General features: G+C 34.0%; 16 protein-coding genes and 6 non-coding genes across 25 annotated transcripts; 8 read left to right on the top strand and 14 right to left on the bottom strand.

The window, feature by feature from the left end:
- The first annotated feature begins 7,806 nt into the window (after positions 1 to 7,806).
- LOC118060958 (uncharacterized) lies at positions 7,807 to 11,616 on the top strand. Of its 3 annotated transcripts, none has more exons than XM_035074281.2 (4): positions 7,807 to 7,957; positions 8,302 to 9,734; positions 9,827 to 10,823; positions 11,156 to 11,616. In XM_035074281.2, exons 2-4 carry the CDS (start codon positions 8,559 to 8,561, stop codon positions 11,410 to 11,412), a joined length of 2,430 nt encoding a protein of 809 aa, XP_034930172.1. In that variant the 5' UTR covers positions 7,807 to 7,957; positions 8,302 to 8,558; the 3' UTR covers positions 11,413 to 11,616. The 3 variants fall into 3 exon arrangements, with proteins under 3 accessions (XP_034930172.1, XP_034930173.1, XP_034930174.1); XM_035074282.2 differs by having other exon boundaries at positions 7,811 to 7,957; positions 8,347 to 9,734; XM_035074283.2 differs by having other exon boundaries at positions 7,812 to 7,957; positions 8,462 to 9,734.
- Positions 11,617 to 14,316: 2,700 nt separating this feature from the next.
- Positions 14,317 to 18,687, bottom strand: LOC118060957 (protein DEHYDRATION-INDUCED 19 homolog 3). Its single transcript, XM_035074279.2, has 5 exons — positions 18,346 to 18,687; positions 17,202 to 17,344; positions 16,372 to 16,449; positions 15,864 to 16,120; positions 14,317 to 14,650 (listed from the first exon to the last, which is right to left on the bottom strand). Exons 1-5 carry the CDS (start codon positions 18,419 to 18,421, stop codon positions 14,542 to 14,544), a joined length of 663 nt encoding a protein of 220 aa, XP_034930170.1. The 5' UTR covers positions 18,422 to 18,687; the 3' UTR covers positions 14,317 to 14,541.
- A 1,478-nt stretch (positions 18,688 to 20,165) lies between these two features.
- Positions 20,166 to 24,134, top strand: LOC118060956 (tlg2p-like protein a). Its single transcript, XM_035074278.2, has 8 exons — positions 20,166 to 20,634; positions 21,446 to 21,722; positions 22,189 to 22,278; positions 22,379 to 22,456; positions 23,046 to 23,123; positions 23,222 to 23,287; positions 23,371 to 23,451; positions 23,560 to 24,134. The coding sequence occupies exons 1-8, from the start codon at positions 20,423 to 20,425 to the stop codon at positions 23,665 to 23,667; spliced, it is 990 nt and encodes a 329-aa protein (XP_034930169.1). The 5' UTR covers positions 20,166 to 20,422; the 3' UTR covers positions 23,668 to 24,134.
- Positions 24,135 to 24,656: 522 nt separating this feature from the next.
- On the top strand, positions 24,657 to 24,730 carry TRNAT-AGU (transfer RNA threonine (anticodon AGU)). The gene has a single exon. It is a non-coding gene; the product is annotated as a tRNA-Thr (tRNA).
- Positions 24,731 to 25,846: 1,116 nt separating this feature from the next.
- Positions 25,847 to 28,143, bottom strand: LOC118060955 (small ribosomal subunit protein eS4y). The gene is made up of 5 exons (XM_035074277.2): positions 28,001 to 28,143; positions 27,467 to 27,544; positions 27,173 to 27,353; positions 26,573 to 26,670; positions 25,847 to 26,422 (listed from the first exon to the last, which is right to left on the bottom strand). Exons 1-5 carry the CDS (start codon positions 28,001 to 28,003, stop codon positions 25,991 to 25,993), a joined length of 792 nt encoding a protein of 263 aa, XP_034930168.1. The 5' UTR covers positions 28,004 to 28,143; the 3' UTR covers positions 25,847 to 25,990.
- A 973-nt stretch (positions 28,144 to 29,116) lies between these two features.
- LOC118060954 (importin subunit alpha-1) lies at positions 29,117 to 34,292 on the bottom strand. 2 transcript variants are annotated; one of them, XM_035074275.2, is made up of 11 exons: positions 33,753 to 34,292; positions 32,851 to 32,950; positions 32,673 to 32,764; positions 32,454 to 32,585; positions 32,079 to 32,264; positions 31,679 to 31,842; positions 31,521 to 31,599; positions 30,611 to 30,739; positions 30,379 to 30,506; positions 29,907 to 30,281; positions 29,117 to 29,749 (listed from the first exon to the last, which is right to left on the bottom strand). In XM_035074275.2, the coding sequence occupies exons 1-10, from the start codon at positions 33,960 to 33,962 to the stop codon at positions 29,909 to 29,911; spliced, it is 1,593 nt and encodes a 530-aa protein (XP_034930166.1). In that variant the 5' UTR covers positions 33,963 to 34,292; the 3' UTR covers positions 29,117 to 29,749; positions 29,907 to 29,908. The 2 variants fall into 2 exon arrangements, with proteins under 2 accessions (XP_034930166.1, XP_034930167.1); XM_035074276.2 differs by having other exon boundaries at positions 32,851 to 32,947; positions 33,753 to 34,286.
- A 3,792-nt stretch (positions 34,293 to 38,084) lies between these two features.
- On the bottom strand, positions 38,085 to 40,219 carry LOC118060953 (uncharacterized). Its single transcript, XM_035074274.2, has 5 exons — positions 39,928 to 40,219; positions 39,741 to 39,834; positions 39,583 to 39,653; positions 38,625 to 38,681; positions 38,085 to 38,489 (listed from the first exon to the last, which is right to left on the bottom strand). Exons 1-5 carry the CDS (start codon positions 40,036 to 40,038, stop codon positions 38,334 to 38,336), a joined length of 489 nt encoding a protein of 162 aa, XP_034930165.1. The 5' UTR covers positions 40,039 to 40,219; the 3' UTR covers positions 38,085 to 38,333.
- A 3,442-nt stretch (positions 40,220 to 43,661) lies between these two features.
- LOC118060952 (calmodulin-binding protein 60 B-like) lies at positions 43,662 to 47,359 on the bottom strand. Its single transcript, XM_073404114.1, is given in 9 exon segments — positions 43,662 to 44,043; positions 44,045 to 44,511; positions 44,605 to 44,776; positions 44,980 to 45,186; positions 45,291 to 45,451; positions 45,548 to 46,035; positions 46,311 to 46,363; positions 46,760 to 46,835; positions 46,930 to 47,359. Coding segments are annotated over 9 exon segments (1,734 nt in total). The 5' UTR covers positions 47,022 to 47,359; the 3' UTR covers positions 43,662 to 44,025.
- A 10,751-nt stretch (positions 47,360 to 58,110) lies between these two features.
- Positions 58,111 to 63,828, top strand: LOC118060951 (uncharacterized). The gene is made up of 6 exons (XM_035074271.2): positions 58,111 to 58,721; positions 59,262 to 59,372; positions 59,482 to 59,540; positions 59,643 to 61,403; positions 62,292 to 62,427; positions 62,856 to 63,828. The coding sequence occupies exons 1-6, from the start codon at positions 58,715 to 58,717 to the stop codon at positions 63,491 to 63,493; spliced, it is 2,712 nt and encodes a 903-aa protein (XP_034930162.1). The 5' UTR covers positions 58,111 to 58,714; the 3' UTR covers positions 63,494 to 63,828.
- A 6,001-nt stretch (positions 63,829 to 69,829) lies between these two features.
- On the top strand, positions 69,830 to 71,393 carry LOC118060950 (uncharacterized). The gene has a single exon (XM_035074270.2). The coding sequence runs from the start codon at positions 69,920 to 69,922 to the stop codon at positions 71,183 to 71,185; it is 1,266 nt and encodes a 421-aa protein (XP_034930161.1). The 5' UTR covers positions 69,830 to 69,919; the 3' UTR covers positions 71,186 to 71,393.
- A 4,276-nt stretch (positions 71,394 to 75,669) lies between these two features.
- Positions 75,670 to 75,741, bottom strand: TRNAP-CGG (transfer RNA proline (anticodon CGG)). The gene has a single exon. It is a non-coding gene; the product is annotated as a tRNA-Pro (tRNA).
- A 57-nt stretch (positions 75,742 to 75,798) lies between these two features.
- On the top strand, positions 75,799 to 79,472 carry LOC118060949 (uncharacterized). Its single transcript, XM_035074269.2, has 10 exons — positions 75,799 to 75,954; positions 76,033 to 76,116; positions 76,214 to 76,229; positions 76,330 to 76,412; positions 77,174 to 77,206; positions 77,889 to 77,967; positions 78,064 to 78,116; positions 78,671 to 78,731; positions 78,848 to 78,930; positions 79,140 to 79,472. The coding sequence occupies exons 1-10, from the start codon at positions 75,940 to 75,942 to the stop codon at positions 79,230 to 79,232; spliced, it is 600 nt and encodes a 199-aa protein (XP_034930160.1). The 5' UTR covers positions 75,799 to 75,939; the 3' UTR covers positions 79,233 to 79,472.
- A 2,057-nt stretch (positions 79,473 to 81,529) lies between these two features.
- TRNAA-AGC (transfer RNA alanine (anticodon AGC)) lies at positions 81,530 to 81,602 on the bottom strand. Its single transcript has one exon. It is a non-coding gene; the product is annotated as a tRNA-Ala (tRNA).
- A 931-nt stretch (positions 81,603 to 82,533) lies between these two features.
- LOC118060946 (small COPII coat GTPase SAR1A) lies at positions 82,534 to 85,365 on the bottom strand. Its single transcript, XM_035074267.2, has 3 exons — positions 85,117 to 85,365; positions 84,251 to 84,382; positions 82,534 to 83,087 (listed from the first exon to the last, which is right to left on the bottom strand). The coding sequence occupies exons 1-3, from the start codon at positions 85,243 to 85,245 to the stop codon at positions 82,767 to 82,769; spliced, it is 582 nt and encodes a 193-aa protein (XP_034930158.1). The 5' UTR covers positions 85,246 to 85,365; the 3' UTR covers positions 82,534 to 82,766.
- Positions 83,442 to 83,562, bottom strand: LOC118061002 (small nucleolar RNA snoR83). Its single transcript, XR_004689520.1, has one exon. It is a non-coding gene; the product is annotated as a small nucleolar RNA snoR83 (small nucleolar RNA).
- Positions 83,798 to 83,919, bottom strand: LOC118061004 (small nucleolar RNA snoR83). The gene has a single exon (XR_004689522.1). It is a non-coding gene; the product is annotated as a small nucleolar RNA snoR83 (small nucleolar RNA).
- A 713-nt stretch (positions 85,366 to 86,078) lies between the features above and the next one.
- LOC118060947 (small COPII coat GTPase SAR1B) lies at positions 86,079 to 88,121 on the bottom strand. The gene is made up of 3 exons (XM_035074268.2): positions 87,877 to 88,121; positions 87,376 to 87,507; positions 86,079 to 86,557 (listed from the first exon to the last, which is right to left on the bottom strand). The coding sequence occupies exons 1-3, from the start codon at positions 88,003 to 88,005 to the stop codon at positions 86,240 to 86,242; spliced, it is 579 nt and encodes a 192-aa protein (XP_034930159.1). The 5' UTR covers positions 88,006 to 88,121; the 3' UTR covers positions 86,079 to 86,239.
- LOC118061003 (small nucleolar RNA snoR83) lies at positions 86,799 to 86,918 on the bottom strand. Its single transcript, XR_004689521.1, has one exon. It is a non-coding gene; the product is annotated as a small nucleolar RNA snoR83 (small nucleolar RNA).
- Positions 88,122 to 92,280: 4,159 nt separating the features above from the next.
- On the top strand, positions 92,281 to 93,656 carry LOC118060945 (universal stress protein PHOS32). The gene is made up of 4 exons (XM_035074266.2): positions 92,281 to 92,683; positions 92,781 to 92,890; positions 93,030 to 93,148; positions 93,421 to 93,656. The coding sequence occupies exons 1-4, from the start codon at positions 92,494 to 92,496 to the stop codon at positions 93,515 to 93,517; spliced, it is 516 nt and encodes a 171-aa protein (XP_034930157.1). The 5' UTR covers positions 92,281 to 92,493; the 3' UTR covers positions 93,518 to 93,656.
- Positions 93,657 to 94,600: 944 nt separating this feature from the next.
- LOC118060944 (histidine kinase CKI1) lies at positions 94,601 to 99,278 on the top strand. Its single transcript, XM_035074265.2, has 7 exons — positions 94,601 to 95,214; positions 95,324 to 95,545; positions 95,675 to 96,331; positions 96,578 to 96,953; positions 97,046 to 97,620; positions 97,700 to 98,842; positions 98,964 to 99,278. Exons 1-7 carry the CDS (start codon positions 95,143 to 95,145, stop codon positions 99,174 to 99,176), a joined length of 3,258 nt encoding a protein of 1,085 aa, XP_034930156.1. The 5' UTR covers positions 94,601 to 95,142; the 3' UTR covers positions 99,177 to 99,278.
- Positions 99,279 to 100,058: 780 nt separating this feature from the next.
- LOC118060943 (calreticulin) lies at positions 100,059 to 103,718 on the bottom strand. Its single transcript, XM_035074264.2, has 14 exons — positions 103,559 to 103,718; positions 102,734 to 102,841; positions 102,435 to 102,627; positions 102,094 to 102,352; positions 101,915 to 101,971; positions 101,769 to 101,816; positions 101,588 to 101,674; positions 101,442 to 101,499; positions 101,287 to 101,354; positions 101,117 to 101,212; positions 100,997 to 101,044; positions 100,609 to 100,638; positions 100,435 to 100,527; positions 100,059 to 100,342 (listed from the first exon to the last, which is right to left on the bottom strand). The coding sequence occupies exons 1-14, from the start codon at positions 103,644 to 103,646 to the stop codon at positions 100,331 to 100,333; spliced, it is 1,245 nt and encodes a 414-aa protein (XP_034930155.1). The 5' UTR covers positions 103,647 to 103,718; the 3' UTR covers positions 100,059 to 100,330.
- Positions 103,719 to 104,739: 1,021 nt separating this feature from the next.
- LOC118060942 (pyrophosphate-energized vacuolar membrane proton pump 1) lies at positions 104,740 to 109,319 on the bottom strand. The gene is made up of 8 exons (XM_035074263.2): positions 108,695 to 109,319; positions 107,431 to 108,005; positions 106,941 to 107,320; positions 106,768 to 106,854; positions 106,155 to 106,485; positions 105,576 to 105,986; positions 105,404 to 105,463; positions 104,740 to 105,248 (listed from the first exon to the last, which is right to left on the bottom strand). Exons 1-8 carry the CDS (start codon positions 108,915 to 108,917, stop codon positions 105,042 to 105,044), a joined length of 2,274 nt encoding a protein of 757 aa, XP_034930154.1. The 5' UTR covers positions 108,918 to 109,319; the 3' UTR covers positions 104,740 to 105,041.
- Positions 109,320 to 109,640: the final 321 nt, after the last annotated feature.

Genomic DNA, 109,640 nt, shown 5'->3' with positions numbered 1-109,640 from the left:
AAATAATTTTTTAGAAATTACTTTTAAAAAAAAAATGCATCCTAAAATTTTTTTTATTTGGTTAAAGAAACAGTAATGAAGATAGGTAATATAAAAATGTATTTAGTTAAATAAACTGAAATATAAATATAAAAAAGATTCATGAAAAATAAATCTATATATAAAACAATTTAAAAATAAATTTATGTAATCTCAATGATTAAAAAAAAACATCATTCCCGTTTAGGGAGTTTTATAATCCATGGTAACTCGATCCAGAACGTAAATATTTTCAATCATTGATGCTTTAATTTGTTATTTATATGAAATGGAATTTCCTCTTTTGCCCCACATGAAAAGAGAATGAGCTTGTATGGTAATTTGACTATGGAGGAAGCGGCTGCTAGATTACGACCATGGCCGACATTTTCTTTTAGACCAACCACAGCAAGGGAAGCCATGGCTACCAGGCCAACTTGAATACCCAATCCATTCTTGCTTTTTGTCTTTTACGATATATATATATATATATATATATATATATATATATATATATATGTGTGTTGTGTGTTGAGAATGTGGTTTCAACCATGTTCTTAAATATTTGAATTTTTTTATTTAAAATTAATTTTTTATATTTTTATATTATTTTAATGTATTGATATTAAAAATAATTTTTTAAAAAATAAAAATAAGATATTATTTTGATGTATTTTCTAATAAAAAATACATTAAGTCATAATTATTACTATATTTTTAAATATTTTTTATAATTAAAAAATAATATTTTTTTTTGGTTTGGGTGTAGTTTGCGGTGTACCAACACAATACTGAGTGTTTATTTTATGGGCTCGCTTTGAAAAAGATAAATATATGATAAAAACTCCTACTTTTAAAAAATTAAATAAAAAATAATTATTATTCTTTGAATACAGTAAAATCTCTCGGATAAAAAATTCTCATGCAGCACGTGCTACATGCTATTCATATTAATGTCTACGTGTTTAAGATAATGGTACAAATGATTTTCAAAACACTTAAAAGTCATAGTAAAAAACAACCAATCAAAACCGGTTGCTAGTACAATCTACTTGCGGTGCATATACATCCACTGTTTCTTTAGATTGAAAGAAACAAGAGAAACCCAAAGTTATCCACGCCGTACACGTGTCTCTCAGCTCGTCGTCAGTAACCATGTAGGTCCATGATGTTCCATTTTGACGGTGCTGATTTCTTTAAGTATTTGTCCCGCTGTACATTAATTGATTGGATAACGAGCGAGCTGACATGATATATGGTATTATTATTAATAGCGATTATTTTATACAATATTTTTTATTTATAAATATATTAAAATAATAATTTTTTATTTTTAAAATTTTATTTTTAACATTTATAAAACAATACAATCAAAATATATATTAAAAAATTATTTTAAATAAAAAATAAATAAATTTTTACCAAAGAGTGTGGGCCGCGTTTCCAAAGACTAATGGTCGCCAACCTAAGTTATCATTGCTTTCTGGTCAACTTTGTGGCTTAACTGTTGAATTGACGAAAGTGAAGGGTAACCAGGTAATATTATGATGTTCATATTCGGACGAAAGGTCAAACGAAAGTCTGTGGGTGACCGAATTCCACGTGGTTTTCTTTTTTTTTTTGGAAAGAATAAAAGGAAAGAATAATTTTTTTGAGATTGGTTTTTTTTATGAAGAATAATAAGCTAATATTAACGGAAAATCATTTTTTTGCTTAACATTATTCTTTTAAAATTCAGCGTTTAAATGAGTTTGTTCTCACATTGTTGTAAAGGATTCAAATTTAATGAAAAAATGTTAAAAAATTAAATAAAATAAATGCAGATGACTTGACTAAATATAACATGCTTGTTATGGTATATGAAAATTGATTTAAAACTACTTCATTGTAGTTAATTTAAAAAAATTTGGTGTTGCAAATATGTATTTTTAGAATATTGAAGATTTTTCAGTATTATAGTAGCCAATAAAACTAAAAAGTTTGAGAAAAAATACAGAAATAACATCCTGTATTATTTTGTTATTGTCTCGTGATATAAAGATAGAAACAATTAAGATATAAAAAACACGTATTTTTTGTATTTTTTCTTTTAAAATTATAAAAATTACTTTAAATTTATCTTAAAAAAATATATTTTTATCTTTATTTTTTCAATCAATTAATTCATGTCATTAATACTAAAATACTAGTCAAACACAAGTAAAAAACAATTTATATATCATAGCCTGTGTTGAGAGTGTGATTGTTTTTTTAAAGTGCTTTTTTATGCTGAAATAAATTAAAATGATATTTTTTAAATTTTTAAAAAATTATTTTAAAATCAGTATATTAAAACAATCCAAAATACACATAAAAAATTAATTTTTAATAAAAAAAATAATTTGAAACGCGTGTTCTCCAACTATGCAATTTATAAGATTTATTAGTATTTTATTAAGTATACTTAAAAAATACCAAATCAATCAACAAAATATTAAGAAATTCAAAAAAAAAAAAAAAAAAAACGAATCACGAGAGCTCATTGTAAAATTCATTTACGAAAAACACTGTGCTTGTTGTAATTTTCCAAAACAAAATACTTTTCCTAACTATCGGGCTCAATCAACTCGATCTCAAAATCTTTGAATTCTCTTCATGTCTAGCTAGCTGCTGATTTTTTTTTTTATAACCTAGGGGTTTTAGCCGAGAGGATACAGCAGGATCAGGAGCCCCGCCGCAAGCGTGTTCGTACGGGGGTGGTGGAAGACAAGGACTGGCTAGAAGAAAAACAAAGCATATCTCCACTCCTAGATTCTCATAATCATCATTTTTGGTTTGTCCATGATTAAAGATGGAACCAGGGCATGATTTGAAATAAAAATAAGAATCTTGAAAATTTAGGCCGTGTTTGATTGCAGGAAAGTGAATTCCTGGAATTCACTTTCCTGCTTTTCCTATGTTTGGCGACGATAAAGAAAAATAATGAAAGGAAACTGAATTCCATCCACCTAGAATTAATAACGTGCTCGAAGGAAAGTGTTTTCCTTCTGTTAGAAAAGGAAAACACTTTCTTTTCGACGTGCGTAGCGCACGCCTTCACTTGCTACAGTGACAAGCGATATAATTCACTTGCCACAGTAGGCAATGATATAATTCACTTGCTACTGTAGCAAGTGAATTATAATTCGCTTGCACTGTATCAAGTGATATAATTCACTTGCCACTGTATCAAGTGAATTATAATTCGCTTGCACTGTAGCAAGTGAATTATAATTTGATTGCACTGTAGCAGTTAATTAAAATGCAAAGCGGTGGGTTTTTGATTAAATCAAAGTTTAATTAATTCTTTAAACTCATTAATTCTTCAATTAAACTCTTGATTTCATTAATTAAAATAATCTAAATTTTAATTAAATCAATTCTCCAATTAAACCCTTGATTTAATTAATTAAACTAGTCAAGAGTTTAATTAAATCTTTAAATTTCCAATCATGTTGCCCTTAACCCAAATTTTAATTAATCCTTCATTTATTTTATTTTTATTTTTCATCATCTTTTTTTTTTAAATAATAAAATAAAAAGGTCAAAAATTGGTTATGACAATTGTAAGTGATTAAATATTTTATATTAAATATTTTATATATATTAGATAAACTTGAAAAAAAATTTAATTCATTAATAAATTATTTTCCAGTTCATTTTCCATAACACAACCAAACACTGGAAAGTATTTTCCAGTTCATTTTCCATAACACTACCAAACATCGGAAAATACTTTTCCGGAATTCACTTTCCAGGAATTTACTTTCCCCAAAATTCACTTTCCAAAGGAAACTACTTTCCTGCAAACAAACGGAGCCTTAGTGTCTTCACCATTTTGATAGCTTTTATGAGAGTGATTTGACAAAAAAAAAAAAGATTTAAGAAAAGTTCCATTCCAAGTTTCTACCATAATTTTGGTTGATACATAAATTAGTACGAGGACACCTAATCATTCAATCTTTAAGGTTTGTAGACTAAAAAAATTAATGCAAGTCAAATGTGATTTATATAATATGAAAATTGCACCATCGGATTGTATAATTATGAAATGGTGTTTTTCTTGTAAGCAATTTTCATGAACGATTAAGTATAAAATACAATGCTCATGATTTTCATATTCAAGTAATTATTTTTTAAAAAAATATATCTTGATCCATAATAAATTATTTTAGATATTGAAATCTAACAAAAAAAAAATTGTATTTCTCTTGCAACTCTCGGTTAACTTGTGCATGTTTCTACTTAAATAAAATGCATAGAGACCCAATTCTCCAAATAAACTTCTTACAATCGTGTATCCATCAAATATGTTGTTAATAAATAGAAAACAATATTTTCAAATTAATTAATATTTATTAAACTACTTAAAAACCTAATTACGACACACATGTGATTATCTTATATTTTTATGATATTAATTAAGAACTAAATCATTTCATTATGAACTCATTTCATAATATTTAGAAGTATGTAATGATTATTTTTTAAAATTATTTTTTTTTGAAAATATATTAAAAAAATAATTTTTTTAAAAAATATTTATTTAATATTAGAACATTTAAAACATATAAAAAAAATTAAATAAAAATGGAAATGGAAATTTTATCCTATCCTCATTTGAGACGCAATTCTTCACCAGCCTTGTACTCAAGCAAATTAATTTAATCAGACAAAAGGTAAAAATCTGGATATTCTCACCATGGAATATAATAAAATAAAACCTGTCTTTTTTCACAAAATACGTGTCCTATTAGTAGCTGTGGAGAGGAGCCAAGGATGCTTTCGTGAGATCCTCTGATAGAATATTCTATTTAGAAATAATTATTTTATGAAATATTTTTTATTTATAAAATATATTAAAATAATATTTTTTTATTTTTTAAAAATTATTTTTAATATCAGTGCATTAAAATATTCTAAAAATATAAAAAATATATTATTTTAAAGTAATATATATATATATATATAATTTTTTTAAAAAATATTTTTAAAACATCCAAACAAACAAAATTTAAGAACCAACTAGTGAGATCGAACCATCATGTAATTCATAAATAATAACGTCCTAACATCTGTTATTTTAAGCCTCGTCAATAAATAAATAAAACTAATAGTGCTCATAAAACAAAAATATATAAACACAATCAATCAATAAATGTTTTTTAGGAGTTAGGCTTTGCTTTTCCATTGTCATCTTGATTTAATACAAAATAAAGGTATGCCAAAAAGTTTTCCTTTTTTTGTCATTTTATAGTAAAAGATATTTTAAAATCAATTTACAAGATAAAAAATTATTTATAACTAATTCTATTAATACATATCTCATATCAATATATTAATTTAAATGTAAATACTGTGTTTAAAATTAGTTCACTACCTAAAAAAGCTAGCTAAATGACGTGTATGCTTTACTGTAGCTTAATAAAACATGTATTGGGTTACAATAAAATTATAAATGTGCCATTTAATCCAAAAAAAAAATAAGCTTTTTGAATGGAAGCCTTGAAGTCGTTTTCTCACATAGTAAAAATACTCTTTTGCATAATTTTAAAACCCAATTCCACGTTACGAGTTAACCAAAACCCGATTGAGTTTAAAAAAAAATAAAAAAAAGAAAAAATTCGAGAGTGATCCGGTGACCTGGTAAAACTTGGTAAAAAACTCGGTTGCAACCTGTTAATATATATATATATATATATATATATATATTTTTTATTAAAATGATATCATTTTAATTAAAAAAATTGACTCGAGCGATCCAATAACCCAGTCAAAACTTGAAACCCTGACCCTGAACTGAGCCATATTTAAAAACTATGCTCTTTTGACTCCAAGATTAACAAAGTATATAATTGTTGAACAAGGGCTTTTATTGACTTTATATAAGTTTCTTAACCGTAAAAATATATATTTTGCAAATCATAAAAACACCAGAATCCAACTATTATTACATTCTCGAACTAGTTCAACTAAAACTAAAGAGATAACATCATGGATATAAAGGAAGGTTGTAGGAATTATTTTTCGTGTGTGTGTATAAGGTGCCTTTAAGATTTAAATATATAACTTATCCTGGAATTATCACCCTGTATGTATAAATTTAGACCAATTAGTGTAAGATTAGTTTACTGTGTGAGGCTAAGCTATGGTTCAAATTATTTTATGTAACTCAAAAAAATATTCAAGTTGCAAAGAATTATTTGATGTTGTTGTTAAATTTTATCTAACAGGTCAATTTAATTTTTTTTTTATTTGATTCATTGTCTAACCCAAGTTTTAATATTAAACTGTGTGAAAATTACCCTAATATAATTAATTAACTTGTCAAGTCCAATGACAACTCGAAACGACTATTAAAAATCATGATTTAGTTTTTTTTTATAAGAAAATAGGATGTTTTTTTTTTTTAAATATTGAGATAATAATATATTAAATTGATCCGGACTTATGATTTAACCAACCAAATATGCGATTCGAGCCATAAACTTTATTGGATTTAAAAAATTTGTTTTTATTTAATTATATAATAACAAAGATAAATACTTGTACAATTCAACACAAAACAAATATTAGAATGTTTTGAGACTGTAATAATTTTATATAAAATAAATTAAAACAAGTTAGGAAGATAAATATAAAATTAAAATAAAGTAAATATTAAAGAATGAAATAAAAAATAATTAAAAAAGTAAAAAAAAAAAGATGTAATGCAAAAATAGAAAAAAAAAAGAAGAAGCCATCTCTTTCCTGTTCTACGTGGACACCCCGACATTCTTTCTGAGATGAATTAGGTAATTAATAGACAAACATGCTGGTTAGCTTAGAGCTGTATTGTGAGTCAAGTCAATATTTCTTTTAATGTAAACAAATTCAAGTATTGTAAATATATTTTTTTAATTATAAATTTAAAATATAATGTATATTGGATGATATTTTTTTAAAAAATTAATATAATTATATATATATATATATTTTTTTAATATTGATAAGTGATATATTAGATCAATCCGAGTTAACTTATTAAATTTATGAATCAAGGTATAAGATTATAATAAAATTATAAAAAATAAATTAAAATAAATTATGAAGCTCCATTTCTAATCAAATTTAATATTGAAGGATGAAATTAAAAAAAAAATACCCGAGTTAACCTGCCAAACTTGTAACTTTAGTTCATGAGATTAAAATAACTTTATAAAAAATAAATAAAAAATTTATAAAACTTTATTTTCAACAAATTCAATATATAAAAATGAAATGGAAAAAAAAAATAAGATCAAGATAACTCCCCTAAAAGAATATTAAAAAAATATAAAATATATTTTTTTAAACAATTTGAAAAAAAAAATAGTTGTTGAAAGGTAAACTCAAAAAGAAAATAAAAAAAAAAGCTAGGTAAAAAAAATTACTATTTAAATAAATAGTATTTTATAAGTATAGCTACAGTAGTTTTTAGTGTTTTGTAATTCGATTAAAAAAAAATACATGGACAAACGATGAGTTACATGATTCTATTTATGTAAAGTCAACAATTGTAGTCTTTTAAGGAAAATCCAACTAATCATGTCAAAGATAAAGTAAAAACAATTATGGAAAATAAAGAAATAGAAACTTTTGCCATAAATGTTAACTTTCACAATATCCAGTAGTAATTCATCCAGTAAAAATAAATCAAATTTATATATAAAAAAAAACCAAAAAAGGAAAAACAAATTAAAAAAAAAACCCTCTCTCTCTCTCTCTCTCTCTCTCTCTCTCTCTCTCTCTCTCTCTCTCTATGTATACAAACAAAAACGACATCATAACACAAAACAAAACGCAACAACCTAACTGGTAATAAAATGGCATTTCTTACAATAATTTCCACGAATGATAACATTTCTCTCCTCTGTGTCATCTTCTTCCATCTCTTTCTCAGGTACCAAACAACCTTCTTTCTCTGTTTGTATATACGTTATTTTTCTTATATTAAAGAAACAATCTTTACTGTAAATTAAAACCTGTATTTGATTTAAAGTCTCTTTTGTGGTTTTAGTAATAATTTTAGTTTTAATTTCAATTATTAACCTGCTCTTATGGGTTCTTTCTAGAGGGGATTTAATTTATTCATTAGCTCTTAAAAGGGTAGCTAAAGGTTTTTTCTTTTCTTTTTTCTTTGGGATTTGGTGCTTTTTCGGGTTGGTTTTAAGGCGTATATGAAAGGAATGGTTTTGGAATCTGATCTGTTTTTTATTTTATTTATCGTGGTTTATGTTAATACAGATCGGTTATGAGAAATGACTGGTAATTAATGAAGTTTCCTGGCAGGATTCGCATTAATCTTGTTAGCCCATTTGAACCAGGAGATAAGCTAGAAAGAAAGAGAAAATCCTAATTCAAGAATCTTGGGATTTATTTTGATATAATCTGATTTGATGTGTAGATGCGTGGATTAAAAAGTTTATTTCTTGGATGAACGGTTGAAACTTGTGGTTTAATATTTGGGTTTTTTGGTGTTTCTGTGGGTTGTGCAAAGATAGATGGGAAGGGGAGAGCAAATCAATTATAAGAGGAATCTCAAGAAAAGGGTTAGGTATAAAGATAAGGGTTCCGATGATTCCGATGAGGATTACGTGGTTGAGAATGAGGAGAATTTATCAGATGACGATTCAGAGGATTGTCAAGTTTCTTTAGATGGGTATGCATCGGAGGAGAGTTTTGATAGTTTTGTTGAGGAAGAGGAGGGGGGAGAGGGCGAGGAGGAGGAAGAGTTTAGGAAGCCTGTTAGATCAAAGAAGAAAAGGAGTTCTTTAGGGAAGGGGAAAATTGAGGGTAAAGCTTCTCGGAAGAGAAAAAGGGTATCTCATGAGGAGGAGGAGGAGGAGGACGACGACGACGAGGAATATGTTAATGGTGACGGGGATGAAGACGATGAAGAATTCACACTAGATGAAGAAGATGATGATTGTTTGGATGAGGATGATGAATTGACAGCGGGGAGGAAGAACAGAAATGTGAAAGTGGTCAAGAGGAGAGTGTCAAAAAGGGGTTCTGGAAGAGCTACAAAAAGGAGGAGAAAATCTAGGGTTATGAAGAAGCCTTTGGAAAAGAAGGGGACAAATAAACGTAGGTTGAAAAAGAAAGAGAGGTGTGAATATGAAGATGAAGATGATGGCGATTTTTTTGCCGATAGCCCAGTTGCGAGAGAAAAGAGTAAGAAAACTTCAGGTGTGAGAAAGAGGAAATTTTCTGTGAATTCAGATTCGGATTTTGTGTCTAATGGATCATCTGATTATGAATATACCCTTTCTGAGGAAGAGAGAGAGCAGGTGAGGGAGGCCAGTCATTTGTATGGAGAATTGAAGACTAGCTTGAGAAGTTCGTCTGTTGGAAAGAGAATTCAGGATAATGGGGATTTATGCCAGCAGACAAAACCAGTAGGAAGAAAAGGTAAGGAGAAGGTAAAGGAAGTAAAGTCTGAGTTAGGAAAGCAGGTATGTGGAATTTGTCTTTCTGAAGAGGACAAAAGAAGATTGAGGGGAACACTGGACTGCTGCAGTCACTATTTCTGTTTCACTTGCATCATGGAGTGGTCCAAAGTAGAATCTCGTTGCCCTTTGTGCAAGCAAAGATTTAGCACAATAGCTAAAAATGGAAGATCAGCAATGGGGGTTGATCTGAGAAATATGGTGATACAAGTCCCCATGCGTGACCAGGTCTGTCCTTGCTAGTGCTCTGTGCCTATTACTTGCTTTGTTCTTTTATTTTTTCTTATTTCGTGTTTGGATTGGTTTATTTCTTCATATAGGTTTATCAACCAACTGAGGAAGAAATCAGGAGCTACATTGATCCATATGAGAATGTGATATGTAAAGAATGCCATGAAGGCGGGGATGATGGCCTCATGCTACTATGTGATCTCTGTGATTCATCGGCGCATACCTACTGTGTCGGTTTGGGGAGGCAAGTACCTGAAGGCAATTGGTACTGTGATGATTGCAGGCCTGTTGCTCTTGGATCCACAAGTTCCCAAGCTCAAGATCCTTTGCCTGATCAATGGAATTCAAGCAACAACATATTTAACAGACCATCTCCCATTTTGAATTTAGATGAAGGTTTAGATCCCAATCTAGAGTCTGCACCTCGTTTAACCATCCCACAAGTATCTGGGAGTCTATCGTCTCCCAGATTTCTGACTGGAGATATTCATGGAGCTTCACCAGTGTCTGTAGCAGGGGCATCTACCCTCTCTGGGAGACGTCATCTACACCGTCATATACGGATTCTCCTTTCAAATAGGAATCCCTCAGCAAATATGAATCCTGTGGCTAATAGAATCGATGCCATCTCAGCTGCCAGCTTGCATAGTGATTTCTTAAACTCACAAATTGATCCAGTTAGGGAAACAGCTCTTCAAAATTTAAGGACACAAGAAATTGGGACATCAGAACAGACACCCAACAAGGAGAGATTGCAGGCTAATGATCATCCCTCTTCTTCATTTCAAAATAGGGATCCTTATTATCTGACACCAAATCAATCGAGAAGGCAAACAGTTCAGGATCCAACTATTACAACTGCTGACAGACCTGTCAATTTGACTTTATGGCCTGATCTCATGGGGATCAACTCAATACCTGGTTTTGATCAATCCCATCAGTTCAGAAGCAGATCAAGCACTGAGCCTGATGGTACTTCGTCCTCATACCAAGTGAGAGAACAAAGCCAGTTCTATGACGTGAAGGAACAATTGCAATCAATGGTAAAAAACCACTTGGGAAGCTTGTCACAAGATATTGAATTAGGTATGTGAAGCTCTCTGTTTTGTGGTCGCCCAAGTAGTTTTTACTTATTCAGCATTTCTGTTGTTGAGGGCCTGGGGAGACTGGAAGTTGATGGAGAAACAAGCTTTCCTGTTCTGGGATGTTAAAATCCCTGTAATGCAATCAGGGCTTTCTAATATTCATCATCAGACATGACATTTTATTTAGATTTCTTTATTTCAGGCAGGCTTGAAATGCTTGAGAATTCTTATATTTCTTATTTGTTGGTTAGATGCATGACAGTTATGTTGTGTTAATCGCTTTTTAACCATGCAATGGAAATGCTTAAAAATGGCTTATTTCTACAAATGCAGACCATGATACTTTCAAGGATATAGCAAGGAGTTCTACACATACCATATTAGCTGCTTGCGGGCTAGAGCACAAGAGGAGTGAAGTAGTTCATACAGTTCCCCTACCATCAACTTGTACACACATTGATAGAGTGGACGCTGGGCAGACAAGTGTGATGAGAGGTTGTTGCTCATCTTGTTTTGATTCTTTTGTAAGGAACGTAGTGAAGAGGATCATGGACACAAGACCGCGACAGTGGTTGACTTTAGGTCTTTAGGGTTTGATGCAGGGAGAAACTATTTACACTCCCTTTTTTTGTTAGAGTTGGACAAACATTTATGGTTAACTTGTTCATAAACATAAATGACTTGACATTGAGCACACAAAAGCTCCATTCTTATTTGATCATGATACTCATTGTTTAGACTGACTAAACCGTACTGTTGTAGTTTATTGTCAATCCTATTTTCTTTCCAGGCTATTAGTTTATTTTGGTGCCTCTTTCCTATCACTTTCTGCTCATGCTCATGATAACATACATCGAAGCCAAGTTGATGCCATGACAGGTACTTAACTATTACTAAGAATAGTGTAAAAGATATTTAGGCCTGTAAATTGCCATTTATAAAAATATGGGACATAGAAAAATATATATCAGGTAAATGAAAAGATATTTGTCCGAAAATGTCAAAAGGTTGCTTGATGCCCAAAACAATTTCACCAGAGAACAAAAAAATCTTCGAAGACCAAACCCATAACTTTTTCATCAAGGTCAAGGCTTTTTCCTTTGTCTTAAGCTCTCTCTGCTTTTCCACAAACACCACCACAACCCCAAATGACAAAGCCAGGAGACCTAAACGTCTCTATTAGTCCAGTGATAGAGAAATGGCTTCAAGAAGGCCAAAGTATTAAGCAATATGACCTCCAACAATCCATCAAGCAGCTGCATAAACACAAGTACATAACCGCTTTAGCCAGGCTCTTGAAGGTATTTTTCTCTCGTCTCTATTATTTATTGGCTCTTCAAGATTCAATTTTTTTTGGAGTTATCATTGAAAAGTTTTTGTGTCACGAAGTTGATTAAACGATCCTGGTCAGTGAAACGTGACTACATAACTTGAACCTTTGTTTCCCATTTTTGTGTTAGATATCAGAATGGATGAGGCAAAGAGGTTATGGCCAAGCAGTGGGAGACATGGTGGTTCAACTGGACTTAATATCTGAAGTCCGCTTAGAAGCAGCAGATAAATATTGTTAAAGCCTTCCTGACCATAGGATTGTGGTACTCTTTGAATCTGGTATGTGGAGAATAAACATTTGGAGAAGGCAGAGGCCACGATGCAGACAATGAAGGAACTGGGCCTAGCACAACCAAGTATGTAGAGATTCTGATGTAGGAGATGGAAGACGGGGGCATTTGGGGCAACAATACTCGTTCAAGATCCTATTAAAAGCTTAAGCAATTTCTTCTAATATTGAGAGAATGGAGAAAGTTCCGATGAATATGGAAAGAGATCGTAGGATCAACTGGAAAGTTTGCAGGGTCACTTGAAAGCCGACTTTACTGAGAAAGCTTTAACAATATTGAAGCACTCAGAACAATTATCAAGGGTACTGAGAGAAGATATGCCAAAGAGAATCTTTTCTATAATTCAGAACTACATCGTTTTTGGCGTTTCTTTAAGAATTCTGCAGGTTTCTATAATTCAGGCTATCTACATATTACAAGCTCATTGATGTAATCGGATGACTTTGCTGGCGCCGAGGAGGTTTGGGAGGAGTGGTTATCATTGAAGACATTGTTTGTCATTCAAGTTCCAAATGCAATGTTCACTTGTTATTCCAAAAAAGGTCTTTGGGAAAAAGCCCGAGGTATTTGTGAAAAAGATTGTAGAGAGTGGGAGCTTGGTGCATACTCATTTGATCTTTTAGCAACTGGATATAGTGTCGGCGGTCTGATGGTGAAAGCAGCAGAAAGAATAAAGAAAGCAATTTCATGTTTGTTAACGTGGCCAACCACGCGGTTGGATGAGTTAACAAACACACACTAAGTAAACCAGGGTGGAAGCATGTCTTGAAGGTCTGAAAGGCCAGAGGGATGTGGAATTATCAGAAGAGCTTTCCAAGCCAGCTATGGAAAATTGTCATTTCGAACCAGCTATTTATGATAGATTAAAGACTCGTATTGAATATGGAAATCTCTGAGCAGTGAGTATCACGGCATTTGAGCAAAGGAAGATGATGATCAGAGTCTTAATGGAGAAACACCAGATAATCATCATTGTTGATGGAACCGCCATTATGCATGTTGCACAATGCACACTACCTGAATACTTTATCAAATCTTTGTTTCCCATTTGTGGCCTGAATTCATGTTCTTTATTTGTACTTTTTACCCTCAGTGTCAAAAGACTGGGGCATGTCAGAATAAAAGTGACATAACAGTGGAGGCAAATCTGCTCCTTCATACAGGCTAGCTAGTCGTGATCTGGAATTGGTTGAACTCCCAAACTTGTTTTCAACAATTGGTCAACCTGTAGTACCTAAAAGAATTTAGTTGGTGCAGGCAGATGTACTTGCAGGAGATATCTAAGGTCTTAAAGTCTCTGTTATCACTCGCAGAAGACAAAATATTCGTTGTTTCAGTTATTTTCAGAGACCCAGTATTTTGGGTATTGCTATATCCCTTGACCCAACTGCCTGACACCTGCTGGTCTGATAGCCAAATTTGAGTCTTCCTTTTGTTTCTATTATACTTGAGCTTCAGGTCAACATCATCAGCAGAAAACACGCAACCCAATGGCTTGAACTTGATAATGGAACACATAAAAAACAAAATCTTTAAAAAAATTTAACTAAATGTCTTCGAGAAAATGCTTTTCTTTGAGAGACTAGTTTGCTGATCAAGAACTCACTACAGCTTAACAATGGAGCCAGCCCCACAAATCCACAACACTACCCTAATGTGGCCATCAAAACAAAGATCGCCAACAAACACCCCCACAGTCTGCAACAGGTGGGTGGGGTAAATATGTTTCTTGCAGAATAATTTCTTGCAGCTAACTAGGCTGACAGGGGATGCCTTCAACGAGCAGATGTGTGCTTTATTTATCAAGATATTTTGTAATTTCAAATAACTTACAAGAAAGTAACACAGATATCCATTAGAAAAGGATAGCACTTTTAGGAAGTAACTTTTTTTCTTCTTTTCCATTTAATCATGACCTGAAAGTAAGTCTGTCCAACAACTAACGTTCACATGCAACATAACTTACACTCATTCCTACATTTATTTAACACTCCGTGCTTAATACATTCCCATCTTCACCGCAAACAAACCAAGATTGCAGGGCACTTAGTTGCAAATATGGCATTCGATACTGTAGCAGCCAGCATGAATCCACTTCTATAAAATGTCATCAAGAATTGTAGACAACAACAGCCCTTGTACAAACTCACTCCTTTTGGCCTTCTCTTCCTTATCCTCAATTGACATTGGAGGTGACTTCCTATTTCTGCAACCAAAAACAAAAATATGGCACCTGAATGAGGATAGTCAAATGATTTTGCATACATGTACACAAATGATCCAACATTTAATGCAGGACTATATTTCAACAACAGCAGCCAGGGATGGATTCCAGTTTGAGTTTAGGTAAGGGGTTAAGAGTGACCTTGTTATTATTCAAGCACCTACTTCAAGTACATGTAGGAGCACATGATTGAGTAGCATGATCCCCAAAAGTCAAGATTCAGGTACTCAGGAAAAAAAATTCAATGACTGAAACCATAACGAAGGGTGAAACTATAACAAAGACGATTGAGCAGCATCTTCCCATGGTACACATGATCTAGAGCTCTTATGATCAACTTAGAGCTTTGGAAAAAATGGCTAATTAATTAACTTTTCTGAAGTTCTTTATAGTTTCACTCTGTATGCTGAAACGCTTTTGGTGACTATTGGTAAATATGATGTAGAAATAACAGAATTGGATAGGCAAAAACTGCAGTTCTTGATGCATAAATCAGTGGTAATTCCATAAACCATCCAAACCACGTATCCCTTTCCTTTGATCCTATCTTCTCTGAAAAAATCATTTAAACATCAAGGTGGTTGACCAAAATGATTGCAATGCAAACTTTAATGTGCTCTATATCAGTAAATGAGCAAAAAATCATACTTTATCATGCAACATATATAATAATTAATTTAGTGGGAAAAAAAAGAGAAGAAAATCTGCAACTTTTTAGCGTGGGTGACAGAAAAGAATCACATGTGTGTGTGTCCTAGGATACACAGCTTAATGTGTTTGGGCTAGGTGAAAGCAGGAAAAACTTAGTATGAGCAACTTCTGAGATTCTGATCTTTAAAGTCAACAGCATGGTCAGGTGTTTGTGGTATTTCTAGTCCAGCACAGAATAATGTAGCAAAATATTTGCACTATTCACATAATTTTATCATCAACTAGATAAAAGTCTGCAAATTGAATATGACAATTATGATACCATAAAAAGACCCATGGTCAATATCTATTAAAAGGTAAGTGCATCTAAGATCAATCCCCTTCCAACAATATTAGTAAATTACAAAAGAGAAATAATTTCTCTGTGACAGTGTACTGAAGATAGTGATTAGGATATACATCTACAGCGCATACAAAGAATCTACTGCATGAGTTAAGTAGGACAGAACAGAGAGAGACAGACTAGAACAACATAATAACATACCGTTCTGAAACATTCCCATCTGTGCTTTTCTTAGCCGAACTAGTTTCAGACAAAAAGGAAGGCTGGGAACTCGTGAAATCATCAACCATGGGTAAAATGAATGAAGATAATAATGGATCAGGTGCTGCATTGGATGACGGAACTATACAGGACGAACCACCAAGAAGGGATTGTAGATTTCCTTCTCGCAGTTCTTTCCTCAACAAAGAAAGGGTTGAATGGGGTCCGCCTCTACGTGATTTCCTCTTGCGCTGCATGTAATTACTTGTCAAGGAACTCAACACAGGCAAGATCATCTTGGTTCACATGATTTTTGATACTGAAGCTCAAGTCAACAACAATGAAAAATTAAGTCTAGCTATAGACCAAAAGCATAAGAAAGTAATCTAAACATTCCCACAATAAAAGCAAACAAAAAGTTGAAATTGGTTTTGGAAGCAAACAAACACATGATCACCTAAGGATAACAAATCATTTAAGCTGGTGATAACTCAATAGAAAAGGATATCTTGAATATATTTCCATGTTGTAGGGTTATATGTGCAACCATGTCAACACCCACCCTCATTGCACAAACTGGGCAAACCTGTAAATAAACAGCATCTATCGTGAGCAAAATTAACCTTCAATAAGATCTCAACATCGGAGCCCATAACAAATAATCTTGATTCAAAAAATGCACACTTAATATGATAGGGAATGACCTCTTTGTTTTATAAATCACGGCCAGTGTAGTACGCTAATTACTATTTTACAACAATGTACACCACATCATGGGCAGGGGAATCATAATCATACAAAACAAGTGGCTTTATTAATGAAAAAAGAGCTCACTGGAATGGATGAATTCTTAAGTTAGTAAGGTCAAGTTTTCCTGTCTCATAATTATCATCAATGTCTATGCCCATCAAGGGATTGGCATTACTGAATAGCACATAAAGACAATACTTCCTCAAAAATCACTTTGAAGAACTCCACGCATCAGTAACACTGAAGGAGGAAGATATTTGAGGCCAACTCAACTCTACAAAAACTTCAATATGCACATTTATGGTACTTTTAGCACTCAGGCAAACCCAGTAGATAAAATTAACTTAGCTTGTTCAAGATGGACTAATCTGGTACCCAACTGGTTGTCAGTGATACAGGCACGACATTAGAACCATTTATTCTAGACAGTAGGATCTCAATTCTCATGTTTTGAGGTAATAAACATGAAAGTAGCATGCTACATGAGTGACTAGAGAAGAATTCTTATGGGCAAAATAAATGAAATTTTGAACTCTATGAACATATGCAATTCAGCTATTAACATAGATAAAGAATGAGAGTCCATACCCCATTCTTTGATTCAACAGGATGCTCATCATCAATGTGACAACACAGCCCAACAATATCAAAATATTCAGAACAGAATGGGCATGGAAACTCCTCCCTTATATCATCATCTCCATCGATTTCTTCAAACCCCATAAACATATCTGCATTTGCAAACATTATAACTATTATTTGAAGTTTAAGAGAAAATTTCCTTAGTTTATTACATTTAGAAACACTAAGCCTCCATTTGATAATAGTCAAATTCAACTCAATCTGTTAAGATTCATGATTCTCAAGCAGTCACCACTGATATCGGCCAAGAGGGGCAATTCCCTTATTAACTCCCAAAAAAGATTACTAGTTACCTCAGAACGAGAATTTATTTTGCAACTCACGAAACCTCGACAACAACACTTGATCCTTTATACCCATTCACTCCATAAACAAACACAAGATTTTCACAAAGAGAAACAATTTTCTTTTCTTTTTCTTTATCAAAAAGAAGGAACCTTTGAGTTTCAACTTTCAAGTAACAACCATGTCAAGCTCAGTGAAGTAAGTGTAGTTTCCCTTTCCGGGGTTATAACAAAGCCATAATGAAAAACCTTAACAACTCAAAACCCAAATTTCTCATCTTTCCTCATTTTCCCATAAAACAACCAAAACAAAACACTCTTCTTCAATAAAGAAAAGAAAATTGGATTCCAAAACCTTGCAGTTTCATTCATATTTTCTCCAAACTTTAAACACTAACACTTTAAATGACCATAATATTTCACTTTCCAATCATTTCTCAAAAACCAAACAGACCATTATAAACAAGCAAAAGACAAAGAAACGACTTCGGGGTTTGGTGCAACCAAGCTCAATTTACTTAAAAATCCATACTTCAAACACCAACACTTTAAATTCCCATGATTTTTCGATCTCCTAATCATTTCTTAGCTACCAAAAAGACCAATAAACAGGCCAAAGACAAAGAAATGACAGCTGGGTTTGATACAACTAAGCTCAAATTGCTTAAAAATCCAAAATTTATAACTTTGATACAATTAAACTCCCATAATACTTAACTTTTCCATTCATTTTCTAAGCAGCCAAAAAACCTCATACATAACAAGAAATGATAATTTCGAAAACTAAAAAAAAAACAAAATCTCACCAGATCGTGATTGAAGAGCTGATTGGTATCTCTTAGAAGCTGAAGAAAGACGAGCACTCCATGAATCAGCATCCATAGCTCCTCCCTTTAAAATTAATTTTCTTTAAAACTCCGAAATTCTCAACCGATCCTCAGTTGTTGAAAAGAAAAAGTGGGTTTCCTAATCGAATTTTGAGGCTTTGATCTTGAATTTACGCAAATGAATACCCTTGAAATTAGGGGTTGAATCAGTGGAAATGATGATACTTGATAAGGAGGGTTTTTTTATTTGTTTTTTCTATAAAAGGAGTGAGAGATAATACCCTGCTGTGTTTTGTTCGTCGAAAAAAAGGGAGTCTGGTGTTTGTTGTGCTGTTGTCTTTATAATAAATTTTTTTTTTTTGTATTTTTGATAACTTTTATTAATTTTTTTGCTTTTAATTTTGAAAAAACAAAGATTTAATAAACAACCAATTTTTGGAAATAAAAAGCAAGAGTGTTACGGTTGTCTTACTAGCTGTTTTTTTTTTTTTAAAAAAAAATTTAACTTTTAAAAAACTCGTATCATTCATGTTGGTGTACAAAAAAAAAAGTTTTTTTTTAAACTAATAATTTTCTAAATCTATTAATTTTTATATAAAAACTTAATGTATATGTTTTAACGGTAGTAAGTTAATAATTTTTTTTTTAAATAAACATTTTAGGTTTTAATAACATTGAGATCAGACTCAATAATTTTTTATATAAAAAACAATAAAAATAATTTTTTTATATTGTTACAGTGTCGTTCATAATACAAAACTCTATATATATATATATATATAGGTAGTATAATGATATATGCACAATATTTTTAAAGTATAATATAATATTAATAACATTTTTATTCTTTACAATTTTTCTTGAATTTAACTCTAAAATAATAATATATTGAACAAATACTCTCTTTTTTTTTTGCAAGAATTTTTACCATGCATTTTTCTTTTTGCCTATAAAAATCTATAGTTATATTCTTCTTCTTATTATTATTATTAAAATAAATAAATAAATTGAGTATTATTATTATTATTATGGGAGTGAGAGTCAATCTTCTTTTTTTTCTGCTACCTCCAATCTAACATGACGAGTTGATTTAAAGATTCAATAAACTAAATTAAGATTTGAGTAGGATTTTATTTTGAATTGTCTTGGGTCATTGATTTGATTTGATTAGGTTAGTTACTTATAAATTTATAATGAGTGTTTTTCAGTAAAAAATATTAAATCCAATCAAATTATTTTTTTTTATAAATTTTTCTAAAAAATTTTGAAAATTGTTTAACACAACTAATTTCAAGCCTATTTTTACAAATATTTTAAATAATTTGAAGAATTTGCTAATTTAACCGAGTTGTTTATTGTTTTAAAAATGATCAAAAGTTTTAAAAATATATAAAAATCATGATTATTTCAATAAAAAATAAATTAATTTAATAACTTAATCAATCCAAATTTAATTGGATTAAAACCTAACTATAATTCATTATCAAACTATTAATTCATTGATTCCTTAAAAGTATTTTATTAAAATTATATTATTTTTTTAATTTTATTTATCGAGTCAATTTATTTTGAATTTTAAAATTATGAATTTGTTTGTTTTTATATTTTAAATATATTTTTAATTTTAAATTAAATATTTTTTATTAATTTTATATTTTTTACATTATAATATTAAAAATAAATTTTAAAAAATAAATAACATACCTTTAACATATTTTTAAATAAATAAAAAAAAAAAAACAACTACTGCTACCTGGCTGCTTTTATAAGCCGACACCCCTAAACTCATGTACCCCGTTAACAATCATTCAAAGAACCCCACTCAACAGTTACGTAAACTAAAAAGAAAAAGGCAATCCCTCTACTTCATTTTTTTATTAATTAACCCCAACACCTCCACTGTCTCCCAAAACATTTCCAATTTCTCCGGTCACGTGACCTCCCGCCATCTTCTCCGATCTCGATCACGTGACCTCCACAGCACCTCCAGATCCATAAATCATCGATTCCTGAGAGAAAGAGAGTGACCCTTTTTTGATTTCTTGCTGATTTTGTTATGGCAACGAGGAATCGGACGTTGATATTTAGGAAGTACAGAGATGCATTAAAGAGCGTTAGGGTTCCGACGAGCTCATCTCCGTCGACGAGCTCTGTCGGAGGAGTTGGTGGTGGTGGGGGTGGTCCGGTGATCGAATTGGCCAGCACTTCGCTTCTCAATCCTAATCGGAAATATGCTCCTCTTAGCACTGAAGATCCCGGTAATTCAAGGTACATATTCACATTCGTATCCGTATGCATATACATACAAGTATAAATATCTGCTTGGTGTTTTTGTTGTTAATTAATCATTTAGTTTGATTGATTTTAGCAATGTGATATGTAGAATTGAGAGTGTTAGCTAAAATGAGATACGAAATAAGAGGTTTTTGCAGTGTGATTTTGTGGAGATTTTTAGTGTGTTTTATTGTTAGTTGATGTCGAAAATGTGTGGCAAATAGATAATTGTTGATGGGTTTTTTAGTTTTGAAGTGAAAGTTAGTGGATTTGTATGGGGGTAATGTGGAATATAGCTGCATTGACGGAAAGTTTCGAAGGAGTTATTTTTGGCTGTATGTGTGTTTTGGGAATTGTGATCTGTTGGTAGCTGTTGGTGATTCATGATTATCTTCTTGCTAGATTGAAATGGGTGTTGCAAATGTTTGTCGATGATGGGAGAATCGGATTATTTTTTCTAAATGATAGTGCAAGAGCATGTTAGAGGTTGAATCGAACTGGGTTATATGGATTTGAGATCTCTTATTGCCTGCAATTCTCAAATATCGGATTGGTTTCTGTAGGTATTTTTAGTCAAAGGCTTTTATGGAATTGCTTGTGAGGAGTGAAATGGTTGTGTTGGAAGGTGGTTTGAAGATTAGGGATAGTTCTACTTTAAGCTAAACGATTTTGAAAGAATTTTTGATAGATGTGAATATTAACTTAAATACTCTCCAGGTACTGTTGCTTTCTCAATGGTTGAGCATTTGCTGTAAATTTTAATGGTATCCTGGTAGGAACATTACGAGTTGTTGTCTTGATGCAGTAAAGGTGCATTTACAGTAGGTTTACCTCCAGCTTGGGTGGATGTATCTGAAGAAATAGCAGCAAATGTGCAACGTGCACGTATGAAAATGGTTGAGTTAGCGAAGGCACATGCCAAAGCTTTGATGCCTTCATTTGGTGATGGTAAAGAAGATCAACGGACAATTGAGGGTCTAACCCAAGAGATAACTGGTCTTTTAAGGAAATCAGAGAAGCAACTAAAAAGACTTGCTGCAGCTGGGCCTTCTGAGGATTCAAATGTTAGAAAAAATGTGCAGGTAAGCCTTTATTTTCTTGCAAGAACCAACTAAACACGTGAAACTGCTAAGGATTTATTTCCACTTATTTCCACTTACATATGATTTTTTTGGTAGATAATGCTGCCTAAGCCCTACAAAAAGCAAATTTTAAATTACAATTATGGGGAAAGCAGTCCCAATAATGTCCTGATAATTTAAAGGAGAAATTCTAACTGATTAGATGGTTAATAGGCCTCTGGTGTTCCTATTCTTCCCCTCTGGCTTATCCAATTGAAAAATTAGAATATCTTCTTGTGAGTTTCTTCTGGACCATGCACCTATAATTGTTGGATGAAATGATTGCTCTCTTCAATTAGTGGCTTGGTTATTCCATTGTTTTGCTCTATGGAATTTTATGTGCAGTTAAACATGAGAACTTACACATTCCTTACATGGTTAATTGGTCTTGTGAATTGTGCTTATATTGGCATATTTTTATTTGCAGCGTTCCCTTGCTACTGACCTTCAGAACCTTTCAATGGAACTTCGCAAGAAACAGTCGACATACTTGAAGCGCCTCAGGCAACAAAATGAGGTCCGGGAAGGATTGCTTTTCCTATTGAATTACTGAATAAGCAAGGAATATATTAACATTTTCTTAAAATCATTCTGTTTTGGTTTCTTTTGATATGCAGGGTCAGGACGGGGATGATTTAGAAATGAACCTAAATGGTGGTAGATCTATAATAGATGATGACAATTTGGACGACATGGTATGCTTGCCATAACCTTCTCCACCTTAGGTTTATTGTTAGATATGACGAGTCATGAAATTGTTTGGTCCTGCATAGCAAGTTGATAGACAAAACTTGTGTAAGAAATTTTGTGAGATCTATGTTTTGTCGGAGCCCTCCACTAATCTGTTTGGTGGTTCAAGGTCAAAGCCTACTTGATATGGGCCGATACCAATATCAATCAGGGCTATGGTTTTATATCTTTCCTGTTGGATTTGGGGTCTCTCCCTTCCAGTTACATATAGGTGATATTTGGGTGTTCAAAGATTCAACAGATTATGAAAGAGTTTGTGCTTTGTATTTACTTATGTAATATAGTAAAATCTCTTTTTTTTCTTCACCTGTGAACATAAGCGAAGGTTGAACCACATCTTCTGTTTTCTTCATTCTTTTTGTTTGTTTCGTGCCCTGAAGGTATAGTCTAATTTTTTTTTCCCCGTCATTGTATCTATCAGTTATCTCCAGAAACATTATCTAAATAGTTTTGTAAGTTAAATTTCGTTTTTGTGGCCAAAATTCTTGCACTGTTTTTAATTACTGAGAATATTATATATCAATGATATGTTAGGTATTTAATGAGCATCAGATGGCCAAGCTGAAAAAGAGTGAGGCATTCACTGTAGAAAGGGAAAGAGAGATCCAACAGGCAAGCAAATGCTTTTGGCCTTTTGTTTTTTAATCAACAGAAATTTGGTAGTCTCCTTTATTTGTCAAGACTTTATGTTTTCCTTTTGATCTTTGTAGGTAGTTGAATCAGTAAATGAGCTTGCTCAGATTATGAAGGACCTGTCAGTACTTGTGATAGACCAGGTTAAGAGCTGATCTTCTTTTTTAAATCTGCGAAGTTCTTGTTCAAGTGACTGATCACTAACTGTTTATTTCCCTCCAAATAGGGCACTATTGTTGATAGAATAGACTACAACATTCAGAATGTAGCAACTACAGTCGAGGAGGGGCTTAAACAACTGCAGAAGGTGCCCTTCTTACCCTCAACAATCATTGCATTCTACTTTCAAAAGCCTCTCTCTTTCTCTCGCATTTTGCATGGCATTGTTTTGTATTGAATGGATTTCGCACCGCAGGCAGAGAGAACACAGAAACGAGGGGGAATGGTGATGTGTGCCACTGTGCTTGTTATAATGTGCGCTGTCATGCTGATCCTTCTTATCCTCAAGACGATTCTCTTTTGATTGCGAGCATAGATGTTCCTGAAGATTCTCTTTTTATTTGCGAGGCACAAGTATTCCTGAAGTTCACTCATTCATAATGCTGCGACGCTCCCTGCCAAATGTTACACTCTTGTAGATGGCTATAACTTTGCCCAATTAAAGAACGCAAACGCTTTGAATTTCCCGAATACACGTACCATATTAATCGATTACCTTCTTACATTACTACTTTTTTTTTTCAAAATTTTGTGGGGAAAGAGGGGAGAGATAAATGTCCTCAAAGATGTATAGAATTGGCACTGTACGTTGTTCCTTTGTCACGGATCTGCTAGGTTGATTCTTTTGATTTTTTGGGAGGTTGGAGCATGGTGCTTTCAAAATCCAAGGCTCCCTGTTATGAGGAGCCTGAGGCCTTTTTAATTGTTTGTATCCATTTTTGTTCATGTTATATAAAAAAATATGAATCCATCTCTCTCGATTGCCATTAATTTCATGTTATCCCAGTTTTAACTACCTAGTAGATGTATGATAATTCTACCATGCACGGATGAAACTTCTAAGTGATGAGTTTTGTGTTTCACCATGCCTGCAAAGCTATGCTTGTTTCATATTCTTATCAGACTTAATCATCTGAATTATTATGTTTTTATTTTTTTGTGTCTCTGGGAACAAGAGCTAAATGCATGTATTTGGTTCGTGGCTCCTATCTAGGCAGAAGTTATAAGATATGCCTTGTAATAGACCGCACAATTTTTTGAACCAACGGAGTATGTATTTATGTAGAGAACAGTAGTTACAAACGCTACATCATAAATGTCCTGGTGAACAAAATCCCTTCTGCATTTGACCAAACAGAGAGGGACAAAGTTTGGAATTTTCAACACGGAGAGTGATCCCAGCAATCTGATCAAGGGATAACGTGAAATGGCATCTGTGGTCACCTTTGGCCTAAAATATAAACCTTAAGGTAAACACTATTTATATTCTATTTCCAATTAACCAGTCAACAAGCTCTCGTAGCTCAGTTGGTTAGAGCACCCGTTTAGTAAGCGGGAGGTCTTGAGTTCGACTCTCAACGAGAGCACAACCTTATTTTTCCGGTTTTGTTTGTTTTTAATTGCAGGCGGAGCGGATTCAAAGACACCTTCAATTCACCTCGTTAGTTTCCGAGAGGTATAAAATGGAGCTGTAAGAAGCTAGCCAATACCAAGCAGTCAGCAGCACACAAACTTCGTGTGTTTTCGTGATACAGTCATGTTTTTTTAATATTTTATTTTATTTTTTTACATTATACCAAAAATAAATTTTAAAAAATAAAAACAGATATTATTTTGATGTATTTAAAAAAAAAAAAAAACATTTTAAAAACCAACCATTACTATAATATCAAACACTATCTTAAAAATAAAGCCATTGACTTGCTCGTGGTCTGTAATTAGGTGACTTGCTCATGATCCATGATGAGGTAATCTAGCCGTTGTCCATGATGAGGATTCATGAAAGGTCCATGTTCATGTCACTTATACCTGATTCGTGATCATGTGATTTATCCACGGCCATTCGGATGCATGTAAAATATCTAGAATTCCCTTTTTTTTTCATTATTCCAAATATTAAAAAAATTAAAATTCAAAAGTATTTTTAAAGCATAAATAAATAAACTCTCGAGCTATAACATGTTAAAACACTAGGAAAACAATCAAGTTGAAATAAAATGAAGTTTGAACGTCGTTTTTATTAAATTTAGAAGAATTAATTAAATCCAAGAATTTAATAGGTTTAGTTGACTTAAGAAAGAACTTAATTAAAGTAAAATTAAGCTTCAAAAAAAAATTATAATCATTTAAAAGAGGTTTTTTGAATAAAAAAAGAATAAAAACTTAATTTAAATAAAAATAAAATAATAATTTAGAAAAATCTATGGTGATTTGAGACCTCAACCTGCCTGACCCATTTCATGAGCCCGCGCGACTAGACCAGTCTGTATTGGCCAATTTTTGAAAGCATTTACTCAATGTCTATAATGAATTTCAAACACCACAGGGCGCAAAACTTGCTGAAAATCCAGACCTTCAGATTAAATTCTATGATATAGCTTGAGTAGTATAACAAAATTAACATAATTTTCTTGACACAACCTGGCAAATAAATAGTTCATAGAATGAATGATCTGAAAGGCTACAGAAAATCTCATACCTCCTTCGTCAATACTCGATGCATTTTGCAAAAGTTATAATTGAAATGTGAAAATATCGTTCAAAATCGTGCACTCCTAAACAAAAACAGTAACTATAGCACTAACAAAACATAACTGAGGCCAGGATTATTGGAAAAATCATTAACTTCAGGCAGCAGCTTGGGATGCTGCAAGCCTTTTTCTAGCCTCCTCGATGATAGACAACTTAATACCCTTGCCCTTGGGAAGAGAAATCCATGGCTTGGTGCCCTTTCCGATAGTGAATACATTGCCCAAGCGAGTGGCAAACTCATGGCCAGAGGCATCTTGAACATGGATTGTCTCAAAAGTTCCCTTGTGCTTCTCCCGGTTCTTGATCACTCCAACTCGGCCTCTGTTTCTTCCCCCAGTGACCATGACAACATTTCCCACATCAAACTTGATGAAATCAACTATTTTGTTGTTCTCTAGGTCCAGCTTGATGGTGTCATTGGCCTTAATGAGAGGATCTGGGTAGCGGATGGTGCGCCCATCATAAGTGTTCAGGTAAGGGATTCCTTTCTGTCCAAACTGAACAGACCGAACTTTGCAAAGCTTGAACTGTGTAAGCATTAAAAAAACAAATGAAATCATTAACTGAACTTACAAAAAAAACAATTCATTGATCTATCAAATTAGTGCAAGGTCCAAAAAAACAAACATCACAAATCAAAACAGCAAAACCACATAATAGCCAAAACCATCACAAACCTTGGCCTCGTCATCTCTGAGGGAGTGGAGCCTGAAGCGGCCTTTGGTGTCATAGAGGAGACGAAAGCTCTCATTTGTCTTTGGGATTGACACAACATCTGTAGCGGAAATCAAAACAAAATGAGAAGCCCAAATGAAGACTAGAATATGTAGGGAAAAAATGACAAAGAAATGATCATATAAGCAAAAAAGGGGAGAAACTCTAATGATTTATCTTGCATAATAACCCCTTCCAATCTAGGATGACAAAAAGCTGGCAGACAAAAGCACCCATAACCTTTCACATAATGATCACTTCAAACAAGCATTAATTCTGGCAGATATGAGCACTTATAACCTCTCACGCATGATCACTTTCCACCAGCTATTTTACTGAATTGCATCCCTGGATTTCTTAATCATGTCATGACCACCAAGAGATGTGAAAAATCAAAATAACAGCAAGTTCATACATTACTTTCAGCTAGAGATAATAATGATAAAAACTTCTCCTTACTCATCTAGAAACAATCCCAAAGCATTGAAAACTACAAAATCCTACACCTATCTAGAATATCCACATAAGAGAAAAAATCATTGTAAAGACAGAATTGCACATACCCATGAAACCAGATGGGTAAGTTTTATCGGTCCTGACCTTGCCATCAACAAGGACATGTCTCTGCATCAAAATAGCAAGCACTTCACGGCCTGTGAGAGCATACTTCAGTCTGTTACGCAGAATAAGAATCAGAGGCAAGCATTCCCTAGACTTGTGGGGTCCAGATGATGGCTTGGGTGCCTACACAACACAAAATAAAACATTTTACACTCAAAATAGAAACACCAGGCTACAAGGAACCACAAGGAATTAATTGATATTGCAGCAAAGGGGGTCAGAGATTGTTAACATACAAATGCACCACCAAGTTTGTCGAGCATCCAATGTTTAGGGGCATTAAGCCTCTTCAAATGCTTCTTCAACCCTCTAGCCTGTAATGCATCATAAAAGCAGAGAGATCAATTAAACCAGAGCAAGTAAAAAACATCTTAATGACATTACTAAATCATACAGAGGTTAAAACAACAACCAGACACGCGAAAGGAAAACGAATCAACAAGAGGCATAAAGGTGTGACAAATCAAGGAAAAGCCTATCACTTCAAAATCCAACCTTGTAAGAATCATTCACAAGATCTTGCAGAAAACTTGTTTCTTTCCAATTTTTACTTTATTCAACAAGACAAAATAATGGATACTTCCCACAAATTCAGCACTATCAAAACCAACAAGTCCCATGTTTTCTTTAAAGAAATCAACTGCAAAACCACTAGCAAGCATCACTGAGACAAGCTGAAAGCCAGTGAGCTACGGAATCCAAAAACAATACCAAAAGGCACATAAATCAAACTTTAAGAGCATCAACAAGAGAGAAAAAGATAAGCTAACCATTTTGGAAACGTAAACGTCAGGAGGTAAGTAACTCTGCGGAGCTGCTCCTCTCTTGAGTCTCCTCCCCTGTTGCGGCTTCTAAAGTCCTGACAGGTTTAGAGAGATGCAAGCTATATATCACGGCTGTTATTAGTGGAACCCTAATTTAACCGAGTCTGGGTCAATACATTGGGCCACAGATTTTTTGGACTTTTGTTGGGGCCCAATTATCTGTCCATTTAGCCATGTTTGTAATTTTATTTTATTTTTAACACCAACAACGGCTATCTTGCACATTTATAACAAGCTATCGGAGGGTCGACGGATCGACTAGCCCAAGAAATTCGTCGAGGTTATTTAAATTATAATTATTTAAAAAATAAAGTGATGTAAAAAAAAAAAAAAAAAAGGCTTGAAATGATATTATTTGAGTAAAAAAATTTATTCAAAATAAAACCAATCTAAACCATCCTATAAATTAATACCCACCCATAACTATTTTATTTAAAAGCCATGAAAAACCAATCTAAACCATCCTATAAAGTAATACCCACCCATAACTATTTTATTTAAAAGCCATGAAAAACCGAACACTCTCACGCATCATCTTCTTTGCCAAAAAGACATCACCTTCAAATATATTTTTTTGTACTTGAATTTGCTCTCAGGCCATTATTTATTCGAATGTCATAAATCACTATTAAAAGTTTATATAATTATTAATTTTAGAATTCATGGAATTAATCAACACACACAAACTGATCTAAACACCCGTGTTAATCTAAAAAAACAGAACAATTTTTGGTGCCTTGTTACAAGCAAAAGATCCCTCATTTTGATGGGGTTTGGAGCCAAAGTTCTGAGATTTTTGTTGGGGTTTGAGAGACTAGAAGAGGAAAGTGCAATAAGGAAAGCAATGGGGTTCGGATTTGGAGTGGTGGGTTAGCGAGAATTGAGAAAGAGAAGGTAAGTTAATGAAAGGCAAGTTAAATCTAAAATTGCAAGTTGCAAGGAGGTGACCAATCACGATGCTAACAAAACTCTTCGGAGTTACTGGGATTAAAGTGCCAAGAACTATATGCAAGAAGGTGTCTTCATACGAAGAAATTGATAGGAAAGCTGGAACAAAGATGGTGAACGGTGAAATCAAAATAATAAATCAATACTGATAGCAGTTCAACATTTCCCTTCAATATAAGAGTTTTGGACACTCGAAATAGCAAGCCAGTACATTGTATATATCCTAGAAAACAGCTAGGAGACTCGTATCTTTGCAACCGACTCTTACAATGTAAAGGAAACATCATTCCAATATTCCTTGAAACTACAAGCGTGGCAATATAAAGATTTTCTGAGTGCCAAAAATTAACACTATGAAAAGGGAAGCAGAGATGCTACCATGACGACTAGGACCGTAGAAATATTTTAATAATAAAAAAAAAAACAGTGAGAGAGACTCCATGTCCTTTTTATAAGACCCCAATCTCCTGGGATAACTACTCCCTTTAAAATGAACTCAGGTTTCCCAAAATATTCTAGACATGGAAACCCAAGTTCAATCATGCCACCAATCACATTCATTTCTCTTCCTGCAACGTATTACTCTGGCCATAATGAAACCCGAGCCAGTCCAACACCCTATCAACCACTACCCGAAACCAGAGGTAGACCAAACATGACACCAAGACACCAAGACACCTGACCTGAACCTGACGACCATCTCACCACACTCCTCAAGGACTTCAATGGAGCCTGCAGCTAAAACTCCTGCAATCAATAATACATCATTGAGTGCTGGAAAAATATTTTTCAGTTTTTGGGACCTTGGGTAGCAAAACTTAGATGCCCATTGGCCCTCCATGCTGATCACCAAAAATTAGCCTGGATTTACCAGAATATGAACCATCACACAATTAATATATACCTTTAGCCGAAGTTGAATCCGCCAGAGGGAACAGCAGGAGCCTCACCCCCAAATTGGAACCCAGATTGGGAAGCATCTCCTGGTGGCATTGTTTCATCCTCCTCTTCCAACCAATATGTCTCAAGAATCTTCACTGCCTTCTCATATATCTCAGTGTTGTCATGTGACTGTAGATTCTCAATTTTCTCCAATCCTTCAGCGTCATCAATCATCTGAGCATAGAGATTTACACCTCCAGTTTCACTGACATTCTTGTCAGCTTCTCCAACCTTTAAGATGTTTTCAAGGCCTTCTAAACAGACTGTTACAATCCTTGGATCTGGGCAAATGAGAAGGTCACACAAGGGCTTGATACAACCCTGGCTGACAAGGTACCTGGAAACCATGTGTACACCCAGATGAGCAGGCTGGTTGATTCACTACTCAATTTGCAAAACATATTTTCCAAAATAACAAGATTACTGCTTCTTACTTGATTTGTTCATGGGCACCACCAGATGTAGCATTTGAAATTGCCCATGCTGCCTCTTTCTTGATGTCAAACTCAGCATTTTGAAGTAGATGAACAAGTGGACTGATAATATTAGCTTCAATTACAGCCTGCAAAATTTCATGAACAAGATATACAGAAAATCGATCCATCGTTCAGACTGAATTGATGCAATTTAATAAATAAATGGAACCGACAAGTATTTCTGACTTACCTGGATCTGCTCCTTGTTACCAGCTGTTATATTAGATATGGTCCAACAAGCTTCCTTCTTGATACTCTTTTTATAATTGTTGGCCAACAAGTTCAAAAGGCAAGGCAGCGCTTGATGATTGATGATACACTACATGGTAGCAGAACACGTCAACACGTGAGATAAGCAAATCTCTTCTTACAATGAAAATGTCCACATGTGCATCCTTAATGATTTTCCCAATAACAGAAAATGATTGAAAAAAAGCATTTCTTTTCATGACCATGAAATAAAAAGACAAACTCCTACTGCCTTCTCTGGCAGTTATATTATGCAAATAAGCATATGCCCTATTTCCTGGTCATGAATGCCCCTGTTAGCTTTCTCCTTAAAATGCCTTTTCATATCTGCTCCTATTCCCTTCGATATATAACAAGCCTACTAATGTACAATTTGTGTACAAGGTACTTTGAACTCAAAACTCCTCCCATTATTAAGATGAATGGTACTGATGCCAACATGGATAACACAGTAAAAAAATTTAAACAGCCTATTGTCCACCACTTTGAAATTATTTAGAAAACTTAACTGCATTGATTATAGCGAATATGAAAAATAGTTAATAATTCACAGTACTGTAGAACGTATAGCTGTTTAAGCAGTTGCTAAAAGTAGAGGGCATTTGGCCAGGCCACTGATTCATTATAACATTAGGTTCCACTTCCATCCAATACAGGGATGAAGTGGGCTAAATGCTACACCTATTATACTGAACACTTACTATCCCTGTATGGGATATCATCGAGGTACTAACAGGAATGCTAAAACAGAGACAGTATCTCCAATAAAAGAATTTTCTAGATTGTGGGATAACAAAATAGTGTAGATTTTTTTCACACAAGAGAAACATATGGCTATAAGCGACAAATACCTGTGTCTGCATATCATCCCCAGTGACGATATTTCCCACAGTGCGAAGAGCAGGAATCAGAACTGAAGGAGATGGGTGCCTGAACCATGATACAAAAGTTCAGGATCTGGGTGCCTAAAACAAAATAGAAAGTACAAGTCCCACAATTTAATACTCACAGCAGAAGCTCAACTAGCCGTGGACATACTCCTGCTTCGATAACAGCTTGAATTTTGTCGTTTGTACCATCAGAGAGATATGAGAGTGCCCAACATGCATCAGTTAAGACTTCTTCATCGTCAGAATGAATAAGGCGTGCAAGAGCTGGAAGTGCAGGCTTAACCTGTTAAATGAGATTGTAACAAAAAGTCAAGACCTGTGGCCTAAGAACCATCACATAAAATGTTACAAACAACAAAGATTCAAGTCAGCAATGATCCCTGAAATCCCTCATAACTAAATATTAAAAAAGGATAAATGGCATGACCATTATCAAGTGAAAACAAATAAAGTGTGGAGCATTGATCTTTTCACATTCAGTCAAAACGCAAATAAAAATGAACTAATGAATAACCAAACCTGATCAAAAGGAGGTTGTGGCTTGCCTCGACAAAAGTTTGAGAGTGTCCATGTAGCATTTCTGAGCATAGAAAGTTTGGCATTCTCATTTAATTGTGCCAGTAAAGGAAGCAAAGCTCCGTGGCCAAGGACAAGATCACGGCATCTAGGAGAATCTCCAGCAACATTTCCCAAAGCCCACACAGCCTGCACATTCAAACATATAAGGGAGGAGTTTGGTCACGATTATCTAGCAGGATAGCTACTGACTGCAACTAATTAATAAAAACCAAATTCATTCACACTGAACAAAAACATTAAGACCTAACCCGAGACAATTTAAATAAACAAAAGAAAATCAAACTAGTTAACACTGGTCATGATCGATTTTCATACCTGCTCACGAACATCATCACTTGGAGAACCAAGAAGTTGTACGAATATAGGAACAGCCCCATGATCAATCACCACCTTGGTGTTCTCAGATGTTCCAGAAGCAATGTTTGTGAGAGCCCAAGCTGCTTCAAACTACAGTAATTTTCACCTGATTAGATTCTCCAGCATATACAACAATAAAAAAAAAAAGAAACAAATAGTCAAAGGCATCTACAATACCTGTAATTGTGGGAAGTCCTCCCTCATAAGAAACTGAACAAATCGAGGAACAACACCAGCTTGTATAACTTCCTCAATAGGAGGGCTGCGCTCTGGAAACAGAAATTGACAACAGAGACATGTTATGCAAATAGCATTAATGCTATTATAAAAGACATTCCAAGAAGCAGTTTCTCACCAATTGAAAGTAATTTCCTGAACTGAGTGGTTGCCTCCAATTGCAGATTACCATCTTCAGTCCAAACACCCGCAACCATTGATGGCAGATGTTCCAACTGCTGTCAACCAAGTCCAACATAGAGAATAAATCAAAACTCGAACATCTTTTAAGATCACCAAAAGTGAAACAAACAAGTATCCAAATTTCACCTAAATTACAAGTATCCGCCATCTAAACCTCCAAAAAGCTAATGAACTAACACACCTGGAAATAGCCAAACTAGAATCCCCCAATTATTGGTTCAAACAATTCAACAGAATACAAATTATGACATGCATGACACACTCAATCACGCAATCAAAAACCAATATCCAATGGTTTAATCAATTCCAACAAGAGATCCTGGCAAAGTGGCACCCAATACCAATGCGATGGGATTGGTTGCACTCTACACGATTGAGACAAATATTCCCATTGCATAGCTAAACCTAGCAAACAAACCTTACAGTGAAACCAATAAAAGCACCATAACCCTTGAATGAATAAAACTTAAGCCCTTCAGATAATCTAATACACCCAGTTCCGATAAAAATTCATCAAAGCTCCAAACCAACTGAAACCTAAATCTTTTAAACCTAATTCTAACCAAGCCCAACAAAACTAACACACTATAACGCTCGAAAACAATCAGACCACCAATCACACCAGAATATTATTAACCAAATTCACTCAACCTTAACCATCTCAACAGCAGCAGATCATTAAATAATTTAAATTTAACCACAAAGCCACCATTCAAAACCAAATTCAACAAAAGCCCTAATTTCAACTGAAACCCCACACACACAAACACTCAAAACAAATTACAATAAAAAATAGTCGAAAATGAAGACGAAAATCCATAAAATCACGAAACTAACCTTCTTCTCGGCAGCAGAAGAATGGAGACTAGCAGGCATGGCTTGAGCCTGAAGTCCTTCACGTCTCTTCTTTTGAAGACTCTCTTCTCTCCGATTCTTACGGATCTCCACCATGTTATCCTCCCTCCTCCGCCTTCCCTCCTCCGCGTCCACCGCCACCTTGTACCTGTTCCGGCGGACCTCGGTCCTTGCACTCGGCCTCAACGACATCGTTTCGGATTAAAGGATTAGCTAATACGATGATTATTTTGGATTAGCGACTTGGTTGAAGGATTAAGCAATTAATCGAACAATTAATTGAGGATTTTGTTTGATTTTTTGAAAGTTGAGGAGAGAGAGGGGGGCGTAGCGGAGAGGTTTGCATTATATATGTAGGGTTTGATAAGAAAATGGGTTTTGATCGTTATTTTATTACGAGATGTGCCATTGATGGGGTTAATTTGAATTTTGAACGTGAAGAAAACAGGTGACCTTTTTGAGGGAACTGGTCGAACGACGCCGTTTGTTGATGGAGGGAAGCTAGCCTGGTCGCTGTATGGTACTTTGCAATAGCAAAAAAAATCACAGAATGCCAGAGAATATGTTAACTTGAAAGATTCATCCAACTAACCATGATTGATCAAATTATGGTTTTAATGATTTCGCTGGCTAACCAAACCAGATCAAAATTAGGTGGAGTCAACAGCAAGAAGAAAAAAGAACAAAACGCTGTCGTTTTTAATAAAAATAATTTATTTGAATTAACTGTTGATTGAATAATCCAGCCTGTTTTCGATTCAAGTCTAACAACTGTGCATGCTAAGATGAAAATGATTATACAAAAAAGAGAGAGGGACACAATTGAAATCTTTGATGAAAGAAGACTATATCCAGGGGAATTGTGAAAACACAAAAAACTTCGTGAGGAGGAAAGTTTTCAGTGGTCTAATGATCAAGTTTTAAGTTTTAACCGGGTCATCAAGTTGTTCAGGTTAAATTTTTTTATAAAAAAATTAAAATAACATCGTTTTAAAAAAAAAAAATTAATTGGTTGGAACTGAATCTTGCCGAGTTTCACATTAAATTTTTTTTTTTTTTATTTCAAAACTTCGGTGAAAAGGATATTCTGTACTCCCTTACTCGAATAGCCCTGGCCAGGGGACAGGGAAACCATCACTTTTACCGTGTGTTCGTGGAATGTCGTTCACTTTGATGGAGGTTGCAGGGCAAATAATTGAAATTGATTTGTGATTTTAGTATGGTCCAAATTATTTTAGATGAGGTCACCTTCAAGAAATAAAATACATTTACCGATCTTCGATATAAAACTATGGGATAGTGTGATGTTAGAGACAAAGCTCTTCACGTGAGCTTATCATGTGCCCATGGAAAAGAAATATCAATTGCAATGATAGATGCCCAGAGAGACCTTAAAAGAAAAGCTGAGAGAATAGTGAGTTTCAGTGTAGCTTTACAGAGTTTACTGTGTTTGTGTACCTCCATCATAAAATTACTCATTTACCTTTCATGGAAGACAAAAAAACCTTTAAGCCTTCAAGTGGAGTTTTGTTACTCTTTTCCACCGACCCATTACCTTTAAAAAATTACGTGGGTGTGTATTTGTTTTTCTTATACCGAAAAAATACTCTTTTACTCCAGAGTCAGCGAGATTTATAATTATTGATCAGGGGCTTTCTTGATTTTTCACGGGTTTCTTAACAGTAAGTATATTTCCTTGCCCCCGAGATTAAAGATGTGCTCAGCTATTGGGTATAGGTGTTTACGGTTTTTGGATAATACAATGAAAGTACATTTTTAACCTTAGAAATGATAGAACTCAAGCTTGGTTTTGAGAGCATTTTGGTATTTTCACATGGGTTTTTATTAATTAACAAGTTCGTGGGTGCATTTTGGTATTTTTCATATTTTTTTTTAATTTTTTTTATTCACAATTTTAGAGGCACATGTTCTAAACATGCCAAGTGAATGGATGATGTTTGCACAATTTAGGCTGGCACATGTGACTTCACTCGGTATTAAAATCTCATAGTCCATCATCTCACTGGATGCGTAACCATCTCTTCTCACACATGGTGTTATGTGTGTTGTAGTTGGACTATCGTAAATCGTTGTTGTTTTTTTCTCTCTCCCAACAATTAAAGATAAAATACATTATTGTTTTTTTTTTTTTATATTTTAATTTTAATCTTATTTTTTTAATTTTCAACCAGGTCAAATTAAAGATCATGCCGCATTAAGCCAAGCCTAGAATTAACAATTATGATTCATACTTACTTTTTTCTCGGTGTCATGAAAGTGTGTTCGGTAATATGGTGACTCGGCGAGTAGTGTTTTTTCAATTGGTAAAGCATTTAAATGATTTTTTTTAATTTTTAATATCAACACATTAAAATCAAAAAAAAAACACATAAAATTCATTAATGTAATGCACTAAAAAAAGAGTTTAAAAACCATTAAAAACAAATAATCTAAGTGGAGATAGGCAATCAATGGACAGGGACCCAAACTTTTATTGTCTAAAAGAGGGATGAACGTAACAGGGCCCAATCCACCTACAGGACAATCGAGTACGAGCTCTGGGCTACCTATCTCGGCAAGAAGTCAGCCTCAGTTTCTCTATTCCTCTTCCTGTGCATCCCTGAAACGTGAGATTTGTGTGATTTTTACCTCGAGAAATTAGGGTTTATTTGCTACAACATGGCTCCGTATGGTTTCATAGGAAATGAAAAAACAATTGAATGATTCGTGCATGGAGGTTCTAAGATCAATACAGGCCAGTGCAGTAAGATTTCCTATTTTGTTTTTATTTTTGGAAATAAGTTTTTTTATGATTTTATTTGACATTTCTACGTGAATGTGGCACGTGAATTTGAATTTATGTTAATGCGATGGGATTTAGATTGTTTTTTCTTCAAACTGATAATTTTTTTCAAAAAATTTTATTTATTTATATGACATGAAATTATATTTTTATAAAAAATGTTATTACATATCGTCTGACTATCTTAATAAGAATACTTGAATATAATTATCTGGTATTTAGTGGTATTAAAAAAAATAAGTGTTAATCTTTTTTTTAAAAAAAAAACTTGAATTAATTAAATAAAAAAGATCATATCTTTTTTTTTTTTTTTTTTTTTATTTAAAAATATATCAAAATAATATTTTTTATTTTTTAAAAATTATTTTTGATATTACAAAAATACCAAAAAAATATCAACTTAAAATTAAAAAATTTAATTTTTTAAAAAATTTCTTTTGAAAAAAAAAAAAAAAATTGATAATTAGCATGCTTCTGGTTCCTGGATGCCGGCTGACTGGTCAGTTGCCATTGAAAACTGTGCACGGCGAAAGTAAAAACAATAGATCTATCGAAAAAATTGGCAAATTAAATGTCGAATGGTTCGAGACGCAGCTTTTCAGGGCCTGACAAAACCGAAGCTGATCTGATCGTCTGGGTCAGTTCACCCTTTAAACGCGCTATCGTTCCATTTAAAAAACAAATTGAATTCTTTAACAACAATCTTCTCTACCATGATTCTCCATGCACAACAGACACCAAGACAAGACAAGCACTATAAAGAAAGGGTGCCGAAAGCTAGAAAATGAAAAGCAAGACAGAGACAAACATGCCATGTAATGTAAGTTTGCAAGTTGCACTACAGACACACCAGTAAAGCACTAACAGCTACAGACCTCCAGTCCTGCCATAAAATAAAAAAATAGAAGTGTGATAATAATTATTTTTTAAATAATTTTTACTATTAAAATATATATTAATAATATTTTTTTATTTTTTAAAAATTATTTTTAAAATCCGCATTACTAATGGAGGCGGCATGGACCTTATGAAAGCTTTTGCATCGCACCATGAAATGATCACAATGGACCTCGGCAATTTCAATGCCCGTTTAGCTTTTTAGTGTAGCAGATCTAGAATGAGCTTTATCCTTGGGCATAATTTTTTTTAAAAAAAGAGATAGCCCACCTTACCTATATCCAGTGCATAACCGAGATGATAGGAGAACTGGCTGGTATCAGAAGCAATGAATCAAAAAAGATTATTTCTTTGGATTGCAGTCATGCACCAAGAATTTATAAAAGAAATTAGAAGATGCACCTATCACACGAAAAGTAACTGGCCAGATAGAACTATACATGGCCCGAATCACACTAGTGCATGAAACATGTTTAAGATAATGTTTTAGAAAACTATATAGTATAAGTGATATGCATAACAATTGTCAAATTTGTTCTCCCATGCTGGCCCGTGCCTCATCTCCTAGTTGAAGGACCTTAAGAAATGGCTTTGGATGCCCATGTTGTCTCATGTTTGCCAAAGACAAATGTTACCATTCATAGCTCTTCTTCACTCAATGTTCAATGAACAAAGGAAAAACATAGTGTATGATATAAGTTGATGACAAACAAGTAAGGGGAAATTTTATTCTATCTAAGTATAATCACAATCCTTCCAAGTTAAGAACAAACTAAATTGTTACCTAAACTAATCCCCCCATAAACACCAAATTTCCACCATAATTCATGCACTTGGTTGGATGATCCACTGTAATTCATGCATCAACAGCGAGAGCTGCCGCGCTTCGCTGCATTACCTTTTGATGCATTGACACGTGCCCTCTTCGTACTTGTCTGGTCATCATTGAGGTCAAAGTCCATGCCATTCCCACCAACCATTTCCATGAACATCTTCTGCAGATCTTCAAAACTATCTCCCTGGAATACTCAACACACCATTTGGAGGTCAAATTTACCATTCTGCCCTTTTCATATGGCTTAGGTGAACTAATAATGGTTACACAAAAGGGGGGCAACAGGGGAAGGTGAAGGAGTGGGAGCTCAATTTCATACCTCATCTTTCACATTGTTCATCATGGAGATCATCTCTTGCATAAAATCACAAAATTCCTGTTTTCAAAAATTTACAAATTGAAGACATACGGGCAATCTATTGAAAGAAAACAAACTAAAAAGACAGAAGAGACATCAACAATGGGTAGTCCACGATACTCATTTGTGCATGTAATACATTCATTGTTGTGCGTGTTAGACTTAGATTGATCCAGGAAAGAGCCTAGATCACTGAATTATTAGATTAACTCATGGATCACGAGATCAACCCAGACAAATTTCTTGATGTTGACCAAACAAGTACAAACCAGACCGATTCAAATTGAAACTCAATCCAAATCAGGTCAAAGGTTTCCAAAATCAACTTTTCAATGTTTGTCTGTGTAATGCAGCATTTCAAACGATGAAAAATTATGCCTTTTCATTCCAACTACGGTCTAAAATGGTATTTTTTTTTTTTTTTGGTAACTTGGAATGTCTGAGCCAACTTACGCGCACCACGACTAATCCCCGAACTCACTAAACATCCTGCAAGCCCAATAAACAGGTAAAGCACCGCGGGATAACAAGCGTGCACAAGCAAGACTTGAACCTGGAAGGACACAAGACCCTTCCACCGTTGTGCTACAAGCTCAAGTGCGTGTTCATTCATCTAATAAAAGTCTATTCCAAACGTGTTTTCTAAAAATTTGATTTTTATTTTTATTTAAAATTATTTTTAATGTTTTGACATGCCAATATTAAAAATAATAAAAATTATTATTTTAATACATTTTTTTTTTAAAAAAATAACCCCAGTAACTGCTACTACGCTCCAAAATACCACTAAAATGAATGTGCCTAGCCAATCATTAACGACCACACCCACGAACACCAAAACCTAAAAACGACACCATTTTGTTTTGCCTTGCAAGAACTAAAACAAAATAGAAAACAAAGAGGGTATTTTTGAACGTACCTCGTCTTCTTCCTCCAGTGGATCGTAAAGCCCAGCATCGTACATTGACCTCTTAAATTGATCAGATAAAACTGCAAAAACCCATTAAACATAGTTATCTTCGGTTCAAAAACAGAACCTTAACACCAGATTACCACCATCAAAACCGCCACTCTCACCGGAATAAGCCTCTTGAACTCGCTGGAACCGCCGTTTGGCTTCTCCGCCGACCCCGGGACTTTGATTTTGAGCCCACTTATCAGGATGCCATTTCTGAAATCATTAAAAGAAAAAGTTACAAGCTTTAGATAAACCAGTAAGAAGAGTCAAAACGTGGTGGGTTGTTTTTTTAATTCTTGAATTTACCATGGCAAGTTTTCTGTAAGCAGAACGGATATCAGAGAAGGAGGCATCCCTACGAATACCAAGAATCGTGTAGTAGCAAGATCCGCCTTTGGATCCTCCTTCTCTATCCATATCTCTTTACTACAATTTAATTTACACAAATCAGCTAACCTAAAAACTCACAGTCGTCAGAGAATGAGCATAGCAGAGGAACAAGAATGCACAATCGTGTAGTTCTGTTGATTCTGTTCTTGTCTTTTAAGGATTTGAGGAGAATTGAAGCTATAAAGGGATGTTTGTGTATGTAGAGAGAACATATCTTTGAGAAAAAGGGAGGGAGGAAAGTTCGAGAGACCTGAGAGGGACGACAGTTTTTGTGTTTCAGTTAACCTGTTAAAGGTGAAGTTTCATTTCAGTCACTTGATTTTTTAAAATGTAAAGTCCATCCCCTATTCTTCACGTTGTTAGTCACCTTGTTCTTTGTCCATGTTGAATTCTCCCTTAAAAGTCAAACACGCTAGGCATAATGACACAATATGCATCTCGGGTGTTGTGGTTAAAATGTTATTCGTTAAAAATTATAATTTTAAAAATAAAATTTGAATTTTTATATTAATATCAAAATAAATTTTAATTTTTTTTAAATTTTTTTATCACGGGTGATGTGTCCTTTTAAAAAATGAATTCATGTACATGGTATGGTGCACTTGATGGTAGGATTTTTCGCCATCTTTCACAAGCAAATTAAAAAAATAACCACATGATCATTGAAATAGGAAAAAAAGGATGGAATGATGATAAAAAGAGTAAAAGGACCTAAATGAGATAAAAGTTAAAACAAGAGGACATAATAAATGCCACCAACCCTTTACGGTTTCGAGAGCCTAGATATTTTTATGCGATCTTGTGATTTTCACATTTGATTTTTGAATAATTACGGGACTTGCCATTGCAAATTGGCGTACTTTTGGGCCTTTGGCACGTTTCGCGCTCTTTTTTTTTTTTTTCTTAATCGCGGCGCGTTGCGTGTCGAAAAGATTCCAATTCGATTCTTGAAAGATTGAATATCTTTGTTACGGATGGCAGTGGGCCTTCCTGTATTTATATCAGATTAATTATTTAACTGGTAAAAAATTAAATATATATATTTTTATTCATCAAGCGCCCTCCTTGGATTTAGATATTTTTTAACGAAACGGAATAAATCTCTGAAAAAAGAGAGTGGAAGCTGAGATGGCATCTAAGCACACCCTCCGATCAGATGAAAGAGCAGTTTCTAGTCTCCACAGATAACCCCTTCGATCTTGCCCAGTCTCGGCGTTGACCTTTGATTACGATGTAAACAGGTAAGAAATATTGATGTGAAATCTATTATTTTACCATTTGATGATGGTGATGCTGAGAGAAACACTGTTTTATTCTTAGTTTCTGTGAAGGAATCATGTGTGCTGTAGAGAGATTGAGGCAACATTCTTCCTATCCTCTCCCTCCCTCCTGGATTTACTGTAAACATACGCGCCGCTGATTAATTTACCTGTAAGAAAATATTGTTCATGTTTGTCTGGTTAATTTGACTGGACATAAAAGGAAAAAGATGGAAAAGCTTGCGACGGCAAAGAGGTCACCCAGAAAGTTTGAAAATGTTTTTGGTACTTCGTTTTAAATGTAATTTTAAAAAAAGTTGAATTTTTTTTAAAAAAATTAATATATATTTTTAAATTATTTTGATGTATTGATTTTGAAAAATAATTTTTAAAAAATATTATTAATATATTATTTTAAATAAAAAATATTTTAAAAAAAACAACTACTTTTTTAAACATAAACTGAAATTCAAGCAGTGGCTATTAAACTTGCAGAGTTCTGAGATGTTAATTCATTAGATTTAGAATTTAACTTTCACTATATTTAAAATTAATTAAACAGCACTATGGCTGACTTGATAAAACAATTCAATTTATATATATTTTTAAATGATTTTATTTTATTTTATTTAAATTTATATTGAGTCATCTTGAATTAATTTATCACGAATTGAGTTTATTAATTTTATTTTTATAAATTAATTTTTAATGATTTTTCAATTTAATAGATATATTAACCCAACTGTTTTTATATCCCAACCTCTACTTTAATACTTGGAGTAAGCATTAAGGTTTAGAAAGTGCCCACTTCTAGGAACCAGCCACCATGCTCTGTTGATCACCTACTTTCCAAGTACTTTAAGTTTCGTTTTCAATCTTTATACAAATAAAATGCTATTTCTAGAAGCTAATAGAAATTTTGCTTATCTTAGAGATATTGATTTAGGGGATAGATATATTATTTTCCTACTAGTCTTATTAAACCCGAGTCAATATTATAGGTGAATCTAGTGATCCGTTAAATCTTTAATATGATTGGGGCTAGATTTTATATTATATTGAATACGACTTGATTAATTGACTCCTTATGTCAATCAACCATTTAGTAAAACTCGGGTAAGATTTAGTTTTATTTTTAAATTTTTTTAAAATAATATAATTTTAATTAAAAAAATAATAATATTATTATTTGAGATTTTCAAAGTCACAGGTAAGATCTAACTTTATTTTTTAAAAATTTTAAAATAATAGTAATTGTGGTAAAATATTTTTTTTATTTATATATTAAATTATTTTTTAAAAATTAGTATGATAAAACGATTTAAAAAATATATATAAATAATTTTAAATAATAAAAATAATTTTAAAAAAAATATAATTTCAATCATATTTCTAAATATATTCTCAATTACACTCGTAAAGTTAATCAAATATGGCAATCAATCAATCAACCTAAAGCTAAAGAATTGCCGAGATGACTAGACATGATTTATTTATTTCCAATTTTTCTAACAACTTGACGATGATGATAGCAAGTGGATGTGTTTAATGATGTCTAATATTTAAATTAATTTATATATATTTTAATTAATTTTATAAATCATGAAATTAACATTATCTAAATAAATCATGTCTAGCCATCTTATTAGTTTAATGATGTTTTTTACACACACACACAAAAACAACATAACGTACTACCAAGCAATAGATTACCTTCAGAAAAATGCTTAAAATCACAGGCAACAATAAACTGAACTGGATATTTCATATAAATAAACTATATTTGTATGATGAATTTATGAAAATAAAAACCATTTTTTTTCCTGGTAAAAATAAAAAAACTTCCAAGATAAAGTAAATAAAAATGTCAAAATAAAAATAGGGTTAAATATTTATATATGTATTTGTTTTTTCCTTTATGAGAAAATTAGTTTTTCATTGTGATCCTTTATTATTTTATTTTATTTTTCAATGACAACTTCAAAACTTAATCTTATGAAATTAGATAGTAAAATAATTAAATTGAAAAAAAATAATTTAAAGATAAAAAAAATGAAGAAGACGTTACAAGTTGTTTACTTGTCTAGTTTCCAACTACCAAAAAAAATAGTTGCATAATAAGTTCTAAGACAACATTTCTGGAGAGGGAAGACAGAAATATATCCTGGTAGTTTTTGTTTTGAAATGATAGAAATTAACTCTAAAATTATCATAAAAATAATATTTTTTTTTTTTGTCCTCGTATCTCCAACCAAAGCAAATATGTTTTTATATCTATTCCCTTGTAACTGAAATATAGAAATTTTAAACTCTCTGTATCATCTGGGATAGCTCACACAGCATTAGGAAGAAGAAGAAAAGATAGCAAAAAGCAGAGTAGATAACACCCGATTTTGAGAGAAAAAGATTCACCATATTTGATCATTCTGAACATTCTGTACAAGAACCCATTTGTGGTAAATTGTTACAAGAAGGTGAAGAAATGACTACAGGAATCATCGTGAGCTAACAAAAGCTAAACAGAGCAGCTAACACACAGAAGGCCATTTGTAACATTTTTTACAAGAAGGGCAACTTGGAAGCTATCGCCCTAAGCTAACAGGCTAAAGGAGTGAGGACCTTTTGTTACATTTGTTACATGGAGGGAAGGAAAAGATTGCAAGAGAACATGACATCTAATTAACCATTTCTCATATGCATCCAGGAGAGCTTATCTGATCCTAAACGTTGAGAAGCTTACCACAAGCCTAGTAATTTACATACAGAGGCCTTGTTAACATTCTTCTAGCTGCGATATCTCGCATAAATGACCCCATTTTGAGGGCAGCGCGGAGCTTGCACCACCTTGCTTTCGGTGGTCGAATCCGGGACACGTGTATACCGAAACTGGGAAGAGAAGAAAAAAAGCCCGCATCCCCTTCATCACCTGCAGTGAAGATAAAGGCACTGCCTGGCCCCCATGTTGAATTACCAGGAGACCAGGTTGGTGTTTGGACACCAGAAATGTCCTCAGGGCTTAATTCCTCGGTTGTCACAACTGGCCAGCCTTTTGGTGACCAACTGTTTTCCTCGGTGTAGGGAAGGGGGAAAAAATCTGTAAATTTGAAGCTGTTCCGAAGCATTTGAGGGAATGCTTCTTGATAACTAGTCTGAGCTCCAGAAACTTCCAACGGACTGCTACTTTCTGTGTCGTATCCATAAGATGTTGAACTGGATGAATTATTGAAATCCATTTGCATTTCTGGTTGATCGCACAAAACATCTCAGAAAAATGAGAATCGAGTGCTTGGAAATGGTAATTACAGAGAATTTTGGAAATTGCAAGTTCATATACCTTGGCGTGTGACTGGGAATTCAAGTTGCTGCAGAGCTAGATTTGGACCATTAAATGGCTCAGCCGGCAGGGGTGTCAAGGACCTCGAGGGGCCAAAAATAGCACTAGCATCAACAGGGATGAAGTTGTTCACGTTCTTATAAGCTTGCCGCTTAATGTTTTCAACCAAAGCCTGACAGATCGAACAGAGAAGTTGATCAATCACATCGGAAATATTTGTGCTCGATTGATAATCATAAGAAAACCTTTCGACCCAAGAAACGCTGGACACTTCAAGAAGGGTCTCTTTGTTCCAATCTAATGAATCAACAGAAACTAAAGCTGTGTCTAAATTGAAGGATTGCAATGAACTCCATGATCTTATGCATTACTTACTTTTTGAGGAGGGGAGAGATTATGCAGAGACTCAAAGTTCTGGCCATCAAACGCAACTCCTACAACTTTGTAGATGGAATCGAAGAGCAGACCGATGCTTTGTGCAGCATCGAAGTAACTATAGAACTTGCTATCATCTAGAACACAGGTGGCAGCATGCTCTATAATTGTATCCCATATCTTGTTTGAGATGCCACATCCAAGAACCTGCAGCCCCATGGTTAGGACAGATTCAGTAAGTCGGTGCTCATGAAACTGAGAATAACTAAATAAAAGAAACAAGGGCATGAATCAAAAGGAGATTCTCTTACAGTGCGCAGCATCGTTGGATCGGTCATATACAATTGCAAAAATTTCTGCACAGACTCAAGTCCTTGAGATGCCAACCGCTTATGGAATGCACCGTCTTTTGCAATCCTTTCCAGTCGCCATATTTCATCGTGCAAGTGTGGAGGGTGATGTTTCTTATACACTGAATTAAAAAAATTAACTGTCAGTCTTATTGATTTACTGTAGATTTCGCTAAGAACAGAGAGCATGTAGAGTTGGAGTTGAGCTTTGAACTTACACTCTCCGCGGTGATCCTTAACCACAAAGGCTTCGCTTCTTCCTTCCCTAATCCTCATTTCATCAGAAACCTTTTGTACAGGTCTAGCACCCAACCTGAACTTTCTACTTCTCTGCCAACTACTATTATCAGTGAAAACTATATCACCTAGCTGGCCAACACCATCTTGTAATGTAACAGTGAGCTCTCCCGTCACCAATGGCCTTCGACCTTCCCTTTCACGAATCACGTTGGCTGCAAATTCACCCCTACTCCAATCTTTTTGATCATCGAAACCGAAATCAGCATCAAGGGGAACTATCTCGATTTTCAGGGAAGCTTGAGGACCAGACGAGACAACGGTCCTTGTATTGGCATCCATCAACACAACTCTGATTGGGTAGCCGTCCTCAGCTTCTAACTTGCCACCAGTGAAGATGGTGGAGGGCAATTTGTTAACAAAGTGCAACATCAGGCCTCCTGATGTCTTGTTCTGATTCAATGAGGGTCTGCAAAAAGGTTAGCAGAAAATGAGTTTTATCTGATTAGAACCATGAGGGTACCAAAGCTTGTAGAAATAATGAATAGGTTTTGCAAGATCTATAGAAGCTGGATTAGAACTGCAGAGACAGAAACCTTATAACAGAGTAAAGAAACTGATCCAGTCACGATAGTTGTTCAATTGGATCAAGCTTGGTTTGATCTCAAACTCAAATTCTTACAGAACCAGAACCCTTATCAACAGATTTTTCAAAGATAAGAAGCAACGGAGGCAAGAATTTACCTTGAGGATGATTGAAGAACTCTTAGAACCGTCCTTTCCACCTCATCTCGGACCTAAACAAACAAGAAGCAGAGCAAAATTTTAAAGACTGCCAAGCAATTAGTACTTCTCAGTATTTAGAATTTGAGCTATTTCGAACAGATAAAAGGCTGCCATACTCAAAAGACAGGCAAATCCTTGGTATGAAATCACTTGTGTTACTCATGGAAACCAAAATAGCCAACAAACACACAAGAAGTAGAAAGGCAAGGCAACGACAAAAACAGCTCAAAGTAGCAGAACCTGTTACAAACCCTAATTACAGATTGAACTTGAAAATTGTCAAGTTGCTGTTCTAAACTATAACAAGTTGCCATTTGGACATAAAACTAACTGGAATGGATTTTGGCTAAGAAGAATACTATTAAAAATGGAAAAAATAACTAATAAATAAAAGAGAGAAATCCTACCACAGCTCGAAGTAATGGTTCCATTTTAGACATAAAATCATTCACAGAAAGCCTTCCCATCACATCTCTAACAGCGCTGCAAGAAAAAACCACCAAACCCAAATTATTTAAAACCTGTAAAACTATCAGCTAAAAACACTTAGAAATTCACCAAAAAGAAATCAACCCACTTCCTAAATCTCTTTGATTCTTGAGCTCCCGGGCCTCCCATCCCAAACCCATCTTCCCCGCCATCAAACTGAAAGGGCCTCTTTAGCACCATCACTTCAGTACTTTCTAAACAACAAACAACAATAAGGCCCTTTTCAAGAAATGTAAAAGAAACACTTGAAACTAAAGATTATGGTAAGCAGAGAGGGAGTAACAACTCGAACTACGAGGGTTTAAATAGGAAGTTGGGTTGACTCAAACCTCGTGGTTTGATTTCTTTGATCACCTAGGGGAAGCTACATGGGAACTTTCATCTGAAACTAGAAAAAAACAAAATTAAATGTACAACCACACGCTAGAACTCAAAAGTCAAGGATGGATTTTCGAAAGTTCAACAAAAAACAACAATAAGTTCTGATATTGGACACTCCAACGTATCAGAACAGACTCGGAGACATAGGAGTTACCTATTAACTGAAGTATAAACGAATAAAAAAAGACCAAGAACTTGGCGCGCGAATAGTACCTGCCGTTAGATACTATCAGACGCAAGTCGGAATTTTATGCGAGTTAACGAACGAACCGCGTGGATAATGATTGAAAAGTAGACCGCCACTAATCCCTTTGTATAGTTACGTGCCCACAATAAAACATAATCATTAAAAATAGTAAAAGAAAGTGATTCTGATGTGTGTGTTTTTGTTGTCCTCTCGAATATGCTTGTGTGCCTCGTGGTGTTTTTCTTCTTCTTTTTTATGCCATGTCTGTTACACTATCTTTATCACTGCAGCCAAAATAATATTTGTTAAAAATTTAATTTTAAAAAATTATTTTTTAATATTTTTAGATTATTTTAATATACTGATATAAAAAATAAATTTTTTAAAATAAAAAATATATTATTTTAACATATTTCTAAAAAAAAAACACTATAAAAAACAACATTATCACAATAATAAAAAGTTTATTATTAATTTTACGGCGGTTTTTTATTGAATGGATCTTTAGTATATAATAATGAGCCTTTTATTTTCCAATCAAATAATTCAAATAATTGATTGGTCCTATTAATTTCAGGTCAGTTTTTTTCATGTATTTCGATGAACGGTTAATTTCTCATCAATTTTACATATATTCCGATGATTTTTTTTATTAACTTGGGTGTTCAGGTCAGCTTGTGCGCATCTTAATTAATCTCATAGGTCCTAAAGTTAACGATCATGTAAATTTCCGGTAACTCTAAGATTTGTGGGGCTCGAATTGATAACCTCTAAGGAACAAACTCAGAGCCTCAACAGTTAAGTTACACACTTTGAGGGTTATATTCGGGTAAATTTGCTCGCCCCTACTGTTGGTTTTTTTTTAATAAACTATACATGTTGGTTCTTGTAGGATTTAGAAATATTTCAATTCAATCCGTTGAGCCCCACCTGACCCAGGCTGAAAACGGTTTTCATAAGTGATCGATGTTCTTATTATATTTGGAAATGTATAATTAAAAGTAGAAAAACACGGTAGCTTGACGGGTCACTGATGTTGGAAACTTGGAATGGAAGGCTGCTGGAAGTTACAACCAAAATTTCCAGGCTACGCGTTCTAGATTTGCAAAGGGACGACCTTGAAACAGAGCACGATGCAATGCAAAGACACAAACAGCAGAAGGAATAAAGAATTCATCAACTTTGAATTAAAATCTAGATTTCTATTGAATTGGTCTAGGAGAATTTGAATCTTGAATTCAATTCAATTTGTATTCAAGTAAATCCGTGTTATAAAGGTACACATCTACCTACATCTTGACAAATTCTTTTGTTTTACTTTATAATATTCATTGTTATTTTTTTATATATAGATTAATGTGAGTATTTGGGCCAGTTTGCACGCACCCAATTAATTTCACGGATACTGAAATTAATAACCATGTAAGTTTCCAGTGGCCTTGAAATTTGTGAGATTCAAACTAGTGAGTGAACTCTAAAAAACAAACTCATGATCTAACTAGTTAAACCATACCCTCAAAGTTATTTATTGTCATTTCTCTATGACACTAATCCCTTTTTTCTTTCTTTTCTTCTCTTTTTTTTTAAAAAAAAAAAATAAATAAAAATTATATTTGTCAAATTCAACCAGAATCTCATTTAAAAGGGGCTCGAATCATTGGATTTAAACTAAATGTATTATTTGTGTCTAGAGCGAAATCGCTTTAGTTTTTCTTTTTTAATTTTTTAGTTTTGTCTTGAATTTTATTTTTCCCCATCATCTCTTCAATCAATCAAGAGATATTTGACATGGTTTGTAATTGTTTTTCTTAAATAAAAAACCTCAAAACATACAATTGATTGTCAAAAATGTGTAAAGTTAAATAAAGTGGTTTTTATAAAAAATAAATTATATATATTTCAATATTTAACGGTACCCTAAAAAATAAATTGAAGACACTTACAAGCAAACAAACAAAGGATAAGAATATAATTTCAAATAAATTATTTAGATTTACCGTAATTAGATAATTTTGAGGTGTTGATGGATCCCATGTCACCCTCAACCATCAGATTCATGCACACACCTCCCCTACTTAATAGGGTACAAAAAGGGTATATTTGTTTTGTGTTTGGAAAATATTTTTTTAAAAAATAAAAAAAATTATTTTTTATATATTTTAAATTAATATTTTTTAATGTTTTGGATCATTTTAATATATTAATATTAAAAATATTTTTTTAAAAAAAATTTTTTAATATATTTTTAAATAAAAAACAATTAAGTATCTAAGTGGGTTTTTATTCGTTTAAATATGCTTCAATGATTGGTATCTTTGGATGAAGACTCCACATGCCAATACTAAATTTTCTTTAAATTTATTTCAAGAAGGTCAAAATAAATCTAATTAACTTAAAAAAAAACCAAGTCAAAATCCAATTCTTAATTAGCAATATTATTTTAATTTATTTTAAAAATATTATTAAACAATCTTAGCAAAATTTGCTCCACTCAATTGATGCAAAGGGCAAGAGAACCATTCAATTCAATGCAATTAATAGAATCAACATAACCCACACACTGCATTGTTAGAATAGAAAGATCAGACAACAACCCCATCTGCATTAATTTGCTCTTAATCCCACAATTTTCACGGCTTCAAGTCCATTTATTTACATTAACATGACACCTCAAAAATATTTGAATGGTAGGGCATTGATTCCACCAGTACATGACACCTCAAAAAATGTTTGGATGGGAGGCATTGATTCCACCTCCACCCGAAGTTAATGTTTGAAAACGTGATTAAAATTATATTTTTTAAAAGTTTTATTTTTTTTATTAAAAATTATTTATTTATATTTTCAAATTATTTTAACATAGGTTAATATACTAATATTAAAATTAATTTTTAAAATTAAAAAAATATTTTAAATAACCATCATTACCGCGCATTAAAACAGGGAGTTAATTGACATTATCTCGTCTGTCTGTCCACCAATCAAAAGAAGAAGAGCACAGAGGTCCTTGATCTGCTTTGAAAGAAGAAAGGGGAAGGAGAAAGAAGAATCAGCATTAAGTAGTGGTATAATATTCGAGAATCCCTTTTACTTATTTGGTTGGTATGTAGGGGCTATGGTGACCACACATATGGTCAATACTCAACAGTCATGGTTCGTCGGTCAACTGGTCGGAGATGGAGCAACAAAGTTTCTGTGCAATTTCCGGCTGTTCAAGCTTTCAGATCAATGTATTTCTTGGAAAATCCCATCTTCTGGGAAAGTTCTGGGAACTTGTGTCTGTTCCTTCCTTTAATTTATTATAAGACCAAAAAAAAAAAAAAAAGGTAAATCAACGGAAAGGAAGAAAATTCGAGGCAATGAGGTTTATGTTTGACCCTGCAAGGCTCCTTTGCAACAACGGCATTCCATGAAGGGCTAGCTACCACTTGACTCACTTTACTCCATGGATACGTTTAAGATGTAATTAAAACAACTTGATTTAATCCATTAAAATTTTTAATCAATTCTTAAAATTAAAATAATTTTATAAAAAATAAATTAAAATAAATTATAAAATTTAATTTTTAATAAACACAAAAGATGATTGAGAGGGCAGTTGAAAAAATAAATTATAAAGAAAAAATAAAAAAATTAGCTAATTCATAAAACTCGTGATTTAAATTATAAGATTGAGATAATATTATCAAAAATAGATTGAAAAAATTATAAAATTTAATTATTAATAAATATAATATTAAATAAAAATAATAATAACAAAGTACTGTTCCAACATACAATTCTTTAGGAGTAGGGAAACATTGATTTCCTCTCATTAATAATTGGAATATTAAAGGAATTTTTCTGGAGATATAATGATATGCTGTATTTCTGCATTGTTCGTTTTGCTGCTGCTGCTATATCCATGGTGAAGTGACCGTTTGTTTACGTGTTAAAAGTAAAAGTTGCGTTTAAAATAAAATACAGGAGGTAAGTGTTTGGTAAAGAAAATCACTTATTTCTATTTATGGCCCCATTAATTTTTGTGTTTGAAAACGTGGGGTTAAAAAAAGCAGTTGAAGGCTGCTTTTTTTACACTGTTCACATAAGTGTACTGTTCAATAAACAGTGCAATTAACATGAACAGTGTGTATTAGTACATTGTTTATGAGAACAATGCAATTCTCTTGCACTGTTTACTTGCACAATGTTTTTTTTTTTTTAGTGTGGTAAGTTTTTTAATATATATTTTTTAAATTAGTTTAGAGTGAATTTTATACCTGATAATATTTTATCTAATTTTATTATACACTAAAAAAATTATGGAAACTATAGTTCTTGTCGGATGTATTTTGTACGTAATGGAATTGTATATGATTTTATGGAATAATAAAAAATATTTTATATTAAATATGATTTATTTCATGATGTAATAGTAATAGTTAAATTCACAATATTTAAATTAAAAATTATCAATATCAATGTATATTTTTTAAAATTATTTTATAACCTCAATTTCAAAAGCATTCTTAACTAATCACATTAAACTACTTTTTATTCAATCTTAATTTCAACAACAATTTTAACCAAACGTCTATTTTTTCAAACCAATCTCAACTAAAAATACTTTTTATAAAATAATTTTTTTCAAACTATAACCACAGCAGCTATCGCAATACCAAATATACTCGAAATAAATCCGTTTGCTGCTGCTGCTGCTGCTATATCCATGGTGAAATAAATCCATTTCAGTTTACGATTCGCTATCTAAACGGAAATCTAGAAGAGAATAACATAAGAATAAAATTTAAATAAATTAATTAAACCCAATATCATAAACTAAAATTTAATGTCCTCACCAAATAAAAACGGTTTGGACTATTCTTTATTATCTATGATGATTGTATGCGTGCGTGCGGGAGTGTTTGTCATCTCCACGTGGATGTATATAAGATATGAGATTATCAAGATGCAGATATTTACATTAATTTGGATTAGAAATCAAGTAAATAGGGTGTGTTTGGTATTGCGGTTATTGTTGTGATTTGAAAAAAATTATTTTATAAAAAGTATTTTTAGTTGATGTTGGTTTGAAAAAATATATGTTTTGTTAAAACTGTGGTTAAAATTAAAGTTAAACAAAAAGTAATTTAATGTGTTTGGTTAAAAAAATGATTTTCAAATTGAGGTTATAAAATAATTAAAAAATATTTTTAATTTAAATATTGTAGATTTAACTATTATTATTACATCATGAAATAAATAATATTGATATCAAATATTTTTTGTTATTCCATTAAACTATATACAATGCTATCACATACGAAATCTATCTAACAATGACTATGTTTTTTATGGTTTCTTAAGCATGCAACAACAAAAACTGAATTTTTTGTTACGTCATCAAGCGGTATCCTTCTAATTTTTTGAATAGAACACAATAAAAATAAAAATAAAAACTGAATTTTTTTAAGTGGGTCGGACCCGGCAAGAACATAATTGGAATTGCAATCAAATTTCACAAATGCTACATCATCATGCGATATTTTTCTAATTTATATAGTGCTATAAATAATATTAAATACTAGTTTTTCGAGTAAAACTCAATTATTTTTATAAAAATTTACAATTTCATTATGCACAAAATTTATTCGACAAGAACTATAGTTTTCATGATTTTTTGAGCGTGCAATAAAATTAGGTAAAATATTATCAGGAAAAAAATTGAAATTACAGTACGAGTAAATTTAATTCACCTTAAACTATTTTTTTTATAAAAAAAAAATATTGTTCATGTTCACGTGAATAGTGCGAGTGAAATTAATTAATTGCACTGATTTTTCAAAAAAAAAAAAACCTAAACTTTTCATATGAACTGTGCGAGTGAATTTAATTCACTGGCGTACTGGATTTTTCAAAAAATTTTTAAAAAAATATCTATTTATTTTAGCAAACAGTGCTACAGTGAAGCATGACTATAGATGGCTCCACTGTTGATGTTAATTTTTAGGTGAGAAGGAGTAAAATTGTTGTTGATGTTAAATTGCTGCTTCTCAGAAATCCATGGCACATTACAGTTATAAGCAGGTCCCACGAAAAAAAAAAACTATTTTTCTTACCTTACCAAACATTAATAGTCATGAATATGGGTGAATCTCATTCGCAGCGACGGTAATAAACACCTACTAAGCAATGTTAATTATTCTGCATCTAGAGCACGGATGCTGCTGTACTTGTCCACGTATTCTGGCATGTTCATGATCACTCTCAACCTGCTGGTCTCTCGTATGGGACATGGCACGTTCGAGTGGAAGTCTCACGTACTAGGTATCAATAACGAGACATTTATCTGTGAATACGTGCATGGATATGTTTATATTATTCCGTGTTATTTTTCTTGAAATTAATATCCATACGAAATGAATTTCTCAAATAATATAAGCTAAGGTATGGTTGATATTATTCGATGAATCTGATTCGATTAGTAATTTTTTTTTTTCGACGGTCCATTTCATATAATGAGATGAAAAATGGGAAATAATAAAACATTCTGTCGTAACAGAATCTAACAAGCGGACAACCTTACGCGCCATTAGAATTAGAAGTACAAAGCTATATTAACATGATCTTACCTTTCTCTCCCAACAAATCATACCCCTTCCTTTCCCCTTGATAAAAGGCCTAAGAGAGCATCCCTCTCTCTTTGTCTCTCTCATTTGACCCCTCCTGTTGCGAGAGAGAGAGAGAGAGAGAGAGAGAGAGAGAGAGAGAGAGAGAGAGAGGGAGAGGGAGAGGGAGAGGGAGATCAATCATGATGGACGAGATCAATGTCGTTCATGACAGAACTGTAACATCAAAATATCGCCCAGAGTATGATTTTTCCGGGAAGCATCATCGCCGGTATCGTGATCAACATGTTGCGAAGAGATCTTCAAAGTCTGCCAAGTCATGGTGGAATTCACCAGAGACAAAGAGGAAAAAACGCGTTGCAAGATATAAGCTATATGCTGTTGAGGGAAAAGTCAAGTCTTCTATAAAGAAAGGGCTTTGTTGGGTCAAGAGAACCTGCTATAGAATTATCCATCTGTAGCTAAATCCTAAAAGAGAGGATCAAACAAATTATACATATAATAGTCAAGAAAGGAGATGAAGGTTTGAAAGGTGCATGTTTTAACTTGATGAACACCCTTCTTAATTGCATGCATTTGCAAATTAAGGTTGGCTTTGTGACCGTTGAATGCTTCCTGTTGTTTAATATATATTTATATAATTAAGATCTGTTTCATATTGGTTTCCATGAACAAGAAACTGTAAAAGAAATCTTCTTTTTGTTCTTGATCTTCCTGTATCTGGTGATGAATTTTGAAAAACAAAGATCTACATACATATATCTTCTGGGAAAATCTCGCTTGTTGGATCTTGGATTGATTAGGGGTCTTAATTACAATTTCCATCTTATCTTTCTTATGTTTTCTAGCAGGAATGGCAAAAGCATGCATTAACGTATTTCAAGCTCAAGCTCCTTCATGGCCGCTGGATTCATGCATTATAGCGTAAATTATGATGAAAAAAAAAGAGATGATAGAGCTTCATTCATTAGTAGCCTAAATTTGAATAATTATAAGACTAGGTTTGGCCATACAAATCAACTCCATGATCCTCCGATTCAAAACCTAAGCACTAATATCCCGATTTTTTTTTTTTAAAAAAAACTTAACTATTAATTTAGATCAATTTACCTAAAGATAAATATGGATTAATATATTTTTATCGATTCAAGCAAAGACCATTTCATGATGCATGAACAATGAATCGATCTATGGTTGATGGGCAGCATATTCACTATCTTCTGATATTGTAGATGTAAGAACTTGTGCAAGTATTAGTAATTTAGAAAAAAAAGTTTCACTAAAAATTAATACCATATGATCAATATTGAGATATATCTTTAAAATAAAAGGAAAGATTAATCATTATCGACATGCCTTTAACCATCAAACCAAAAACAAAGATCTAATCTATGATCACTCAAGGCGTTATAAGTAACATAAAATAAATTTGACGAATCTTACATTCTAGGAAGGAAATTAAGACAAAAAAATGAGATTTTAGACCTACAAACTTCATAATAAATTATACAATATATTATCTGACTCAATCTAAACTCCTAAATTAACATCATCATTTTGTAGAGATTTGAAATACAAGAATTTATTTTTTTTTAAAGAAAAAATGGATAAAAAAATAGGAGATCATGATTTGGGAATGCTTAGATTTTTTTCTTTATTTCTCATCTTGATTTATATTTTCAAATTATGCATCTATATATTTATTATTTTTTATGAGTTTTTATTTTACAGAGATTTTCATAAGGTTTAAAAATAAAAAAAGGATTGTTTTAAAATTTGAGAGTTTGAGAATTTAATTAAATTTAAAAAATATATTAAATAATATTATTCATGAACTGATATGGAACCATTTGTAATGGTTAACAACCATTACAAAAAAAAAAACAGACCATTAAATAGCACCAAGAGTCGTGCCAAAAAAAACTCTTTAGCTCCAATAGACCCTCCTATGGCCCTAAATTATTTTTTTCTTTTAAAGAATAAACTAATTAAATTTTTTATTGAGTCAAGGCGTTATAAGTAACATAAAATAAATTTGATGAATCTTGCATTCTAGGAAGGAAATTATGAAAAAAAATGAGATTTTAAACCTACAAACTTCATAATAAATTATAAAATATATTGTCTGACTCTCAATCTAAACTTCTAAATTAACATCATCATTTGTAGAGATTTGAAATACAAGAATTTAATTTTTTTGTAAAAGAAAAAAATGGATAAAAAAATAGGAGATCATGATTTGGGAATGCTTAGATTTTTTCTTTATTTCTCATCTTGATTTATATTTTCAAATTATGCATCTATATATTTATTATTTTTTCTGAGTTTTTATTTTATAGAGATTTTCATAAGGTTTAAAAATAAAAAAAAAATTGTTTTAAAATTTGAGAGTTTGAGAATTTAATTAAATTTTAAAAATATATTTAATAATATTATTCGTGAACTGGAACCATTTGTGATTGTCAACAACCATCACAAAAAAACAGACCATTAAATAGCACCAAGAGTCGTGCCAAAAAAAACTCTTTAGCTCCAATAGACCCTTCTATGGCCCTAAATTATTTTTTTTCTTTTAAAGAATAAACTAATTAAATTTTTTATTGAGTCAAGGCGTTATAAGTAACATAAAATAAATTTGATGAATCTTACATTCTAGGAAGGAAATTAAGAAAAAAATGAGATTTTAAACCTACAAACTTCATAATAAATTATACAATATATTGTCTGACTCTCAATCTAAACTTCTAAATTAACATCATCATTTGTAGAGATTTGAAATACAAGAATTTAATTTAAAAAAACAGAAAAATGGATAAAAAAAAAAAAGGAGATCATGATCTGGGAATGGAGAAATAATGTGTAAGCTTGGCATTGAATTGCAGACTTGGCACAAAAAAAAATGCTAAGACTATTTGATTTCTCTTTAGTAAATCCATCCTTAAAAAAGATATTTTCTTTATTTCTCATCTTGATTTATATTTTCAAATTATGCTTTTATATATTTCTTATTTTTTCTGAGTTTTTATTTTACAGAGATTTTCATAAGGGTTTAAAAATTAAAAAAAAAAAAGGATTGTTTTAAGATTTGGGAGGTTGAAAATTTAATTAAAACTTAAAAATATATTAAATAATATTATTAGTGAAATGATACAACATCATTTGTGATGTTCAAAAACCATCACAAATAAACAGGTTAAAAATATCAATTATCTAAGTAGGTGGTTCAATGATAAAAATTTAAGATCAAGGATTTACTCCGCTTGTGATTTCAGGTTCGAATCATATGATTATTAATATGATGGTCACTTAAAGCTTACATGATCATTAATTTCAGGACTTGAAAAATTAGTTAAGATATACATAAGCTAGACTAAATACTCCACATTAATTAAAAAAAAAAAAAACCAAAAATAGCTCAAAGAGTCATGCCAAAAAAAACTCTTTAGCTCCAATAGTCTTGATGCCACATTCCCTACTATGGCCCTAAATTATTTTTTTCTTTTAAAGAATAAATTAATTAAATTTTTTATTGAATCAAATTAAATTAATGTTTTTAATTTTTTTTAAATCGTTCTAGATTTGCCGGATCGAAATGATCTATGGGCCAATCCTGTTTTATAACTAGGAACCACACAAAGCAATGAAAAGTCTTCTCCATGGAATATGCTTGACACGAGCATATGCAACAACCATGTAATTATTTTGATTAGTTAATTTGGAGAAATAGATTTGTAGACGATGATATGTCAACAACCTTCAATATGAAGGTCAGGTGTCAACACCATATGAAGTTGCCTGAGATGCAAAACATTTGCTTGAATCCAAATCTTTCCGAATCACCCCCGCCACTTTCCAGCTATAAGATTGGAGTGGCTTGTAGTCCGGAGAGAAATCATATTTTTAATGTTGCTAAGTGGAACCTAATCCCAGTACGTACATTCTCACCTAAAACCAGAAAAGAAATTTGCAAGTTAAGTCACAAGAATTTAAATTTTTTGTCTGGACTAGATTGTTTGTCTTTGAACATACTTCAGGAAAATGATTCTTTAATCTTTGATGCAAGTGAAAAGCTAGTTAAAAAAAGATCCTGACTTTGGAAAAACAAAATAAATAAATAAATATAATCCAATTGGTTGGTTCGATTATTTATGATAATAAATAAATCTTTGAACACTCACGGTTTCACAGGGGAGGAGACTTGTTAATTCTTGCAGTCTTGCCATAAAATCAAAGCGGTGTCTCATCTTCTTCAAAATTTAATGCTAACAACGACACAACACGGACAGGCTACTCTCTCCCTCTCTTTCTCTCCGGACTGACACCCTTTTACACTTTTTAAAGGCACTGACATCTTTTAGCTCCATTTTTTAGGACCATTCCTTATTTGCCCAAAAAATCTGTGTTTCACACTTTAATGTCACCATTTTTTTTCTTGACTTTTTAAGCTTTTAGACATCTGGTTTTCTCAGTTTTGCTCGAAAAGCATCCTCTTTTAGGCAAAGTTGCGAGCATTTGAGTTTGAAAAAATGTTGGTTTTTTGGATAATGAGCTGGCAAAGTTTGTGACTTTTGAAGAAAACCCATTTGATTTAAGTTGCTTTTTTATGCTTTCATTGTGTTTTCTGGTTCTGCAACAAATGGGATTTGGATGATTTTGTTTTTTATGCGAGTAAAGGCTGGAACTTTGACTCTTGGAGGATGTCAGGTAAGATTTTTATTTATGTGACTCATGTTTGTTTCCTTCTGTCTTCTTTGGTTGTTTGGAGATTATTCTTTCTAGTGAAGGTTACATGGCTCTACAATGCTTGTGATTTCGGCAATGCTGGTTATTTAAAGAAATAATTATCTGATTTACTTGGCAGTTAGTGTAATTGTTTCTGGGCTCTCTATCTATTTATGTGTAAACATCTAGCATTTTTTAGATTTTTGCTTCCTGAGTGAGCAATGTAGCTAATGTTAGGCGTGCTTGTGATTTAAAGGTCTAATCTTTTGGGTCCTAGCTGTGTTTCAATTCATCTTTGGAGCTTCTTCAGGTTTAAAATTGGAACTTGATGGCAATCTAATTTGGCTGATGGATTCTGTTTGATTATTTTGTGAAATGCCATGGTAAATTTTGGTTTTTGATGAGAGAAACTTGCTTGTTTGAATGTTTCTCATGGTTAAGAAAGAATGTGATAGAATTTATTCTGACTTGGTTTTTCTGGGTGGTACTTATTGTTGAAACTGTATCGATTATGATTTGTAGATAATAGAATGGAGGTTGAGAGAAAACGTACAAAAGGAGGCTTTTTCCACTTGTTTGATTGGAATGGGAAGTCTCGCAAGAAGCTGTTCGTGAATAATTATGAATTTCCTGGTACAGTTGTTTTGTGGTAGATTATGTTTGTGCATGTGTTAATTTCTGATGGTCTGATACATTATCCTGTTTTTAACTTGATTAATGTCTGTCGGCATTGTGATTGTAGAAGGATTAAAGCAAGGAAAGGAAAATGTTGAAAAAATGGCAAAGCCGCGGCTTCATATGGTGAGCATTCATCTCTCTTCTGTTGTAATTTTCTTTTCTACTGACCTTCAGTTAAAAAGATCTTAAACATGATTAAATGGTCTGTTTCTGCTGTACATCCAGACAGAGCTGGATGATAGAAGAGCAAATTCGAGTAACAGAGGAAGTAGAGAGTTTAGTTGTGCTTCGTCAGTGACTAGTGATGAAGGATGTGGAACAAGGGCCCCTGGGGCAGTTGCTAGACTTATGGGTCTGGATTCTTTGCCTGCATCAAATGTTGCTGAGCCCTCTTCTACCCTAGGTTTTGATCCACACTCTCTTAGGGCATTTCCATGTTATAGGAGCACCCCTAATTTATGGAGTGAATATAACCCTATGGACTACCGCGACATTCCAAATAAGCAAGAAAAGTATGCTTGGAATTCCGTGGAATCAAGACTGCAGAAGGTGGAAAACCGGCCAATTGCGAGGTTCCAAACTGAAGCATTGGCTCCAAAATTGGCTAAATCAATTCCAGTTACCCATTATAAGTTGTTGTCTCCAATTAAGAATCCTGGATTCACTCCAACAAAGAATGTGGCTTACATAATGGAGGCAGCTGCAAAGATAATTGAGGCAAGTCCCAAGGTGAGTAGCATTGGTAAAATGCCATCAATCAGGACTTCTTCAGTTCCCTTGAGAATTCGGGATTTGAAACAGAGAGTGGAAGCTGCACATTTAACATCCAGGCCCCAAAGATCAAATGAACCCTCCGTTGCCAGGAATACAAAAGAACAGCAAAGTGACAAGAGACGGAGTGGATCAGAAGGCCTGTCATCAGCCAAGGCTTCTACGGGTTCAGAAAAAGGCACTCCCAACAGTTTGAGGAATAAAGGAAAGTCTGTTCCAATTGCAGCACAAGCAAAGTCCAATGCTCAAAGAAGAGACGGGTCACCACTGAGAAGTAAGAGCATTGAGAAGCAGAAGGAACAAAATGAGGTCAAAGCAAACCAGTTGCTTAAGAACCAGCATTGTACACAAAAGGCTATACAGAAGAGAACCTTTCAAAGCAGGACCAATAATGTACTTCAGCAAAATAACCTCAAGCAAAATTCTGTACCCAATAAAGGTAGTTCAACTTTGAAGAATTCAGTTTCTAACCAGCAAGGTAATAAAACACAATCCACAAGTGGTTCTGTTGGACAATATAGGACTGTAAATAAGATTGTTGTAAAGCCTGAAAGCATGCCCAGGAAGATCGGCTCGGTTATGATGGATTCTGAAAAGGAGAAAAAGAAGAATGTATCTAAGAAGAAACAGTCTGTAAGTGGTGATCTTCAAATTGACAGAAGTGTTTCTCCTAATGTATCATTCAATAAGGATGGAAGGTCTACAAAAAGTAATGCTGTAATAGATGGGAACATGAATATGGCTATGGATAACAGGAAAAATGGCATGGATGTTGTTTCATTTATGTTCTCGTCTCCCATAAAGATAGCCATGCCTAGTTATCAGTCATCTGGACAAATGTCGGATAAATGCAACAACTCTGCTATTGATTCTTTTGGTAGCAATGATCATCCTTCCTTCAGAAGCTCAACATCTTATCTCCCTGGGTTGAATGTAGTGGGAGGTGATGTTATGGGTGTTTTTTTGGAGCAAAAGCTGAGAGAATTAACAAATAAAGTAGAGTCTACTCATTGTAATGTGATCAGAGAGGAGACTTCTGCTACTTCATCCAGTTTAGAAAACTCATTGTCTACTCCCAATGTAGCAAGCACCTCCTCTGCAAGACTGGACCAGATGCTTCAAATTGCTCATGATAAAGATAAGTCAGACAGCCTTGGTTACTTTGATTGTGTTTTGGTGGAAAAATCACAGCTTGCAATGAACCAAAAGTGGCAGGTCAGTCTTAATTTTCACAATCCGCAGCTTCATCCTTCTGTGTTTTTTTTTTTTTTTTTTGAATCTCTGATCTACATTATCCTTTTTTCTCTTGGAATTTTAATATGCTTGAGTGACAATAAAAAATATTTGTTCGTCTTCCTAGCATATGCAGTTTCAAGACAAGCTTTTCTAGGTACAAGTAATATTACCATTCACTGAAAAGAGTTGGAAGTTTATAGTTCTGTCATTTGATGTTTTTTTTTTTTTTTTTTTGTAGATGCCTTCGTATTTGACCTATCTGGTTGGCAATAGGTTTAATTTATTCCATGCCTCTACTGTATTGTACATGTACATCATTATAGATATAGTAGATAAAGTAGGAAGAATTCTTCTTCTTTTTCTGTCAACTCCAATAGTGTTCAGAAAACCTTCTACCTTAATTGAAATGGGCGCTTGCTTCTCCCGGTTTTGCAGCAAACTTGGTATATTCTTTAGCATTATGCATAAATTGTCAGTGTCTAAGAGCTGGGTAGAATTGCTTTGGAAGCTGTCCCTTGGATTTTCTGATTTTCATTTTTGCAAGTGCTAAAGAGTCTGGATTTTGGTCTGTAATTGTCTGGCGCAGATGCAAGTCCTTATAATTGGTTTTAGCTGTAGAACTCGGAGCATGTGTGCAAATTATTGCCAACATCTGTTTTTTAGCTTCCCAATTTTGACACGCTTCTTAACTAATGGGTTTGTCAGCAGACAGAATTCTCTAATATGTTTTAAAATGCTAAGCAGATACTAACATGGTTGGAAGTTCTGACAAAAAATAATTCAATTCACATTTCTCATCTTTAGAAATGAATATAAGTTGACATCTTATTTGGCACACTGACAATCTCACTCGGACAACCTTTTCAGCAATCAGAAGAGATGGAAGTGCAAAGCAGTAGCAGCAATTACAGTGAAACTGGAAAAGAACTTGAGTGTCAACGTACCAGCCCAGTTTCAATTCTCGAACCTTCTTTTGCAAGTGGAAGTTGCTCATATCTCAATGGTAAAGTTGTACACTGTTTTCCCTGACTTTATTTTCTACAATGTAAGCACACAAAGAAATTTGGATTTGGAAAGATCTTGTTACTCCATGCATTATAATTTGGACATAAACCAATATCAGTTAAATGCCAATTAGGAGCCTAGCAGTGGTAATTTGGGACTGATATTTATAATATGAGAGATATACAAGTGCGTTGTCGGAAGAAGTGCATCTACTTCTCCCATAATTATTCACATCAGGTCTGGGGCTGTGGGCACCATTTGAGATCCTCGTAACGTGATGTGGGATGTATAACACAAGCTTTAAAGAACCACTTTTGGCCGAAATTACCTTTCTAGATTGGTTACGATCCTTTCTCTCTCTTTTTTTTGGATAAAATTACGTGTTTTAGTGAAAATAATGACCAAAGTTTATACTCATATTTTCAGGAAGTAGCCATTGCTCAACAAATGAATCTGTAGAAATGGAGGGTGAAACAGAGTTATCAGACTCAGCTTCCTCGATATCTATAGTGGATGTGGTAAGAAAATACACAACTAGAACGTGCAGCACAACAGAATTGAAGGAATTAAGCGACTGGGAGCTGGATTTCATAAGGGATATACTTAACAGTGCAGAGGTAAATTTGAAAGGTTTTGCATTGGATCAAACCTCCAAAGTCATAAACCCCGGTCTTTTTGATCTGTTGGAGAATCAAGACACGGGTATGGAAAGTAATGAAGTAGAGGACTCCAAGCTTGTGCGAAAGCTTTTGTTTGATTGTGTTAGTGAATTCCTAGACTTTAAATGCAGACAAACTTTTGTAGGAAGCTGCAAAGCATGGGCTAAATTGTTAACATTGTTTCAAAGGAAGGGGTGGCTGGCGGAGGAACTGTACAAGGAAATTTTGGGTTGGCAAAGCATGGGTGACTTGATGGTGGATGAACTTGTAGAGCAGGACATGACCACTACGAATGGGAAATGGCTGGACTTTAGCATTGAAGCATTTGAAGATGGTGTAGAAATTGAGGATGGGATTCTAACTTCTTTGGTTGATGAATTGGTTTCTGATTTATTACCCTTGTAAAGCGCTTTAAGAAGGCTTTTCTCGCATTTAACTTCCACTGTATTTAAGGTAACCTGCTGCCTCTGCATTCCATTAAGAAGAATATGATCACTACTCACATCTCCATATTCTTTCCACCTGTAATAACCATTCCTCCAACTGCGCTTTTCCCTTCCAATGATATCAGTTCCCTCCAGATTCTCGTCAATAATTAACCACTGATATAACAATCTAACTGCTAGAATTCTGTCCAGGTATTGGATAGTAGGGTTAAGCTTCTGTTCTTTAATGTAGTTGTGGCAGTTTTTCTGTTTGCTGTAGTTTGATGAATAACACTAATGATGGTTTATGATTGATATTAGGAGCTTCTTCCTTCTATTATTAGGGTTTTATTTCATAATTCTCAGCCTCTTGTCTATGGTTTTCTACCTCTGTGCTTAATGAAATTACCTTTCGAGCTTCCTCTCACTACGACTTAAACGTTTCTTGGGCCATGTATTCAATTCCTTCCACGCTTACCATCATCGCTTTCTTTTCCTAGAGGCCTGTAGAGCTTAAAGCGACACAGAATTTGATTCACGGTGTTCCTTCCGCCGTCTGCTTCTCACCCCATTCTTGTTAGGCTTTGAACTTGTGGACTGTACTCTTGAGACACTCCATCATCACCTTAATCTATTTGCCATACAAATAATGTTATATTCAGGTCTAAACTGAAACTTTTCTGTGATTCATTTGGGGTGATTGAAGCATCACTTCAAGCATTCCCAGTTTGATAACGTAGCTTGGATTGCTCATTTGTTTTGATGAAGTGATTGGTCTTGTGCAGGTCGAGAGGCCCTAGTTGTTCCTCGTACTATAACATCTAATAACATGGCTTTATTGGAAGCCATAGCTTCTCACCATTTTCTTGCATGCATAGTTAGATGTTATGTACACAGTCCATATACATGAACATGGAGAAAATACCAGTATCCAATAGAATGTTATCACCACCTGAATGTCTTGGCGGGTCAATCCCGGTTCACTCAGGGTCAAGACCGGTCCGGTTTTCACAGATAAACAGAGAAGACCAGTCATTAATCACTGAACCATTGAAAATACGAAACCAATTAAAGATTCAGTTGAGAAAGAATCCAGTAACTCGTTGGAAGGTTGACAGTTGAACTAGCTAGGCATAGCTCATTTATTCCTGGTGCCTACAGGCTAGTAACCTATTGCCACCATAGGCTTCCCATTTTATTACGAACATGGTGTCCAGGGTTTTTCACTTTAGTAACACGCCAGTGCTATAAAGTTTACACGGTTAACTCAGTAATTTATAAATTTAAACTTGCTCGGGAAAGGTTTAATGTCAACAAATTGACTTGGAAGACCCCATAAATTAAAATGACAATCCTATCAAGATTTGATTTAATTTTTTTAAAAAAATTAAAATAATATTGTTTGGGATTGACTAATCTAATCCGTGATCTAGTATTTACACAGATTAACTCGTTAATTTATCAATTTAAACTTGTTTGAGTAAGGTTTAATGACGAACCAAGTTATAAATTAATCTGAAAAACTTGACAAATTAACTAACAATTATGTCAAGACTTGATTTAACTTTTTTTTAAAAAAAAATTTAAAATCAGTATTATTTACAATTGACTTGTCTAATCCATGGTCCGAGTATTGAGTCAGGCCATGAACTAGTTTGAGATTTATGATTACAGTAAAAAGTGTGTGTTTTTTTTTTAATTTTATCATAGTAAATATCTTTAAAACTATTTATAGATTAATTGACATTAAATTTAAAGAATATATCTTAAACAAGTGACCATTTTTTTACCTTAAGATTTGTAATGGTCATGTGCGAGGGCACCATGGAGTGTAGCTTGTTCCTTTTCTTTGGAGAATTCATGGAACTCCATGAACTAGCGTGTGCCATGATAGGCTACTCAACTTGCTTGGGCACATGTCAAGCTTGGATTGGGTTGAGCCTTTTTTTATTTTTATTTTATTTTTTAAGGACACCAGGATTCTTCTTTCTTGCACAGAAGAGGAACTGCTGGAAAGAGGGCACTGTGTTCTGCAACATGTCAGCAGATTAGCATGTTCTCTTTATTCTGATTAACGAATTGTTTAAGACAGGATTAGATAATGATTAATAATTAATTAGAACAGAGTTTAAAGACACTGAACCTCGGCCTCGTGGTAGCTGCCCAAGAGTGAGAGGATCCTATGGATTTTGCTGTAACTTAATGTTTCAAGTGTGTACCTCTGCCTTAGAAGATGAGTCTTACATTGAATCATTACACCCATGGTTTTTTGTTATTATCGTCTGGTGATGCTTCTCTCGAAATATTAATTAGTGAATCATGATTTATATCATGATTTCTTCGTATGTATTATGGTAGTTATTATTGTTCTCGATGGACATAATATAATGATAAAGAATTTAAAATCTACATAACAGGTCTCAAGTTTAAGTAATTATATATATTTTTTATAAAAACCTGAAACAATTGATGTTTTACTCGCTTACCTAAATCCACAAAGTATATTTTCTAGATGTAAGTTTTTCCTCAAATCCAAAAAAAAAATCTTGGTAGTTATTATCTTTAATAAAATTAACTCTAGGTTTTTTACCGCATTAGATGAAATTGTTTTTTTTTTTATTTTTAACTTGATCTAAACTATGTTTATAATATTAAATACAAAATTTATATGATTTAATAAATGATTAATTGCTAGGTATCAATATAAATCCATTCATCTTGAATATAAGAAGAGAACTTATTCGGTTTTTTTTTTTCTTTAATAAATTAACTTTAAGCTCTTAATCGTATTTTATAAAGGTTTGTCCACTGGCAAGGTTAATTTTTTTAAAAAATGATTTGAACAATTAATCAAGCACGCCTAAAACGTCAACCGTCCCATCCATCAATCAGGAGTTGCATGCCCAATTAAGGAACCGCCAGCAAGGTTTTGCTTCCTGAGATTAGTGACCCCCATCACTGCATGATTCATGTACAGTGCATGAATCTCGAGGACATCAGACGGCTGAGGCTCGAAGATGAAACCTTTTGGTGTGAATGAATGTGTGTGTGTTATGCACACTAACACACACCGCCATGAAGAACGGAGCAGGAAGCCAGGAACATGTCACATGTGACGCCTCCACGGGGAAGAAATGGTGTGGTGACATCACAGAGAAACCACACAAATGGCTATGGCTATGGCAGCAGCTCGAACGTGCTAGTTCATGTTCACCTTCCCACCTCGATCCCTACTCCTCTCTCAACGTTACCCTTTTTTAAATAAAAAAACAATATATATATATATATATATATATATATATATATATATATATATATATATATGTCATGAGCTGCTGCTTGTTTCCTCTTTTCATTGCCTTTAATTTAATGTTGCCAACAACTAAATGCTCTCCGCCGAATGGTTATGAATTACCATTGATTGTTCGTACAAATAATGGATTAAAAACTCCATGCCAAGAGGATAGTTGAAGGGATTATTGCATTTGGACTTGGACATCGTGTCAATCATGTAGAGCTCAAAAGTCTTTGTTTTTTTTGTTTTTGGGTTCTTAGGAATTAGGTAAATTCAGGATATTTTTTGGTTGCCTAATCTTATCTCGATTGATTCTTATACGAGATTTAAAAAAAGGGTACCATGTATATGTATTCATGGAGTATTTAATTCTATATCAAGATATTATGTCTATCATAAAAATTGGAGATGGTGTATTAGCATTTATTGTTTTTGTGTAGGATATGCTCTTAAAAAAATATAAAGAGAGAGTAATAATTCATTATTTTTATGATGCATAGGGTGTTGAGCGCATACATGCGTCGATTTAACAAGTTACCAAATTTATTGTTTTTAAAACCAGTCAAATGATAAGCTTAAATATACTTGAGTTTCGCGAGTTGTTAGACCTATTATTTTTAGGCTCAACTAAGCACTGAGTCCGTATTTTTTTAAGTCTAGAGAGACGGAGAATATTGAGCTCCATGTTTGGATTATAAGTCAAAGATATTTTATTATAATGAGTTAGGGAATATTTTGTTGATCCTTTAATTTTTTTTTTAATAAATAGTGCTCAGTGGCTATAAAAGAGAGGGAGATATCCTTCAAAAACATGTTTAACAGTTTAAGTTTTCTCCACTATAAATGCAATATTTGTTTTCATATGTTTTTTTTCCTCTAAATTATGACTATTTTTTCTTTTCAATGATACTCATTTAATCATTGAAGAGTCCTTAAATATACAAAAATAGATTTTTTACAGGTATTAAGCATGGTCCATTGATCATCTCATAAAAAAAAATATAAAAATCAAGAAATTAACTGAATATCCCAAATATCAAGCCTATAGGATGATGGAATAAATTCAAACCTCATCAGGAGATATTATTATAGAATTTAATTGAAAAAATTAACGATACTACTATTTGTAATTTGGTTTTTTTTAAAAAATTCAAATCTAGTCAAATCAAGATCCGATTGAGATTTTAGAATTTAATTAAAATTTCAAGGTTTTTTAATTACTTCATAAACATGTTGATTTAATTATTGTGTTCAAAATTTTAGCCAAATTCAATAACCTTGAAATAAAAATTTTAAAAATTATTAGTATACAAAGTAATATAATTTAAGCTTCAATAACTTGTAGGAAATTTTAATTAATATATTTGGAGTTGAAATATGAATTCTTAATTGTTGATACAGTAAAATACATCATGAACACGCCTTTATGCCTAAGCCTAAAGATTTTATTTAAATTAAAGAAGGATTTTTTATTTGTCAAGGTAGTGTTTGATTACTATTTTATGATAAAAAAAACAAAAATAATAGAGGTAGAGATCTATTTGGTTAAAAAATAAAAATATAGACATAAAAAATAAAAATAAAATTATATAAGAGATAATTTTAGAATGAATTTATATACTTAAAAAATAAAAAGTATAGAGATGACATGTCTCCATGAACAACATTTATTATTTTATATTTCTAAAACATCATTGTAAAAAACTCTTAATTCTATAATTATCTGACTAAGACATTTAAGAATAAAAACGATTATTGTTATAGTTGTAAAATCCAACTCGGGGTTGACCTTATGCAAAGCCCGAGTTATTGGTTAAGTTAACTTAAGTCAGCGTGATAATAAAAACAATAATTATTGTAGTTTTAAAACTTGATGTAAAGGTCGATTGGAGGCAAGGCTCGGGTCACGAACAAGGTTAACCATTACCTTGAAACAACACAAAGAAAAAAATAGTTATTATTATAATTTTAAAACCTAACTCGAGAATCAACCCGGAATAAGGTACAAGTAACGTGCTAGGAGGATCAACTTGTATTGACTCAAGTCAAAATAAAATAAAAGTTGTTATCATCATAGTTTAAAATCCTGATTCAGGGGTCAACCCGAGGCAAGGCCTTAGTCTCAGATTAGGAAGGTCATCCTGAGTTGACTTAAATCAATACAAGAATAAAAACTGTTATTATCATAATTTTTAAACCCGAATAAAAAACCAATTAGGGCAAGGTTCAGGTTACAAGACGGGAGAGTCAACACGAGTTGACTTGAGGCAAGGCCTCGGTCACATACCAGGAAGGTCAACCTGAGTTGGCTTTGATCAATACAAAGATAAAAATTGTTATTATCATAGTTTTAAAACTCGAATAAAGAACCAATCGGGGCAAGGTTCAGGTTACAAGATGGGAGAGTTAACACGGGTAGATCCAAGTCAATGTATAGATAAAAATGGTTAGTATCATAATTTTAAAATCCAACTCAAAGATCAATCAAGACAGAGTCCAGGTCACAAGTTAGGAGGGTTAACATGGTTTGGCTCGAGTCAATGTATAGATAAAAATGATTACCAATATAGTTTTAAAACCTGATTCAAGAGTCAACATGAGGAAATGTTCAGGTCATGGACCGAGAGGGTCAACTCGTTGGCCCAAAATTTTTATTTTTACTTTTTTAAAATCAATGTGTTTTTTATTCTTATTTTATCTTGAGTTGACTTAAATATTTTATTTTTATCCGAGCCCATTTGAGTAAGTTATTTATCTATTTTTATTAAACGATGAAAAGTTCAAATTAGATGAATATAATAATATATTATTGAATTTTAGAGTTTATAAAATTAATTGAGTAAGCTGAATATTTATATTAATAATAATAATAATAATAAAAAACCCATTTAATGCCTTTAAAAGACATCCTAATTGCCCTAATTTAATTGTCATTAATTAAGGAGAATGAAAGACAATGGCAATAGCTGTTATAACTTTTCTTCTTCAAGGGCAATCTTAGAAACCCAACCAAATCTCGAAATCTTATTTACCTGCACAACGCAACACTAGCACAACACGACTCCATCACTTTTCTCCGTCTCTCCTTCCTACACAGGCAGAAAAGAGAAAATGGAGCTGCAAGAAGCTAACAGCAGCACTAAAAATGGCCAAACCTCAACACCTGACACAAAAACAGACCTTGAGAACCCTTATAACGGCAAAGCCCTAGAATCCCAGTACTTCAGTGAAGACTTTGACAGTACTTGTTCTACACCTTATGTTAGTGCACCTTCTAGTCCGGGTCGACCAGGATCCGGGCCCGTTAATGGTGGGTTCTTTTATAGCTGTCCGGCAAGTCCAATGCATTTTGCAATAACATCATCAGCTTCAGAAAGGGGATCCTTTGCTTCTTCACCGGATAATAGTGTGCCTATTGGTTATGAGTTTGAATTCTCTGCAAGATTTGGTTCGACCGGGTCGGGTCAGACCGGATCCATGAGTTCAGCTGACGAGCTTTTCCTGAATGGTCAGATCCGACCCATGAAGTTATCGTCTCATTTGGAGAGACCCCAAGTGTTGGCTCCGTTGTTGGATCTTGAAAACGAAGAAGAGGACGGAGATAGCAGTAATGATGATGAATCCAAGAAAGGTTTAAGAAAGGGTGGTAATAACGGTGAAAGGATGTCAAGAGGGAGAGATCTGAGGTTAAAGAACAAATCTTTACGTAGAAGAACAAGATCCATGTCACCATTAAGAAGTACATCTTTTGAAGATTATGATGAAGACAACAAGAACGTAATTGATGGGTCTAGTACTTCTCTGGAAGTTAATGATGAAAGTCTTAAACTTGACGAGGCAACAACTAGTGGTGGTACAAGCACTCCTTCAGTTTCTGCTTCATCTTCAAGGTCATCATCAGCTGGAAGGAACTCAAAAAGATGGGTTTTTTTGAAAGATTTTCTTTATAGAAGCAAGAGTGAAGGGAGGAGTAATAACAAGTTCTGGTCTAACATTTCCTTCTCACCGGCCAAGGAGAAGAGTAAGCAACAAAGTGGTAGCGTTCAACTTGGTATGTCGAAAGAGAAGTCTAGCAGCAGCAACAATAATGGGACTATTGTTGGTGGTGAGAGTCAGAAAGTGAAGGGAAGTAGTGGGCAAGGCTCTTCTTCTTCTTCTTCAGGGAAGAAGCCAGTAAATGGTGTAGGCAAGAGGAGAATACCAGTATCACCACATGAGTTACATTACAAGGCAAGTAGAGCACAGGCCGAAGAGATGAGAAAGAAGACATTTCTGCCTTACAGGCAAGGTTTGCTTGGGTGTTTAGGTTTTAGTTCGAAGGGATATGGAGCTATGAATGGAATTGCAAGAGCTTTGAATCCAGTTAAATCCAGGTAATCAAGTAATTAATTAAATGTGTTAAAAAGGAAATTGTATAGAGGTTTTATGATTAATTTTTTAATCTACTTTTTCCCTGTCTAAATCTTGTATTTTATGATCTATCTATGTATTTATTGATAGATCCTCTCCTCTTTTAGTTCAAAAGAGAAGTTTGTCCCTGATCTATGTACTCTCCATTAATGGAAGCACTTTCTTTAGTAAATAACTCGCACCGCCCTCCAGTTTGGATGAGAGATGATAATCTCTAGGTGTATAATCAACAAGGGAAATTATTGTGAAACAGTGGATTAATTGTATTATTGAATCAATAACATAATACACATGGTTGGAAGACACATCGCTCTGAGATGGTAGGTAGCTGAGGCCCGGTATCACCTGCAATTGCACGATGATGCCTCAAAAAAATGACCCACAATTAGAAAGGGTTTTCCATGATATTTTGGCTGCATCTTGCTGGCCCAATCTTGAAAGAACACCCCACCTGTGATCTCTTGCATGGGAATAGTGTTATTGAGATGTGGGGAGAGATGGCTGAGTGACCCGTTTGTCTCTCTCTCTCTCTCTCTCTCTCGAACTCAGCTTGCTTAACAGACACTGTGAAATCTGGGGCCATTAAGAATCTGGTTGTCTATTCATTATCTTTAAATTATTATGCCATGATCAATTTGCACCACTAAACTAGCTAGATCTAGATAGTTTGGGGGGGGGCTTTGTTATCTTGTTCAATTGGGGGGGGCTTAGTGTCTCGTAGACGTTGACATAAAGAAGATTATGGGACAGTGACATAAAGGAGTTGGAGATAATGAGACATGCTTGATCTTGATATGCTTGTAGCCATTCTTAACCCCCTTGAGCAAGTTCTGCGCCTCCTTTTGGATTCTTCTATCAAGGCCTTTCATTTAACTGAGGATAAAAGATAAAAAAAAAAACTAAATTAGTTGACGATGTCCACTGAATATATCTGAAAGGAGGCAGCCAATAAATATCCGTTACAGAGATTAGGTACCAGGTCCATCAGGCTGGGACAATTTTAATTTTTAGCCTGAGAAAAAAAGCAGCGAAATCACATCATGGCCCCTCAACTCCATTATTGTACATGGGCTCATATCCAGATTTCCATGTTATCTTAAGAAACATTAAGATGACACAGGTGATGGATCGGACCTGAAAAGTCTCTTCGAGGTTCTGCGTGTTGTTCAATCACTATCTGCCAAGACTTGCTACTGTTTCTCTGTTTCCCTTCTCTGAAGGAAAAGAAAGAAATCCCCTTGTCAAACGAATTTATGATCGAAGAAAGTTTGGCCATCTATTGACTTGGAGCATTTTTTTTTTTCTGGGTTCTGAAATGACCTGAAAGAAAATATATAGTTTTTAGCTTCCAGCAACTTGCAAGCACGATGGTCAATTTCTTGACAAGAAGCCACGACAAGACTGATAGCAGTTTACTCTCGCAACTGGCCAAAGGTTAATAACATGGTTTTAAGCTTCTACTTTTGGAGAAACCTAGTTTATTGAAAAGAAAACTCAGTTTCCTGTCAAACAAACAGGTGCAATCACAGGCTTTAGTCTTGGTAGAAGTTTTGGATGCAGAGGTTAGAGCAGCCATTTGTCTGTTTCTGAATCTTTTTTCAGAGGAAGAAAATTCCACATTTTAGGCCTACGGAGTGGGGGGTCCAATGCCATATAAATTTTTCTGATTGGCATGTTGGGTTATGCACTCTCCATGTGAGCTTTTCAGAGAGTTCCTTTTACCTCGCTGCACTATATTTCTTATGTTGACCGAAATTCATGCATATATATAAGTATTTTAGTTTTTTAAAAATATTAAATTAATATTTTTTAATATTTTAGAATGATTTGAATGTTATGATATCAAGAACAAAAAATATTCTAAACAAATATTTATTTAAAAAATATATTTTAAAACACATTCTACATCACAATCTAAAACATGATCAAACCTTTATGCAAGTAGCCAGGCCGAATGTTGACTGCTTGTTGATCTAGCGGCACTCAAGAATGAGGGAAGGGAGTACCTAAATCAACAAGACCGGGTCTAGGTATTGACCCGACTTACAATTTAAATTGTGAGTTAGATGTTGAGACGACTTAAAATTTAATTTAGATTATGAGTTAGATAAGTTAATCCAAGTTAATTTAGTTTTTATTTTTTATTTTGTGATTTTTCTTTAAAAAACAGTTTAAAATGACTTAGTGTGAAGAGAAAGAAAACAGACTTTTTCATCAACCTACCCGAGCAAACTCTAGATGGACGAATCACTAGATTAATTAGTGAGGCCTGTTCTTATGATTAGAACCTCCAAAGTTCCTATCTCATTCCTTAAAACAAGATTAGTACCCCCAACCTTGTGAATTAATCGAGCTTTTCTAGACCATTTCTGAGCCTCTAATTAATGTTTCAACAGTAGAAAGCAACATGGCAAAGAACAGTTTTGCATCCTACGAGCTGATCGGTCCATTTTAAAACATTATTTTTGGCATCAAATTATCAATAGTACTGATGATCTTCATCAGGCCTGTCTTTTGGATAGTTGCGAGGTTTCTGGATTAAAAAAAACACAGCAGCATGATGCTTTGATTCTTGACAGCAAAGGTTCCAAAGGGATTTCAGACATATGACATGTCTGAGAAACTTCATGGAAGTTTGAGTGATCAAACAATGCAATATAATTCTTTAAGAGAGATGAAAGTACTTGCTGAATATTCATGCAGAGGGATGGTAACAATCTAAGAGCATATCATATCTTATTAACAATTGTTTTAAAACCCGGCCAATGACTCTACTTGGAACCTCCACCAGTCTGATTTAAAGAAAAACTAAAAAAATATAAAATCCAGCCAACCTAGTTAAAAAATTCAGGTTGACTCAATGACCCAATCAACTCGAGCCTGCCCTGTCAAAACCCAACCATCAACATATTGATTTTCATTCATTTCTTGTTTTCCAAAACAATGTAATTTTGAATTTTTTTTAATCAGTCTGGGTTGAATCGTTCGATTCTCCCAACCCATGATCCTAATCTTATCTTATATCGGCTTCAGAATCGGGTTTTATAACCATTTTACCAACTTGGAAAAAACATTGATTTATGTTTTTATTTTTCTTCAAAGAAATTGAATTCTGATGTTTAAATTTAAAAAGATTACTTAATTGTCATTAAAAGTTTTAATTTAGAAATATTAGTAGTTTGAAAACCACCTTCTGGGAAGGTAAGACTGTAAGAGCACTAATATTTTTGTCTTGCAACGTTTTATAGATGAATAAAAGTCCACATTGCTGGGCACTAATATTCTGATGTCCAATCCTCCGACCCATTATCCTTGTTTTATTTAGAAATACATAAAAATATATATATTTTTATTTTTAATATTGGTGAATTAAAATTATTAAAAAAACATTAAAAAAAATCAATTTAATTTTTTTTTATAAATAAATATACTTTTAAAAGAAACCAACACTAAATAGCCACCTAATGTTGTTGTTGTTGTATGCTAAACTTGTGGAAAGGTGCCTTTTTTAAGAGGAGGTTGGGATTTGTTAATGTGGAAGAGGATTGATTTCCTAACTTAATTTTTATATGTTGATTAGGCTCTGATATATTAATAATCTCTCAATCAGATCCTTCTAATAATTTCAATTAACACTACTGTTTAGTGGTTGTGTATGATGATGGAGTGAGTTTTAATAAATTCATAGATTTCTATCCAACAAATAAATGGAAGGATATGATTGAAAATCTATGATATATTGGAAATCTAACAAAGATATAAATAGCTCAAAAACCTAATAGAGATTGTCCTAACTAGAGGTGATCATTTTTTAGTTTGGTTTTTATCTAAAAAATAATCAAATTAATTTTTTTAGAAATCAACAACGGTTTAAACTGACTAATTTCGGTTTGATTATTTTAGAACAAAAATCAAAACCCAATCGATTGGTTTCTGTTCGGTTCGATTTTGGTTTGGTTATTTATATTAAAGACCAAAAACTATATTATTTTTTATTTAGTTCGGTTTTTTGGTTTCAGACTTATGAAATTATTCAGTTTTTTTTAATATTCTAATCAAATTTTTTTTTTATAGTTCAATATTTTTTGATTTTCTTGGTTTAATCGATTTTTTCAGTTTTTTTGCTCACCCCTAATCTCAGGAGGCTAAAGAATTATATATTTTTTTTCCAATTATTTTCATAGGATTGGAGTAAATACCTTGTTTTTTTAAAGTATTTTTAGCTATATAATTATCATAGTTTTTTTTATCTTGAAAACTATCTTCAGAAAATGTAAAAAAAATAAAAAAAATTGAGATTAAAACACAAAGATAAATAGGAGTGCTAAATAAAACCAAATTGAAAAAGAAAAGTGTGTTTGCCGTTAGTTTTCTTTAATTTCTTAATAGTCAAGGGCCATATTGGAACTTTATGAGAATTATAAGGACTAAAATTATGGTAATTAATACCAGGGGTGTTGCGAGAATCGAACTCGCGACCTCTCGCACCCGAAGCGAGAATCATACCACTAGACCAAACACCCTCTTTGATTTCGATAGTTCGTAAAATATTAATATATCTAATACTTTAAAAGTTTCTTTTCCTTCATGATTTTAGAACTCAAAACGAAAAATCAGTTTTAGGGTTTATAGTTACGCCTTTTTATCAAATTCTTTAATCCAAATCAACCCCTCTCTCTCCCTTCTCAATTCCAAGCTCAAAATTTTTATTTGTTGTTTCAATGGAAAATAACAATGTAAGTCAATTCACTAATTAATTTCTCAAATTCTCTTAATTTTAAATTTTAATTTTAGTTTTTTTGTTAAATAAATAGGCTGGTGGTAGTGTTGATAATACATTCAGACGAAAATTCGATCCAGAAGAGTACTTAGAACGCGCTCGGGAGCGTGAAAAACAGGTGGGTTTTTTGTTTCTTATTAAACTTTCCTTGATTTTTTGAGTTGAAGCAAGTTCTTTTAGCTTGATTTTGATAAATTTTGTTGATTGTTTTTTAGGAGGGGAAATCTAAATGTAAGTGAACGAACAAAAGCTTTCTATTTGGTTATGTTTGATTCATTGTTTTTTGTGTTTTTAGATGATGGGTTGCTGTTGCTGTTGTTGTTGTGTGCAGCGAAAGGGCCACCGGTGCAAAGGAAGCCCTTGAAGCATAGGGACTATGAAGTTGATCTCGACTCTCGGTTGGGGAAAACTCAGGTGTAGTTACGTGTTTTAGCTTTAAATACTGGCTTTTGTTGTTTAACTAACTTTTTATTTACTTGAATCAATATAGTATAGTTTCTGGTCAAGTGGGTGTGTTTTGATTTCTTACAAATTGTACTACTTGTTTGTGCTAAGGTAATAATGTTAGGAATGAGGATGGTGATAGCTGATAAATTGTATTAAGTTAGTTAAAACGAGTGGTAGGAGCTTGAAAGTTGAGAGCAAGCTGTTGTTTTAGATTGGATTTGTGGGGAGCTGAACAATGTTGTGATTCTTGTTGGAGGTGCTATTATTGTGGCTGACTCCCATTGTAAAGCCTGTAAATGAAGGGGAGATGAATCAAAGTATGGTTTGCAAGAATGACCAAATTTTGACTTTCGAGGTTGAGGGCTATATCTGCAGGGAGATACTGGAAAGCTGTGGTCACTTGTTTTACTTAATATGTAGGAGATAGTGTCAATAGGAGGTCTCGCTCCCTTTGAAGGTGACCTGTCAGTGTATGGCTCTCATAGTAGATGTCAGGACTCTGGATTATCTAAGTTTTTCATCTTTTCATGAATGGGAAAGGTGTTTTGCTGTTTTCAATAGTATTGCTGTTATTCTATTTGGGTTGGTTTCATGGATCAAGGGTATGTTAAGATTCTTCTGAAACATCTTTGGCATGGAGTATCATGGAATTTGAATCTTTGTTACTTTTCTCTCGTCTGTTTGTTATTTGTTAATTCATGTTTATGCCCCTTTTTTTTCTCTCGCAGGTTGTTACACCAATTGCACCTCTAAGTCAGCAGGTATCTACTCCTAAATTTTCCTTCTCATTGCTTGGTTAGGTGGTTCTTAAATTTTTTGTCTGTGTTTTCTGAGAATAGAGTGCCAGGTCTTCTCTGGAGTTAGTTTCAGAATGATTTTCCTCCCATTTTTGTTTCCCTTTTATTTTATTCTGAGAAATCATGCTCTTCCTTTCTTCATCTAGAATTCATTTTGCTTTCTTTAATTAAAGCAAAAAAGTAAATAGAGTGGTTATTTACGAATACAAGCAGAAAGGAAAGCTATTCATATCTTGGTCCAAGAACTGAAAATGGGAGGGGGGAAAAGCACAAGTAGTGTAGATCAGTGGATGTGTATGGCTCTATATTTTCTTAAGTTATTCCCTTATTTCCATTGGTGGCTGAAGTATGGGCTCCCATGAGATCAAAACTAAATTGGCAACACTCCCATCTCACTTCTCCTCTTTAGAACAGATATAGTACAGTCAAGAGTCTCAACTCAGCTATCCATTGGTTTTTAGAGTTGTCCGCTTAGATGCTAAGAATCTTGTTATTGGTTTGGCTAGTTAGTAGTCTTCTGATCAGTGATTTATGTAGCTATACCTCTGCCATCACAGACACGTCACTTTCAATACATACAGAGGAAATGTTATGGTTATTGTATTTAACACTTTTATTTAATCCTCTCTTATTCCCTTTTTTGCAGGCTGGATACTACTGTTCAGTTTGTGAGTGTGTGGTAAAGGATTCTGCAAACTACTTGGATCACATCAATGGAAAGAAACGTATGTTATTATCCAGACTTCTTTTAATATCGAGTTTATTTTACGTGTTTGGATTTCCCATCCCTCTAATGTCTCTGCAATTTCTTTTCCCTTTAGACCAAAGAGCTTTGGGCATGTCTATGCGGGTGGAGCGTGCATCTCTTCAACAGGTACTGGCAAACTTTTTGAAAAAAAGCCTTCATTTACGAATGGGGGATCTCAATTGACCAAATGAATTGCTACAAAGCTGTGATATGTTTTTATTGATTCAGATTGCTTTAGCATTGGGTATCTATCAGAAGGAAGAACAACAATACTTTGAATGAATGTAGAGAGCCATAAGCCATCTAAAGAAACCAGAGGAAAGTACCTGGAGTCTTAAAGAGACTAAAATAGCAGATATGAATGATCAAAAAAAGGAAAAATAAAAAACCATAAAGCAAAGATGGTCATCTTTTATTTTGAGTTCTTAAAGAACAACTGTCTGTTGTTCAAAAAAGGAAAGAAAAGAAACAACTGTTTGCGTGAGTGTAGGCAAAATGGGAACTTAAATGTAACGTAGTGAGAAAATAAAATTCCTACCCCTTGGAGCATTGGAAGATGAAAATTATATGGATTTATTGTCTAAGCTAAGGTTTTTGTATCATCGCAGCAATCAATGGATTGATTATCCATAGTGGAATGGTATGTGATAAGCTGTATATCTTTTCTTCAATATTTGTAGGTCCAAGAGCGATTTGAAAAGCTCAAGAAACGTAGAGAACCTGGAAGCTTCACAGAGCAAGGTAAGACTTGAAAACTAGATAGTAGAAATGCAATATCAGTGTGGAGGTTTTTTGATGTACCATGTTATTTCATGGATAGTATCAAATTTAGCAAACTCCTGTTTCCTTTTCCTCAGATCTTGATGAACGGATCTTAAAACAGCAAGAAGAAGAGGAGGAACGCAAGCGCCAACGCCGAGAAAGGAAGAAAGAGAAAAAGGTAAGTGTCACTAGAATTTTGTGTTAAGAATATTTCTGAGGCCATAAAGGTATATATGACCTTTCGGCTTTGAGTTTTCAATTTTTTTTCTGTATTGAACAAACAATTCTTCTTTCTCTCGCTTTCTTTTTATCTGTGAAGATTACACTATTCTATGTTTACCATATACTTTCATTGATGGTTAATTGCTGAGCCATTTCTGGGCACAGAAAGAGAAGGCAGCAGAGGAAGAAGAAGCTGATATTGATCCCGATATTGCAGCCATGATGGGGTTTGGCGGTTTCGGTTCATCAAAAAAATAATCATAATGTTTGTTCATACTTCTCTACCAGGAATTAGCTTTGCCATGATGTAACATCAGGAGCCTTCTTCATATGACAATTCTGAGCTTTACCGTGTAACATTTTGTAGTTTCCCTCTCTCAGGCTGCTGTCTTTCACGCTCTCCTAGCAATCAAGTCTGTTAAGGAAAAACAGCCATTCATTTGCTAGACATGTACTGTAGCTTCAACGGTTATAATACATTTTCACTGTTTTCATCTACCCTATTTTCTGCGACACTTCACTGGAATTTCTCTTCTCTTGATGTTAATCTCTTCATTTGAGTAAATATTGGAAGTTATAGGTTGAGCTTTCTCGAGTCTGTACTCATGACTGGAATTAACACTTTAATCTTTTTTGGAATGCTGGAGGATTTTTCTCAGGTTTCCCCCTTATTGCCAATTCTAACCTGGTATTGATATTGCTATGCCAAAATTCTGACTGGAGATTTCGAGACCTGCAAAGTGCTCTAATGTTCCTTGGATTAAGATTAAGGCAGTGTTTACTTGCGCAACTGTGTTTTTCAATATTTTTGAATTATTTTTAGTTTTAATGTTTTTTTTGAATTGTTTTGATTTGATGAGTTGATATAAAAAAAATTATTTTGATAAATTTTCAAGTAAAAAATATTTTAAAAATTAACTTTTATTATACTTTTAAACATGTTTTTAAATAAATTTGAAAATTGATGGTTCTGAATCAAAATAAAAATAAAAACAAAAAAAATTAGCTTGATTTGTTTTTTTGGAGTAATTTTTATTTCTTAAAATTTGTTTTCAAAATTTTAGCCAACGATTCTTTATTATTATTTTTTATATATATAAACTATTTTCTAAATTTTAAAGACAATCAAGGAGGCTTTTTGAAAATTAAATTTTATAATTTAAAAAAATACTTTTAAAATTTTACTCTTGTAATGATTCATCTTCATTTCCCTAACCTCTTAACAGCATTTTAAAAAAACTCTTCAAATTTGTTGAAGAGAGGGGAAAGAAAGAACGAGCAGAACTTGGTGGGAGATTGAGCGCAACAGACTACGCCTTCTCCATGGTCGCGAAACCCGGACGCAGCTCCGTGTACATTTCCTTCGCTTTGGCCATAGCCAACTCAACCAAATCGGAGGAGATCGTTTGCTTCAATGGTGAAACGCCATCAAATGAAGCCAAAAGTTGAACACTATGGATGCATGGTTGATCTGCTTGGGCGTGCTGGATGTGTGAGGGAGGCTTATGATCTGATTAGAAGCATGCCTGAGGGAACTCCAAATGATGCTGCTCCATGGGGTTCCTTGCTTAGTGCATGCCATACTCATGGTGACGTATAGCATACACATCTTGCAGTGAAAAAGCTTAATTGATCTTGAACCATGGAATTCAGTCAAATCTAGCAGGTAGTTGCATCCTAAAAAGTACAGCATACACAGGTACTTTAAAAAGTTTCTCATTGTCTCTGTGTGCAGAAAGAGGATATAATAAAACAACGAATCATTTATTTTGACGAGGGAAAGATTTCTAACAAAAAGCAATATAAATATAAAGAAATTATTGACTCTAACTCAAACATCCCTTGTTTAATTACTGCTCCCAACTTCAGCCTTCACAGGCTCCTCCTCTTTCTTGGCACTAGAAGCATCCTTCTCCTCAGTCTTCACCTCCTCGGGAGCAACAACAGTAGTTGCATCCTCTTGAACCACCGTTTCAGGCTGAGTAGATACTTCCTCCTCCTTCTTTGGCACCTCCACACTGCAAGCACCAACAACAGTAGTTGTATCCTCTTGAACCACCGTTTCAGGCTGAGTAGATACTTCCTCCTCCTTCTTTGGCACCTCCACACTGCAAGCACAGGTTCCCTGGCAAGCCATCTTCAACTCTGTTTGCTCAACTTTCGCTTACAATATAAAAAGAACGGCTGCTTTGCTGGAGATAGATAAGTGAATGAAATGTTGAGCAATTTATAGCCTGTATATGAGTGTAACGTATTAAGCACTAAAATGGTTTCAGTTTCTTGTTAAACAAGGATCTGCTGAGCCCTTTCTTGCTAGAAAATAAGAATGTTACTGATAACCGAGGCTAGCTGTTATGGGGCAATTAAGAATAAGAACGTTTCAAATTTCTCAGTTACTAATTTAATTAACACATTCAAAAACATGGTTTTTTATAAGATTAGCTGGTTAACACAAGCCGATGTTGAGACCATGTCTAAATTAGGCTTGGTTGTTGATATTTTTAGATCCTGAATAAATCTGTGAAATTAAAAAAAAAAAAAAAAAAGGGATAAAATGGAGATGCGGGGTATCGATCCCCGTACCTCTCGCATGCTAAGCGAGCGCTCTACCATCTGAGCTACATCCCCATTGACGATAGCTTCCCTTTATATTTTATATTAACCTAATAATATTAAATCTTTAGTTCTTTTGATCACAACAACATCCCTTCTTAGTTAACGTCGGAATGATACAAAGACTACTGGGCTTGGGTGCATCGGCTCATTCTAGGCTCAGTAATTTTTATGATTTTGATTGGGGATAATTTAGTATTTTTATCTTTTAAATACACAATATAATAATTATATTATTCTAAAATATTTTTTTTAAAATATTAACGGAAAAAATTCAATCTTTTTATGTTTTGAAAGTGATTTTATCATCCTCAAAAGTAAAAATTGTTAAAATTACATCTATGAGCATTTTTGTATTTTTTTTAATCTTTTTAATTTTTTTGTCAATTTACTTATTATCATTATATTTTTTATTTGTATTATTTAAATTAACCAAGCTTATTATTATGTTCTTTTAGAAATATTTGTGTGGCCTAATTATCTTTTTTCTACATTGAAAAAAACTAAGGACATACTGCATCATAACGCATGCCCCTGTCTAGTCACTGTCTATTCTTATCTCCAATTTTTATAATTGCCGTTATAAGCACATTGAACAGATTCTGAATCAAGCAAGTACTCGTGAAGATTCAAGGTACAAACAACAGATTGCTTTTGAGGTTAATGGAAATGCTCTTCGAATGCTTGATCCATGAAAGAAACCAAACCATCTTGCAAAACAAAACACCCTCTTGTCGGTGGAGAATCATATGCTCTTCCACATGATTTGACAAGGGTTCACCTTTAATGGTGAACCTTCGCTTTCCCTTTAAAGAATCAACAGCAGATACAAATTGCAGCAATCAAGCACTTTTAACAACTCTCTTGTCCCATTGAATTGTTGGGAGACAGTGGACGTGCCATGTAATAACAAACTCAAGTGTCAAGTAAGCGAGCAGGCAGCGGAGAACAAGAAGTAACGTCCATTTTCATTGCTCATAACAAACAACAAATCATCAATCACTTCTAGGTTTTTTCACTATGCACATGAGGTAGCATGTATGCCATTTTACCCAAAGCGAAGGCCAAACAACGTGAAAATACCTTCAAACGTGATTATACAACGATGATGTCCATTGGATACAGTATGAGACATCAGAGAGCTTAAGAACTAGACGGATCTTAGTTTCCTGTAGATTGCTACTTGATATACTGAGAAAGCCACCTGAAACCCTCTCCATAGCCCATTTTGCGGACAATGCTACACATGAACACCTCGAGGGGACGGACATTTGAGTCTACCAAGTTCACCTTGCCCTTGCCGGTGGTGAAGTTGGTAAGACCCAGGTAGAAACGCAACTCATCTTCTGAGGCAGCATCTGGGATATCAATCTTGTTGCCCAAAACAAGAAAGGGGACATTGGCTAATGCTTCATCAGAGAGGAGAGCATCCAATTCTTTCTTGGACTCCGCAAATCTCTCTTTGTCATAAGCATCTACCAGGTAAACAACAGCATCCACCTTCACATACAAAGAACTTTATGTCAAAACTCAGCAGTACAACACAAAAAGAACAAACAAATCCGACAAGGACATCCCAACATGGTCATCTATTCATGATGTTACAAAGACCAAAAAACTTAGAAATCATGAGAAAACAAAGAAAGCAGGCAAACAGGAATCCCGTGAGAACACAGTAATCACCCACAGTAAACCATTTTACCACTATAGTTATTCATACGCAACCAATTACAAAAGTGCAGGACAACAAATTACAACTCGGGCATTCTGTGTCTCAAAGTAGAAAATCAGAATGCAGTTCATCCAAGTCAATATAAGTCTGCGATAACTAATGCAGGGGGGGGGGGGGGAGGCACATGTATGGTGAAGTACTAGTGAAACACTTGCAAAGACTAAAAAATGCCATCAGCGAACTCCCATTTCAGTTTTTGCCTCCCATGAATCAAATAATCACAAAACAAACATTATGTGGGATTATGACGGCATGAGAGAATATTATTCAACTCAGTTAACATGTTCAATATATGTGTTGATGAGAAAGTCACTTTGGCTTCCTTAACCTTTTCACTTGTAGGCAACTAAATGTGAAAAGACCACAAATTAAAACTACCGCATCCTATATTTCAGAATTGAAAATCATAATGCAGTTCATCTCTATTAGCAGCCAACATAGATAAATAAAAATTGGCCCAACTGGAGGGTGGGGGGACACATGCATGGTGAGTACTAATTAAGCACCTTGCAAGGACCCAAAAGTGCTATCAGCAAACTCCCGTGTTGTTACTAGCCTCCCATGAATCGGATAATCACAAGATCCAACATTATCTGGGATTATGAAGGCCATAAAATCTCCCTTATGAATATTATCAACACTTGAGCAGTTAACATATCCAATGCAAGGGTTCATCACACAGTAACCTTCACTTCCTTAATTTTTTAAGCAGCTTCCTAAGATTCCTAAACCATTTCACAAATAATCCATGCCTTAACATCACCAAAAGTGGAAACAACTATCAAATTCCTAAATCTCTACACATTCCACTAAATAGCAAATATTAATCACAAGTATTGAAATTATGACTGCAACCACAAACAATTACCTGTTCCACGCATTGCAAAAATACAAAACAATATACAAGTTTGGGAGAGAGCAGATAACGGACCTTGGCATAGTAATCTTTCCAAACTCGACGGGCAATCTGATGGCCACCCAAATCAAAAGCCTTGAACTTGATTTTGCCTATACTCAATTCCTCTGATGTTGGATACTGCGTTGGCTGATGCTGCACCAATCTCTGCACTTGCGCACACAAACAATAACAAAAGCCATTACAAAATAAATTCATTTCTTCAAATTCTCACTTATAGAATCAAAACTTTTACACTTTAAACAAAACGCATTTCGTTTACAATCTTTAGTGACCTGAAGTACAATCCAGCCAAAAAAAGAAATTAAATATCAATTTTATAATCACACGGTAGCTGTTAATTTATTTTTTCGAGTTGAAGAAACTTAAATAAATAAACCATAACTATAAATAATGATTGATCAACAGCTACGATTTGCTTTTGAGAAAGATCTAATGGCAGTGATTAAAGAATAAAGGGTTAAACTTCAAGCCTTAATTTTCCATTTTTTTACTTCCAACTATAAAGACAAAATTTAAGAAAAAAAATCCTAATTCATATTTAACTTCTTAGCAACCAAAAACTTCACAAAAGTAATAAATTTACAATCTTTATTCAATTTTCCAGAAATTTCTCAGCAACCAAACAGAACGCAGATAAAAAAAATCATAAGAAAAAACAAGCCAATAATTCAATTAAAATAAAACAAAAGTACCTCTTTTTTTTTGTCAATTGCAACAAAACCCAGTTGATATTTCAACTCTAATTGACCAAAACTTTAACAAAATATAATTAAGTTTCAATCTTTATTCGATTTTCCTAGCTTTTTCAGCGACCAAACAAAACCGAGGAAAGAAAATCATAAACTAAATCAATAAATAATTGAACTAAAAAAACGTACCTCGTCTTTTAACATGTGAAGCAATGTGGTTTTGCCAGCATTATCAAGGCCTAAAAACAAGATCTTAGCTTCTTTTTGCCATAAACCAAGTGATGCTAGCACCCCATAAAACCAATCAAGCAAAAACATTTTTTAAATATAAAATTTTTAGCTTCAATCAATCAAGATTTTGTTGAATTTTTTTTTATAAAAAAGCGTGGCAGTCTAGAGAAAGAGAGACAGGAGAGAGATTGATGCCAGTTTTTGAGAGAGAGAATATATGTACAGAGATTTTATTTTATTTGATGTGGGTGTGAGTATGAGTGTGAGGTGGCGGTAATTGATTGGTGTTGTTGTTATTGGTGGGTCGGGTTACCAGGTTAGATTGTTTGGACCAATGAAAAGCGAGAATTGTGCTTGGAGGCGTCATTGGGTGACTTCTGACCGTTGATTAAGGAATGGACGGTTTTGATTGATTAGGACGTGGGTTTTCTTTTTCGGGGGGGTAAGTTTTGTCTGTGGTGGGAGATGGCAATTAGGGCAAAACGGGGGGTGTGTGTGGCTTTGGAATGTGTGACATGTGGAGGATGGAACTTGGGCCCACAGGCCAAAACTAGAGGCTTTTGCAGTTCTCAGAAGATTTTGATTGCCACGTGAGCAAAATGCCATCATGGCAGCCGACCGTCAAGTTGGCTGGCAAGGTGATCGGTAGAGATGGCGATGGGGCGCTGATAGGTCTTTCGACCATGTAATAGAAGATAGCCTTTACCCGAATCCCTGTCATAAATGGAGTCACTTTAACTTTCCAGTTTCAAATTTAGAAGATTGAAGGAGATGATCTCCGAAGTACATTGCTCCCTGTCATAAATGGTGTCAGAGTAGTATCGCTCCCTTTCATTGCTAACAGACCACAAATCATTGATCGCTTTTAGGTTTCATCACGGAAATGATGGAGCATGTATTTCATTTTAAAATAGAGAGCATGGCATAAACAGTGAGAAAGACCTTCAACTATGATTCTAAAAAGTCAACATCCAAACTCGTTCTATATAAAACATAGCACTTGAGAACTGAACAGGTCTTTGATTTCAATAGCTCCCTTGGGAACTAAACGGATCGGATCTTAGATTTATATAGCTCAATTCTAGATGTACTGAGAAAGCCACCTGAAACCTTCTCCGTAACCCATCTTGCGGACAATGCTACACATGAAGACCTCGAGTGGACGAACATTTGAGTCTCCCAAGCTCACCTTTCCCTTGCCGGTGGTGAAGTTGACAAGGCCAAGGTGGTACCGCAACTCTTCTTCTGAGGCAGCATATGGAATATCGATCTTGTTGCCCAAAACAAGAAAGGGGACATTGGCTAATGCTTCATCAGAGAGGAGAGCATCTAGTTCTTTCTTTGATTCAGCGAATCTCTCCTTGTCGAAAGCATCTACCAGGTAAACAACTGCATCCACCTTCACAAGAAAAGGATTTTGATGTCAAAACTCAGAAGTACAATATAGCCCAGGAAAAACCCAACAAGGAACAGTCAGACACGGCTATACTAAAAGTTACCGTGTCAATAGTAAAAAATGACAAATGATGTGCAAAAATGGAGAGGAAGACAACAAGTACTCAGGTGGTTCATGTGGAATTTTCCATTATTCAAGGGCTAGAACAAATAAAAACTCAGCAGTTCCATATTGCAATGGAAAAAAATGTCTGGTTAGGTATTAGTAAAACACTTTGCTAAGACCAAAATTGTTATCAGCGAACTCCCATTTGGTATGTGCCTCCCACGAATCAGATCATCACAAAAGCAACATTGTCTGGGATTATGAAATAAAAAATCAGTCTCCAATTCAAACGTTGTTGACACTTGGTCGGTTAACATATCCAAGTTCAAGGGCATTTTCCCCTTCCTCCAACATAATTTGATGTCCGGAAGGGGAAAAAAAAACCTCATATTGCCATCCAATAAGACTAAATGCAGTAACTTTCGTTTACTTGAATCATTTCACCGAGTTTCGCAAAATTCCTAAACTGTAAGGACACAGCTCCAAATCCTAGCATTAACAAAAGTGGATACCACCTTCAACTTCCTGAATCTGCATGCATTTCTCTAAAAGGTAAACATCAACGACAAGCATCAAGAAATGATTGCAACTTACAACCACAATGAACAACCAATCCACACGTTCCAAACAACTAATGTGCTGAACCTCATTGCTTGCAAAACCAATATGCTAAAATATACTATACAAAACATTATGAGAGAGAATAAATAAAAAACCTTGGCATAGTAATCTTTCCAAACTCGACGAGCAATCTGATGGCCGCCCAAATCAAAAGCCTTAAACTTGATCTTCCCTATGCTCAACTCCTCTGATGTTGGATACTGTGTAGGTTGGTGTTGCACTAATCTCTGCCACACCGAAAAACGAAAAACAAAACCCATAACAAAAGTTAATTCATTTCTTCAATTTCACTTCATACAGTCAAAACCCAGTTCATTCTCATTTCTCGGTAACCAAAGACTTAGCAAAAACAATTAAAATCTGAATCTTTAAGCCTTAAGCTTTCATTGCTTTTCCATCTAATTCACTCATAAACACAAAATTTGGACCACCTAACAAAAACCCAGTTTATTTTTCACTTCCGAGTCACCAAAAACTTGACAAACTAAAACAATTAAAGAGCCTAAAGATTCAATTTTCTTTGCAGTTTCTCAGAAACCAAACAAAAACCAGAAATAAAAATTAAAAACAAATATGAAAAAATAACTCAAAAGCACCTCATCTTTTAACATGTGAAGCAAGGTGGTTTTGCCTGCATTATCAAGGCCCAAGAACAGGATCTTGGCTTCTTTTTGCCACAAACCAAGTGATGCCAGCACCCCATAAAACCAATCAACCAAAAACATTATTTTTCGAAAAAGAAGAGAACTTCTAAAGTTTCAAGTATTTGATTTGCTAATTAAAACAGAGAGAGAGAGAGAGAGAATAAGCTGAGTTACATCTTTCTCTTTCTTTTTCAAAATTTAATACATGTTGTAATATTTCACAGCTCTAAAATGACGGAAAAAAATATTAAAAAAATGAGTTTCCCATTATACTCTCGTATCTAATAAATAATAAACTAAAACAATATGAACCAAAATGTAATATTCAGAAAAACACAGGAGTCAAAATAAAATCTATGTGGTGGGTCGGGTTCCCGGGTTAGAAAGCTTGGACCAATGGGGAAGCTAGGGTCTTGGCCGTTGTCGTCATTGGGTGAAAGTGGGCCGTTGACTTTAAGAACGGACGGTCTAAGATTGGATTAAAATTGGATTGTGGGTTTTTTTTATGGGTATTCGTTAGGTGGCAGATAGAAATTAATTAGCTGGCTTTGTTCGGCGGGTGTGGTTGCAAAAACCAGAGGCTCTAATTGTTTTTTTTTTTAAAAAAAAAAAAAATAAAAAATACTGGATTTTGTGGGTTGAAATTTAGGATAATTTTTATTTAAAAAAAAAAAAAAAAAAGTTGGATTTAGAATGGTGCGCTTAGTAAAAATTTTTATTCATTTTGAATTTCCATGAAAACACTAATTTATAGAAATAAATAAAGATAACTTTTAATAAAATTACATGATGGAATTTATGGGATCTACCAACAAGATTCACTCATTCAAGTATGGGATTCTTTATAAAATAATTTTGGGAAATTTTTAAGTGTAGATTTATAAATCTATTTGTTTTTGTGTTTTAAAAATGTTTTTGAAAAGATTTAAATTTATTTTTATTTTTTTATTTTAAATTAATATATTTTTTATGTTTTCAAATCATTTAATGTGTTGATATTAAAAATAATTTTTTTAAAAAAAATATTATTTTAATATATTTATAAATTAAAAATATTTTAAAAAGTTACAGGAAATTTATTTAATGGGGGTGATATTGGTAAATGTCTCCAATTTTGGATTACATAAATTTACTCCAATTACATATTCTGAAATTACGAGGCAAGTAGTACAGCACTTGACTTTTTATCAAAGTACCCATAAGAACTTTGAAAATTCATGTCGTTTGATTTGTTTTATGTGATGGTCTTTCTAATTCTTGAAATTCAAATCCTAAAATTCAGATAAATACAATTGGGTTTACAAAATAATAACTTAAAAAATATTTATATTTTTTTTCTTTTCTAGTCTAGAGCATTAATTAAAGTTGATGATTGGAGTGAAATATAAGTTAATATTTTGTTTTTTATTTTAAAAACATAAAAATTCATTGAAAAAAATATTTCATAGAAAAAATTATTTTATATTTTTAATCAAAAATATTTTTGTCTTTTTTATTATCCATCCCTTATGATATGGAAAACTAGCCTAAAAGAGAGCAAAAAACCCGTGAAAAAAATCAAACTGTGAAAAATAATTAATTAAACTTATTAGAATTTTAAAAAAAACTGACCGGTTCGATTTTGATTTTATAAGCCTGAAACCGAAAAAATATAACTAAATTCAAATTGAAAAAAAAACTAGAAAAAACCGAATCAAACTATAAAAATCGAAGCAAATCAATTTAAACTGATTTTTATTCTAAAAAAACAAATCAAAATTGATTGATTTGAATCCGTTTTGGTTCGGTTTTAGTTTTTTTTTAAACAAAAAAATTCAGTTTGGTTATTTAAAAAAAAAAATCAAATCAAACCGAAAATAATTACCACTAAACTAACTAATCACAATAACATTTTTTTTAAAAAAAACATGAAAATATTTAAAATCATTATTTAATGTATATAAAGATGTGAGATTGTTTTGATTAATTTTCCTTGTTTATTAGAAAAAAATTTTTCAAATAAACAAATGGATACTAGACAGATCTTGTCTTTTTCCTTGTTTAACCATGATGGAGAATCTTAGTATAAAAAAATTCAAAGTAACCGGACATCATTTCTGACTTTACCGCTTTAGCACTATGAACTAATCATAAAGAAGAAAAAACGAAATTGACCTTAGATATGTAATTAATACCATTTAAAGAAAAGCTAAAAGCGGTGAAAATTTTACTGTAGCTCTGTACGTGGATTGAAAAAATTAATTATTTATTTATTTATTATTGAGTGAGAAGAACTTAAGCCTTTGAAGGTTCTTGATATCCAGAAATAATATTAATGTTATTAATGGTAATATAACAATAACAATAATAGTTAAATAATTAAGACAATGACAATACCAATAACAATATATAATAATTATAGTTATAACAATAATGATAACAAAGATAATAATAATATACTTACAATAATAATAATAATACTACTAATAATAATAATAACAACATTATTATTATTATTATCAATACTATTTATTAATAATAGTATTAATAACGATAGCTATAATGATAATGCCAATAGTGATGACAATAATAACAACAATAAAAATAATAATAACTATAATAATAATAGTGATAATTTATTATTTAATGTTAGATTTGCTTAAAATTAAGTTTTACTATGTTTTTATATACAGTATTTCTTGAATTGTTGATTTAAAAAGTTTACATGATTTGATTTGATTTCTTTAACACTAGTCTTTTAATATAAAAATGATCATTCAAATGTCTCTTATATATTTTATTAAAAACTCTTGCTAGACTGATTCAGTTGTAATGAGTCCAAATATTCATTGCATCTTATAAGATGTCTTGGGCTAATTTATCAACTCTAAATCGTAGTTCTAATTAAACTAAATCTATAAAAATTTATAATATCAACTTAACGTATGAAAATTTATAATATAAAAAATTAGCCCAACCGTAGTCAACTAAGTTACCTCTAAACTAACCAATAACAATAACATTTTTTTTTTTAAAAAAAAAAATACGAAAAGATTTAAATTCATTATTTAATGTACATAACGATGTGAGATTGTTTTGATTAGTTTTCCTTGTTTATTATAAAAAATATTTTATAATAAACAAATGGGCACTGGACATATCTTGTCTTTTTCCTTGTTTAACTATGATAGAGAATCTTATATATAAAAAATTCAAAGTAAGTAACCGGACAACATTTCTGACTTTACCACTTTAGCACTATGAACTAATCATAAAGAGGAAAAGACGAAATTGACCTTAGATATGTAGTCATTACCATTAAAAGAAAAGCTAAAAGGGTTGAAAATTTTACTGTAGCTCTGTACGTGGATTGCAAAAATTAAATTATTTATTTATTATTGAGTGAGAAAAACTTAAGCCTTTGAATGTTTCTTGATATCCAGAAATAATATTAATGTTATTAATGGTCATATAATAATAATAATAATAACAATAACAACAACTATAATAATAAAATAATTATGACAATAACAATAACAATAATAATAATAATCATGGTCATAACAATAACAATAATAATAATAATAATAATAATAATAATAATAATAATAATAATCATGGTTATAACAATAATAATAATAATAATAATTATGATAAAAATAAAAATAATAGTAATATTAGTTTATGATAGTGGTGATAATAATTATAACAGCAGTAATAATAACAAATATAATGATAGTGTTTACAATAATAATAATAATAATAATAATAATTATTATTATTATTATTGAATGGCTTAATGAGCTAGCTTATAACTGGTTAAGCAAGTTTAACCTGAATAAGTAAAAATTAATCAGTCAATTCAAAGATTTTTTTTTAAAATTATTTTTATTCAAAATAACCCTATTTATTTAAAAAAAATTACTGAAAACGAAGTATTTTATAACATATTCTATAATTAACATGTCGATTCCAATATCAAGGATAGATCAGACCACGTGCCAGGTATGAGTATGATAAGTATGTCTCATGTTAGAGACACGTCACAGGACAGATGCATCTATCCAATAACACTGTCTGCCAACATGGTAGAAATTATATTTTAAATTTTTTTTATTTGAAAATATAATAAAATAATATATAATTTTTATTTTTTTTAATTTTTTTTAATATTAATATATTAAAACAATCCTAAAATAAAAAAAAAGATTTGAAGAAAAATAAGAAGATGACAGTTCAGCTAGAATGCTCTTAAGAAACAACTTCGTCTCCACACGCGTACAGACTGATCCAAATTTGGAAACTATGAAAAAAAGATTAATATATATATATATATATATATATATATTCTTCCATATCCAAAACCCACAAAACAATCGACTGTCCTCGAAAACCCGGAGACAGCCAACGGTTTTGAACCACACCCTACTCCAAGTTGACGACATCTTCCTCTATAATAAAAACACTTTCCTTCTCTTTCTCCCAGCACAAACAAGCAACAAAGCTTAGCCTTCACAAACTTTCTCTATATCTTTGCCTCTCCTTGGTTCTTAACCCTCCATCAAACTACTTGCCCCCCCCTGTCAATCAATGGCTGATGAAATGGGAGCAGCAAAAGAACGCAAGATCCTGGTAGCTGTTGACGAGAGTGAAGAGAGCATGCATGCTCTTTCATGGTCTCTCAAGAATGTCCTGGTTTCTAACAATCCTTCCAAAGATACACTAATTCTTCTTTATGTAAAACCTCCTAGAGTTGTCTACTCTGCTCTTGATGGCACAGGTAGGACTACAAACTCAAGAGACATCTCACAACCCTTCAATATTAATTTCCCTGTGATTCATTTAAAACTCTTTTTTTATGTGTGTTTGATTCTCAGGGTATTTGCTTTCTTCTGATATCATGGCAACTATGCAGAAGTATAGCAATGATATAGCTGATTGTGTTATAGAGAAGGCCAAAAGGATGTGTAGAGAACAGGTTCAAGATGTGAGTTTCAACATATTTCCAGTTAGTGGAGTTTAATACATCAAGGGCTGTATATTTACTCTTTTCTAAGGTCTAGGTGCTGCAGTTGGTTGCTTTGTTTTGTTTGATTTATTGTCTTGATGGATTTGATGATGTCTAGGTCAAGGTGGAGACAATAATTGATCATGGTGATCCAAGGGATGTCATTTGCCAGGCAGCAGAGAAATTGCATGTTGACATGCTGGTCATGGGCAGCCATGGCTATGGTCTTATCAAGAGGTTGGTTGGTCCCTCTCAATTTCCTTTAATCATGTCAGTGCCTGTGTTTTTAACAATGATCACTCTCTTGGATTCTTATCTTGGATATTTTTTAATTTCTGAGAACAGATTCTTTACTTGGATTTTATTAAATCCATGAAAGCAAATATATTAATTATTTATTTACAACAAGAAACTTCACATTTAAGCTTCCTGGTTTAATTTGAATTTAGGTTCCCTTACAGTGTTCTGCATCTATAATCTACTTACTGGTAATTGTTTTTTGACTTTAGGGCATTTCTTGGAAGCGTGAGCAACCACTGTGCACAGAATGTGAAGTGTCCTGTTCTGATCGTGAAGAGGCCCAAATCAAATTCTGGAAGCAAATGAGTAAAAAATATATATAAATAGAGAGAGTTTCTTGTTAATGTGTGCTTTTGAACATCTCTGTGTGTCCTTTCCTATGTATCCTGTTAAGGATGTGTAACCTTTGTATTTGTACATAATTCCAAGGACTCCATTCATCGTCTCTTCTCCTTTAGTTGGCTGAGCAAGCCTTTGTTTCTGAGTGAGACTGGTTGAAAAATGTAAGGGATTTTGCATCACTTGGACACACCTCTTCTTGCAATGATTCTGATAGCTCAACATCTTGTTGGTATATGCTTTACTTTGCGTGGTTCAGATCTTGTGTTTGAGACTTGAAAGAGTTGCCATTTTGAGTAGTGGAAGGTTATGATGGAGTTCTGGAAGAAGATAGAATAGAAAATGCCCTTTGTTCTAGCATGAACCCAATGGCCTGAGAGAATCCCGCTGATGATCTTCCATGGAAAGATTTAGCATGCTTCCTCGGTGTATTCAAAGTGCTCTTAAAAGGAGACTGATGGAGAGTCCTAATGGCCAAAGTAACACTAAAAAATAGCATTCCTCTTGTAGAAAATTTATTCCAGAAGTTTATGGAGAAACCGTTTTACGAAGATCAAGACTAAAAATTCAAATGGAGATCAAAACTATTATTTAAATTTATTAAAAATACAAGAGATTTTTTTTTTAGATTTCTCTAAAAATACAACTTTAAGGCCTGAGAAGACTAATTTTATCTTCGTTGAATGCCACGTCGTCCCCTGTGAAAGGAGTCCAGAATCTGAATTCTGATGTGGCTTTATCTTCAGTCACGTTGATTGTAGCCAAATACATAAGAGGTTCCTACAGAATGGAAATGGGAGAAGCTAGCAATTCCCTTGCGCCACTGTTGAAGGAACAGAGCCAGGACATTCTTTCCCTTCTTTCATGAATTCTGATCCTTTTTCTCCTGCATGTCTCCAGACGTGGGAACTTTTTAGCTCTTGATTGAGCAACTTTTTATTCAATATTTCAAAATCAAATAAAAATGATTTTTGAGAAGACATGTATTTTTATACTTACAAGAATTCATTGCAAAACTACTATATTATATATATATATTGTTTTTTTTTTTTTTTGATTTGAGAAAAAAACAGCTAATAAATCTATGTAAATTAAAAACTATCATTTATCTTAAATAACAAACTCCCTTACGTTTACTAAGATAGTTTTGATTCTCCTAGTCTTTCTCTTTGACTGTAACAGCAACAAAAATCATATGCATGAACACTCTTTCTCTTGTGTCAAGATGAAATACTCTGCCATAGTTGACCTTTCTTGATTGATCAACACTACAAGTCAGGTGATCATTCAATTTTCAATACCTTCAAATGACACTTGTTCATCTGTGACTTGGTGCTTTTTCAGTCCTTTCTATAGTTAAGAGAACTACGTCTCATCTTCTGATCTCTTGTTAAGAAATCAAGCTTGAAAGGCGAGCTTTACTTCTCAGTTTCAAACCTTGTAGATGTCACTAAGGACAGAGCTTAGCCATGGCATCATTCTGATGATACAGTGAATTAATACTATAATGTTTTATTTGTTTTATTCCCCGTGCAATTTTCCTATGTTGCTTTGAAATGTAGGTATCAGAGCACAGATATTTAGCTGCAAAAATGAAGTTCAACTCGGAGAGGTTTCGATCGCTGAAGGCAATTGTTAGGCCTTCTTATTTTCTCATCATTCTAGTAATTCCCTCCTCAAGCTCACACCGTTTTGTTTTGTTGTTCTTCCTTTTCAATGGTTTGCCACTTTTAAAGTTTGTAGCAGAACTTACACTCCTGTTTAACATATCAGGTTCTTTCAAGTTTCATGTTCTCAGAATTGTGTGTGATGATTAAGCAATCCAAAAACCGCGTAATGTCTGAGTCTGAAGGAGTTCGTAACAAATCGTTTTCAGAGATTCACATGACCGCAGGACTGCTGCACTGCCTGAACTCATCAGCTTCAAATTTAGCAAGAGCTTTAAGCTCATCTTTGAATGGAACTCAGCTTTCATTTGTTGCCATTCAAGCTAAGGTTAATGTGACCAAAACCATCGGAATGTGATTTCTATGAGTAGCTAAGCAGAATAGGAATGGCAAGGGGTGTTTTCTTGATCCGGCACCCAACCCCTCGGTGACTGATGGGTAGTGTTTTTGTTTTCAGGTTGCACCAACTTTGTTCCTAGCACTCTCGACGATTCCAGAATTATCACAAGTTTCATACATTGGACTTGATGGTCTATTATTCTCCTTCTACAATGCCGAGGACCAAACATTTTCAGTCTATTCCAACACTTCATTTTCCTCGAAGTGGTTTACTCAACCCGTAAATCGTGACACCGGGAAGTTATATGGAGATGCAGTTGCCTCTGACCCTAAGGTTACTGTAAATTCAAGCTGGTTTCAGAAGGCCTTGAATAGCACAAGTGGGCATTCTTCAATGGATACTGGGTGGAACAATGCTCAAGATAGCTTATTCCTTAACGCGGCAGCCGTTGATGGAAGGGGTGTTGTATCCCTTGGGTTTCCAGTAGAAGTGGTCATTAATCATTTTGCGGCGCTGGATTTTCATGGAGGGTTTTTTCACTTGGGAACTGCAAATGGACAGGTTGTTGTGCAAACAAAGCTTCCAAACAGTCAAATAGAGATACACAACGACACGGTTATGGTGCAAACAATGAAGCGAAATGGTGACCCTTTAGGTCACTATAATATCTCATGTGATCCCGAGGATGGCAGATTAAGACCTCTTCATAAGAAGATAGTGGGAATCAAGTACATGTTTTACTGCTCCACTCTTGATATAGCTGGACTTAAATCGGTATGTCAAGTCCCTTAAGAACAGAATCTGTAGTATGTTGTGCTAGATATATAAATTTCCTTAGGATGCTAGTATGCATTTTGAAGCTGACCTGAAAGTCGATCACCATGTTTCAGATCAGAAATTTTTCTTCAGAATTTCCCGTACTGGCGCTTCTCTTCATGCATACATCTGCACAGAGCTGAAAACAATGAACTGTCAGACTCCATATCCAGTCCAATTCTTACTCAAAAATTTTCTTTTCAGGTTTATGTATTGGCTTATCCCAGAAATGGTCTAGTGCACCTCATCCACAGAAACAGCATGCTATCACTCCTGCTTCTAGCCCTCGTGTTTATTTTCATTGTTATCTCCCTCTGCGCCTACCTATTCTTGACTGCAAGAGCCACAAATCGCGAGATGTTTCTATGCGCTTCCCTCATAAAACAGACAGAAGCAACTCAACAAGCGGAGCGCAAGAGCATGAACAAAACCAAGGCCTTTGCGGGTGCAAATCATGATGTCCGCAACTCTCTGGCAGCTGTAAGAGCTTCAATACATTTTTGCCAGGAAGAGGCTAATCCAGAATCCAAGTTAGCGGCACAATTAGTACAGTTAGAAAATCATACAAAGGACCTTCTTGGTTAGTTAGCAATATCTTCTTTCAATCTTTACCTTTGGAGTCCAACTTCATCATAAATTTCTGAACTTTTTGTTTGAAAAATGTTGTCTCAGGCATATTGAACTCAATTCTGGACATGAGTAAGATTGAAGCAGGGAAAACATCACTTGAAATAGAAGATTTCAACTTGGCCGAACTCCTTGAGGAGGTAGTTGATATGTTCTATCCTTTGGGAATGAACAAAGGCATAGACATTGTGCTAGATCCCTGTGATGGCTCTACACTCAAATCTGCTAAAGTGAGAGGCGATCGATTAAAACTTAAACAGATATTGTGCAACTTGGTGAATAATGCAATAAAGTTTACGTCAGAAGGTAATGTCTCGATTCGTGCTGTGGTTAAGAAGAAAAACTTTAGAAAAGAGATCATTGCTTCTAATCGTACAACTGTGATGAAGTTTCTATCTCGGTTTTGCTACAAGAACCAAGATAGCTTCAATGATCTTGATGCTCTCAATACCGTTGAAGAAAATCCCAACGAAGTGGAGTTTGAATTTGAGGTGGATGATACAGGCAAAGGAATACCTAAAGATAAGCAAAAATCCCTCTTTGAAGACTATGTTCAAGTTAAGGAAACAGCTACAGGACAGGAAGGAACTGGTTTGGGACTTGGCATTGTCCAATCTTTGGTAAGAAAAAGATAATTATTACTTCAGAACTTGTTTTAGCTTCCTTCATTCTTCTGATTATATTAAACATGTGCTCCAGGTACGTGTGATGAAAGGAGAGTTAAGAATTGTTGAGAAAGAGCTTGGAGAAAGAGGCACCTGCTTCAAGTTCAATGTTTTTCTTTCCTCTGTTGAGCCCAAATCAGCCGAACCAGAAGAAGATCGCCGCTCGAGTGCATTTCATCAACACTTTACATTCATGTCACCAAAACCAGAAGGGTCCCATGTCATAATCTTCATTCCTGGTGAAGAACGAAGAAAGGTCTTGAAGAAGTACATTGAGCGCTTGAACATTAAGGTGACAATAATTAAGCAGGTGATGAATTTACAGCTAGAGCTTGAGAAGGTTAAGCGCAAGCTAGACCTTTCTTATTTCATCTCAGGAAAACCAGAAAACACTTTTGATGACTACTTGAGCAAGTCTGCATCCACCAACTCCGATCGTGGATCACTCGATGGATCTCTAAACATCAAGGATGAAGGTGATCACATTACACCGCACTACAAAAAGACCAACTCCAAAAGTTCATCAAGCATCATACTGCTCGTGATCGATGTCAACGAAGCTACTAGTTACCCTAACTTCCAAAACATCCTGGCTAACCTTCGGAAAGACATTGGAAAGTCTTTGTGCAAGGTTGTTTGGTTGGATGATCCAATCATGGGACATTCAAGCGACGAGGTGAAGGATAGGGTAACCGCAGAAGGCGATTATGTGTTCCATAAACCACTTCATGGTTCATGTTTAAATCAAGTCCTATCATTGCTTCCGGAACGCAAGGGTGCATCTCATTGCAACTTCTCAAAGTCCACAAGGAGGACAGCTGTTCAAGAAGTCCAGGATTGTGCAGATTCTAATCTTTCGAATGACTTGACTTGCTCGGAGATCATTGAGCTAGACCTTGCTGCGCCTCAGAGCAGCTCACTCAGACCGATAACGGCGAATAAACCCACCGTAGAAGCTGGTTCCAAACCCTTGAATGGAAAGAATGTCCTGGTTGTTGAAGATTCCATGTTGCTGCAGAGATTAACCAGTTCTGTTCTGAAAAAACTTGGAGCAAGCGTTGAAGTCTGCACAAATGGAAAAGAGGCCTTCGATGAAGTCAGCAAATCATTAAGTGATCAGAAGAAGGATGGGGATTCAATCTCTCTCCCTTATGATATCATTTTCATGGATTGTGAGGTATGAATTCATCAACTTCTATCCCACAAATACAATTATCATTTGCAATAATTCAAAACTCATTTCACTGCCGGGTTTTTTTTTTTTTTTTTTTTTTTTGGGGGGGGGGATGAAAATATAGATGCCAGTAATGAATGGATTTGAGGCAACAAGGTTGATACGAATGGAGGAAGAGCAATATAGTGGCGTTCATATACCAATCATAGCATTAACTGCCCATGCGATGCCAGAGCAAACAAGTAAAGTCTTTGATGCTGGAATGGATTTCCACCTAACCAAACCCTTGGAAGAGAGAAAGATGCTGGAGGTTGTCCTCTCGATTGTTAATGACTGAGACCTTGCCGCCTTCATTCTTTAGCACCAGCAGCTTCCAACTTTTCTAGTTTCTTTCCTGTTTTTTCTTCTTTTAATCACTACTACCACTCCATTTCGTATTCATTATTTTGCAAAAGATGAGCTCTGGAAAAAAGATGGGATGCTTTGAAAGTAATTTCTGCAATGCGTTTTCCTTTAAATAGTATTGTTTTTTTTAGAATTATTTATAATAATTTTAATATGTTGATATAAAAAATAAAAAAATCTAAAAATAAATTATTTTAATATATTTTTAAATAAAAAATATTTTTTAAAAATTTCATCACCACATTAATCACTAAAATACATGTTAATGGTAGTTAATAGAGACCAAAAAATAAATGGGAAAAAAGAAAACCAAATCCCACCAAAAAACAATAAAAACTCTTTTTCTATCAAAAAACATTTTTTAAATTCTCTCACTCGCTCTCTCTGATATTAATCCATTGTGCTTTAATTGTTTAGTGGTTACATGCTGAATTACCATAAAACTTCCGAGTATTGATGCAAAACCAGCATCGAAAAATAACCACGCTTATTACATCATTAAATTTGAATTTAATAATTTGAATTATTATTATTTAATTAAAGACCAATGACGTGATAAACATTGCGCTAAAGCTAGTATTCTACACCCCGCCAAGAAATATTCCATACGGTCTAAACACAAGAGGTTTGGTTGCTACAGTCCTCGCTGATGATTTGAGCATGCATCATCAACACAACCAGTGGGCATTGAGCTATTCGTACAAAATCATTCATTGGAGGTCTAATCCACCAAGTGATTTTAATAGAGGCCTGTCTCACTCAACTCCCTTGTTACACACCGAGCCAGGTTAGGCTTTAAGAAAACTAAATCAAATGAACAAAACGCAATGAACTTCAGCAGGGGGGGGGGGATTTGAAGAACGTTCAAACTATTTTTATGAATGTGATAATAAAAGCACAGTTCCCATTCCTTCTCAAGGCCCGGATACTTAAAAAACAATCAGCCACGCGGTTCTCAACCCGTTTTGGCCCTCCCTCCCTAAACGAACGGACTCCTACAACTACGAATTATGAGGAAAAAAATTACGAGCACTTGGTGCCAAGCTTTATCTCTAGACTGACTTTGCTCGCAAGAGAGCTTCCTCATCACAACTCATCCTGCAAACAAATATGAAACATGGAATACTGATCAGCGGACAGCCAATTACACAATGTTGATTTCACATCATTTCGGGGGAAAGAAAACCTACATGTCCTTCATCTTCATCCTCAGCCGTGTCTGCTTTGGTCTCGGCATCGGAATCCTCTCCTTCAGCATCACCGGCCTCATCCTCCTCCTCAGCCTGAAAAAAACAGGATCGTGCAATTAGTGCCAGAAACACAAGTAAATATCAAATGTTTTTGCAAGAAGTTTGTATGCTTACATCAGAGTCAGCTGGATCTTCCTTGGATTCCTGAAATGATCAAAACGCAAACATTAGGAAAGAGTTGTACAATTCCAGAAACAGAATTAATGCAGTAATATGGAATGGCAAACGTCCTCCAACAGCTTTCTACTGCAAAAAAGCACTCGGCCCACTTAACAACACTAACAAGCACCCCCATAAGACATTACTTTAAGAGTTTTAACATACAAGAGCATGATACAGCATGAAAATAAATAAATAAATAAAATCAGTCCTTTCTCACATCACATCTAGAATGGTTTCATTTAAGAAAAAAGATCTGAATCTGCACAGCAAACCAATATACATCTCCCGTAAATTACAGAACATCCATAATTTTTCATGCAACACAAGACCAAGAAGGTACCTCCTCGTCTCTTTTCTTCTCTGCCTCCTCGAATGCTGCCTTCTCAGCCTGCAAAATTCAATAATGTCATCAAAAGGCTCCACTTTGGATGATTTAATTTCAATGAGAAAAGCCACATACATCTTTCTGCTTTCCCCACGTTTCTTCAGCCATCTGCTTTGCGTACTCAGGGTCATCAGAGACCAAGACATTGTCAAACATGGTTCCAGATTTCACCTGGCATAAAACAAAGTTGTTTGTCACTGAGTGGATTGATCAGAATTTGACAATACATATGGTGAGATAAATACCTGCCACAACTCAATGCCAACATATCTCAAGTCAGGGTAAACATAGAGTTCTGGATCATCCTTGAAATCTGAGAAACATTCACATTTAATCAAGTACCATTTAACTGGAAATTTAGGAGCATATAAAACGAATCCAATATGAGGCAAAAGCAAACCTGGGTTGTCAATAATTGGTGCCTTCCATTTGCCCTGGTAGTTGGGGTTCTTAATTTTCTGCAACAATAGCAGAGTTATAAATATATATGGCCCCTAAAGCAAAAGGCAACATCAAAAGCTTTCAACTAAACACAGAGGCACAAACCTTTGGCTTCCATGGGCCCTTGTACTCAGGGTTAGGAATGGTTGGGGCAGTCCACTCACCATCTTCCTCATCATCCCAGTCCTCGGGCTACAATTGCAAACCACTTCAATTAGAAAATTATTTCTCAGAAATCAAAGATTCATAACACACTGATTAGAAAAGCAGGAACTTTGGTAACTACCTTTTTGGCTTCAGGATCTGGAAGTTCTTTAGGAATGTCATCATAACCCTGCAAAAATAAATAAATAATACATAAACCACAGATGGTCACATCAATTATACATTTCCAAACACCCTCCGAAGTTCAAAAATAATTTAATCTGTTACCTCTGGCTTCTTGTCCTCGGGATCAGGAATATACTCCTTGTCATCCCAATCTTCTGGCTGCCATCCAGTGAAGAGGTTACATTGTCATCAAAACCAAAAGGCCAACTAGCTAACTGTCATCAAAACCTAAAGAGGCAAACTAACTAAACAATATAGCAATTTGGGTGCTAGGTACTTACTTTCTTGGCCTCAGGATCCTTGATTGTCTTCGATGGGAGAAGATCCCAGTCAGAGTACAAACTGCCAGTTTGCTTCTCCACATTGTCAATAAGGATACTGTATGTAGCATCAGGACGGATGATCAATGTGTAGACATGAGAGAGCTGGTCAGTCTCACAAGGAACTTCCTTCTTGATCAAGTGGTTTGCTTCATTGTAGTTAAGAATGGCATGGACTTTCTTGGTGCTGTATCCACATATATCTGGTCCAAACATGATACTACAACAAACCATTAAATGCCAAATCAGCAATTCAGACTAACACAACAATACCGTAGGATTACAGTGGGAAAAGCAGTAACCTGTATGGGGTGTCACCACCAAATTTCTTCTGGTCAACTTCACCACTGAGCAACTTCATGTACCCACCACCACAGTCAAGCTTTTGCTCATGCTTGACGGAGAATTGGAAGACTAGTGTCTGATCCTTGTTGCTGAATTTAGGGAACTCAGCTGAAATAGCATAGAACCTATAGTCTTCACTTGTTTGGATACCTGCATCAAGATGTCAAAAAGATAAAGCCAACCAGCCAACTCAACATACTTCAAAACACCAAGAGTTCAACCGTCAAACATTCCACTGGAAACATCGACGAAATACCTTTGTCATTGGGGTCTCCATTCCATTTTCCAGAAGTGTAGTTCCACACCCCAGCAGTGTTCTCATCTTTCTTCCAATCAGATACAACCCATCTATTCTCCCATCCATCTTCAATTTCACGCAAAACCACAAAAACCAGATTAGCTATCATCAAACATAACTTTAATCATACAATGCCAATGCAAAATTAGAAATGAACCCAGGAAACATGCCAATTATCTTTTGCCGATTACAAGAGTTTGACAATTCCACATTTCTTCAAAACTTTAGATAACGAAATCAGTAATAATTGCAACAATTGCTTTCATCATATCAAGGTTCAAAAACTATAACACCGTATACTTGTTTACGAAATCACTTTCCTTCTCCCTTCCAAATTTCATATGAAATGCAGCTCTAATTACAGCAATAAAATCCATAAAACCACCACAATCATCATCAACCACTATACAGAACCATAGAACAGTACCGGATCTAAACAAAATTATTCCAGTTTTAACCTCAATTACTCTATAATTAACCAAGTCACCACTCCAAAACAAACAGATCCACACATCAAACACAATCACCGATCCTTTACCAGTCAAATCGAAACCAATCTAGATCACTAACTACACTAAAACCACTACTCCTAAATTAATACGCATACAAATACGTACATCTATACGTTTATATAAATGCCAATAAATACCGAAATGAAACACGAAAAAAAAGACCGATCGAATCAAATCAAAATGTGAGGCAAATTCAACGATCTAGATCAAATCACAAGTTTATTAGCTAATACACGAATAGGTAGATATATGCCGTTTCGTATAGTTATACCTTCGAATCGTTCTTCGAAGAAGACTTTAGCAGATGCGATCGCGAAGAGAGAGAAGAGAATCAGAGGGAGGATTTTAGGGTTTGCCATCTTATTTGAAAATGGAGCAGGTTACACTGGGAGAGTGATCCTTGGAGGGATTTTATAGAGGAGCGTTTTCGTGAATTTTCGCGTGGTTATGTGGACGAATAGGAAGTTGACGTGTAGGATTTGGAGTGTCATTGGAGTGACGTGGAAGTGAGAGATTGGTAAATAGCATCAAATTTGTTGTGGGATTTTGGGATTTTCTTTTTTGTTAGAGGTAAGGAAGTGGCAGGTGGTGGTTGGTGGGATGGGATTAAGTGGGGCCGATTGAGAAGGGTTTTTTTTAATGTTGAGCAGGTTTGATTTGGAGATTAATTACTGAATGTCACTTGGAGAGGTTCGCGCAGATAACATAGAAATAAACATATTTGGTTAGAAAATAATAATACAAAATAAACATGCTTATTAAATAATTTTAAAATAAAAATTTATACTTTCAAAATAAAATATACATGAAGCAAAGTCATTCTATTTTTTTTATTTTTTTATCATGCCAGTCTCTATATCTTTAAAATAAAAAATTCATGAATATATATGCATTCTGTCTCGTTGTTTACATCCTTTTTATCTCATTAATTAAAAAAATAACAAAAAATTACTTTAATTTCATGTATGCACACCAAAAATTAGGTACCAAGTGCCAAATCCATGCAAATTACAAAAGCTATGGTGCCCTTGGGATATTCCTTTAAGAAAGTACATAAAAAAGGCAATAAAAAATCCACCATGTAAGATAACTTTGGGAGGCCATTGAACTTATCCAGGCTGGCGGTGGGCTCTGGCACTTTATTTTATTTCCTGCCTTGCATGCTTAGATTGGAAGCCACTCCATGCTCAAAGTTGCTTATGAAGTTTTCCATGTTCCACATTTTAAATTTCACAGCAACCTCCCCTGCCTGTCTCTTGTAGGATGAGCCTGTTGCTTCAGTCCAATAATGTAGTTTTCTTGCTTGGTTTTATCGAATTTTATTTTAAAATATATATGTTTTTTTGATAAAATATTGAATTAACTTATTAACAATCGATTAACCTGGTCCCACAGAAACAAATTTTAAATTAGGTTCTGTAACTATGATTTTATTTTGATGTCATGCGCGAGTAAAAATAAAAATTATTTTTTTATTATTTCAAGGAAGCATGAAATTATTTAAGGAAAAGTCATGCTTGACTCTTCATGGGCACATTGTTCATAGGGTGAAGACAATTCTACACATGAAACAAGAAATTAAGGTGCACTAGAAACTTGTTCAATTATTGTGAAGTGGTCTCAATTGCGGTATCGAAGCCTTATGTATATTTTTGCTCCATCACCAGACAAGGAGAGCTCAATTAGGTGACGATGCTGCTTCACCAGCGATCAACGTATGTACCTGAACAATCCTGACAGCTTGAGGGTCTCGATTAGAGAAATTTGAAGAGCAAACCTCCATGAGCGGCGAAGAATGGAGCAAAAACCAGTGACTCAACTGCCATCAGCTTTATCAGGATGTTAAGTGACGGGCCTGAAGTGTCCTTGAGGGGATCTCCAATGGTGTCGCCAATGACAGCAGCTTTGTGTGCATCTGAACCCTTTGGACCCAACGATTTTGCATGCTCCGATGCACCAGCCTAAACCACATTGCAATCCGGGATCAGACACAACATAGCTAAGAAATCTCGCAGACTAACTAGAGTGTTAGGCAGTGTGGTAGCGATTGCTTTTTAGAATTTTGCAAAACATAGGTAGAAACGCAGCCCAAACGGGCTCGAACAAAAATTGTTACCTCTATGTATTTCTTGGCATTATCCCATGCCCCTCCGGTGTTAGAGGCCGAAATGGCAACCTGGTAAGAGGAGAACAGAAAGACACTTTGGTTAACTCTGAGCACCAGCAAAGTTTTCTATGGTTCTATAGTAACATAGCTCTGTTAGGGGAGATGAACAATGAGAACACACCTGAACACCAGAAACAAGTGAACCAGCAAGAACACCAGCAAGAGTTTCAACCCCGAATAAGGTTCCGGTGATAAGTGGTGTCAGCATAACCAACGCACCAGGTGGGATCATCTCCCTGAGAGAGGCATCAGTTGAAATCTTGACACAGTTTGCGTAGTCTGGTTTGGCTCTACCTTCCATAAGCCCTGGAATAGTATTGAACTGTCGACGAACCTCTTCGACCATTTTGAGTGCTGCACTTCCCACACTCTTCATTGTCATGGCGGAGAACCAGTATGGAAGCATAGCCCCAACGATCAACCCAACGAAGACCTTGGGGGTTAAAACGTCGACGGTATTGATGCCAGCCCTGCTGACAAAGGCACCAAACAAAGCAAGGGAAACAAGAGCAGCTGATCCAATAGCAAAACCCTGGGGCATGAAGCAGCAAAACGTTACAAGGGTTTAGTGCGACTTGAGATCATCAAGTGGTGGCAGGAGTCCTTGTGGAAACGACACAAGCCCATGAGATCTAACATGGAAAACAACTCAAAGAGTCACTGGCATTTTGGCAGTTAAAGAACAGATTAGTAGCCCTACCTTGCCGATTGCAGCAGTGGTGTTGCCAGCAGCATCTAGAGCATCCGTTCTTTCACGAATCTTATGACTCATACCAGCCATTTCTGCAATACCACCAGCATTATCACTTATGGGCCCATAAGCATCAATTGCAAGACCAGTGGCGATGGTACTGAGCATTCCCAAAGCAGCCACAGCAATTCCATACATGGCGGCCAGGCTAAAGCTAACATATATAGCAATGGCAATGGCAAATATTGGAACGATGACAGATTTGTATCCCAAAGCCAACCCGAAAATCACATTCGTCGCAGCACCTGTCCTGCAGGAATCTGCTACATCCTGCACGGGACTGCAGAATCCAACATGCACATAAATCGAAAGCATTCAAGGCAAGACCTTGAAAAATATAGAAACACTCGGGTGGATATTTTTTAACAGAAGAAACACTTTATAAGCCAATCCCAGGGTCACATACTCTCGATCATTATACTATTTTCTGACACTGGCAATGAATTATAAAAGGTTTTGTATTTCCTGAAAGCCGTGATTCTAACAGCTATACGCAGCAATTCGCAAGTCTAAAAGAAGAGCTACTTGCTAGATAATGAGATTCTTGAAGATGATAACCAACCTATAGGCATTGCTAGTGTAATACTCTGTTGTATATCCAATCACAAGTCCAGCCCACAAGCCAATGGTGACACAGAAGAAAAGGTGCCTGCAGTAATATGTAATTCAATCAACAAAAAGGAACCTACAAAATATTCCAGGGAAAAAGCAATAGACTTTTGGTGGGTAGCATACCAGTTCTTGACAGCCTTCTCGGTTCCGAAATTGAAGAGAGTGAATTCTGATGGCAAAGCGAAAAAGCTGACCATGGCAATCCCAACAGTCATCAGAATCGTTGAGACAACGAGTTGCCTTTTCAATGACGGCTCAATTTGACTTACATCCCTGATCTCAGAGAGATCAGTTGCAAAAAGTGTAGTTATCAGGCAAACCACAATTCCAACTGAGCTTATAATCAGCGGATAGGACATGGCTGTGTAGTCATGGCTAATACCAATGGATGATATTGAAGCAACAAAAAGTGCTGCACAGGAGGCTTCAGCATAAGATCCAAATAGGTCAGACCCCATCCCAGCAATGTCTCCTACGTTGTCACCCACATTATCAGCAATAACCTGTAATAAAACCGTCAACCATTGCAACCAATCAATGTTAATGGCACAGAGGGTGAACTTTTAATCATGATAATCATTCAAGGAGTTTTATAGAAGGTCAAGGAAATTACAGCTGGATTTCTTGGATCGTCTTCAGGGATATTCCGTTCAACTTTTCCGACAAGGTCAGCCCCAACATCAGCTGCTTTTGTATATATACCTCCTCCAACTCTTCCAAAGAGTGCCATTGATGAACCTCCAAGGCCATAACCGGTAATGGACTCATAAAGTCCTTCCCAGTCATCTCCATAGTAGATCTTGAATAAGATGATGGAGATATAGAGCACCAAAAGGCCATTTGCAGCAAGAAGAAAACCCATCACTGCCCCTGAGCGAAAAGCTGTAATAAAGGCCTTTCCTACACCCTTCCTTGCTTCTAGAGTTGTCCTGGCGTTGGCATAGGTTGCGATCTTCATCCCTAAGAAGCCTGAGAGGACAGAAGTAAGAGCACCAAGCAAGAAAGCAAGTGTGCTAAAGGCAGCGTTGGCAAGAGCTGGTTTGCAAAGTTTCCCTTGGCTGTATGTGCAAGGTTCACTCTTGGTGCTGAATCCCTTAACTGAACCAAGGAAGAAGAATATGATGGCAGCAAAAACTCCCATGAAGACACTGAGGTACTTGTACTGAGTAAACAGGAACGAGGTTGCCCCTGACAACAAATCAGGTCAAATAAACATCACAATTCTCAAAATGGTTTCCTCATCAATGCAACATTTATATACTTCACCAGAAGCTCTGAAAAGCCATCAAAGGATGGATCAAAGGACACTACCTGCATGCTGATGATTGGCTAATACTCTTTCCAGTTATAATTCAAGTGTCAGCACTCAGAGAATCAATAAGTTGGCATATGCCTTTAAAACAAGAAAACACAGAACTTGAAGGGCAATCCAAAGAGTCAACAAAGATAAACTTTCAACTTTCCAATTTGCCTATCCCAAATTGACAAAAGGCTTATTTTTGCCATATATTTAGCCAAGGAGCTCATTATCCAGATGATCATCAACGTTATTGGCCTACAGTGGACAGAGAAGTTGTTGCTAACTAGCCAAAGAATAACCAGAGAAGACAGAATCAGAATCAGACACATGCAAACATACATTATGAAGCACCAGCAAAATCAAACCCAGAAAGCATAACAGACAAAAACATTCCATTTTTTTTTATTCATAATATTCTTTCTTTTTTAGCATGAGAGATGATGGAACTCAACATCCTAAAATAAATAAAATATTTTATCAAGAAAAAAAAACCATCCAGAAGAATATCTTTGGTCTATAATATAATCAAGTTAAAGTCCATGAAATCAAGAATCACAAGCAGAGATAGAGAGATTACCAACAGAAATTGCATTCTGGATTTCGGCACACTTGATAGAAACCTCAAGGCTATCAATACCATCTTCTTCCTCTTCAATTAACTTACCACTATAACCATTACTAAAATCACCAGAAACATTCACCTTTGACACTAAATACCACTGAAGCAAAGCAAAAGCGATCCCAACCAGAGCAGCCGCAGGTATCAATACCTGTGTGAGACCTTCACTCAACATTCCCATTTGTAAATGGCTCACTACCTCTCACCTCAGTTTCTTCAGCAGTGTGTAGTATTATACCAGCACAAATGCAAACACAACAAAAACTAGTTTTGGAACACTGACCTATAAAGCATAAACTACTGGCAGAGAATGTAGATTATCCAAAAAGATATCTGTAGAGGCCTCGATTGGTTGGTCCTTGGAATCTGAAAAGGAAAGAAAACTGGTTGGTTTGATCGACAGGTTGGACTAAAGGGATTCTTCCAAACGTTGGATTTTGTTAACCAGTTGATTTGATTAACAGTTTTAAAGTCTTGTCAGTGCTGTCTTTATCTTATGTGCTAGCTGCTGCTGCTGTCATATGCCTTGTTTAAAGTCTTGTCACTTTGTAGATGAGATGAACACCGGTAACTCATCAAAGTTTGGACAAGGGCAGAAAAAGAACAGAAGATTAAAATCCCAATTGAGGAACCAAGTTTACAACTACTAGTTTTCAGGAACAATTTATAGGTGAAGTGGTTATGAATATAATTACGAAATTACTAATCAATGTACCATGACATGCATATTTTCTTTCTTTTTTGGTAAAAAATATTGAATCTGAAATCTTACTAATCCGGATGTTAGACCTAGTTCGAAGACGGATTGGAAAAGAGCTTGGGTCATTTATTTTTATTAAAACGATATTATTTGTTAAAATTAAAGATTTGAAAAATAATTTGACCTGACTAAGAACATCCAATC

Source organism: Populus alba, chromosome 13, assembly GCF_005239225.2.
Source record: "Populus alba chromosome 13, ASM523922v2, whole genome shotgun sequence".
Taxonomy (NCBI): Eukaryota; Viridiplantae; Streptophyta; class Magnoliopsida; order Malpighiales; family Salicaceae; genus Populus; species Populus alba.
Note: the sequence above shows the minus strand (reverse complement) of the source record. Positions and strands in the feature narration are given on the sequence as shown.

What these genes read in the sequence shown, in the direction of transcription:
- LOC118060944 (XM_035074265.2), top strand. Translation starts at nt 95,143, where the DNA reads ATGAAGTTCAACTCGGAGAGGTTTCGATCGCTGAAGGCAATTGTTAGG. An exon ending in CTTATTTTCTCATCATTCTA is followed by an intron (nt 95,215 to 95,323) that starts GTAATTCCCTCC and finishes TTAACATATCAG; the next exon opens with GTTCTTTCAAGTTTCATGTT. An exon ending in TTGGCATTGTCCAATCTTTG is followed by an intron (nt 97,621 to 97,699) that starts GTAAGAAAAAGA and finishes CATGTGCTCCAG; the next exon opens with GTACGTGTGATGAAAGGAGA.
- LOC118060942 (XM_035074263.2), bottom strand. Translation starts at nt 108,917, where the DNA reads ATGGGAATGTTGAGTGAAGGTCTCACACAGGTATTGATACCTGCGGCT. An exon ending in CACTTGTTTCTGGTGTTCAG is followed by an intron (nt 105,464 to 105,575) that starts GTGTGTTCTCAT and finishes TCCTCTTACCAG; the next exon opens with GTTGCCATTTCGGCCTCTAA. An exon ending in ATGCCAAGAAATACATAGAG is followed by an intron (nt 105,249 to 105,403) that starts GTAACAATTTTT and finishes AATGTGGTTTAG; the next exon opens with GCTGGTGCATCGGAGCATGC.
- LOC118060946 (XM_035074267.2), bottom strand. Translation starts at nt 85,245, where the DNA reads ATGTTTTTGCTTGATTGGTTTTATGGGGTGCTAGCATCACTTGGTTTA. An exon ending in TTCACATGTTAAAAGACGAG is followed by an intron (nt 84,383 to 85,116) that starts GTACGTTTTTTT and finishes GCGCAAGTGCAG; the next exon opens with AGATTGGTGCAGCATCAGCC. An exon ending in GGAAAGATTACTATGCCAAG is followed by an intron (nt 83,088 to 84,250) that starts GTCCGTTATCTG and finishes TTGTATGTGAAG; the next exon opens with GTGGATGCTGTTGTTTACCT.
- LOC118060953 (XM_035074274.2), bottom strand. Translation starts at nt 40,038, where the DNA reads ATGGATAGAGAAGGAGGATCCAAAGGCGGATCTTGCTACTACACGATT. An exon ending in CTTACAGAAAACTTGCCATG is followed by an intron (nt 39,835 to 39,927) that starts GTAAATTCAAGA and finishes TAATGATTTCAG; the next exon opens with AAATGGCATCCTGATAAGTG. An exon ending in TGAACAATGTGAAAGATGAG is followed by an intron (nt 38,490 to 38,624) that starts GTATGAAATTGA and finishes TGAGTATTCCAG; the next exon opens with GGAGATAGTTTTGAAGATCT.
- LOC118060950 (XM_035074270.2), top strand. Translation starts at nt 69,920, where the DNA reads ATGGAGCTGCAAGAAGCTAACAGCAGCACTAAAAATGGCCAAACCTCA.
- LOC118060949 (XM_035074269.2), top strand. An exon ending in CTCGGTTGGGGAAAACTCAG is followed by an intron (nt 76,413 to 77,173) that starts GTGTAGTTACGT and finishes TTTCTCTCGCAG; the next exon opens with GTTGTTACACCAATTGCACC. An exon ending in TGGAAGCTTCACAGAGCAAG is followed by an intron (nt 78,732 to 78,847) that starts GTAAGACTTGAA and finishes CCTTTTCCTCAG; the next exon opens with ATCTTGATGAACGGATCTTA.
- LOC118060955 (XM_035074277.2), bottom strand. An exon ending in ACAAACTTGGTGGTGCATTT is followed by an intron (nt 27,354 to 27,466) that starts GTATGTTAACAA and finishes TGTGTTGTGTAG; the next exon opens with GCACCCAAGCCATCATCTGG. An exon ending in TCAGAGATGACGAGGCCAAG is followed by an intron (nt 26,423 to 26,572) that starts GTTTGTGATGGT and finishes ATGCTTACACAG; the next exon opens with TTCAAGCTTTGCAAAGTTCG.
- LOC118060956 (XM_035074278.2), top strand. Translation starts at nt 20,423, where the DNA reads ATGGCAACGAGGAATCGGACGTTGATATTTAGGAAGTACAGAGATGCA. An exon ending in ATGTTAGAAAAAATGTGCAG is followed by an intron (nt 21,723 to 22,188) that starts GTAAGCCTTTAT and finishes TTTTATTTGCAG; the next exon opens with CGTTCCCTTGCTACTGACCT. An exon ending in GCCTCAGGCAACAAAATGAG is followed by an intron (nt 22,279 to 22,378) that starts GTCCGGGAAGGA and finishes TTTGATATGCAG; the next exon opens with GGTCAGGACGGGGATGATTT.
- LOC118060951 (XM_035074271.2), top strand. An exon ending in GAATAATTATGAATTTCCTG is followed by an intron (nt 59,373 to 59,481) that starts GTACAGTTGTTT and finishes TTGTGATTGTAG; the next exon opens with AAGGATTAAAGCAAGGAAAG. An exon ending in CAAAGCCGCGGCTTCATATG is followed by an intron (nt 59,541 to 59,642) that starts GTGAGCATTCAT and finishes CTGTACATCCAG; the next exon opens with ACAGAGCTGGATGATAGAAG.
- LOC118060958 (XM_035074281.2), top strand. Translation starts at nt 8,559, where the DNA reads ATGGGAAGGGGAGAGCAAATCAATTATAAGAGGAATCTCAAGAAAAGG. An exon ending in AAGTCCCCATGCGTGACCAG is followed by an intron (nt 9,735 to 9,826) that starts GTCTGTCCTTGC and finishes TTCTTCATATAG; the next exon opens with GTTTATCAACCAACTGAGGA. An exon ending in GTCACAAGATATTGAATTAG is followed by an intron (nt 10,824 to 11,155) that starts GTATGTGAAGCT and finishes CTACAAATGCAG; the next exon opens with ACCATGATACTTTCAAGGAT.
- LOC118060943 (XM_035074264.2), bottom strand. Translation starts at nt 103,646, where the DNA reads ATGGCAAACCCTAAAATCCTCCCTCTGATTCTCTTCTCTCTCTTCGCG. An exon ending in GGTGGTGACACCCCATACAG is followed by an intron (nt 102,353 to 102,434) that starts GTTACTGCTTTT and finishes GGTTTGTTGTAG; the next exon opens with TATCATGTTTGGACCAGATA. An exon ending in ACCAATTATTGACAACCCAG is followed by an intron (nt 101,355 to 101,441) that starts GTTTGCTTTTGC and finishes AATGTTTCTCAG; the next exon opens with ATTTCAAGGATGATCCAGAA.
- LOC118060954 (XM_035074275.2), bottom strand. Translation starts at nt 33,962, where the DNA reads ATGTCGTTGAGGCCGAGTGCAAGGACCGAGGTCCGCCGGAACAGGTAC. An exon ending in CTTCTGCTGCCGAGAAGAAG is followed by an intron (nt 32,951 to 33,752) that starts GTTAGTTTCGTG and finishes CTTGGTTGACAG; the next exon opens with CAGTTGGAACATCTGCCATC. An exon ending in CACAACCTCCTTTTGATCAG is followed by an intron (nt 31,843 to 32,078) that starts GTTTGGTTATTC and finishes CTCATTTAACAG; the next exon opens with GTTAAGCCTGCACTTCCAGC.
- LOC118060957 (XM_035074279.2), bottom strand. Translation starts at nt 18,421, where the DNA reads ATGGATGCTGATTCATGGAGTGCTCGTCTTTCTTCAGCTTCTAAGAGA. An exon ending in AGCTCTTCAATCACGATCTG is followed by an intron (nt 17,345 to 18,345) that starts GTGAGATTTTGT and finishes TTGCAAATGCAG; the next exon opens with ATATGTTTATGGGGTTTGAA. An exon ending in CTGTTGAATCAAAGAATGGG is followed by an intron (nt 16,450 to 17,201) that starts GTATGGACTCTC and finishes GTTTATTTACAG; the next exon opens with GTTTGCCCAGTTTGTGCAAT.
- LOC118060947 (XM_035074268.2), bottom strand. Translation starts at nt 88,005, where the DNA reads ATGTTTTTGGTTGATTGGTTTTATGGGGTGCTGGCATCACTTGGTTTG. An exon ending in TTCACATGTTAAAAGATGAG is followed by an intron (nt 87,508 to 87,876) that starts GTGCTTTTGAGT and finishes TCGGTGTGGCAG; the next exon opens with AGATTAGTGCAACACCAACC. An exon ending in GGAAAGATTACTATGCCAAG is followed by an intron (nt 86,558 to 87,375) that starts GTTTTTTATTTA and finishes TTTCTTGTGAAG; the next exon opens with GTGGATGCAGTTGTTTACCT.
- LOC118060945 (XM_035074266.2), top strand. Translation starts at nt 92,494, where the DNA reads ATGGCTGATGAAATGGGAGCAGCAAAAGAACGCAAGATCCTGGTAGCT. An exon ending in CTCTGCTCTTGATGGCACAG is followed by an intron (nt 92,684 to 92,780) that starts GTAGGACTACAA and finishes TTTGATTCTCAG; the next exon opens with GGTATTTGCTTTCTTCTGAT. An exon ending in GTAGAGAACAGGTTCAAGAT is followed by an intron (nt 92,891 to 93,029) that starts GTGAGTTTCAAC and finishes GATGATGTCTAG; the next exon opens with GTCAAGGTGGAGACAATAAT.